The 140,495-nt window shown below is 47.4% G+C and overlaps 5 protein-coding genes across 16 annotated transcripts; 2 read left to right on the top strand and 3 right to left on the bottom strand.

Annotated features, from left to right (window-relative positions):
* Positions 1–7,964: 7,964 nt before the first annotated feature.
* On the bottom strand, positions 7,965–18,793 carry CD48 (CD48 molecule). The gene is made up of 4 exons (XM_042925506.1): positions 18,611–18,793; positions 13,602–13,898; positions 9,911–10,171; positions 7,965–8,243 (listed from the first exon to the last, which is right to left on the bottom strand). Exons 1-4 carry the CDS (start codon positions 18,687–18,689, stop codon positions 8,164–8,166), a joined length of 717 nt encoding a protein of 238 aa, XP_042781440.1. The 5' UTR covers positions 18,690–18,793; the 3' UTR covers positions 7,965–8,163.
* A 15,608-nt stretch (positions 18,794–34,401) lies between these two features.
* SLAMF7 (SLAM family member 7) lies at positions 34,402–51,120 on the top strand. 2 transcript variants are annotated; one of them, XM_042925480.1, is made up of 7 exons: positions 34,402–34,782; positions 44,133–44,465; positions 45,737–46,009; positions 46,224–46,340; positions 47,276–47,379; positions 48,109–48,171; positions 48,927–49,110. In XM_042925480.1, exons 1-7 carry the CDS (start codon positions 34,731–34,733, stop codon positions 48,996–48,998), a joined length of 1,014 nt encoding a protein of 337 aa, XP_042781414.1. In that variant the 5' UTR covers positions 34,402–34,730; the 3' UTR covers positions 48,999–49,110. The 2 variants fall into 2 exon arrangements, with proteins under 2 accessions (XP_042781414.1, XP_042781413.1); XM_042925479.1 differs by having other exon boundaries at positions 34,403–34,782; positions 49,029–51,120.
* A 19,243-nt stretch (positions 51,121–70,363) lies between these two features.
* Positions 70,364–71,573, bottom strand: LOC122211955 (60S ribosomal protein L27a-like). Its single transcript, XM_042925528.1, is given in 1 exon segment — positions 70,364–71,573. A coding segment is annotated over 1 exon segment (315 nt). The 5' UTR covers positions 71,436–71,573; the 3' UTR covers positions 70,364–71,120.
* Positions 71,574–76,222: 4,649 nt separating this feature from the next.
* On the top strand, positions 76,223–104,643 carry LY9 (lymphocyte antigen 9). 9 transcript variants are annotated; one of them, XM_042925051.1, is made up of 10 exons: positions 76,234–76,497; positions 80,071–80,397; positions 92,733–93,008; positions 93,503–93,808; positions 94,938–95,207; positions 96,469–96,636; positions 97,455–97,508; positions 99,788–100,041; positions 100,417–100,488; positions 104,093–104,643. In XM_042925051.1, the coding sequence occupies exons 1-10, from the start codon at positions 76,374–76,376 to the stop codon at positions 104,159–104,161; spliced, it is 1,920 nt and encodes a 639-aa protein (XP_042780985.1). In that variant the 5' UTR covers positions 76,234–76,373; the 3' UTR covers positions 104,162–104,643. The 9 variants fall into 9 exon arrangements, 8 of the variants coding, with proteins under 8 accessions (XP_042780984.1, XP_042780983.1, XP_042780989.1 ...); XR_006198778.1 differs by lacking the exon at positions 104,093–104,643 and having other exon boundaries at positions 76,229–76,497; positions 96,469–96,632; XM_042925050.1 differs by lacking the exons at positions 100,417–100,488; positions 104,093–104,643 and having other exon boundaries at positions 76,223–76,497; positions 96,474–96,632; positions 99,788–100,410.
* Positions 104,644–107,486: 2,843 nt separating this feature from the next.
* Positions 107,487–137,370, bottom strand: CD244 (CD244 molecule). 3 transcript variants are annotated; one of them, XM_042925331.1, is made up of 9 exons: positions 136,997–137,363; positions 118,854–119,186; positions 118,495–118,764; positions 116,440–116,547; positions 115,932–115,999; positions 113,221–113,280; positions 110,726–110,788; positions 109,439–109,495; positions 107,487–108,345 (listed from the first exon to the last, which is right to left on the bottom strand). In XM_042925331.1, the coding sequence occupies exons 1-9, from the start codon at positions 137,052–137,054 to the stop codon at positions 108,265–108,267; spliced, it is 1,098 nt and encodes a 365-aa protein (XP_042781265.1). In that variant the 5' UTR covers positions 137,055–137,363; the 3' UTR covers positions 107,487–108,264. The 3 variants fall into 3 exon arrangements, with proteins under 3 accessions (XP_042781265.1, XP_042781266.1, XP_042781263.1); XM_042925332.1 differs by lacking the exon at positions 116,440–116,547 and having other exon boundaries at positions 107,488–108,345; XM_042925329.1 differs by lacking the exons at positions 107,487–108,345; positions 109,439–109,495; positions 110,726–110,788 and having other exon boundaries at positions 115,932–116,547; positions 136,997–137,370.
* Positions 137,371–140,495: the final 3,125 nt, after the last annotated feature.

The raw sequence follows: 140,495 nt of genomic DNA, 5'->3' as shown, positions 1-140,495 counted from the left end.
ATTTTTCTTTGGTGCAACCCCGACTCTTGTGAGATTAAAGCCCCAGAATTATTATGCTAAGGAACATTCAATTCTTTGAGAACTGGCTTATTTTTCAAGGACCACCACCCGCGATGGCTACTTGCCATCTAGAAATGTGGCCGTAGCTTTCCTTAATACTTTTTTATTCAAATCTCTCCAGCAACCAGGTTGGTGTTTTCCTTCCAGAGCATCCCTGTCTCGTGCTCCTTTCTTCCTTCTTGAGGGCTCCTTCTCCACACACTCTCTCCTGGCCTGCTCATTTTTTCAGTCTCTTATTCCCAAGGGAATTTCTGTCTGACCCTCAAAACCAGATTCCATCTTCCTGATATGCATTATTTCTATCCCCACTAGCTCTTCTGTCTAGAAGTTGTCATATTGATACCCGTACCTCTGTCATAATTGAAATTAAATCACTAATTTTCCTGAAGGGTGTCTTCTCAATATTTTTTAATCTTTATTTATTTTTGAGAGAGAGAGAGAGAGGCAGAGCGCAAGCAGGGGAGGGGCAGAGAGAGAGGGAGACACAGAATCCGAAGCGGACTCCAGGCTCCGAGCCGTCAGCACCGAGCCCGACACGGGGCTCAAATTCACGAACTGTGAGTTCATGACCTGAGCCAAAGTTGGACGCTTAACTGACCGAGCCACCCAGGCGAGGGCTGTCTTCTATACCAGAGTATCAGCTGCATGAAGACAAGATCTATGTCTGTCTTTCTGAGTACGACATCTAGGATCGTGTTTGATTCCTAGCAATCGTTTAATAAATACATACAACCACTCTTTTTAATATTCTGAACTCAGTTGGTCAGGAGTTAACATCAAAGAGTGATTCTTTTCCCCTTTCATATCAGGTCTATGTCAAATCTGTCTTCTATCACTTTAGGATGTTTTGGGAAAATCCCTCGGTTTCATTTTTATCACTTCTAGTAATTTAAGAGTACAGTTCGAAGTAAAACTCCCCTTTAACCTCTTCCTGTCACTCCAGCTCAGGCTTGTCTCATGGCCCAGAAACTCTGTAATAGGGAGGGAGGTATGATCTAAGCTCCCCCACCCTCCTTTTTTTTTTTTTTTTTTTTACCTCCTCCAGTTCCAGCTTCTCAAGTGGCTCAGGGCAGGGAAGAGAGAACCAAACCGTTTCGTAGTTACCCAACTGCTCTTGACCATCTCTGTTGCTCTGGCTGACACTGACCCACTGGCAGATGCCTCCATAACAGACACCTGACTTTGGCTCCTTTGTGAAGCACGGTGCCAGCGCTTTAGGAGCCTCGGCAAGGCTGGTGGGGGTCAGGAGCCCTCCGCTGGAGAGGGTGCTGATGTGGGACAGGCTCTGGGGCTTGGCCTCTTCTGGCCCTCTCTCCTCCCATGCAGCTTCCGCTGACGACGCAGCAACCTCTGATCACTGGGATCTGCCTGCCTGGTGAGGCCTTGTTGTTGGTCTGTAGCATCCTCTGAAGAAACCACGTCCTTGCCGTGCCGTCCACTGCCTGACCAGGAAGGGAGACATTAGTATCTATTTCTTCTGCATATCTTGAATCTCTCAAGCGGTGCTTGCAGAGAGGTCCCTTTCAAGGAGCATCATGAGAAAGGCACCTGGCTCGGGGAGAGGAGAGGGAAAAGCCACAGGTCTCTCCCAACTGTAACAATTTCAGTCCTGATGGTTCCCTTTCTCTCTTCTCTCCCCGCCCTGGGAATGGAGATGAGAAGTGCTGGGTTTAAGCCACTTAAATCCAAATCAGTTCAGTTGCCCCTGGAAGTGGTACTACCCCTGACCTATCTGTAGCTCTCTTGAGAAAGTGACGTCTCTTGGGCCCAGCTCTAAATTTGAAGTGTAAGGAAAAGTGCCATCGGAATCCCGTCACAGATAGCTGTTGAGAGAATGAGCCGGTGTGTTTGTTGCACTGTCTGCTCCAAAGGGAGCTCTGCCCGAGCTGAAGCCCCCAGGCACAGAGGCCACGGTGCTGGAAGGCACGACGGAGGGGATCACACTTCCTATTTCAAGAGGAGAGGAAAGAAACCAACCACGGCATCTCCTATCGGGGCTGCGCAGACCCTTGTGGGCAGATGGAATGTCAGAGGCAGAAATGGCTGCATGAGGCAGAAGTAGCGAAAAAACCATCTGCAGGATGAGGTGGACCACAGGAATGAAAAAAATAAGAGATAGGAAGACGATAGGCGTAGAAAACGAGAGAATAAACCGAGGGTTGCTGGAGGGGCTGTGGGTGGTAGAATGAGCTAAACGGCTCAGGGGCATTAAGGAACCTACTCCTGAAATCATTGTTGCACCATATGCTAACTAACTTGGATGTAAATTTAAAAAATGAACTAAATTAAATTAAATTAAATTAAGTAGAAAGAAAAGGAGGCAACAGCAGAGCATGGGGGAGGGGCAGTGCAGCAGGTGAAAGGGAATAAGGGTCTATCCTTACCACTTTGCAGCTCGTGCAGGTGGCTCTGGGTTAAATCTGTCCTCTCCCCCACCATGCAGTCTCCTGAGGAGTGGGGGGACAATAGCAGCAGGCAGGGGGAGGGGAGAGCACACCTCTCCTGGCGCAGGGACTGCCACTTTAACAAATGCACTTGAATAGAGCCCAAAGGCACTGGAGGAGGTTGATCTGTTACTCCTGGATACGAAGTAACCATGAAGGCTGGGGCCTTTCGAAGACTGCTTTGGCGTCAGCAAGAATTGTGTAGAATGAACAGGGTCAAGGAAGCCACCTCAATCCAAATCCCTAATTAAGAGCTTGGAAAGACTCCCCCTCCCAACACCCATCCCCGTTCCTCAAAGGAACGCGTTCGGGTAAATTGCTCAGCAAGAGCCAGGCACATGGGCCTCGGTCAATGGTACCTTTCATTAAGCAGCTCCCAGGCACCCAGCACGGCCAAGCGCTTGGGAAATAGCGGAAATAGCGGAACGGAATGAATGAGCTCATTGGCCGAAGGGTCCAGGTCTAATTTAATGGTCCAGGTCCCATCACCGGGGTCCGATCCAAGCTGTTGATTTGTGCAGAGCCAGATACGAAGGCTTCATTCTCTTACTTCCCAGGAGATCCTGGCCTTGCAAACCTTCTGTGAGCCATCTTGTGCTGCCCGTTGAGCCAGGTTGGTCCCGGTGGCGTAGTGGTGCACCTGGGGATCATGGGAACCTGGGAGGAACCACCGGACACGCTAACTTGAGAAGGGAAAGGAGTGTGGTGTCCAGGAGCAGAGCAGGGCAGGAAGTGGGAGAGAAGGGAATCCCTTGGACAGACCTAGAAACCAGGGAGCTGAAAGTCAGAACAACAGAGCTCAGGGACACCTTGTGCCTTACTGCTCAAAGAAATGGTCTGTGGACAATGACACCGGCATCTCCTAGAATCTTCTCTAAAATGCAGAATCTCCCTCCCCACCTCAGGCCTACTGACTCAGTCTGCATTTTAACAAAATGCCCGGGTTTGCTGCAGCTAAAGTGAAAGTTTGAGTAGCACGGACCCAACTGGCTGCAGTGGAGACAGCAGAGGGCAGTATTGCAGAGCTCACCAGAGTGGCCACAGGGAGGACGGCTGGGGACGTCACACGAGGCAGTTCTTGGTGAGACCTTTGGGCAAATGCTGGGATATCTTCTTGGCACGAAGACAAACGGCTTGTGTCAAAAGTTAAAAATGAAAAATTCAGCCGAGTACATTTTAAAGATCTTTTTGGGCTTTATTCATGAGTCAGGCAGCATTCCATGTGCAAGCTGAAAAAAGTCCTGAGGAGCAGTACAGAATGAGCGACTTTCACAGGCAGAAGGGAGCAGGACAAGTTACTAGCAAAGAGCCGGATCGTTTCAGGCAAGATCACCTTCCGTTAGGGGACAGCAAGGGTCCGTCGGGCAGGTGACTTCACTAGTAATGAGGTAATTCCAGATTGACTGGTTCAACCTAGGAGAGGTGGAAACTGTGGTTAAGTTAGGTATTAAGTCTTGGTTTGGCAACATGGGCACAAGTGACTCCATTTTTGGGTGGTTTTGCTTTTCTTTTTCTTTTAATGTTTATTTAGTTTTGAGAGAGAGAGAGAGAGACAGACAGACAGAGCTTACGTGGGGGAGGGGCAGAGACAGAGGGAGACACAGAATCTGAAGCAGGATCCAGGCTCCGAGCCGTCGGCACAGAGTTCAACACAGGGCTTGAACCCGTGAACCGCGAGATGATGACCCGAGCCAAAGTCAGACACTTGATCAACTAAGCCACCCAGGTGCTCCTCCTTTTTTTTTTTTTTTTTAACACTTGAGTTCGCTGATAATCACCCCGCTAAGTTTTGATGTATGGAAACACATGAGAGGCTGGGGAATCCGTGAGAACCAGGCTTGGTCCTTGTACTGGAACTCCCAGAGAAGGTATTGTCTCGGTGTAAGGTGTCAGGTATCCTTGAGGCCAACCCAGCTGCAATTGGGTTGTTCAGAGGCTTTGGTGCAAGAACACTTGGTCTGGTGCTCTGCTGTCACCATCTTGATATTATTACATTCTCAATAATGTCACCTTGCCACCTGTGTCTTTTGAATGAAGTCCTTTACAGTGCAGTATGCATGGTCCATCCTGTTCTGGCTGCCTCCTCCAAATGCAGCATTCAGGGTACCCCATGAGTACAGAATTCAGTGGATCAACGATGCGTAAGAGTTCACGGAGACTCAAAATGACTACAAAGGAATTGTGTCACGAAACCCACTGGCTTCCAGAGAGTGTTGGAAAAACGTGTGTGCACAAGAAGTAAAATAAAACTGGGGCGCCTGCGTGGCTCAGTCGGTTGAGCGTCCGACTTCGGCTCAGGTCACGATCTCACAGTCCGTGAGTTCGAGCCCCGCATCGGGCTCTGGGCTGATGGCTCAGAGCCTGGAGCCTGCTTCCGATTCTGTGTCTCCCTCTCTCTCTGACTCTCCCCTGTTCATGCTCTGTCTCTCTCTGTGTCAAAAATAAACAAAAACGCTAAAAAAACAAACAAAAATAAAAACAAAGAAGTAAAATAAAACAGTTGGGGCGCCTGGGTGGCCCAGTTGGATGAGCGTCCGGCTTCGGCTCAGGTCATGATCTCGCGGTCTGTGAGTTCAAGACCCGCGTCATGCTCTGTGCTGACAGCTCGGAGCCTGGAGCCTGCTTCGGATTCTGTGTCTCCCTCTCTCTCTGCCCCTCCCCCGCTCATGCTTGGTCTCTTTCTGTCAAAAATAAATAAACTTTAAAAAATAAATAAAAATAAATAAAACAGTTAAGTGAGGTGGTTTTTTTGCATTATTTCTATCGCTCTGGCAAAGACAAAATGCACATGTATCTATAAGCTAAAAAAACACGAATTGAGTAATTTCAGTTATCCCACAAATGAATTAAATATTCTTATATCTCACTCAAAACTGACTGGCGTTGCAAATATAAACAATAAAATTCACAATGATAACATTAACGTTTAATTTCCTTTACTTAGAACATTTAATAGCAACTTAAAAAAAAATCCCAAATACAGAAAGACTGCAGAATAAAGGGAAAAGGTTTATATTTTAGTGCATTTAATGGCATTTTTTCCCTGCATTTTGAACAAGGTGGGGGTGGGGTGGGGTCCTACATTTTCATTCTGCACTAAGTCCAACAAATGAAGTATCTAGCACTGCCTGGAGAGAGAGAGGCAGGGAATAATTGGTGTTGGCGATCTGGACCGTCAAAGGTGAGGATTTGCCTCAGGTCTTCAAGTAACTAGACCCAGTCAAAACTCGATCCCGGGAGAGGTGTGCCTGTTCCTTAGCAGCGAGGACTATGCTTATTTATGGTATAAAGTGACACTTCTTTTCCCTTACTGCTTTCCCCCAGAGATGCTCTTTGATTCCATTGATGTGTGTGTGTGTGTGTGTGTGTGTGTGTGTCCTCAAGAAAACCTCTTCTTCTGCCAAGAAAGAGCAAGGGAAAAGGGAAGGACACTGCATGCAGAAAGCAGACAGTCCCATTGGAGGGTGCAAGCTAATCAGAGGTGAGGCCGGGATGGGACCACAGGTAGGGCTGAAGGGGATGGTCGGTGTCTTAGGGAGTCCAGGCTATCCTGTCCAGGCTAACAAACAAAACCCAGGCTTTCTTATGCGTGTTTAGTGCAAACCAGGCAGCTGCCTTCCATGCAATGGCTTGGACCCAGGTCCCTTTCATTATGTGGCTCCAATTCTCAGAGTCCCTCGCTTCCTGTCCCATCAATTCCATCCATTTTCTATTGGCTAAAACCAGTCACATGGCCCCAACTAAATGAAAAAGGAGCTGACAAAGGTAGCTTTTTTATTGGCCCATGCATTGGGCAGGGCTCTACAGAGACAGACAAATAGGAGGTGCGCACACACACACACACACACACACACACAGATTTATTATAAGGAATTGGCTCATGTAATTATGCAAGCTGACAAGTCCCAAGAGCTGAGACCCAGGATTGCTGTTGGCGTCTGAAGGCAGGAAAGAAACAAATGTCCCAGCTCGAAAGGAGTCAGACAGAAGTAATTCTCCCATATTTGTGGGAGGGTGAGCCTGCTCACACTTTCACCTGATTGGATGCAGCCCACACACATTAGGGAGGATAATCTGCTTTACTCAGTCTACTGATTCAAATGTTAGTCTTACCCAGAAAACCCTCACAGACACACACAGAATAGCGTGGGACCGCACATCGGGACCCCGCTGTGCCCCGGTCAAGTTGACACAGAAAATTAACCAGGACAGCCCAGGAGGAAAAGGAGAGTGGCGAACACATGATATTTTCTTCCACAGAAGAGGGCTAGACGGCAGGGAAGGCTGGTTTGATGTAGAAGGAAAGTCACCTATAGGGGGGCAGGGCCCAGAATGGGGAGCACATCCTTGAAGGGCCTTCTCAGCTCTAGGCCCACACAAGCCTTGGAGGAGGGCAACACACAGCAGAAATGTGTGTTTTGTCAGCGCCAGGCCTGGGGCCTCCCACCTTCCTGCAATGGAAGACACTAGTGAGAACATTTTGCCCATTTGATGGTTTTATTAGCTCCTATGACACAGGTAGGACTTGAAGAGTTGCACACAAAGGGAGTAGGGTTGCTCAGCTCCCCCAGGAAAGGCTTGGGAGGGACTCTTTCTATGTGGCAAAGTTTCTTGCTCACTCCTGAGGGGTGAGCCTGACCCCATATTCCCAGGAAACCTAATGAGCATGCTCCTCAGAGAGGAGGCCAGAATTTGGGGTGGGGAGAAGTTGAAACCCCAGAAAATCGGGCATGGATGTGGGAGCAAGGGTCAGAGATAACACAAATTAACTCCTCACACACACTGAAACGCCAGAAGGAGCCCACGAGCCCAGGCTCTTCCCCTTTGTGTCTCGATTGTCCAGGCCAATGGAGCAGGCCTTGGCCGACAGTTTAACGTTGATGGTCCTCTCAAATCTTTATTGAAACAAGAAAACATCGTTTGATCACATCTTCTGGTGGGAAGAATGCATGTGTATCTATATATGGGCGCTGAGAAACAACCAAGGATATAAAATAAAATATCAACTGTAGTTTTTTATTTAATTAAATTAATTAATTATTTGCTTGTTTGTTTTTAAGTTTATTTATTTATTTTGGGGCACCTGGGCGGCTCAGTTGGTTAAACATCTAACTTCAGCTCAGGTCTTGATCTCACAGTTTGTGGGTTTGAGCCCCACATTGGGCTCTGTGCTGACAGCTCAGAGCTTGGAGCCTGCCTCGGATTCTGTGTTTCCCTCTCTCGGTGTCCCTCCCTGACTCGCACCCTTTCTCTCTCTCTCTCTCTCTCTCTTAAAAATAAATGAACATTTAAAGAAATGTTTTTAAGTTTATTTGTTTATGTTGAGAGAGACAAAGACAACCGGAGTGGGAGACGGGCAGAGAGAGAGAGTGAGAATCCCAAGGAGGCTCCACTCTTCCAGTGCAAAGCCCGATGAGGGGACTTGAACTCTCAAAACTGTAAAATCATGACCTGAGCCGAAACCAAGAGTCGGATGCTTAACCAACTGAGCCACCCAAGCACCCCTTAACTCTAATTTTTTAAAAGTTAATTTGAAAATCCTTGTAGATGCCCCAACAGCACACTTTCTTCCATCCCGTATAACCAGAGCTCCTGTCTGGCTGATGATGGCAAGACCCCGCCATCTTCAGCTTTCACTCCTGAGTTAGAAGAGCTCATCTCAGGGCCATAGGAGGCCAGGAACAATGGGTACCATGACCACTAGCCACGTTGCAGTCCAGGCTACTCCAGTGGATCTGCCTGAAAGAGAAAGAAAATGCCAAACAGTTAGGTGTCTAGAGTTCAGGGAGGGAAGGATTACTTCCCCTCTCTGTTTTTCCACCCCACTCACCATCCGCACCTACTAAGAGGAAAAAAGAGAAAGGGAAGAGAGAAGAGAAGGGAAGAGAAGAGAAGGGGTAAGAACAGAGGGGAGGAGGGAGCAGAAAATTAAAAGACAAAGAGAATGGGTGATAAATTAGGGATGCTTTTCTAGAATAATTTGGGTGGCTAACAAGTGACTAGAGTGGTGTAGCACTTCCAAAATAAAAAGGGCTATATTATTGTTTTCCTCCTCTCTGTAGATGAGCGGTCACCCTCATTTTATAAAGGACAGGGGCTGTGTTTCTTCCTTTTTCTGGCTCTCAGGCTGTGCTGGTGATATGAAGGTAGTCTCACGGCCAGACCCCAAACTGTCCCATCAGGTCTGTGGTGGCAGGAGAGACTAGCAGAGGCATGGCCAGTCAGTTGGGAAGAATGAAGAAGTATACAGTGTCCATAGTCTGCATGTGGGAGCAGAGGTGAAGAAATCAGTACAGGTGGGAGAGTAGACCGGGTCCGGGAGGACCGTGAAAGAGCAGTGTCTCCGAGGGCCATGATCCCTGGTGCCTGACAGGAAACTCAGGTAAATGTTGGCACCACGGGCGTGAGTTATTCTGGAAGGATATGCATATGGATATGGATATGGATATAGATTCTCAGGGATGTGGTTTCAGAGGTATGGAAAGTACAGGACCCAGAATGCTGGAGATGGCAATTCAAATTTATTAAGGGGTCCCCCAAACTCCTAGTATCTCCAGAATTGAAGGAACTGGGCGTAATTTAAGTACCATTCATTGAAGACTCATCAGGCACTGTGCTAGGCAGGTTATCTGTACTATCTCATTTAATCCTTACACAGCATGAGATAAGGATTACTATTTTGCCTGTTTCTTAGGAAGGACACGACTTGGCGAAGGACGTGACTTGGAGAAGCGAAGTAACTTGCTTCACTAGTAAGTGACAATTCCGGGACTCACCCCAGGTGTCTGACTCTAAAGCCTACGAGCTTACTGCCTGATCCCAGCTACCACTCTACGGGACTTGCGTAGGCTTGATAGAGAGCCAAGAGAGATGCTCAAGTGAAGGGATCCTCCCAAGAGACAGAGGATCTGAAACATGAAACCCAGAGTCTGTCTTTCTAAAGAGCAGAGAGTCTCTACCTTAGGGTAAGGCCCTCGTTCCTGTTTACCGCCTGTTCTGGCTTGTGCTCATCTACCCGGCCCTTCTTGCCTTTGTTAATTTAGGCCGTCTCCCAGAAACCCCTCTACGCACCTGCTCAACTGGGTCTGGTCTGCTCTCCCACTTGCTGACATCTGATTGTCCTACAATTCCCCAGACCTCAGATTCTAGGACCCCGCATTGTTAGAGCTGGGTAGGAGTGTCAGCCCCCCCTTTGCAAGCAAGGACGATAAGCTCCACAAAAGCCAGGCGAGCTTGCTGAGAGGCGGTGGCAGAGCCCGGGGTAGAACCCGTCTCCCAGGTCGCACAGATGCCTTTGGGATTCTCCACCCAAGCAGGATGCTGAATAGGATTCCCACAGCTTTCTTGAATCAAGAGCAAACTAGTTACCCGTACCCCGCCTCGGCTCCCTTGGGAATATTTCTTACCCAGACTACAGGGTAAAGTGAAGTAGACTGTGTCATTCTTGCTGCTCACAGCATTGCTGACTTGGCAGGTGTAACTCCTGGAGTAATTCTGTGGAGTAACGGTGATTTCAAGCACATTACTATGGATCTCCTTTGGAAATGGTCTCGAGTCCCCATACCAGCTTACAGACAGGCCTTCGGTCCCACATGACAGTTTCAGATGACATCTGTTGCTCTCTTCCTGTGTCTTCTCAAACTTTATGACAGGTTTAGGTACTGGATCTGAAGACGAGGAGGATGTTGTAAGATGAGACGATGGGTTTATGCGTTTATGAGGCGCTGATGCTACAAGCGTTTGGCTAACAAAATACAAAAGGGAGCTAGGTAGGGACAGGAAGTGGTGTCATGGAGAAGAGGCCCCTACAGAGGGAGCCAGTGAGCAGCTTTGACGTCTGGAGGCTCAGACCGGAAGGGCTGCTCCTTAGGGGTGACGCTAAAATGGATACGGTATGTATGTTGGGGGTGGGGGAAGCCTCGCCCCCAGAACCAAAATGGGGTTATGACTATGTGTGGGCCGGAAAGGACAGCAGAGATTGGTTGGCATCAGACTTGGTATCCCAACTGTCTGAGCTCCTTGGGGATCCTTCTCCAGCACCAGCCCGGAGTTGGCATCTTGGCCCATCTGTCCTTCCAGAGCACGTGGGCTCAGATTCTTACCCCAAGAGTCCTGGGGTAAGAGGTGCCACCCGGCACACTGCAAAGCCCTTTCCTGGACCCTGGCAGAGCTACAGAGAAGAGCCTCATGTAACTCCCAGCACGCATAAGCCATGATGCACAGCATTGTATCCGTAATCTTTGGTATCTCGGGGTTTAGTACAGTGCCTGCCACATAGCAGGAATTCCGGAAGCATGTGACAAAAGGATGGGTGGATGGATGGATGGATGGATGGATGGAGTAGTTATGAGATACAAAGGACAAAACGGTAGCTTTGGAGTGAGACCAGCCTGGGTCCTGGCTCTCGTGGAGTGACATCATCAAGATAATTAACCCCTCAACTTTCCTTCCCACTGGTAAACTGACTCCACCTCATAGCACAATGTTAGTGAGATAAAATGGCATCCTCCAGGGGGAAGTGCTTTCTGCAGGGCACAAGTGTTATATGCGTGTTGGAGGTCACATCATCATTACTGCTGTCATCCTGCCCCCAGAGGGGCTAAAAAGTAATCTCAGCATCTGTTCCTTCCTTTGCCATGGCCCCTTTACCTGAGACCCGCTGGCGCCTTTCCATTCCGGCCATGGATGAAACCCCTGCAAAGTCAGTGCCGCTCAGGTGTCAAAGGATTAAATGCGTCAGAGAATTGACGAGCCCAGAGCTTGCCTCTGGCTGCAAGGGTGTGGGGTGAGATGGGAGGGTTCTGCCTGTCTGGTCTCCCTGACTCTAGGCCCATCTCCAGTGTGAAATCCCCCTCAGATTGCTGGACTTCCCCTGCACATTTTCATAATGTTTTTTGGCATTTCCTGTGGTCTAGCCTTGTCTTCCATATCGTCCACATTTTACACGCCGAGAAGCATGCACTGGGGCACTTTGTGGATGGGATTTTTTGAGCCAGCAGAGAGGCTGGCTCTAAGATGCCCCCCTTGAGCTATCAGAAATTCAAGGTCTGTACTGAAGAATGAGTTTCCTGATGGTCTTATCTTCAGACACACGCGCTTACCTCACACCAGCTTTGGGAATTTAAAATATTCAGAAATGTTGCAAGCTGATTATGAAACCATTAGGGACTTGGAATTGGCCGTGGGGGGACTATTTACCACAGAAATTGGTAAATGATACAACTTTGGGCTTTTTCTTAAGACCACTGTAAGAGACTTTGACTCTTTCCTGTTCCCAGAACCTTCAAAAACCTCCCAAATTTTCAGGCTCATGTGACTTAGAGGGAAGTGAGAAAGAAGGGGCCTCCAGCCTCTTAGAACAGGGACGGTTGAGCCGGTGGGACCTGATTGTACATGACGCTCTTCATTTACACTGTTTCGGGGGAGAAAGAACATTACAGACATATTCTGAGTATTTTCTAGAGATTTTGTGTTTATATTTTTGGTAATTATCTGGTGGAAAGAAACTGCATGATAAAATGATTTGGTTTGGAAAGGAACCCTTGTTTTCATTTTTTGATGTTTTACTCTCATTATTGACTTTGGTTCTCACGACATCCTAAAAGCAAGATATAATTATCCTCATAATATGGGGACTCCACAGCTCTCAGGTCTCACCTGTCTGGGATGTCTGCCCTGCCCCTCTTCTCTAATAATTGCTTACCTCAACACCAGGGAGGAGTCCCCAGGAGCCATGTTTCTGCTTTATAGCCTGACCCTTCGGGCCGTAAATGTTTTCATCGGATACACGTATCTGAACCAACTTGGGCTAATCAGTTTCTCTCTTTAGATTCTGAGAATTTAGGGGTGCCTGGGTGACTCGGTCGATTAAGTGGCTCTTGATTTCAGCCCAGGTCATGATCTCTCAGTTCGTGAGATCAAGCCCCATGTTGGGCTCTGTGCTAACAGTGTAGAGCCTGCTTGGGATTCTCTCTCTCCCTCTCTTTCTGCCCCTCCCCGCCCATGCTCTCTCTTTCTCTCAAAATAAATAAATAAACTTTAAAAAATAAATAAATTCAGGGGCGCCTGGGTGGCTCAGTTGGTTGAGCGACCGATTTCGGCTCAGGTCATGATCTCACGGTCTGTGAGTTCGAGCCCCGTGTTGGGCTCTGTGCTGATGGCTCAGAGCCTGGAGCCTGCTTCGGATTCTGTGTCTCCCTCTCTCTCTGCCTCTCCCCCACTCATGCTCTACCCCTGTCTCAGAAATAAATAAACATTAAAAAAATAATAATAATAAATAAATTCTGATAACTTAAACCAAGAGTTACAAAAGTCTAGGCCTTGAGAGTAAGTCATGTAAATGGCAGGGATCCAGAGGCCTAGTCTACAGATTCCTGAGGGTGGGGACTCTAGACTGGCCTCATTCTTCCTCCTGTTCAGCCCTTCCTGCCTCTTTTAGGTCCCTTGAATTGCTTTAAATAGGTCTAGTTTCTTTAATAGACTTTTTTTTTTTTTTTTGCCAAATTTACATCAAACTAGTTTCTGCTACTTTGCCATCAAAAGAAATTTACCTAATATGGTGATGTTAAGATCTTTCTCCAAAGGTCACAGAGCTAGTAAGTGGGCTAGTAACCGGAGTTTAACCCAGGTTTGTCTGCTTCCAAATATAATATTAGTCCTTATTCCACATGTACCAGTTAGGCTGGAGCTACGAGTGGAAGTTTTTGTCCCATCCATTCTGAAAGGTAAACAGCCTTGCTTTAACATTCCCTGCCCCATTCTGTATCTCTTGTACCTTTCTCCTTGAGTCTGATGAAGTCTGTGTTCAGGTATATCATTAAGATAAGCTCAGAACTGATTTGGGTTGATCACAGAAGAGCGTGAAGAGAAGAGAGAAGAAACCATTTCTGTGGTTTTCCCTCTCTTCACGGTTTTAAATGTCCCAAGGCTCTCAGTTTGGGTTCTGCCGGCCCAGGCTCACTCCCCAGAGGAACGGGCTCCGGGAGAAATGAATTAAGCCTGTCCTGAAGTTCCTCCTCCCAGAGAGGGTTCCCATGAGCCCAGGGAAACCTCCCAGTGGTCCATCTGGGGCCCTGGAGTGGGGCTCCCCAAACTCACCCAACACCTCCAGTGAGATGTATTTAGATATCTCTCTCCCAGACTCCTTCAACACCTTCAGGATGTAGGTGCTGCTGTCCTCCTTCTGGACATTATAGATGAAGAGTGTGTGGTCAACACCAAGACGGACCCTGTCCTTAAACTGAGACTTGAAGTATTTGGGGGCTTTGGACTCCTGTTCTACAATCTTCTGGTTGTCGTTGTAAAACCAGGCTAATTGTTTGTAGTCAGGAATCACATTGGAGATTTTCAGAGTCACGTTGCTGCCAGAGATGACAGTCATTTGATCTGAAGCATCTGTGAATGAAAGTGAGAGCCATCTTAGAGAGGGCAGAGCGGCCCGGCGGCCCAGGCTTTGGCCTGAGGGGTGGGACAGGGAAGAAGGATGGGGTTTCTGCTTGGAAGCGGTGAGTATGGTTTTCACTAGGAGGCCTGGCCCCTGATCCAGAATTCAGTGAAAGCTGCAGCTTGAGGAATGGGCAATGGGAAGTTGCCGATAATTCACCTAGTTCTGCCCCAGACCAGACAGAAAAATGTCACTGAGGCTGGCCTCCGCTCTCTCCCTTGCTCTCATACCAGTAGATTTTCAAATAAAATGGTGACAAGTCACATCCCCTCTCTGGGCTTGTGTTCCCCGATCTTTCAGTTGAATTCTCTAGGAAGTAGGTGGGAAGTAAAGAAGACACAAAGTTCGAAACGAATGAGAGTCAGAGCTGTTCAGTGTCAACGTATTCTAGAAGCATGAAGCCATTTCGTTCATGGCGAGATGATGCTAGTTTTCTGGCATTCGTAATTTTTGTAGTATTTCTCAGCTTTGGGAAACTTGTGACACGTTGAGACTTCTTTTCTCATTCGAACTAACCTCATGTTTGTTCCTATCTGTGTTTGCTCTTCTGTTCTTTTTTCATGCGGGCACCCAAACCTTGTTTGGCTAAGGCAAGGAGAAGACAAGATGATAACCAGGAAGGTGCAAGAGGAAGGGGAGATCTGTTGACTCATTGTGGAGGGAGAAGAACAAAGTAGACAGATGTGGATAGATAGTTATCAGTATCTACCTATAGGCTGAGAAAAAGCAGTAGAAAGAACCTACTGGTAGAGGAAAGAGGGAGTACGATCTACATTAACTCTGGCCTCGTATTCCACCACGCAAAACCTCAGCTTGTTGTTGAACATTATGTAGATATCTCGCTGCTCACTTTCCACAAGACTATCGTTTCCAAAAGCACTCTCTTCAGCTCGTAAAAGATTAAAACTGCCTGTGTCCCCAGAGCTTTCAAGTTTCTATTCATTAGTTCTTCCAAGCATCCAGGTCTCCATTCAACAAACATGTTTCGAGCACTTACTCTGTGCCTAGTGCCTCTGCAGACATACTTCGGCATTCATTTGCACGGCCCTTCTGATTGAGCCATTCCACACATTATGATCTCTGTGACATAATCAATTCAGGGCCAATAATGGTATTGGAACCACTGTATGCCTGGCACTGTGCGAGGCTCTGATATCAGCCATGCAGACAGGAACTCTGGTCTCTCGGGGCGTGCAGCAAATCAGGACACTGCCCCCAGGATTTTCAAATCGCCAGACATATGTCCTGGACTTGTTCTCATTCTGTTACTTGTTTCCACGTGAATTAATGGAAGTGGTGGCAAGAGAGAGCCTAGATCGATGTTTTTCAGACTTGGCACACTATTGCCATTTTAGGCCAGATCATTCCCTGTTGTAGGGCCTGTCCTGGTGCATTACAGGATGTTCAGCAGAATTCCTGGCCCCTGCCCGCTACATACCAGCAGCACTTCTCCAGATGTGACAGTCAAAAGAGTCTCCAGATCCGGTCAAATGTCTCACCCCCATTCCAGCTGCGAGCTACTGGCCTGGGTCATCCTGGGCAGACTCTCCAACAAGGGTCAGACATATGCTCAGGAAGACAGCTCAACCCGCAATCAGCCACCACTTTATTTCTCGGTAAAGGTCTGAAAGGTCTCTCAATATGCACAAGAGATAACGCAAAACCGCACCACTGGCCTAGGACATGTGGTGATGAGACAGAAAGGACCCAGCACCTCTGTTGAAACAGAGAACTTCCCTAAAGTTTCCTTGGAGAAAGAGCAAAGGGGATGAGTCCAATGAGAAAGAATGAAGACTATAGAGCACGTAGACTCAAGGTATGATCCGGGCCCAGTTATACCCTGCATCTTTCTCCTTGTGAGAATGGGTGTTGCTTTCTAAGGACAAGAAGATCATGTCTGGCAAGAGTATCCTCAACGTGCTCAAAAGAACTTCAAAATTTAGTGTGAAGGACGTGGAGAAACTGTAGCAGACACACAGTCGCGAATTTTGTGAGTTTCTCGAAGGCGAAGACCATGTCCTGCTCAATTTTAAATCCCCAAAATATTTGGTTGACATTTTGGTATTTAATACCCAACGGGTGGATGGATGGACGGACAGGACAAAATGTGTACATAAGTGCTCCCAGTTCACACATTGGGTTTCCTTTAACATTTTTTGAGAGACCGTAAGTAGAAATTTGAGTTACTGTTTAATTACTCGTAAGCAATGAACTGTGTTTCTTAAATATGATAGGTGCTCAAACTGGGCCAGTAGACTCCTGTCTTGTGGCTGGATCCTGATAAATGAATAAAAGATGGCTATTATGATGTAGAAAGCAGAGGAGTAGGGGAGGAGGTGCTTGGGACTTCTCAAAAAAAAAAAAAAATCCAAAAACATAAAAACATAGAGCATTCAAGATTTCAGATACCAAAAATCAATGCAAAGCAGCTAAAAGAAACCTTGAAGTATAAAACCAGCAGCCTCAGATGGGCTGAGATCAGGCTTGAAAATAACAAGGGAAAGGAGAATTTTGTTTTGAACTAACTAATGAAAATGTGGCCTGGAAAAGCAACATAAACCTCAAGATAGCAGCAGTAGAAAGAATGCTTGATTGGCCATTTAAAAAGAAGTAAAAGATATTCTAGTCATCTAAAAGGCTTCTATAATTCATTCACAAGTTAAGGAAGAAATAAGGATTAATTTTACTAGTATATAAATTGCAAAATTAAAGAAGTGTTGTAATACAATTTGGGGTATGAAGATGGCGGTTTAGTCTGATAATTGTATACTAAATTCAGATAAACTGATCTTTCTTACCTATAATACACTTCTTAAGTATTCTTTCCATTTTTAAAGTACACTGACAAAATCTTGATTTGCCTTCCTCAAAATTACATGTGTTAGAAGATAGGGAAGTAACCGCAAAGAAGGCTACTATTTTGATTTAATTTTTTTTTAATTTAAACCTAAAACAAAGTTTTTATTTATTTATTTTGAGAGAGAGAGAGGGAGAGAGCAGGCGAGGTACAGGAGAGAGGGAAAGAGAGAATCCCAAGCAGGTTCCGCATTGTCAGCATGGAGCCCGACGCAGGGCTCCATCCCATGACCCATGAGATCATGACCTAAGCCGACATCACGAATCGGACACACAACCGACTGAGCCACTGAGGCACCCCTATTTTGATTTAATTCTAACAGGAAAAAGTAGTTGGTTACGTCTCTGGATGCTGAGGATAAAGTACCTGTGTTTACATGTAGTTTACAATAGAAAATGAAGCAGCTCTTTCCTGTGCCAACCCAGATTTCTTGTCAGTACAGAAGCAAATTTAAAATGGGGAACACGGGGACTCAGACCAAAAGAATCATCATTTCATACCTAAGAGTCTGCTCTGGGAGGCAAAAGAGGCCCTACAGAGGAAGTTCTCTCCACTCTGAAGTCACATGGTTTCCAGCAAAATTATGAAGGAAGGAAAGAGGTGAGTTTTTAAGGTACTAATATGGAGTTATCACGAGCTCTCTGATAAGGTCAACTATTTTAAGCTATACAAACCTTTTAAGGAAGTAATTTCTAAAATTGAAGTGTAATTTACATACGACACTACATTCGTTTCAGATGTACAATATAATAATGCCCGAATACTTCTTCGGAGGAATAGTGAGAAAGGCAATAGCTTACCTCTCGCTTCTCAGCTGACCTGGAAAGAAAAGTACTGGGAGGTTGAGTAGTTGTAACAGAAAGGAACGTTCGCTCGGTCCCGGAGCACGTGAGGGGAACCAGAACAAGCCCATGGCAGAGGAATGGCCTTTAACTCTTAACAACTAGATGCTGGGGGTTCCTTTGATACTGAGGCTCCCAAGGCCTCTGCTCAGATCCTCATTCACAGACCCTAGAGAGGGCAAGCTTTTTTTCCTACAATTTAGATCTCTCTTTGGGAATGACAACATCATTTATCTTTGCTCAGGACACAGCCCCTGGCTAGAGGTCTCAGAGAATGCCACAGGGAGCAGAGTGTGTAACTAGCAGAAAATGCGGCAGCTTTCAGTTTGGAGCTGATATTCAAAATGGAAAAAAAAAAAAAAAAAAAAAAAAGGAGGGGGTGCCTGGGTGGCTCAGTCAGTTAAGCGTCCGACTTCGGTTCGGGTCATGATCTCTCGGTCAGTGGGTTCAAGCCCCGAGTCAGGCTCTGTACGAACAGCTCGGAGCCTGGAGCCTGCGTCGGATTCTGTGTCTCCCTCTTTCTCTCCGTCCCTCCCCGACTTGTACTCTGTGTGTGTCTCTCTCTCTCTCCCAAAAATAAAAAATAAAAACGTTTTGGAAAATAAATAAATAAATAAAAATTAATAAACACAAAATGAAAAAAAAAAAAAGAAAAGAGAAAAGCAACAACAACAACAGAAAGCAAAACACCAGACCTTCCCAGACCTCGAGCCGTGGAACGAAATATAAGAAGCCTACTTCCCGGTCTCCCCAGGGCCCTGTTTTTGTCATGACCCCATAGGAAAAGAGAGAGCCTTATCTCCAAGGCTCAGGAAGTTTCTCCACGGTGCTGCTACCAACACAGGTGTACCTGCTGTGTGGAGACCACACTCCACTCCCGGGGTTAAGCCCCACCTCATACCCCCTTTTCCATCTCACCGTGCCTCCCATATATGATCACAGGCACACGACGCACGTAAAGTACCTTGAATGTTTGCCAGGAGCAAATGAGGCAGCAGTAGAAGTCCCAGAGGTATAAACCACTCCTGCCTTTGGGGATGCATGTTATGTCCCAGGAACGCTGAAGACAGGCCAGACCCCACGTTAGCAGCGGACCGAGGGCTCCAGAGCCCTTGAAATCATGGCCCAAGTTTAGAGGAAAACACCCACTTTTTGCTTTTACAAAAGCAGGCTCATGGGTGGAGTTTGGAGGTCAAAAACAGGAAGCCACCATATGTGACACACAGCGGTGAAGTGAGCTACTTTGAAGGCACAGTTGGTTCTGTTTTCTCGAGAGAGGATCCATAGCTACTACTGGGTTCTCAGAAGGGCCAGTGCTCAAAAATGATTAGGGTTCCCTGATAGAGAATATCTGCTTTTGGCTTCCCAGGCAGGAATCACCCCAATTAATCCAGAAGGTAAAATTAGTCAGGGCCCACCAAACCTGCAGGGGATTTCCGGCCGGGGCCACGTCTAAGTCATGAGAGGAGTAGGTCATATATAAGTGTCATTCAGGACAGAATGTCTGGGAAATCAGGTCCCCCATGCCCTAAGCCCCACCCTCAGGCTCTTCCTCCTTAAAGATAAAGTCACTGCTTGTACCTTTACATTAGCCTATCCACAGAACGTTAGTTGAAAAAGCAAGATCACTTGGTCCAAAAGGAGGGATTTCCCAGAAATTTCAGGCCCATCCCTCTTGAACCTAAATGAATTATTTGCCCATCTAGGGCCCTTTGGGGACCCAAACAGCAAGCCACAGTCCCTAATACAGCTTATTTGTAACTATTTTTGAACTGGAGACGTTTCCAATTCAACAGAGAGGGCACCGATAAAAACATGGCTCGTCTCCATCTGCGAACTCCTCTGATGAAAGGAATTACCCTCCCCCAAAAGATCAGCTTGGGGAAAGTGAGTCAGCTCAATACCTTAAACTACGGACGACACCCCATTCACTTGATCACATTGGAGCCCTGTGAGGTGAGAAGGACAGGCAGTATTGCCTGCATTTTATACTTGAGATTTTGAGTCAGAATAAGGTCATGGTTCAGCTCTCCTCCACCCCAGTCTTCTGCTCCTTCCCCAGTATGGGCTACAGGAAATCTGCGGACTAGAGAAGAGACGATGAGACGGGAGTAGAATGAGGGAACTTGAGGTGGACTTAGCTAGGGAAGATTTTAAACAGAACCATAAACAAAGTGCGTGGGAGGAGGAGGCAGAGTCACAAGGGCAGAGAAAGAGAAAAAGAAGGAAGCGAAAGAAACCACACGTGGGTGGGCTTTGCTCAGACCTGGACTCTCCAGAGAGTCTTCAAAAGAGCTACTGTTCCGTGTTTCTGTGTTTCTCGGAAGCATTTGAAGCTAACCCTGGGGGGGATAACAAGATTTATTCCCAACCTCCCTAGTTCCGGTAGGAGGCAGCACAACACTGCAGGTGTCCGCGTAGGCTCCAACTTGGGCACATCCCAAGGAGACTAGGAGAGCAGGGGACCCAGGACAATATCCTCACCTAAGAGGTGAGCAGAAGAAAAGGACCCTAAAGACGAAAATGAGAAGGATCCACCATGGACAGAGGGAAGTCTAGGAGAAAGTGATGTTTCAAAAACTCTATCCGGATTAGCAGAAACTGTACTCATTGTATTTAATAATTGTGTGCTCACTAGTGACCTTAATCTTGGTGAGAGCCATTTTGGGGAGCAGAGACCAGATTCTCCTCTCCTCTTCTCCTTTCTCCTTTTTCCTTCTATCTATCAGATATTCCTTTTTTTTAAAGATTTTTTTAAATTTTTTAAATTTTTTTAAATTTTATTTTATTTTGGAAAGAAAGAGAGAGCAGGGAAAAGGGACAGAGGAAGAGAGAGAGACAATCTTAAGCAGACTCCAAGACCAATGACCCTGGGATCACAACCCAAGCTGAAATCAAGAGTCAGATGCTCAATCAAATGAGCCACCCAGTCACCCCTATTAGATATCTCTTGGGCTACATATGAAGTTGTACAAATGAAAGCTATACATCTGTCTGCTCTCTTTAAATTTTTTTTTCTAATGTTTATTTATTTTTGAGACAGAGAGAGACAGAGCATGAATGGGGGAGGGTCAGAGAGAGAGGGAGACACAGAATCTGAAACAGGTTCCAGGCTCTGAGCTGTCCGCACAGAGCCCAACACGGGGCTCGAACTCACGGACCACGAGATCATGACCTGAGCTGAAGTCGGACGCCTAGCCGGCTGAGCCACCCAGGCGCCCCTACACCTGCCTGCTCTTAAGCAGCTCACAGTCTCATGTGTAAATATGGTTTTGAAATGGAGAATAATGGGACCACATGGATGGACCACCCAACACAAACTGTGTGATCGGGGGAAGCTGCTGGGAGACAGACAATAGGTGTGACTCCTTTGAAGAGCAAGGGAGTGTGTTACATAAGGAAGACGAATATGATAACATCTGCGAAGGCAGAGAACGTGGCTAGATTGGGAAACTGAGGATATGTTGTGTGACTGAAACAAACAAAAAAAAAGGAAACCAGGTCCAGATCAATAAGGCTTTTGTGTGTGTGGTCAGGAGTTTGGGTTTTATCCCGACCCCTTTCAAGGAGAAGTAAGTAAAGGATTTTGGGCTGATGGATGATGTGCTTCATTCCACGGATTAGAAAGAACGCTGATGAAGAGGAGGATGAGATTAGAAGTAAGGAGATGTTAGAAGATTCCAGCTACACAATAATGAAGGACTCGGCAGCAGCAGCAGCAGTAGAGTGGGTGATGGGAAGAAGTCAGAATCAGCAGAAGTCCATACCTGGTTTTTTAGCGGGAGAAGGAGGAGGGAAAGGGAAAAGAAAGAGCCGATTGTCGGCTTGGGGGACTAAATTGGTGGGTGGGACATGAAAGATAAGTTCAGTTTGGGATATGTTGTGATTAAGATGTCTGAAACAGAGTCGAATATGTGTACCTGGGGCTCAAGAGAGAGATCTGAGCTACCTCCCAGAAATGTGAATAGTCAGCACACAAATTGTGGTGGAAAATCCTATCATGTACAAGAAGGATCTCTCTTGGGAGGAATACGTAAAGTGAAAAGGAGATTGAGCAGGGAATCCCCCATGTCTTAGTCCATCCAGGCTCTACTGTAACAAAAATACCAAAGCCTGGGAGACTTGCACAACAAATATCTACTTCTCATACCCTGGAGGCTGGGAAGTCCAAGATCAAGGCACCAACAGATTCAGTATCTGGGAGGGCCCACTTACTAGTTCATAAATGGCCATCTTCTCATTGTGTCCTCGTGTGGTAGAAGGAAGGACGGAGCTGAAAGGACGGAGCTCTCTGGGGCCTCTTTTAAAAGACACTAACCTGGGGTCTTTTGTGGTTCCATACAGATTTCAGGATTGTTTCTTCTAGCTTTAAGAAGAATGCGAGTGCAATTTTGATTGGGATTGCATTGAACGTGTAGATTGCTTTCGGTAGCATTGACATTTTAACAATATTTATTCTTCTAGTCCATGAGCGTGGAATGTTTTTCCATTTCTTTGTGTCTTCTTCAATTCCCTTCGTAAGTTTTCTATAGTTTTCAGCCTACAGATCTTTCACATCTTTGGTTACGTTTATTCCTAAGTATTTTGTGGTTCTTGGTGTAATTATAAACGGGATCGATTCCTTGATTTCTCTTTCTGTTGCTTCATTATTGGTGTATAGAAATGCAACTGATTTCTGTACATTGATTTTGTATCCTGGGACTTTGCTGAATTCATATATCAGTTCCGGCAGCTTTTTGGTGGAGTCTTCCGGGTTTTCCATGTAGAGTATCATGTTGACAAAGCAGGAAAGAGTATCCAATGGAAATAAGTCTCTTTAGCAAGTGGTTTTGGGAGACCTGGACAGCAACATGCAGAAGAATGAAACTAGACCACTTTCTTACACCAGACACAAAAATAAACTCAAAATGGACAAAAGACCTAAATACGAGACAGGAAACCATCAAAACCCTAGAGGAGAAAACAGGCAACAACCTCTTTGACCTCAGCCACAGCCATTTCTTGCTCGACATGTCTCCAAATGCAAGGGAATTAAAAGCAAAAATAAACTATGGGGACCTCATCAAGATAAAAAGCTGCTGCACTGCAAAGGAAACAATCAACAAAACTAAAAGGCAACCAACGCAATGGGAAAAGATATTTGCAAATGGCATATCGGATAGAGGGTTAGTATCCAAAATCTATAAAGAACTTACTAAACTCAACACCCAAAAAACAAATAATCCAGTGAATAAATAGAAGACATGAATAGACACTTCTCCAAAGAAGACATCCAGATGGCTAACGGACACATGAAAAAATGCTCAACATCACTCCTCATCAGGGAAATACAAATCAAAACTACTTCGAGGTACCACCTCAAACCGGTCACAGTAACTAAAATTAACAACTCAGGACAACAGATGTTGACAAGGATGTGGAGAAACGAGAACCCTCTTGCACTGTTGGTGGGAATGCAAACTGGGGCAGCCGCTCTGGAAAACTGTGGAGTTTCCTCAAAAAATTCAAAATAGAACTACCCTTCGACCCAGCAATAGGAATTTATCCTGCTAGGAATTTACCCAAGGGATACAGGAGTGCTGATGCATAGGGGCACTCGTACCCCAATGTTTATAGCAGCGCTTCCAACAATAGCCAAATTATGGAAAGAGCCCAAATGTCCATCAACTGACGAATGGATAAAGAACATGTGGTTTACATATACAATGGAATACTACTTGGCAATGAGAAAGAATGAAGTCCTGCCATTTGCAGCAACATGGATGGAACTGGAGAGTGTTATGCTAAGTGAAAGAAGTCAGTCAGAGAAAGACAGATATCATATGTTTTCACTCATATGTGGAACCTGAGAAACTTAACAGAAGACCATAGGGAAAAGGGAAGGGGAAAAAAATAGTTACAAACAGAGAGGGAGGGAGGCAAACCATAAGAGACTCTTAAATACAGAGAACAAACTGAGGGTGGATGGGATGGAGGGGAAATGGGGGATGGGCATTGAGGAGGGCACCTGTTGGGATGAGCAATGGGTGTTGTACATAAGCAATGAATCACAGGAATCTACCCCCAAAACCAAGAGCACACCGTACACACTGTATGTTAGCCAATTTCACAATAAATTATATTTAAAAAAAAAAACACCACTAATCCCATTCATGAGGATTCATGACCTAATCACCTCCCAAAAGCTCCACATCCGAATACCATCACTTTAGGGATCAGGTTTCAGCATATGAATTGGGTGGGGAGGGACCACAAACATTCAGTCTACAGCACCCTGGTAATACCAGGTGCTATATTTAAGGAATGGTAAAGAAAAAGGCAAAGACAAAGGAGACTGAAAAAGATCCGCTAGAAAACTGGGAAGAAGGTGCTCCTGGGGGGCTCAGTCCGTTAAGCATCCAACTTCAGCTCAGGTCATGATCCCACCATTCATGAGTTTGAGCCCCGCATCGGGCTCTGTGCTGACAGCTTAGAGCCTGGAGTCTGCTTCGGATTCTGTGTCTCCCTCTGTCTCTGCCTCTCTAACCGCCCCCCCCCCAAATAAATATTTTTTAAAAAAGAAAACTGGGAAGAATACTAGAGCATAGGAAGTTCACAGGAAACGAGAGAATTTGAAGAATTGAGACATTCACAACATCAAATGCTGCAGAAATGAAATGTAATAAGGTTACAGAGATGTGTCTATTGCAAAGTATACCAACAGATAATTTACAGGATGAAAATAAGAAAATGCCCAATACACATGAAAAGTGCGCATTTCCTCCTGGGAATCAGGGAAATGGAAATTAAACAAATAATGATAATATTAACTATCAAATTAGAAAAAAAAATTGTTCGATTCCAGTGATGAAAAAAATTAGAGGAAACCAGACACATACCCTGTTTATGGAAATATAAATTATGCAAGCTTTGTGGAGGGAAATTTGGTGTCACCTGTCAAATTTTTCACTATATAATACCCTTCGTACTTTGTTCTACTTGTAATAATCTATATAGAAACATAATGGCACAATTGCACGAGGATAAATGAGACATAAAACAGTGTTCGTGCGGATAAATGAAACATAAAACAATGTTCGTTACAAAAGAATTTATAATAAAAGAAGTTGGAAATAACTTACAAATACCAACCAAAAGGAGACTGCATGAAAAATTCCAACATGAACACATCCATGGGACAATATGGAGTCATGATACAGAATGAGACAGAACAGAATGTTTTCATCTAAAAGGAGTGTCTCTGATATATTGTTGAGGAAAAAAATTATAAGCAAATACATATGATACACTCCTGTTTTGTCACAATCTGTTCACGTGGAGAGCGTTGTGTATAATATAGCTCATAGGAATACAAAATGATTTGAAATAATTTACATAAAACTGAAAACTAGTGTCTGTCTCCCGCTAGGGTGGGAAGCTTGAGTAGTTTTTACCCTTTATGATTTGATTTTTTACAATAAACATTCTCATTCTCCATTCCTAGTCTCATCTGTTCCTTCGTATTCAAAAGGAATAAGGCCTCCATCGGATTTAATAAGTCACCAATTTCAAATGAATCCTGGGAGAAAATCTCAGTTTGCATTGAGTAGAGAAACAAATGAGAACGCGAAGAGGTAAGTGCATAAAGTCTAAACGTCACAACAATATTGGTTTTTTAAACAACGGTGAACAGTGTGAAGGGAAAGGAAAGCAGTTTTCAGACTGGCCAAAGCCTGTCATCCACCGCCCATCCCGACCCCACATTTATGTCCTCTGACCCCCCCTCTGACCCCCCAAGAGCAAAGTTCATGGTGAGAGAACCAAGAAAGACCACAGAGAAGGACCACAGTGTGTCTGCTAACACCCTTCCTGCAAAGCCAGAAACCAAGCCAGAAAGGCTCCTGCAAAGAAAGACATATCCTTTAGTATATAATAAACCAGTCAACAGAAGTGTTTCTGAGTTCTGGGAGTTGTTCTAGCAAATAATCGAATCCAGGGACACGGGTCATTAGAACCTCCAATTTCTAGCCTCGCTGGACAGAAGTTGTGGGTCACCTGGGGACCTACTACTCGGACTTGGTGTCTGAAGTCGGGGGCATTCTCATGGGGCTGAGGTTTTTTAACCTATGGAGCCTGCACTAACCTGTAGGGCCCCCAGCCCCACAACACGTCTCCCAGAGTGCTTTGTAAATCTGTTTTACTTTGCACAGCTACGAAGCAACTGACAAATGGTGACCTTCTGCCAAGTTCTCTTTCTTCTTTGTAGAAAATCTACATGATACGAATATAATGTCAGAATTTGCAATTGGTGGCCCAAGCCCTGTGAAAACAGGGACGAGGTATAGCAGACATCTGCACGTTTGACACCCCACACACCCCTCAGCCACCCACTAACCTCCCCCATCTGTCCCCACCCAATCCTGGCACACCTCTGTTAGCAGAGGGCAGCAAAGAGTCACGGAATCTGAGATGAGTTTTAGTTAGAGGGACTGTGGCTTGCCTGAAGGGGGCAGGTGAGGTGCCTTCTCTGTAGTGGGGGGGGGGGGGGGTGTTGGAACACCGACACTGAAGGCAGAAGGCACCTGGAGAGACAATCCAGGCATGCGGTTCGTCAGGATTCCTCTCATGAAGTCTGGAACTCGGACTTCATCTAATTGTGCCTGGCTCTCTATAAGTGATTAGAAGCTGTTTTAAACGAGCCGATTAAAAAGATAGCTAATGTTTATTGAGGACTCACTATGAGGTAGTCTTTATGCCGTGTCAATACAGATGATCTCATTTAATACTCACAATCTTGTGGACTAAGGACTACGGTTATCCCCATTTCCCAGGCGAGGAAACTGAGGCATAGAACATCAGTCACCTTGCTCAAGGCCAAACAAGGAGGGAGGGACAGAACTAGGACTCAAGTGTGGGCCACGTGGCTGGAACATCTGTCTGCTTAGCCACTCTCTGGGCAACACTGCCAGCGCGAGAGAGGGAGAGACATCAGTCATGCTGAGCCAGGCAAGCGGGACAGCTCTGGTGTGAATGACAAGGAATATGGACCATCTGTGGGCACACGGATGGACAGCAAGCGTATTGGACATTTCTTACCTCGCCTCCTCCCCCATGTCCCATCCTGTCAAAGGGGTTGAATGGAGAAATGTCAGAGAAAGCTTGTAATGGTTTTCTCCTCCAACCAAACAGGAAAGATGGTACATGAAAGCAGGGGAAACAGAGGTTAGACCCAGAGAAGACCCGAGTTCTGAGACACCAGAGTGAAGACCAGCGGGGGGGGGGGGGGGGGGGGGGGGGGGGGAGGGGTGGCGGGACCGGCCCCTGCCTAAAGAGACTACTTTCCAGTCTTTGGGGATTGAGTGAGTTTCCACCGGCTCAGGCACCAGACCGGGGTTAGCACAGCTCCTCTGCTCTCCTTTCTCAGGTTCTGCTTTTCACGTTTCGGAAGTTCTGAACTGCCCGGGGACCCGTCTGAGCTCTAGATATCTGGATAATTCCACACGCCGTGAAACCTTTAGGATCCCTGTGTAGGACAGCTGTCATGAGGCCATGCCCTCCCACTGCCACCCCGCAAGCCTTGTAGTCACCGTGTTATCGCCCTTTAGAGTTACAAAGTTCTTTCACGCCCACTGCAGTTCTGCCCCCACCACAACCCATGAGGTAGGTATGAGGAGGCAGTATTATTTTACTTCCACGGTTGAAGAAACAATGAATCATAGGAGCAAGGTGACACATGCTGCCAGACCCCGCATTAGGACTACCCTGCGCTTGGACTTGACCCATCGCAGTCCTTGCCCTCGGCATGGTAGTTATTGTCTTGTGTGTGTATTTCCCCCAACAGAGCTCGGTTTCTGTGACGGCAGACCCATTTCTCTCGACGGTATTTCCAACCCTTGACCCAGCGGGTGATAGAAGTTGCGTCAAGGACAGATGAGGAGCACCAGCCAGGGGTGTGGGCTTCGAGAGGGTCCCCTGCCATACCTGGTAATTGAGGTAGATCATTGGGTGTTCGATGTCAGCGTGTGGGAATCTGCTCACATCTGGGCACACACGCGCGCGCACACACACACACACACACACACAAAAGCCTTCCTTTCTAGAGCCTCCTTCCCCAAAGGACATGCAGCGCGATCGGTGAAACTGATACAGGTTAAGCGGCATAGAAACCAGAATGCACGAAAGACACGTGAGATCTGGTAATGATTCTCTCTCACCTTTGGCCGCTTAAGGTGACTCTTGGAAACTGGAGACAGTTTCAGGAAAGCGTAGTCACAGTTTGAAACTTCGCTGATACCACCGGACGCGGCAATTACCGGAGTCCAGACTTGTGAGCCGTCAGGAAGGGAGCCGGGGCCCAGAGAAGAAAGGAATATGCTCCCAGCTTCCAGCACTGGGCTTGGCAATTTCAGCGTGGCTCTGCCACCAGGGGTATAGACGCTACGGCTGGGTTGCAGGGAAGCCGCGGGCCAGTGAGAAAGTAATGTATTCTCATTAGACCGCAGCCGGTTTCTATGAAGTCTCCGAGTATCAGGCTATTAAATACGTGCATTCCCGGGGGCTTTTGAACACTAATTTCACTATTTTACAGTGAGTTGGAAAACGCATGCTATTGAAGATGTCCAAAAATCCTGTGAAATTGTGGTGAAAGTGTATCAGTGAGAAAGCTCTCAAAATGCTCCCGTGTAGTTTTTAGCTCGGAAGCTGGAGGTCTCTGTTCCACGTTTTAATGCCACGCCGAGTAATTTCACACAGAAAACCATTAAATGATAATTGGGTGCCAAATCACATCATAGGAAAAGTTCCGCAGTGTTTGCTGCATGGTCACTTTGCATAAACATAGTCTCATCACCGGTGTTTTGAAAAAGAAATAATCTTGAAAGAGACGTTTCTAAAATGACATGAGCTGTAACAGTACTGTCAGGGTTTAAGGCAACAACCATTTCTCGCTTTGAGACGACACAGATTTCCCCCTGGAAAGATACAAGCATTATTTTCTCTCATCCCCTAGAGGCTTCCCCCACCTTCCGCTCTGCCGCGATAGAGTTCTGAGTCCCTGAAAAATCTCATCCCTGGGTGGTTCATGCAGTTAAGCGTCAGACTCTTGATTTTGGCTCAGGTCATGATCTCACGGTTCGTGAGCTCGAGCCCCAAGCTGGACTCTGTGCTGACAGCGTGGAGCCTCCTTGGGATTCTCTCTCTCCCTCTCTGTCCGTCCCTCCCTCCCTCCCTCCCTCTTTCTCAAAATAGATACACTTTTAAGAAGAAAAACTGTTTCTAATTTAAAAAAAGAAAGTAAAAGATCAGGGAGTGATAGTTTATCAAGGGGACAAGGAAACCCCCTCTAATAAGTAATACTGAGTAAATCTGAAGGAAGGGAAAGCCACGTGGATATCGGAGGGAAGAGCTTTCCTCTAGTGCAAAAGCCTTGGGGTGTGCCTGGGGCATTCAGGAACAGTGAGGTGGTTAGCGTGAAGGGCGTGGAACAGGCTGGGGGAAAGAATTAGGAGATGACATCAGAAAGGTGACTAAGAGCCATCATGTAGGGTCAGAAGCCTTGAAAAGTACTTTGCATTTTACCCTAAGTGATCTGGTAAGCAGGAAGATAGCATGATTCAGGGTACGTGTTAAACGTATCACTCTAGGGGCACCTGGGCGGCTCAGTCAGTTAAGCTTGATTTCAGCTCAGGTCATGATCTCACAGTCGTGAAATCAAGTCATGAGATCAAGCCCTGAGTTGGTTCTGAGTTGGGCATGGAGCCTGATTAAGATTCTCTCTCTTTCTGTCTCTCTCTCTCTCTCTCTCTCTCACACACTACCCCCTGCCCCTCCCACACTCATGCACATGCTCACGAGGTCTCTCTCTCTCTCTCTCTCTCTCAAAAAGAAAAAAAAAATGATCATTCTAGTGACCTGTGAAGAATAAGTTCCAGGAGACCAAGGTAGAAGCAAGGATATTAGTTAAATAGCCTTTGCAATAATGTAAGCAAGAGACGGCGGTGGTGATGGTTGGTAAGACTGATAAGAAGCAGTCTGTTTCTGAGCATATTCCAAAGTAACGACAATAGAATTTGCTGATGAATGGATATGAGATATGAGAAAGTGGAGTCGAGGATAATTGTAATTTTCTGGCGTGAAAACCTTAATGACTAGAGCTATAATTTACTGAAATGAAGAAAACAAGTGGAGGGGGAGGAAAAAGGGAGGGAAGCAAGAGTTTGATTTGGTACAGGGGGAGGTTGGGATGCCTCGTACATTCAAATGGAGATCCAGTGTAGGATACACAAGCCTGGAATTCAGGAAAGAGGTCAGAGCTGAAAACAAAATTGGGTATTTCAAACCAAGAGACTGAGTGAACTTGACTAAGGAATTGGGGTAAATAAAGAAATGAGGGGCACCTGGGTGGCTTGGTCGGTTAAGCGTCCGACTTCGGCTCAGGTCATGATCTCACAGTCCGTGAGTTCGAGCCCCGCGTCGGGCTCTGTGCTGACGGCTCAGAGCCTGGAGCCTGCTTCCGATTCTGTGTCTCCCTCTCTCTCTGACCCTCCCCCATTCATGCTCTGTCTCTCTCTGTCTCAAAAATAAATAAACGTTAAAAAATTTAAAAAAAAAAAAAAAAAAAAAAAAGAAATGAGTGAGTCTAAGGACTAAAGCCGGAGACTTTTCAATATTCATAGACGGGGGAAATTTGCATCATTAAACAAAGGAAAATGAGAAGGCTTGGGTAGGAGACAACCAAGAAAGAATGGGGTCTCATGGGCCAATTTAAAAAGAGAAAATGGGGGCGCCTGGGTGGCGCAGTCGGTTAAGCGGCCGACTTCAGCCAGGTCACGATCTCGCGGTCCGTGAGTTCGAGCCCCGCGTCAGGCTCTGGGCTGATGGCTCGGAGCCTGGAGCCTGTTTCCGATTCTGTGTCTCCCTCTCTCTCTGCCCCTCCCCCGTTCATGCTCTGTCTCTCTCTGTCCCAAAAATAAATAAAAAAAAAAAAAAAAACAAAAAACAAAAAACTTCCTTTTAAAAAAATAAAATAAAAAAAATAAAAAGAGAAAATGATTAAATGACACATGCTGTTAATATGTGTTATGTTACAAAAGCAGTTTTTTTCTGTTTCAGCACAGCCCAAAGATTGTTTTAGTTTCTCTCTCCACATGTGGCTTGATGGGGTGCCCCAGGATTTTTCACTGATGTCATTCTGCCCAATTCTGCTGCTTCTCGTATCAAAATAGTTTCTTTTCCTACCTTCCCATAAACTTTGGCTTGGTCAGCTCTAGGACAAGGAAAGCCATGGTGGGAATCACTAAAGTGAAATTAAATGAGAATGAGGCATCTGCTTCAAAACCATGGCTGGACGGATTTCAGTGAAACACCTCCTTTCCAACCTCATTTTTTTTTTGCCAAGAATGTCAGCATTCGAAATCACAGTATTTCAAAGCTGCTGTCTCTGCCATTTCCACATTTGTGGAAGTATGTTTACAAATGGGTGATACCTCATAATGGAAAACTCACTGGCTTGAAGCCAAAATATTTGTGTTGTATTCTGACTCTGTTAATAAAATTCTGTGTAACATTGGGTGAAATACCCTTCTATCTCTTCATCAAACTAGATCAAGATAAGTAAACAGGTGTCAACCTGTAAGCCAAGTGAGAAAAATTACCTGTGTAAAATTATGCCTGTCTGCTGGCGTCGTTGTTTACTCTCTTATCAGTTCTCCTAGTTCGTCTGCAGATTCTTTTGGATTCCCTATATCAGCAGTGATGTGATCAGAAAAGAGTGGTAATTTTTCTCTCTTGTTTTAAACCACATACAGCTTATTTATTTTTCTTGTCTCATTGCTCAGGCTAAGACACTAGTTCATTAACGAATAGTATTGGCCTATTCTCACATTCCTGGAATAAGTGATATTTAATCATGACATATTTTCGACACGCCACTAGATTTGATTCGTTAATGTTTCATTTAGGATCTTTGCAACTATGTTAAAAGGGACGCAGGTCTATAATTTTCTTATCCTGTCTTTTCATAAATTTGGTATCAAGGTTCCTTTTAGATGTATGTTTATCTTAGTTTTCAACAAGGCTATAGACTTTAGAAGATTTGAAAATGTTTCTTCTATCATTACCGTGTTTTGCAAGTCAGATAAGAAAAGTTATCCATGGGGCGCCTGGGTGGCTCAGTCGGTTAAGCGTCCGACTTCGACTCAGGTCACGATCTCGCGGTCTGTGAGTTCGAGCCCCACATCTGGCCCTGGGCTGATGGCTCGGAGCCTGCTTCCGATTCTGTGTCTCCCTCTCTCTCTGCCCCTCCCCCGTTCATGCTCTGTCTCTGTCTCAAAAATGAATAAACGTTAAAAAAAATTTTTTTAAAAAAGAAAAGAAAAGTTATCCACGTTGAATTCATTTCACAAATTAACAAAGTCCTTTTACAAGATTTCACCATGATTTCATTGGAGTCAGAAGAGAGAAAGGATATAAAAACACATGATCGTGTTCCTCGTTCCAGAAAAGATGAGGTAGACACATTTCTCTTTATTTTCCCCACTAAGTACAGATAAAAATACTGGACATTATATATAAAACACAACCACAAAATAATTCTAAAAGCTGGAGAGGTGGCACCTGGGTGGCTCTGTCAGTTAGGCGTCCAACTCCTGATTTCAGTTCAGGTCATGATCTCACGGTTTGTGGGTTTTGAGGCCCACGTAGGGTGGAGCCTGCTTGGGATTCTCTCTCTCCCTCTCTCTCTCTCTCTCTCTGTCCCTCCCCCTCAAAATAAATAAATAAACAAACATTTTTTAAATATATGGATAAATATAATAGACTATCCTTCTCCTCTTGAGTTTTCTAAATTATATTTGATAATTGAAGCAAAAACTATAACATTACCTTACATGGTCCTCAATGTATATAAAGGATATATTTAAGATAAGTTATTAGGAAAGGACAGTAAAAGAATCTAATACAAGTAAGGTTTTACACTTTAGTTGAACTGGTAAAATGTCAATACCAGTAGACCATAACTTATGTATGTATAATAAAATGCATAAAGCAGCCATTTAGAAATCTGTTCAAGATACACTGTAGATATGGGGCGCCTGGGTGGCTCAGTCGGTCGAGCGTCCGACTTCAGCTCAGGTCATGATCTCACAGCTCGTGGACTTGAGCCGCACGTCGGGCTCTGTGCTGACAGCTCAGAGCCGGGAGCCTGCTTCCGATTCTGTGTCCCTCTCTCGCTGTGCCCCTTCCTCACTCGTGCTCTCTCTTTCTCTCAAGAATAAATAAAACATTAAAAAATATATATACTGTAGATAAATCAAAATGAAACTATAAAAAATATTCAAGGGGCACCTGGGTGACTCAGTTGGTTAAGGGTCTGACTTTTGCTCAGGTCATGACCTCACGGTTCGTGAGTTCGAGCCCCACATTGGTCTTTGCACTGACAGCACGGAGCCCGCTTCAGATCCTCTGTCTCCCTCTCTCTCTGCCCCTCCCCTGCTCATGCTCTTTCTCTTTCAGAAATAAATAAATACTAAAAAAAAAAAAAAAAAGAATGAACTGAAATTTAAAAAATATTTCAAGTGACCCACAGAATGACTAAGAAAGTAAAACAGAAGAACGGCAATGGCAACAAAGAAGAAGAAGCAAAGAAATAATAAAATAGTAGACTTGGGCTCTAGGAAAACAGTGATCACATTACGTAAATGAATGGAACAGAATAGATAACCCAAAATACACCCATGCAAGTATGGCCACGTGATTTTTCCGTAAATTGCAAAATCATTTAAATATAGAAAGGATTATCTTTTCGACAAATGGTGCTGGAATAATTGAACATCTTCAGGCAGAGAAAATGCACCTCAGTCTAAACTTCACACCTTATACAAAAATCAACTCAAGATGGATCCGAGATTTAAACACTAAATATTAAAACCCCAATAAGATACTACTGCACATCTATTAAAACAGCTAAAATAAAATATAGTAACAATAGCAAATGCTGATGAAGATATAGAAGACTCAAAGCTGTCCCAAAGCACCAGTGGGAATGTAAAATGTTACAACTCTAGAAAATGGTCGGTCAGTTTCTTAAGAAATTAAACAGACATTTACCATCTGACTCAGCAATCATACTCCTGGGCTTCTATCCAAGAGGAACTTTTTTTTTTCTGCTTTTTGAAGATCTGTGATTACTACTGAGACACATTTATGATTGTCATGCATCCAGCTCTTGGTTTTAGCCCAGGTCATGAACTCACGGTTTGTGGGATCGAGCCCCATGTTGGGCTCTGCCCTGGCAGTGAGGAGCCTGCTTGGGATTCTTTGTCTCCCTCTTTCTCTGCCCTTCCCCCACTCTCTCTTTCTCTCTCTCCCTCTCAAAATAAATGAACAAACTTAAAAAAATTTTTTTTAATGAAGTATCTATTTCAGTCGCTTATGCATTGGGTCGTCTGCCTAATTCTTATTGATATGTAAGACTTCTTTATGGATTATGGATATAAGACTGTTGTGGAATTAAAGTATTAAAAATACCTTTTCAGACTATATGGCTTGTCTTTTTGCCTCTCATAATGGTTTCTTTTAATTAAAATAACTTTTTAATTTTGCTGTAATATTGTCCAAGCCTTCACTTTCTCGTCTAGAAAATAAGAATTATGGTGGTATCTCACAGGAATTTAAAAAAAAAATGCATATGCTCCTGGGATTTAGCAAAGCCCAATAAATATTGTTATTATTCCCTGTGCCACCCTTTGTTCCTCCTTCTGACCTTCTCTTTGCTTCCATTTCCTCTGTTCTGAATATCTGAGAGATGATGTAATATAGCAGAAAAGACTGGTTGCGTGGCCTTAATCAATTCCTAGCCTCTGTGAGCCTGGTTTCTTCTCTGTAAAATGGGGTCTGCATCACCTTTGGGACTCAGTTCACTCCTGACACCTTTCATTGACCACCTACAACTAAAGTGAAACAAGCATGAAAAAAAAAAAAACTAGAGACAGCTCATGGTCACATGTCACTTTCACGGTCCCTCCTATAAAAACGTCAGCTAAAGGAGAGGTGTGTGCACTGTGCAAAGGAGGCGGAATCATTTGAGTGACTGACATCCAGACAACAACATGCTTGCTTACCCAGCATGCTTCATCCTTGTCCTTCTCTGCCAGCATCCGGGTGAGTCCAGACCGTCCTGTTCTCCTGACTGCCTTCCCCATCCTGTACACCTCTAGGCTTTGGAGTCCACTCTGGGACTCTGGCCAACTCAGGAAGTTCTGCTCCCTCATCTCATATTATTTTCTGCATCTCGTGACCTCTAAATCAGAGGACACGAAGAAACGAGAGGAGAAAGAATGGCTCTGGGGACCGTCGCCCCTTCTGACTGTCCCAGGGAAGGAAGGGCTGAAGGAAGGGTGCTGGAAATCAGAAAGACCTGTGTTCTGCCATGAATTAAATAAAAGATGTTATCTTCCCCGAGCCTCAGCCTTCCTTCCCTTGGAGGGCAACTTTAAAATCAAAATGAGAGCGTACTGGAGAATGTTTCCTTATTTATAAGTATATATTTTTTTCAATATTTAGAAGTACATATTTAAAAATAGGTTTTAAATATACTTAGAAAGATATTTTCAGTGACTGTGCATAACAGGGAGGCTACTGGCAGGAAAGATTTGAATTTTCTCCCTTAACCGGGCCAATTCAACCCGTGTCCACTCAGAAGAGCGGCTCCTTCTGTAGGCACTTAATGTTTACTAACACGAAGGACTGAGGCTGTTGCTTCTCCGGTCCCAAGGGTTCTACTCTCTGAAGATGTTACTAACCTCAGAGCTCTCAGAAAGGACCTGGAGCCCCATCAGTTAGGAATATCTCTCCAGTCACCCAACTCGCAGGGCACCCCCATGAGGTCTCCCTCGGGGGACTTGGCACAGGTGGTCCGTTTGTGGGCGCCCCACGACTTCCTGCGGTGACCTGCCCCAGACCACACAGTCGGTCGCTGCTCCCAATCCTTCCCGGCCTCACTGAACGTTCAGCATCAGCAGACCCTCGCCTTCCCCGAGTTCATTAGAATTTTGCATGCTTTTAGGAAGCTCCTGGCTCGAAGCAGGTGGTCCTACCGTGGGCTTTCGCTTTACAAACGGCTCCCTGAATAGAAACAGTAATCAGAAGTGGAACTTGAAAAATGTGAAGTGGGGGAGGAAACAGCAGGGCTTTTCAAACCCCCAGGTGCTTACCTGGAACGCGAGCTGTGGGCAGCACTGGGTGCCACACCCCCCGTGGTTGAAGGGAGTCCACGATTGTCCTAGGGCCTCTAGTGGGCAGGGCAGAGGAAGCAGTGCCAGCCCTGGACAAGGACCCCCGGGTTTGACCTCGTCGTATTGTCGTGAGTAAGGTCCTCGGCCTCTGTACACGAGCGCACAGCCTAACTTGCAGAATTATTGTGATGTTTTAAATGAGATACCAGGTACCAAACAAGTACAGTACTAATCGCATGTATTACGCTCCTGCTGCACGTCCAAGGCGTTTGTCACACCGTGTCCTCGTGAGCCTGTGAGATAGACGTCATCACCCTCCGTTCTTAGATGGGCAAACTCAGGCTGGAGAGGTCAGGTATCTTGGGCGAGGTGGTACAGCCGTTAAAAAGTAGGGCAGGGACTGGGTTTCCAAAGCTAGTTAGTGTTCTTTTCATCACACCCAGTTGCCTGACAATGCGCTGGACCCCGGAGAAGCCCTCAGTAATTGCGGATTTGAGCTGAATCTTCCCCAGGAGAGCTGTTGAGATTCCTTACCTCTCCAGCTACCCGAGGCCAAGGTAGGGACTGAAGATGCCCAAGAAGAGAGCAGGTCACTCCAGGTTCAGGATGTGGATGTACCAACAGGAACCACCCTGGCCACGTTCAGAGGGGCCAAGAAACAGCTCTTGCGGACTCAGGATTCTCATCTGGAAAATGGGCTCAATGGTCCGCTTCTCCCTCACAGATTTTGGGAGGACTAAGTGATACAGCGGGGCTGAGGAGACAATGTTTTCAAAAATTTTTTGATGTTTCTCTATTTTTGAGAAAGAGAGTGAGAGAGAGAGACAGGGCGTGAGCGGGGGAGGGGCAGAGAGCGAGGGAGACCCAGAATCCGAAGCGGGCTCCGGGCTCCGAGCTGTCGGCACAGAGCCCGACGCGGGGCTCGAACCCGCAGACCACGAGCGAGATCGTGACCTGAGCCGAAGTCAGACGCTTAACCGAGTGAGCCACCCAGGCGCCCCGAGGAGACAATTTAAAGAAGGAAAACAACCCTCGGTGGTTCAGTCAGGTAAGCATCCGACTCTTGATTTCAGCTCAGGTCAGGGTCTCACCTTCATGAGATCAAGCCCCACGTCAGGCTCCGCGCTGGGCGTGGAGCCCGCTTAAGATTCTCTCTCTCTCCCTCTGCCCCTCCACGACCCCTCTCCAAAAAAAAAAAAAAAAAAGAAAGAAAGAAAGGAAAACAGAAAACGTGGGTGAGCAGGTATTGAGGAGATGTTGAAAAAGACCAGAAGAGCCAAGAGGGAGTGGGGGTGTAGATGACCAAGGGGCAACCTCTGTCTCACGTACCTAAGACATGGTGCTGATTTAAAATCCTCTTTCTGTGGCACATGAGGTAAGGGGAAGTTGGGTAAAGAACAGTAGTTTCCAAAATTGGTGTTTTTCTTTCTTAAGCAACAGTCTGCTTTTATGAAACACAACCTTGTGCAGAATCAAACATGTAAATTCCTGCACGGCGTGGAAGCCTCCCTGTCGCAAGAAGAGTTCCCCAGCCTCCTTCCCATCGCCCCTCCCCATCTCTCACCCCCTGGCCCTTCTCTCAGCTCTCCAGAAACACCCTGAGGCGCTGCCACCGGCCTCAGGGGGGGCGGGGGCGGGGGCATAGCTTGGGAAGCCCTGCCTTGGGAGTCCTGGCTCCACTGATTGAGCACACGTCACCGTGACCCTTGGAGGGAGCATCAGTCTCCTCATCTGTGAGGTGGGATAGGACTTCGTAGTCCCTAAGGTCTCTCCCGGCTCTGAGATGCTCTGGCTTCCATGAAGAGGATGCCATGAGATGCTGGTACATTCTAATGGACCGCTAATGGACCGTTAACCAACTGAGCCACCCAGCTCCCCCCTTCTCCACTCATCTCTTAAGTCTTGTGGGGGGAAACAGGTTATGGTGGAGGAAGTGATAACCCAGAGGAAAGGTACGTGACAAAGGGGAGGAGCTGTTGTCCCTTCCTGTTGTGAACAGTGTCTTAGGGCTGATGCTCCTGCTGTCAAAACATCTGAATCTTGGCCGGGACAGAAGGCAGAGGGCCTCCTGCTCCAGCTCCCCCCACCCCCACCTCCAAAGGCAGGTTGGCAGGGGACGTTTGCTGCGGGAGTTCTTACCATGCGGGGTGATTGGGCATAACCATTCTGCCGTGAATTAGCCGGTGAATGGTCAAAAGCATTAGGCTCCAGACCATCTTCTGAGAAGTGCATCCTGCTGAGAAGCCAACCAAAGAAATTTGGGGAAATCTGTTTCTCGCTTCTAGCCATCCTTAGGGAAATGAGAAGTAAAAATGAGAAGCGTTCTCAAGGCCTGTCTCCTAGACACGGCTTCCCTCCCCACCCCCGTTGGCAGACGGCTCTGAACTTCTCAAAATGCTTTCAAATCCATGTCGCCCCTTCATCCAGCCCAAATTCTGGCAAATAAAGGTTATTTTTCTCCATGAGAGTTGAAAACACTGAAACTCAAAGTGCTCAGTGGCCAGGCAGCCGTGTGAAGAGCTTAGGCCTCTGAGACAGAAGGACCCGCTAGCTTCTCGTCCCACATCCACCACTTCTCGGATCGGGGCCGTGGGGAAATCACTCAGCATCTTGGAGCCCCAGTGTCCTCATCAGTAAGGTGAAGTTTTAGTAACCTCTATCTCATGGAGTTACTTTCAGAAATAAAAAAGCCTAACGCCCATTAAACCAGTTTAGGAGCTAAAGAGTGATACCGAGTGTTTGTTGCTTATCACAGAGGAACCAGAATGAACCCGGGTCTCCTGGCTCCCGGTTAGGCCAGAGCACTACCCCTTTCACACTGTTCCATACGGCCTGGCCATCCCCATCCCTCCCTGGGTGTGACCCCGGACCTCACCACCAGGTGACCAGTTATTGGTCAACGAATGGTACGTTCACCCACCACCCAGGGGAATAACTCCTTCTGGGGACTTTAAAGTAGAAAATCAAGTGTGGTAAATTTCAGGGGGTGGACGTGAGAAAAAAGTGGAAGCTTGCTCGGGGAAGGGCTTTATGGGTCTTGAATAATACTTGGACGGGCAGAGAGACGGATAAAGCACAAAAAAAAATGTGGGGTACAAAGTAAACCGGGAGTCGGGTGAGGGAGGCTGGCTGCTTGTCCGGCGGTAGTCAGTGACGTCATGTCTTCTCACGGCATCATAGGGTCATCCTGCCCTTGAGCAAAAGCCCTGGACCTTTTTGAGGAGTCAGCCCAGGTCACGTGATACTGTTGAGCTCATTACCATGCCAGAGGAAGGCTACCCTTGAGCTAGGCGCCTGTCAGTCTTACCCAACCCATGCAGCTGCTGCAAAATGAGGAAAGGGTAAAGTGGATGAGGAAGAGGCGAGTTAGGACAGTCACTGCGCCGGTCCTCCAGGTGGGAGGGTAGATGAGTCTCTTGAGGCCCAATCCTCCTGGGCCTTTTTGGTGGGTGTTCGTATCCACTCAATCTCTGGAGTTCACTTTCCCTACTGTAGGTTCCCCAAGCGCCTGCTACATCCCGTTTTATAACCCATACAGGTAGTTAATTAACGACTATCTCCTGACCCCATGAGGAGGAGTTGCTCCCTAGTTATAGCCTCAGCTCCTAGACACAAATATGGAACTCCTGGCACAAATGTGGAACAAAATAAATCCTTGCTAGGGGAAGGAGTGACTGAAAGAGGAAACCATGACCTACCTAGGCATGGTAAAATTCGATAGGATCAGGGCAGGTGGAAAAGCCAACCACAGAACGCAAAGCTCCGGTTCAGTCTTGGCATACTGAGAAGAGAAGTCTCTTGTTTCTGGATCCCTTTTCCCCCCCACCAACTCTGAAAAACCGAGTTGTGAAACTCTGGGAAGGTCTTTCCACAGAGGAGGAAATAAAACTGGTTAGGACGCACCCACCCGGCCCCCTAGCCTCTCAACTCACATTTGGGGAATGGCATGGAACCACTTTCTTCTTTCATGACCTGTCTTTTCATCCTGAAGATACAATTAAGGTAGAACGATAGACTCCCTCTAGGCTCCTGTGGGCAATTTGCACCATGAGGTCTTCCAATTTCATACTGACAAGGAGCAATGAATTTTTTTATGTATATTGCCACACGAAATTTGCATCTCTTGACATTCAGCCTGAAAAAAATAGAACCACATGTGTGAACAAGTGAGAAGAATAATCGTGCATGGCCTAAATGGGTGCACACAGCCACTAAAGCCACATCCTTGCATTTTGCCACCTCCCCAGCTTACGCATCTCCCCCCAGACCTCATGCGAAAATGATATTAGTCAAAGGTGCCCTAAATCCAGGACTGCACCTATTTAGGGCCAGGGGATACCCGACCTTCATTTGGCTGCAGAATATTCACCTTATTGTTGAAGTAAAAGGACACAAACATTAGTTGATCAGTCAAAAATTGAAAACGAAATGGACTTTGTTGCATGTACTGGGACTGTTTAGACACCCGTTGAGATGGTTAAGCCACTGGAAACCATCCTACTTCAGTATTAGAGATGCAGGGGAGAAGCTTTTTGAAAAATCAGATTATTTAACATAATGATTTAATAAATGGTTGATGGATCTAAAATATATATGCACTGACTGATAAATTATGGGGACAAGGGGCCAGAAATGTTTCAAACAGGAATCAGCCCCTCAAAAGGCATTTGCCCAGGGGAAGAAGCCATAAATTTACACCCCCCCCCCGCCCGCAAAGAAAAAGGTTGGGAAGAAGCCAGTACTTTTGGACACAAATTTACCCCCCCCCCCCAAAAAAAAAAGGTTGGTCAAGATCCCAAAACTGTGATCGAGGGACTAGGGGGACTAGGTGAACATTTAGTGGCATCAGATTCCCTTACTCTGGGGCACCAGCAGCTCAGCTCGGGCTTGAGGGAAGTTCACCGAAGGACATGAAGGGGAAACCAGGATCTGTGAGGCCCAAAGTCTTCAGGGTTGACATCTGAGCCCTCCTGGGAGCTGATGAAGGGGAGAGGGCTAGAGCTGGCACAAATGCCCCAGGGCCTTCAGACTAAACCAATGGGGGGACATTGGGTTAAATCCTCAACAAATCATCACCTACTAGCTTTGTGCCTTTGGACAAGTTACTTAGGTTTTTTTTTTTGAATCTCGGTTTTCTCATCCAATCATGAGCTGACAACCTTTGCTGTAAAGCGTCAGATAGTCAATATTTTAGCCTTTGCAGAGGATATAATCTCTATTGTAACTTCTCAAGTCAGCCTTGGTAATGGAAAAGCAGCAAGAGACACTATGTAAGCACAAGAACATGGCTGTGTTCAATTTGAACTTTCTTTACCAAAACAGGCAGCGGGCCACATTTGGCCCATGGATTATAGGTTGCTGATCCCTGTGCAAAGGGATCAAAATTCCAAGTTTTCAGAATCGTTTTACGTATTAGGCATAATCTTTACAACAAGGGTTGGGCACGGATTCAACCTTAATACATAGCAACTATATTGGGAACTCTGTCAGAGTAGTTGGGTTGTAACAGAGACTATGGAAAAAATAGTGCAGCCATTTTCGATATCTGGAGAGGCCAGTACAGGAATTTGTATTTTACTAGAAGAGGGATAAGTTACAGCGGTGCCACAGGGGTAGAAGATATTATGGTAACACTCAATGCTAAAATAACAATAATAATAATCCAATGAAAAATGAGCAGAGAACCTGAAGAGGCATTTTTCCAAAGAAGACGTAGGGATGACCAACCAACACATGAAAAGATGCTCAACATCACTAATTATCAGGGAAATGCAAATCTACCACCCTGAGGTATCACCTCCCACCTATCAGAATGGCTAGGATCCAAAAGACAAGAAATAACAAGTGTTGGTGAGGATGTGGAGAAAAGGCGATCCTAGCACATTGTTGGTGGGAATGTCGATGGTGCACCCACTGTGGAAAACAGTATGGCGTTTTCTCAAAAAATTAAAAACAGAAATATCATATGACCCAGTAATTCCACCACTGGGTATTTACCCAAAGAAAATGAAGACACGAATTCGCAAAGATACATACACCCCCCCCTTTGTTTATTGCAGCATTATTTATAATAGCCAAGATGTGGCAGCAAACCCAAGTGTCTATGAATAGACAAATGGATAAAGAGGATGTGATGTATATACATGATGGAATATTACTAAGCCATGAAAAGGAATGAGATCTTGCCATTTGCAATCACATGGATGGACCCAGGGGGGTTATGCTAAGTGATAGAGGTCAGACAGAGACAGACAAACGTCATATGATTTCACTGATATGTGGAACCAAAAACCAAAACAATTGAAACAGACTCATAAATACAGAAAACAAACTGGTGGTTGCCAGAGAGGTTGAGGGGTGGAGTGAAATAGGTGAAGAAGATTAAGAGGTACAAACTTTGAACTATAAGATAAATAAGTCACAGGGAGGAAAAGTACAGGACAGGGATTAGAGTCAATAATATTGTAATAACTTAGTCTGGTGACAGGTGGTGACTATGCTTATCATAGGGAACACTGCGTCACGTATAGAATTGTTGGCTTACTGTGTTGCACACCTAAAACTAATATGAAACTCTACTTCGATTTAAAAAATATGGCAACATATAGAAATAGAACCTGGATGCTTGGTCAATCATACAGAGCCACTGAGGCACAGTGCCCGGGACCTACAATAGTTTTAATTTCAGAATCAGAAGAAAAGCAAGTATAATGATAACAATTAATATATAATAATGAATCCAGCTGGCATTACAATTCATCGTTATGCCAAAGCAGTCATAAAATATAATTTTTGGGGCGCCTGGGTGGCTCGGTTGGTTAAGCGTCTGACTTCGGCTCAGGTCATGATCTCACGGTCCGTGAGTTCGAGCCCCGCGTCGGGCTCTGTGCGGACAGCTCAGAGCCTGGAGCCTGTTTCAGATTCTGTGTCTCCCTCTCTCTCTGCTCCTCCCCTGTTCATGCTCTGTCTCTCTCTGTCTCAAAAATAAATAAACGTTATAAAATATAATTTTTATGGTCGAAGGACCAACTACGGCAAAAGTGCAAGCAGCCTACAAAAGTCATAATGGGGACCAGCAGTTACCTCATTATAATACAATGGTCAGGAACCTATAGTTTGGCTGCTCTGTTGGATTTGAAAGAGATTTTCTTGGGGCATCTGGCTGGCTCAGTAGGTAGAGCATGCAACCCTTGATCTCGGGGTTATGAGTTCCAGCCCCACACTGGGCAGAGAGATGACTTAAAAAGGTTTTCTTCGTTTGTTTTTTTTTTTCCTTTTTGTGCTTTCCGTGATGGAACTAATAAAAATTCTCTTAGAAATTTCAGCGTGATGCATTACGGTAAGAGGCAGAAGGGAAGAAAACTGGGTTTTGTGCTTTTACGGAGAACACGTTTAAGAAGCTTTGGGTTCTGGTTTTGGTTCACCGCTATTTGTGATCCTTGAGTAAGTTCTCTCAGCCTCTGGCATTTAGTTCTCTCATCTGTAAACAGTGACCTATAAGACCTCGACCCTGTGGGTACTGATGTGGGCTTTCCCTCTTACAGACTGTAATTTCAACAAGTCATTTAACCTCATTGTGGCTCAAGTTCCATATATATATATATATATATATATATATATATATATATATATATATGAATCCTTCCTCTAAGCATTGTTTTAAGAGTTAAATAAGCCTCACTACAAGTCCTAATTGTTGGACGTAAGGATCACGGGTGCCCCTGGACATACTGCAGAGCATCCAGTAACTCACCCCTTGCCTTTCCACTCAACGAAGGACACTGAAATTCAGGTCAATGAGAACCTCACTCAGGGATGATCTTGAATGCACCTTAGTCTACCCTAAAACAGAAGACCAAGTTTCCCAGATATTGTTATCATTAGGAACTTAGAGCTCCCTCCCCAGTGTCTGGTCTGTGCTTCTGCATCCAAATCAGTTCTCCCAAGGGAGTCTGGGGGATGGGGACAGTAAGCTCCCCACTTGTCCCCTAACGGGAACTTGTCAAGGATGGAGCTGGGCCTTATGACCTACCTCAGAGTGTGGTCTTTCCAGACTGAGGTCTCTGGGAAGGGATGGGTTCGCCTGCAGTCACTGCTTTCAGGCAAGGCGCTCTGACCTCAGTGCCTTCGTGTGAGTGAGGTTTCAAAGGGTTTCCCAGAGGTTGGTTGGGTTGGCTCCACAGGGTTTCTCAGGACCTTCCCAGGACCCAAAGCAGGCGACTAATTGGTGACAAGGGCAGGGACATGGGTTTATTTTACGGTTCTCTGTCTCTGCAGGGCCAGCAACCTCTGGAGCCCCGAAGGAGCTGGTTGGTAACCTTGGTGGGTCTGTGACTTTCCCTCTGAAGCTCCCAGGAATTCAGATAGACACTATCGTCTGGACGTTCAACACAACCCCTCTCGTCACCATAGAGCCAAAAATGCCAGACAGACAAGCCAACGTCATAGTGACCCACAGTCATAACAAGGAAAGGGTGAAGTTTTTACAAGGAAACTACTCCCTGAAGCTCAGCAAACTGAGTAAGAATGACTCTGGTGACTACCGCATGGTGATATACAGCTCTTCCCTCAAAGACTCCTTCAGCCAGGAGTATAGGCTGCGTGTCTATGGTGAGCAGAATCAGTTCCCAAAGTGGATGACTGTTTTCATAAAGTGGTAAACTCTGATATTGGAGCTGTTCCAGCAGAGGTTGGATGAACTCTTAGCAAGAATGTGGAAGAGGGAACTCTTGCATGGATGAAGTGAATGTAGTTGACCCCTAAGTTCCCTTCCTGTTCAGAGACTGTGAGAGGCAATGCAGTATAGACAATGGATGATGTGGGACACAGCGACCACACAAGCCAAATGCTGGCTGCTCTGCCAACTAACTGCATAGCCTTCGCCAGGTTACTTAAGCTCTGTGAAACTTCGTTTCCGTATCTGTGATGAGGAAGAAAGTGATCCCTATCTTAGAAAGACTTTTGTGTATAAACATCAATTACACCTTCTCCCCTACCAACGCCAACCAATTGAGAAACGGACACAAGAATCAGGAGGAAGATAAAAATATCAGTTCTTTTTTCGGACGAAGCTAGATAGGAGAAATATTTTCCCCCAACTCTAGATCACTCAGGGAAGATGAACTTACAAAACAATGACTCAAGCAGCTGTAAGAATAGTTGTCTCACTCACTGAGCTACAGTACAAGGGATGCCAGGAGATGGGCCTCCAGGTTTGCCCTTAAGATGTAGGCTATGGACCTTGAGCCAGGTGGCCCTCCATATGGACATAATTGAGGGGATCAGGGGGACACGCATTATGTGGCCAGACTAGCTGGGGGAGGGGGAAAAGGTCAAACCACATCTAAACAGAAATCGTAACAGCGCAAAGTAGACAGATGTAGTAGAGAAATGTAGAGGGTGGATGTCAGGCTCTCACCTTCTCATCAATGAGCAAATTGCTCATTCTCTATGGGAGAACAGTGAGCAGAAGGGAGGGGGGGGGGGACCAGAGGTATTATTCCCACACTATTCTCTCCCGGAGAGTAAAGCGAAAGTCGCTTCAAGGAAGCCTGAGGACAGAAGAATGGGGAGCCTCTGGAAAGGATAAAATTAGCTCACAGCCACAATGCATCTAGCACAAGGCTGGCCGTATAGCTGTGTGTTGAAAACGGCAGCTGCTTTCTTGTTGTATTATTATTATTTCTACTGCTATCGGTGCTTTTAGGTAGCTGTGGGAAAGCAGACCTAGGTAGCTCCTTCCCAGACAAGAATAAGAATTCTTCCCTGAACTGCTGCTCCCTCTCTGCTCTGTAGCACCGCAGAGATTCAGTCCGAGATCTACAAGAATAATTCAGAAAAGGCATAGTTTCCACCCTTGGTGGTCTGTTTCTCTTTTGCAGAACACCTATCAAAGCCCAAAGTTACCATGGGTCTGCAGAACAATGAGAATGGCACCTGTCTCACCAATCTGACATGCTTCATGGACCAGGGAGGAGAGGATGTGACCTACAGCTGGGAGTCCCTGGGGCAGGCAGCCAATGAGTCCCATAATGGCTCCATCCTCCCCATATCCTGGAGGCTGGGAGAAAGGGACACGATCTTCATCTGTGTGGTCAGGAACCCCATCAGCAGCAACTCTTCAAACCCCATCTTTGCCTGGAAGCTCTGTGAAGGTGACTCTCTCTCCTCTCTCTCTCCAGGGGCCTCTGGTCTCAGGACCTATACCTTCTTCAGTCCCTGGTCCCCTTGGGAACAGCCCGTGAAAACTGGAGACCCCCGGGAACTTACCAGACTGGGAGGGAGGTGGCACTTGCCTCAAAAGTTGGGTCATTTTCCCTATCTGACTCTTCTCCCTTCCCTGTGCCTCCACCCATTCTGTCTTTAAAGGTGCGGCTGCTGACTCAGAATCCTTCATGATCTTGGCTTCCCTGGGGGTGCTGTTGCTGATCATTGCCTTTGCACTGATGCCGTTTCTGTTGATTATGCAGAGAGAAAAAAGAAAAGGTAGAGCATACACTCTTTTTGCCTTCAGCCTCACCCGTGTGTGTGCCCCCTCGTTTATTCAACAAACATACGTTGAGCTGTGTGCCAGGCTCAATAGTAGGCACTAAGGATACAGAAATGAAGAAGCCATACTCTGTGTCCTCAAGGAGAACACAATCAACCTTCACTCCTTAGTTCTGGAGTAAGCGAGTGCCGGAGTCCTTAACTCCTCCCCTAAGACCAAACTCCTCCCAGTTCCCTCCCCAGTGCCACCCCTACCCTTCCCCCAAAGGGACTTGCTGGCTCTCCGGATGACACAAACCCCACACTGCTGGCTCTGCTCCCCCGACCCGGGAGGTGACAGCCTCCAACTCTGAGGTCCCATAGAGCGGCACACTCTAATCAGCGCTTCCAATCCCCATCCTTGTCAGAGGCCCCAAACCAGTTCTGGCCCTCGTCACCGGACCAATTCCAGAGACCTCTCTTTACTCTGTACCTCAGTCTAGATGCATTCCTCCTGGAGAAGTCTGTCTCTGCCTCTTTCCATGCCATATCCCAGGCTCTGCATCCCTAAACCCTGCTGATTTGTTTCCTCAGGTTCCCACTGATACTGTTCGTGTGGGGTGTTGGGGAGGGACCTAAGCACCAGTTGTGTATAAATTGCAAATGTCAAAATCTTTCTTCCCTCTTGAAAGAGCTCTGAAGGCATTTCTGACTTGCTCTGCTTCCCCTTTTGGCTGACTTGGCCCAAAAATTGGGAAGTGAAGTGCTGAGAGTAACCAGTTCATCGTGGGATCTCCCTGAGTGTAGCACTGAGAGTCCCATGTCCTGAAACACCCTTCAGTTGTAGGGACTCAGCATGGCAGTAACCTTAAGTGGGTCTTCCAGGGGGTGAGCTGGTGGGGGTGGTGAGTGGAAGGAGGTTTGGCCCTGATCCTCTCCCGCCTCACTTTCAGAGTCCATTGAAGAGAGGAAGGGAATGGACACTCATCAGGAAATTCCTAACTACCACCCCCCGTCTGGAGAGACCCCAGTTTACGACACAATCACTTGCGTTGATGTGAGTCCTTTTTCTATCTTTCCTGGAGCCTGATCTTATTCTCTAAGGCCCTTCTTGCTTTAGTTGAAATTTCTGCATGGACTTGGGTAACATGGGTATGAGGATGTATAGTCCTTGAAACCCCATGTGTCTCCCCAAGTCCTTATGAATTCTGTCTTGTGCAGGATTTGGTGGCCTCTGTTTCTGACCCAGCCAGTAATGCTCACCATGTGATCCATGGAATCCTCCCGTCCCTCCACAGTTCACAAGGGCCACTCAACTGGCCCAATTTCTCTTTCAAAGGACGGCATGTAGAAAAGCGTGACTCTGGCCTGATGTTTAAGTTATAATGTAGTTCTGTTGTTCTGACCCATCAGTGATCCTCACATATTTGCTCCAAGGACCCTTCAGGCTAATGGAAAAATTTACTTGCACCTTTAACAATATTACTTCCCATTATACTTCCATCACCTTAGGCTGCTCATAGCTCACAGGACTTCTATATCTTACACATTTTTAAACTTATTTAAATACAGCACAGTTTAAAAATCAGGCAATGCCTTCTTGAAAAGAAGTTATTAATAATTATAATAACACTCACCAACAAGAGCTTCTCCTTTCCCCATTCCTGGTCCAGAACCTCTCTTCCTTCTTGCCCCTTCTCCCATCTCTGCTTTCCCTTCTCTAGACTCTGGGTGTCTCTTTGGCCTTGTCGAGCTGACCCTATGGTTTCTTCTTTTTTTTTAATAGAAAACTATTCCAGAGGAAAATCCAGAAAAAACACTTTATTTCTCAGTGCAAATACCTCAAAAGGTAAGAAGCTTTAGAGCTGAGATTCACCTTACTTGTCTCATCCTTTTTCCTGGTTCAAGCTTAGCGAAAAATGTCTTGGGCCCCAAAGATCTTGTATTCTCTGGTATTAAACGTTTCCCCGGTATGTTCCCATTCTCTTTGCTGAGGGTTACCCAAGAATAAACAGAATAAATGAGAATTATGTGTTAGGAGTTGAATGGGGTAATATGGAACAAATAGAAAGGGAGAGAAGAAGTTCTAGGGAAAATCAGCAGGATCCTGAAGATTTGGGTTGAGAAAAGTCCAAGGCTTGGGTCATGCCTCAGAGGGCTGGGGAGGCAATGCCAGCTTGCTGCTGAGCCACCAGTAAGCCGGAGGTGGGAGAAATTTCTGCTGCTTTTCTTTGGTCTAGCTATGTTGCATCGTGTTTGCACCCTCTCCCTAGTCAGACTACTAACGTGCTAAGCTTTAAAGCTTAATCCTTCACAGATCATGCTTCGAAGAAGTAGTGATACTGTCTTGTCTCTCCTCTCAACCAGATCAGAAAAGATGAGATTGGGCAAAGCACTTTGCTTAGTTAGCACTTTACTTAGGAAAGCAATAGGATTATTGGAAGTAAAGTGCAGTTCATTAAGCATTCAACAAGATAAATGTGGTTGGAACTTAAGTAATAATTGGGTGACCCTGGCTAGGAAGAGTGTCTGGGATGGTGGGGTCTTCTGGTGGGATCCAGAGCCCTCCCACCTCTACCTCTGATCTTTATATCTGCCTAACAGATGGAGGAGCCCCACTCTACACCCATATCCCCAGACACACCAACGTTATTTACCTATGAGGTCATCAACTAAACAGCAGTGCATTGCTTCTGCCTCATGAAGATGGCGAAGAAGGAAGCCCCTGCCCCTCCCAAAGCCAAAGCCAGAGCAAAGGCTTTGAAGGCCAAGAAAGCAGTGCTGAAAGGTGTCCACAGTCATAAAAAAAGAAGAAGATCTGCACGTCACCTACATTCCGGCGGCCCAAAACACCGCGTCTCCAAAGGCAGCCCAAATATCCTGGGAAGAGCAGCCTCAGGAGAAACAAGCTTGACCACTGTGCCATCATCAAGCTCCCCCTGACTACCGAGTCAGCCGTGAAGAAGAAAATGGAAGACACAACACACTTGTTTCATTGTGGGTGTCAAGGCCAACAAGCACCAGATCAGACAGGCCGTGAAGAAGCTCTACGATACTGGCGTGGCCAAGGTCAACACTCTGATCAGGCCTGATGGAGAAAAGGAAACGTATGTTCGACTGGCTCCCGACTATGATGTTTTGGATGTTGCCAACAAAATTGGGATCATCTAAACTGAGTCCAGCTGGCTAAATCTAAATATAAAATTTTTCACCATAAAAAAAAAAAAGAAAATGGTAAAAAAAAAAAAAAAATCACTGAATTGACCAGAAATATCAAGGAAGAATGAATTACTGACTTCCTTCCAGAGCGACTATCTTCAGATTTGAGGTCCTTCAGATGAGTTCCTAATTCCATCCACTCCTGAGAAATGTCCTCAAACCATGAATGGGTAACCATCTCTTCCTGGAAATGTGATGGTGAGTTTATCAGCCAACCCCAAGCAAGGGGCTTAGAAGTGTCTCCACAAAATGTACATGCAGCGTCCATCATAAGAATGACAGCTCCCATTCTAGGGCTTGGAGGTCAGGAGTAGACCTAGAGTCTGGCAGCCAAAAGGGCAAGAATATAGGAATGGCAGACATTTCCAGAAGAAGCAGACGTAGTAGCCAGAAATGGATTCACTAACCAACGCATTAACCGTATTCCTGGCACTGTGCTGAGCCTACGCTGATTTTGGTCAGGTGTGATCTCTGCCCTTATGGAATTGGTTCCTCATGAATGACTTCTGTGGGCGTTAGGAGCAGGTCTCACCACAAGTTCCCAATAACCGGAGAGCCAAGTGTGGATCCACAGGACCTGGAGGTCAGAGTACACAAGGACAGAGAAGCCAGTTTGGCCGGATGGAAATTCTAAAGTATGTCTGGACTGAAGACAAGGACTGCTGCCTCAGCTCTATTTACACTCCGTGCTGTAGGTGAGAAGGTCGTGCCTTAGGGCTGTACAAAAGCCCATCTCAATGGAGACACTGAACCTGAAGACACATTTCGAATCTATTATAAAAGACGCGGAACTAGAGGTGATCATGTATAAATATTTAAAGTTGCGTAATTCATTCAACTAATATTTATTGAGAATCCCCGCCGGGTCAGTCTGGCAAATAAAATGTATGGAATCCCCGCCCCTCGTAGAGTTTCCCTTTTTAATGAAATGAAAAACGTGGGGAGGAGGATAGTTACTTTTGATATATTTATGGACGCATCTTGAAGGAAAATGGTGGGAAGGGATCTGATGCTCCAGGTCTGAGGGGGCCTGAACTGCCAAATCACAAAACGAAAACAGTTTTGTTTAATGTCTTTCATTCAAAAGAAAGCAACCCACGGATTGGGGGAGCACAGTGACTCACAAGCAGTGGAAACTCTTCTCAAGGGACTTGGGAAAAGACCAAATTTTATAAAGCATTTGAAGAGGCAACATGGAAACAGGGCATAATTGGCTAGGAGGGTAGGGACTTCCTGAGTCAGGTGAACATCCCAACAACAGGTGAGTTTTCTATGACGCCCCTCTCCCACCCCCCTCCACATCCCACAGTCTCCTGCAAGGAGCCAGTTGCTTTCATGTAAAGTGAAGTTTTATCCTATGGGTCCTCACATGACTCCTACAGGACAAGCTGGCCTAGGTATTTGTGTCCACTCTACAAATGTTGAAATTGAGGCAAAGAGGAACTGCCATACACAACCAAAGCTAGAAAAAAAAAGCAGTGCCCCCTCCACCACCCATCATCCACCAGAGGATGAGGACGATGGGGACTCAAAGCTAGAGAGGGGTGGGGGCGCCTGGGTGGCTCAGTTAGTTAAGCATACGACTTCGGCTTAGGTCATGATCTCATGGTTCATAGGTTCAAACCCTGCGTCAGACTCTGTGTTGACAACTCAGAGCCTGGAGCCTGCTTCAGATTCTATATCTCCCTCTCTCTCTGTCCCTCCCTTGCTCGCACTCTGTGTGTGTGTGTGTGTGTGTGTGTGTGTGTGTATCTCACAAGAAATAGATATTTAAAAAAAAAGGCTAGAGAGGAGTGGATCCCCCTCTTCCCAAGTGTAGCATGAGGGAAACGGCATAGCTTTGGAGACAAGCAGTCTGGAGTCAAAAGCCCTTACTAGCAGAGTGACCTTTGCCAAAGACCATTTTCTCATTTCGTGTTTCTATTTTCTTATTTCTAAAGCCATTATAGGGCTTGCAGTGTGGGATTATATGAAACCAGTATTAAGTGCATGGTATGGAGTACAAGATTCATATATGGCTCATGATGCTTGGGAAGGGAATAATACAGGGGGAAAAAATGGTTAACTTCCTACATGTCAACTTGGATAAGATACAGAAGCATTAAAATAGAGGATCAGCCCTTAAGAGGGAGGTGTCTGGTGTAGGGGAGGAGAAACTTTCACTTCTTCCTTTCTAGGTTCTTCGGCTGGTATAACAATTAGATTGACAAGTCAGATTAACAGGTGGAAAAAAATTGGTTTCATATGTTCGGGGGCCACATAAAAATATGAGACCCAGCCTGTCAGGTAATTGAGGCTTTAATACTATCCTGAGCTAAGGAAAGGGGTAGGGGTCTAGGATTTCAAAGGGGAGAAAGGTGATTCACAGGAGGATGAGAAGAGCAAATGTTTTGTACACAATGTTTGCCCTGCCATGTAGAGAAGTCTCTTGGATGAAAACATTACCTCTGGTCGTGGCTCTCTCTCTGCTACAGACCCCCTTTCTAAATTCTGCTAGAATTAGAATTTGGAGAGGCAAAAAGCTTTTCCTGAGCCTGCTGGGTCTTGATTGATGACAGTTCCAAATAATCCACATGCCAAAATGGCACATTTTGAGGTGGTATATTCTGCTTCCCTGCACTGGAGTTAAAAAATAATTAACAAAAAGTAGGTAATACAAACCAACTTTATTAAACACTTCATGAAGTGGGCAGTCTCCAATCAGGGAACTGCACAATGGAGTAGAAGGCAGGAAGCCTTTATAGGATAAAGAATGAAGAACAGGGGCGCCTGGGTGGCACAGTCGGTTAAGCGTCCGACTTCAGCCAGGTCACGATCTCGCGGTCCGTGAGTTCGAGCCCCGCGTCAGGCTCTGGGCTGATGGCTCGGAGCCTGGAGCCTGTTTCAGATTCTGTGTCTCCCTCTCTCTCTGCCCCTCCCCCGTTCATGCTCTGTCTCTCTCTGTCCCAAAAATAAATAAAAAACGTTGAAAAAAAAATTAAAAAAAAAAAAAAAGAATAAAGAACAAGGAAGAGAAAAATAGAAAAGACCTGATTGACTAGAGCCACATAGCCAGCCTTGTTTGGAGCGAGAAGGTCCCAAGCTGGCTTGGCATTTGGAGGTTGGTTGACTGGAAATGCCACCGAGTTTCTGATCAAGTGGAACATTTGCAGGGACACAAAAGGTATTCAAGTTTTGATTTGCTTCTGTGGTGCCTTGAACAGAAGTGGCCCATCTTGAACCTAGAAGTGTATTTCAACACTGGTTTACAGCAAAGGGGGCAGGAAGAGATGGGGGAAATGGGAATTTATTTTCCCCCAAGTGTTGAAAGAACTTGGAAACAATGCTTCCCGGGGCACCTGTGTGGCTCAGTTGGTTAGACCCTGGACTCTTCGTTTTGGCCCAGGTCATGATCTCACGATTCATGAATTCATGTACCCATGGCGGGCTCGCTGCTGACAGTACAGAGCCTGCTTGGGATTCTCTCTCCCCTCTCTATCTGCCTCTCCCCTACTCAAGCATGCACACACACTCTCTCCCTCCTCCCTCAAAATAAACTTAAAAAAAAAAAAAAAAAAAAGCTTCCTGGCAAAGAATGGGATTGAGAATCATCTTGTCTCAAAAAGACACCGTGAGATTTACATACAAAGATTATGCATTATTTTCCCATTTATTATAGTGAAATTCTGGAAACCACCGAAGAGTCTACCCACAAGGAAAGATGAAGTGAACAGGGACATTAGGAATTATGGGCTATAAAACTAGAAAATGTTATGACTTTGACTTTGAAGGGTCGTTGAATGTGCCACCTCAAAGTATGCTTCTTGAGCATAAGGATTATTTTGAGCTGATTATTTTTAAGAAACCGCAGACAGAGAAGATCTTTTGTCCTTCTTGTAAGGGACAATTACATCTATAAAAGAAAGCTCCATATGTACAGGTGTCTCCCTCCTGTACCAGAAAGAGAAGGATGGCTCTGAATTACAAAAGAATCTTATCAACAGAGGAGGCACCAACTGAAATCTACAGGACAACCATACTCTTTATTATACTTTTCCTGCTAATTTCCCGTAAAGGGCTTCTCCCTCAAAACATCTTTCTGTTGCCTTTAATTGAAGATGATATTTAATGATGGTGGCTTGGGCCATTTGGGGGAGTTTTATTCAGTATCCTGGGTATTTCCCCTGTATATACGTTATTAAACTTCTGTTTGTTTTTCTCTTGTTAATCTTTTGGTACGAGAGGTGGAGGGTCTCGGCCACAGAACCCAGAAATGGATAGAGATTATTTTCCCTCCCCTACAACATCACAAGTGAAAAAAAGTAGAAAGTAAAATTTAATGTGAGGTATGATTACAACTATGTTGTAAAAATACCGCTGCAAGGAAAAACTTAGAAGAAAAGACATCAAAATATTAACGCTGGTTGGAGGTGGGGTGGGGCGGGGCAAGTGATATCTTAGGTGGCTTAGTTTTCTTCTGCTTATCTTCATTTTCCAAGTGTTCTTTAATCATGTCTTACATAATGGAGTGGAAGAAGTTTTAAATAAATGTTCGGTGAGAATAAAGAGGTGTAACCCACTGTGAGGGGTTGAGGGGAAAGTCTGAGACCCCTACCTTGGGGGCGGGGTGCCGTGGAGGAGGATGGAAAGTGCCTCCTCCAGATAAGAATGAGGTGAGAAGAAGAGACAAGCCCCTAGGACAGTGATGATCAGAGGAAAAGATTACTCTGCCTCAGAGAAGGTGGTTTGAGGGTGGAGTAGCTTTAGAGCCGGCAAGCTTGGGAGGGGAGAGTCATGACTGCCAGGCTTCAGAATGCATCCGTGCCCACCCCCTCTCCTTTAAGCCGGTTCAAACGGTGAAATAATTAGACTTGGCCCCCCTTTTTAAACCAGTGACAAAATGAGCCCAGGAATACCAATAGATCTGGAGTCTGGACCCTCAGTAAGACCTTTACCAAACCCACGTACAGAAAAAGGCTTGGCCTCATGAGCTCAACTAGCAGGTAAAGGAAACCGCCTGCTTGTTAGGACAGAAAGCCATCTTTCACATCAAGAGTCATCAAAGGCAGCAAGCACCCAAAGCAGTGTGGTTTGGGGTTTCTGAGCTGCTGATACTGGATTCTCAAATGTAGAAAGTCTGGTTGGGGAGAGAAAAAGGTGTCAGGCAGGTATTCACTTACCCAGGCATGCATGCATTTATTACTGACTCATTCAGCGGGACTTAAAGAGCATCACTAAGTACCAGGTACTGTGCTGAACACAGAAAACAGAGCAGGGACCAAACAGAGGTCTCTGTCCTCAGGGCGCTTAATTCTAATGAGAGAGGCTATGATATTGAGAGAGAATAATAAATATAAATTTGGTCTGCCTCCCAGTTTCCTTCCACACAGCTCCTCAAACCCTTGGAATCTTCAAAGAGATAAGTGTCTTTTTGTAAGCTAATGAGGTGACTGGTGGCTGAAGGTTCCCAGATAGCCTCAGGGTGTAGGCTGGTTGCCAGAGGAACCAACAAAATGATTAGAGGGTTGGAGCTTCAACCCCGTTTCCCCTAAATTCCCCACCTCCTATCCCAACATCCAGGGATGGGAGAGGGGCTGGAGATAAGGTTTTGTCACCAATGTCCAACGATTAATCGATCATGCCCACCTAATGACACCTCCATACAAAGACTGTGTTTCCTCAGTTCTGTGAAGCATTCTAGCAAATTATTGACTCCTAGGAGAGGGTTGTGGGAACCCTTAGACCACCGTGGGCTGGTCAGAAGTATGGCACGCCCAAACTTGCCACTGGCCTCTGAAGTGGGCGGTCTCTTGGGACTGAGCCCTTCACTTGTCAGGTCTGACGCTGATAGTATCAAAAGTTTTTTGAACTGTAGGACTCCTAGATGGTGTTGGAGAATCGGTTGGTGTGGGTGAAAGAGCCACGCAAAATTTAGTGCCAGACGTGTTCGCTTTGAGCAGAAAAGAACAGAGAAGGCTTCCTTTAGCTGGTGCGGTAGAGAGGGAAAAGAGTTTCCTTTTTAGAGGCCAAGAGTCAAATTATTCTTCAAATACCACTGCAGCGGCAATGACTTGTATGAAAGAAAGATGCATGGTGCAGTGGTAACCTGTACCAGGGGTGCTGCCAGGATCCAGGAAGGTTTCTCCCACACGGCAATGATCGAGCTGAGATCTACCGCGAGTAAGAGCTACTTACAGGAAAGCAGAGCCAGGGCAGAGGGCAGAGCCTGTGCCAAGACCCTTCGACATGGTGAGAGGACATGAAAGAAAGTCAGTGTATCTGGACCAAAGGAGTGGTGCTTCTAGAATTTCAGCGGAAGAAACCGATTATAGGGTGTCAAGGCTAGACGCCAACAAACTACTTAGAAGGTGTTGGGAAGGAAAAATTCCCTCTGCCCTTCGAGGTCCTTCCAGCTGGACTAAGAATCAAACTGACAGGAGGCAGATTAACAGGAGAAAATCCACTCCGTTTGCTACGCGCAGGGAAGCCACACAGACGTGGAATTCCAAAGACAGTGAGGCCACACGAAGCCTATGTGAGCTCAGGAAAGAGGTAGGAGACTGAGGACACAAAGGGGAGGAAGGCCGTTGGCGGGAAGGTGAGAGGAAAGGTTTGGAGAACAAATATGCCCTATTAGGCACGTACGTTTCTTAGGTAAAAAGGAATCTCTGTTAACAGCTCACTTCTTGGGGCACCTGAGTGGCTCGGTCAGTCGAGCGTCCTGCTCGGCTCAGGTCATAATCCCAGGATCATTAGATGAAGCCCCCACATGGGGATTCACAGCGAGCATGGAGCCTGCTTAAGATTCCCTTTCTCTCCCTCTGCCCCTCTCCCCCACCCACTCATACTTTGTCTCTAAAATAACATAAAATAAAATAAAATAAAGCTCTTCCTGGTACAGGCAGGCAGTTGAGGGGGAGGTAAACAGCTTTTCCTGAATCTGCTGGCTTTTGATTGCTTTTCACTCAAAATAATCTTCACGCCAAAGTAGCCCACCTTGGGGACAGCCTGTTCTTGGTCCCTACACATGAGACAGATTAACAGGAGAAAATCTAACTTAATTTGGTACATACAGAGAATCCATATGTGCATGGAACATTCCAAAGACAGGCAAAATGAGGTATCTATGTCATCTGGAAATAAGGAGAAGGGGATAGGAGTCTGGGACTTCAAAGGGAAGGAAGTCACTTCACAGAAAAATGAAAAAGAGTAAATTTTGGGTAAACAGATGTCTGCTGGCCCATACAGAAACAATGGGACACAGAGAAGAATTCTCACAGACTTTGCTAACCAAGTTCCTCCCTGTGTGCCACCCCTAGGTCATATTATGCTGTATCCCTCTATGCTAATGGTTCTCTTCCTGGAACAGGTCCTCTGTCTAAATCCTTTGGTAAGGGAGAATCGGCTGAGCCTGAGTCCCACTTTGGGTGAGCTCGAGCCCTGCTTCGGGGGGAACCCTACTTCTCTCTCTCTCTCTCTTTCTCTGCCCCTTGCTCACTTGTGCCCTCTCTCTCTCTCTCAAAAAAAAAAAAAAAAAAAAAAAATTCTTTGGTGGGGGAGGGGGGAGTTCAAAGTTTCTTCCCGAGTCTTTTGGGCCTATGTTTTCAGCTCAGCATAATCTCAATGCTAAAGTGGCTGCCTGAGGACGGCCTGACCTTGGCCCCTATGAAGGATATTTCAGGATAAGGATTCCATTTCCTTCCTTCTTTCAAAAGCAGAAAGAAAACACACACACGGTTACACACACAATGGTACAGGTCCCAGATTTTCACGACACCTGACAGTCTTTGAACTTAAGACAACATGTTCTCAACTCTCATCCGTTGGTTATTCATTCATTCAAAAAATACTGAAATATCTACCACAAGCCAAGCACTCTGTTGCCCTCTGAGTTTGCAGTTGTGAGTTAAACAGATACAGCTCTTGTCCTCATGGGGCTGAGCGTCTTGCGGGGGGAGAAGAGACGGTAAACAAAAAGACCAACAAATAAGTATTTATTTACGGATTGTGATAATTTGACCAAACTGAGCTGAGTACAACGATTATGAATAAGAGGAAAGATTTGCTTAAGTAAGGTGGTCAAAAGGCTGCTCCGAGGAGATAAAATTGAAGTTGCCTCTGGGCCCATTTCCTTCAATGTTAACAGAAGATGAACACACATATTCACAACACTTAATCACTTCGTGAACCTTCTTATGTTTCAAACGTTCGACTTTTCTAAAATGAATAAGCCCTCTTCTCTTTCTGAACACTTTAAAGTAGGATTAAACAGAGGCACCCGGGTGACTTAGTCGGTTGAGCGTCTGACTTCGGCTCAGGTCACGATCTCACGGTTCGTGGGATCGAGCCCCGCGTCGGGCTCCATGCCGACAGCTCGGAGCCCGGAACCTGCTTCGGACTCTGTGTCTCCCTCGCTCTCTGCCCCTCCCCCGCTCGTGCTCTGGCTCTCTCAAAAATAAATCAACATTAAAAAATAATAATGGAATAAAATAAGATTAAACAAAACATAAACAGGTTATTTTATTTTTTAAGTTCAGTTATTTTGAAAGAGAGAGGGAAAGAGAGCACAGGGAAGGGGCAGACAGAGAGAGAGAGGGAGAGACAGAATCCCAAACAGGCTCGGCCCTGTCAGTGCAGACGTGGGGCTCGAACTCGCGAAACGTGAGATCGTGACCTGGACCAAAATCCAGAGTTGGATGCTTAACTGACTGAGCCACCCAGGTGCCCCCGAACAGGTTGTTTTAAACCGAAGCTGTGTCACAGCTTGTTGGCGATTCCGAACTCCGTTTGCAAATGAAATAGGGTTTATGTCTTACTCGGGATTGGTGTCCCTCTCTCACCGGGAGATGTCGGCAGCAGGTGGCACTCATGTCTGTGTCTCACAGGGTGACCCCCTCCTCGCATTATTCCTCTTGACTTCTCCACGTGTCAAGGTCGAATGTATCCAATCAGCAAAGGTCCCAGGACCAAGAAGAGAAGAAATTCTTTCTTCAAGGAGCAAAGTAGGAAGGAGGCTGAATGAAACAATGACCACAGGTTAGGCACTGGAGCAAAAGGAAGGAAAGAGAAGAAATGGAAGACAGGCAGACAGGGGAAGGGATTTCCAAGAAAAGAAGTCAGAAGTGTGGGTGGGCTGGAGGCCCCTTAAGGAGGCCGAATCAGGGGGAAGGAGGTGGACTGCCCTCCAGACGCCCTGGAAGGGCCGGGAGAATGTTAGCGTCTGCAACCCGTGACCATGTGTCCTTGGGTCCTGTCACACCCAGCACAGGCTGCTCCCTAAATACACGTCAGAGTCGCATGTTTCACGCCTATTCCATGCTGTATATTGGAGACACAGAAGGAACTAAGAATGAGCGTTGGTCTCATTCAATGGAGAAGCCAGACACGGACAAAGGCTCTCGTACAACTCGCTCAGTCCCCGCTCAAGTCATTTCGTGGGGTTAGGGGCGAACTGTAACAATTGTGACTGAGCTCCCAGAGGGGTGGCGATGTAGCCAGACCTCTCCTCGAAGCCTCCAACAACACAGGCACCTTCTACATGCTCGGGGGGGCGCCTGGCTGGCTCGGTGGGGGGAGCATGGGACTCAGAGACCGGGAGCGGAGACACGTCCAGAAGTCGGCCAAGAAGAGGAGAGAGGGACACAATGTGGACCGAAGCGGTTTCCCGCAGCGGCCTGTGGACACCGGGGGAGGCCGTCCTGGATGCCAGAGGAGCCACAGCCTGGATCTCCCTCTCAGAGCAGCTCCAGGCTTCCCTGAGGACGCGGCCAAGGTCTGGGGCTCCTCCTCAGTGGGTCTGCAGGAGCGGGTGGGCCGGGGGAGACCCAGGAGTGAGCCAAGCGCAGGGTCTGGGGCTGACAGACAGAAGCGGGACAGCAGGCCCTGGGGTGATGGCACCAGAACCGTCCTTTCCTGCCACCCCAGAGACACTCACTGCTCTCAGTGATCCCGCCCGCCTTTTCCTCGACCACCCCTGGAGTCCCCAGGAAGCCAGGTGGGGATGCTAAGCACCTAGGCCCAGGCTGTCAAGGAGGGGGCTCACAGGAGGGGGTTACCTGCGCAGAGGGGCCCGGTGGGGACTGAGCCCGAGCTCTGACTGACCGGTTCCTGGCCGAGCAGCGATAGCTGTCGCCGACCCCAGAAGTCCAGGTGATGCTGAGAGTGGTCCCCCACCCCCGCCACCCGGCCGAGCGGGGCCCGACTGTACCGCACGCCCTCTCCGGCCTGTCGCAGGGAGCCCACCAGGGGGACACAGCGGGCCCCACCCTTCGCCATCCGGGAACCGGCAGCGATATCAGGTTCCCGCAGCTTCTCTGTGCGCGAAAGGAAGAGTTTGAGCTCTGAGGAGACTCTGGCCTGGTCAGGCAGGGCAGAGCGGAAAGGTCAAAGTTCAGATGTGAGCCCTCCGCCCCCCCCTCACCACAGACCCGCAGGGTGAAATCCTTGGTGGCGTTGACAAATAGGCAGAGTCATCCAGGCTCCGGAGGGGCCAGGGCCCTGCAGCCTTGGGGACCTGATCTGCAGAGAGGACACACAGTCGTTCGCTGTAAGGTCCCTAAGTCCCAGCAGCCAGGATTGGTTTGCCTCCGGGTCCTGGTTGCAAAACAGCGACAAGCTGTCCAGAGCTCCGGGTAACCTTTTCCACTTCCTGCCCGGCTGGGACCTCCAGGGGCCGAGGGGCCGACTCCCCAGGGATACCTACCGAACACTGTCTCCCCGACCGTGTCCCCTCCCAGGATCCCTGGCCCTGCAGACAGACAGAAAACCACAGCTTCAGTGCCGGGGTCTCCCTACGCACTCAGGGCAGCCCAGCAACCCCCCCCCCACCCCCCACCTCCGAGCGCCTCCTGCCCAAACCCCTCCAACCTCCCCACTGGCTCCCGTAGGCCTTCTCCTCCTTCTCCCCCGACCACACTGGCCCAGACGCCCTCTCTCGAGGGCGTTAGCCCCTCTCCCCAGGGCCTGCACAGGACCAGGACTCCGTCCTCCACCTTCCGTCCCCTCCAGAGCTGCGGCACAGGGCGTGTGCTCCGGGGGGGGCCAGGTACCTGCACACAAGGGCGGCGCTGAGACGGGGAGGGAGCCGCTGTTACCGTCCTGGACCGCGCAGTGAGGCCACGGCACTGTCCCCGGGGCCTCAAGGAGACACCGAGGACAGACCCTCCGCGGGACACAGCGGTCCGGGGTCCCAGAGGCATCCGGCTGTAGGCCACAGAGGCTCCTCTGCTTTCTGCCACCCAAGTCAGGGTGAAGATGCAGTGTCCGTTGTCACCGATCCTGGGGCTCGGTGCGACACGGGGCCGGCCCAGCTGCGCTGCGTGTACAAAACTCACCAAGGGAAGACTGCAGAGCTACCCTGGGTGCTCCCTTCACCGGGCAGAAGGCACGAGGCACTGACACCGAGGTGGTTCACCACCCTGAGTACGCACAGGGAGAGACAGAGGCCGAGTCTGCCCACGTCTGTTGGAGAGCTTTGAGCTTTCAAGGCCAAGTCAGTGGCCTTGAGAGAGAGGCCACTATATTTTGAGAGAGAGAGGGCACCAGTGAGCGAGGGGAGCAGAGAAAGAGAGAGAATCCCATGAGGGGCAGGGGTGGGGTGGGGAGAAAAGCAGGGCTCACCCAAAGCGGGGCTCGAACTCATGAACCACGAGATCGTGACCCGAGCAGAAGTCAGACGCTTAACGGCTGAGCCACCCAGGGGCCCCCTGCTTCGTATGCTTTGATTCCCCCGGAACAACCCTACGAAATAGATAAGGGAGGTTTTGTACCTATTCCATTTAACAGCCTCAGAGAGCTTCCAGTATCTTGCCCAGAGTCTCAGCCATTGCGTGACTGATCCAAGACCCAAATCCAGTGGCTCGAGCCCCAAAGCCTGGGTTCCCACCCTTGCGCGGACCTGCTGCAGGCCCTGTGTGTCTGCGCAAGCGCGGAACCGTGTTGTAATTACATCTCTCCCCAGTAGGGGTCTCTGCAGCATACGTTGAGTTTCCGGGCGCCCAACAAGGCTTCCAGAAGATTGGGCCCTGTGCCTTTGAGGTTTCTCCTGCTCGCTCCTTTGTGCTCTCTTCAACCCACACCCCATCCCTTCTTCCCCCAGGACCAGGAACTCAGATGCTTCCAGAAGATATCCATGTGGCCATTATTCGCCTCCCCAGGCCAGAGCCAGGAGCCTTGGGGGTTGCAGGGAGAGCAGCTGCGGACAACGGACAGTCAGGACACTCAAGAAGGCCACAGGCACGCGAGAAGCCTGCTCTGTCATTTGGCCTCAGCCCTGGGGCCCTCCCCATGGCAGCCCAGGGGCGGCTCAACTGGGCAAGAGAGGACCACACAGCCCAGAATGTCCCCCGGGGAGAAGGCAGGCTGCCACCTCCCCCCACCCCCGCTGTGTCTCCTCCAGCCTGGGCCCCACACCCTTCCCCCACGATTCCTTCTGCAGCACATAAATGCAGTGACAAACCAGAAGCGCAGGATGTGGCAACAAGGTGCATAAGTTCTATTCCCGGCTCTGCCACTTTTGTCGCGGGGTCGTTTTTTCTCTCTGAGACTGTTGCAGCAGCTTAGAAATAAAAACCCCTTTCCTGCCAGCTGCAGGGCTGTCGTGAGGCCTCGGTGACTTGGGAAACTCCCTGTGAAGGACAAAAGTCTGGCCTATTGTCTTCACTATTGCCACCCCGCTGGAGCATAGCGAGAGGGGCTCTCCCACAGCGCTGGGCCCACCCTACTCGAGAGTCCCACCGACGTCCCAGAAGCCCCAGTGCCCTTGCCCTGTTTGAGAAAAGGCCATGGCCGGCCCGGCCTGATTTATGGCAGAAACGCTGTCTCCCCCACCATGGGAACCTGACCAGGGAGCAAAGGCATCTTCCTGCACTTAAATAAAGGAGGCGGGGCAGGGGTGGGGTGGGGCGGGTGCCTGGTTGGCTCGGTCAGTTAAGTGTCCTACTTCATTCAGCTCACGTCATGACCTCGTGGTCTGTGGGTTCGAGCCCCGCATCCAGCTCTGCGCTGACAGCTCGCGGCCTGCACCCTGCCTCGGATTCTGGGTCTCCCTCTCTCTGCCCCTCCCCTGCACGCACCTTCTTCGTCTCTCTCTTTCTTTCTCTCAAAAGTAAATAACCATTCAAAAAAAAATTGTTTTTAATGCCTCATCAAATAGGAATATTTCCTATCACACAAACTCAGCCCCGAGAAGCTTCTCTGAAGCTTTCCCTCCAACACTCAGCTTCCACGTGCTCATCCTCACTCGCTAACCTTAGCTTTTTCCTCCCGCTGGAGGAACCGCTCTGCCGTGGCTCCCCGGTGACTTTGCCCGTGTCACCCAGGCAAAGGCTGGAACCACGGGCTAATCTGAGTCTGGGCAAAATGCCCTGCGATCCTCCCAGAGCACGAGAGGAAAGTGGCCTGTGAGGCCCCGAAGCCAGCTCCACGGACCTCTCTGTCTCCACTGGGAGGCATTCGGGTGAGGCAGTTTCTTATGAGGAAGGACGTTCCTGCTCTACCCGCTCAGGACGAAGCTTCCGACCCCACCACCACCAGCACTGTGCTCAACTGACCCCATTTGCCTTTCCTTCTGGTGCGAAGGACCCGGGTTACTCTTTTAGTATCGATATGAGTAATAAGTAATAATAACACTTTCTAAATGAGTCGTAAAATGATTCTAAAATGGGCTTACTCTACTTCTTTTTTTTCAACTTTTTTTTTGGGGGGGGACAGAGAGAGACAGAGCATGAACGGGGGAGGGGCAGAGAGAGAGGGAGACACAGAATCGGAAACAGGATCCAGGCTCCGAGCCATCAGCCCAGAGCCTGACGCGGGGCTCGAACTCACGGACCGCGAGATCGTGACCTGGCTGAAGTCGGACGCTTAACCGACTGCGCCACCCAGGTGCCCCAGGCTTACTCTACTTCTACTGGCCACACCAGTCTACCTTGGCCTTCCTCACTGCTGTGGAACCTTCTTGACATCGCTGGAATATCATCTCGCCAAAACTAGCCAGCACCCAGGCACCCAGCTGGCCCAGTGGATACAGCAAGCAACTCTTGATCTTGGGGTCGTGAGTTCAAGCCCCACATTGGGTGGAGAGCTTAGTTTAAATAAATGAAACTATTTTAAAAAAAAATTGGCCATGGGGCGCCTGGGTGGCTCAGTCAGTTAAGCATCTAACTTCAACTCAGGTCATGATCTCATGGTTCGCGGGTTCGAGTCCCGTATCGGGCTCTGTGCTGACAGTTCAGAGCCTGGAGCCTCCTTCAGAGTCTGTGTCTCCCTCTCTCCCTCTCTCTCTGCCCCTCCCCTGCTTGCACTTTGTCTCTCTCTCTCTCTCAAAAATGAACATTAAAAAAAAAAAAAAAAACTAGCCAGCACCCTTGTCGAGAAATGAAAGCTACCGCTGCTCAGTAGCATGACCCGTCTCTGTGGGCAAATTCTTGCAACACTGACACCCAGTCCCAGGAAACAGAAGGCTCGAAACTGACCCAGGTGTGCTGCACAGTGACTCAGAAAGAAAAGGCTGCCTGGTTCCAGAAGGCTCCGGACCCTGATTCAGAACGGGATCCAAAAGCACCAGCTGCGTCCCTGGTCCCAGGCCAGGTGCTGAGTCTCTGTCTAAAGTTGACCTGGGATGTCCTGGGACAGTAGCTGTGGGGACAAGGGGTGGGAGAGGGGCTGCTGCCCCGTGGGAGTAGGCGCCCCAAGCCGGGGACGGGTCAGCGTCCTGTGAACCCGCCACGACATCCGCCGGACAGCCTGGGGTCCACTTGTGTGGAGATGTGACAGCTCCCACCTGGAGAATGATACACGCCGACGGGAAGCCTACCGAGGCGGCCGGTGTGGGCGCGCTGGCCCCGGGGCCTGCGCCCTGGCTGAGCAGCTTGGCCCGTCCTCGTCGCCTGGAGTGCAGTGACCCATCAGGCCTCGCCCAAGTGCCGCTCCCCTGCTGGGCTCCGTACTCGTGATCCAGCCATGCCCCCCACCCCGGTTTCCTTCAGCCCGTGCTTTCGTTGGCTTGTTGGGTTTTAAGCATTCGCTTCGCCCTGTCGCATACAGAGGGCCCCGTGCGTGCGGGTCTCTCCTGGTGGCTCACAAGCCGCAGGAGAGAAGGAAGAAGGAAATTGGCATCTGAGGGAGCAAGGCAGGGGGGTGGTTCGGCCTCTGGGTTAGGTAGGTGCCCTGGGCGCGCGTAGGGCTTCTCGGTCTGCATCCTGTTTCTGGTTCAAGTGAAGGGAGGCACGGGGGGATCAGATCAGGACACGAACCCCAAACGCCGGACACCGTGCCGAGTAGGGGAAGCGCGTCCCAACAAACCCGTAAGGTGATTGTTCTTATTCCCACTGTAGAGAGAAGATCGCGAGACTCAAAGCTCTTGAGACACTTGCCCCAGGTCACCAGCCAGGAAGCAGCAGAGTCCATATGAAAATCCAAGTTCGTGTGACCCCACCGCTGGCACTCTGTCAACTCCACCATAGTGCCAATGATGGGCTTTCATCATCCTTAATTCCACCTCCCCCCCCCCCCCCGGGGTCCCGCTGACCCCTGTCCTCACCACACACGCAGCACAGGACCCAGGACACAAAAGCATGAATAGATGTTTCCAGAACCGACCCGAACCAAAGAAGTAAACATTTTTTTTTTCGTGTTTATTTATTTTTGAGAAAGAGAGTGTGAGCGGGAGAGGGGCAGAGGGAGAGTGGGGAGGGGGACAGAGGAGAGCCGGATGTGGGGCTTGAACTCACGAACCGTGAGATCATAGCCTGAGCCGAAGCTGGACGCTCCACTGACTGAGCCACCCAGGCGCCCCTCCCTTAAGGCGCCCTATCTTTAAGGCAGTACCTGTCTTACCCATATTTTGCCATATGCCTGGGAGATGTCCCTGTGGACAGGGGCCACCCAGAGCCTGGCCTGGAGAGAGAAAAGCTCCCAGATGGGCTTGCTCTGTGAGGGAATAGGAAAGCAGGGGTGAGGAGAACCCGACATGAATCTCCATGCCAGTTCTGCTGCCTCCGTCGAGGACGCTGTTCTGGGAGCTCCCGTGTTGCCCCTCCTGGGCTCCCCTCACCTCCATTTTCACAGATCGCCAGCTGTGTGTCCCCGAAGATGTCACCTAATCTCTCTGAGCCTCAGTCCATCATCCGCAAGGTGTGTGTAATACTGTCTGCCTTATCTCTATCACAAGTTTGTCGTGGGGATCAGATTTTTTTTTTTTTTAATTTAAGCAGACGTTGTTTATAAACAGCTGTAGGGACCAAGGGCAGGCCACCCCAAGAGGGGCCAGTTGGGCATATTTGGTTATTTTTTTTTAATGTTTATTTATTTTTGAGAGAGAGACAGAGCGCGAGCAGGGGAGGGGCAGAGAGAGAGAGAGGGAGACACAGAATCCAAAGCAGGCTCCAGGCTCCGAGCTGTCAGCCCAGAGCCCGACGCGGGGCTCGAACTCACAGACCGCGAGATCATGACCTGAGCCAAACAAAATCAGACGCTCAACCAACTGAGCTACCCACGTGTCGCTATTTGGTTATTTCAATAAGTTACTGGGGCACCCTGGTGGCTCAGTCGGTTAAGTGTCCAACTTCGGCTCAGATCATGATCTCACAGCTCCTGGGTTCAAGCCCCACATCAGGCTCTGTGTTGACAGCTCGGAGCCTGGAGCCTGCTTCGGATTCTGTGTCTCCTTCTCTCGCCTATCCTCCCCTGCTTGCGCTCTGTCTCTTTCTCTCTCTTTCTCTCTCTCTCTCTCTCTTTCTCTCTCAAAAATAAATAAACTTAAAAAAAAGGTTTTTTCTTAAATAAGTTACTTAAGAGGCAGCCAGTGCAAGGATTCTCAGACCCTCCTCTGACCCCTGAACACAGGAAGTAAATCTCCCATGTGAAAGGCACCTTCCCTGGATCAGGAGGTGAAGAGTATCCTTATCACCAGAGGTGAGGAAAAATAAACAACTATTTTTCACTAACCTACTCCCCTGCCCAACGTCTGTTTAGAATTCTTTACTAATTAAAGCCCCAAAGCTAAGCGTTCTTTGTCCGCTCAATTCCTCGCAGATTTCTCGTCTGTCTAAAAAGTATAAAAACTGCCTCCTCGGGCAGGTCTGCAGGTCTCCATTTCATTATGGGGTCTCCATATGCACGTCCTAAAACTCAGGGTGTTTTTTTCTCCTGTTAATCTGTCTCTCACATCGATGTAATTGTCAGTTCGGGTGGGAGACCTTGAGGGTAGCGAAGAACTTTTCCTTCCCTTCACCGCCAAGTTTTCAACGCATCAAGGGATCCATCTTTGGGGCCTAGGGGCCCCCCTAAAACCCGGGGTGCGGACAACCCTGAAGGCAGGTGACCTTCAAAACTGGGCCCTCATTTTCCCCTCCGAAGGAGAGTGAAAGCGAAAGCTTGAAACTTGCTTAGACCGGAAAGAGCATGGCCCAGTCACCGCAGGCTTCTCGCGAGCTTCGTTCCCCCGGGGCCTCTGGTCCCCAAGCCTGTCTCTTGCCCCCGCTCAGGTCCTCGGGGACAGGAGCGAGCAGTGCGAATCTAGAGGGACAGAAACAGCTGCTAAGTGCCAGGCCTGAGATCCCCTCCTCAAGTCAGTTCATGATGGAGGGTGACTCACAGGGGCTGGTGGGAGAGGGAGGAAGGGGACTGGGACACCAGAAGGTCATGCATGAAACGGCAAGACGAAGAGGCAGGTCGTCGATCCCATGACCCCGCCATCAGCCAGGGTAGGGACACCCGGGCTCCCTGTGACTCATCAGCAGAAGAAATGTGAGGGTGACAAGGACACAGTCTGGGCCTGCACGGTCTGAGACGGCAGCATGTGCAACACACACACGCACACACACACACACACACACACACACAGCCTGGCTCCTGGGAAGCAGCATCTTCAGTGAAAATTACCCGTGGCTAGAGCAACACCCTGCACGGGCAGCTGGAGGCGCCTGGAGGGTAGCGGCAGGGAGAGACTTGCCGACGAAAAGACCAAGCAGGAGCAGGGACCCCGGTAGAGAAAGGCCCATAATATTCACCGGCAGACTGGCCTGCCTGCCGACAGCTGGGCGAACTGTGAATGTGTGAATATCAGCCCCCAGTCATTTCCTGTTTTTAGGGTTCACCACAATAATCACATGCGGCTTTGGAGTCACAAGATGCGGAGACGAGAGGACACGGGAGAAAGAAGGGTGGGAGGCCGCCGTGAGCTACTTAAGAGCCAACGCCGATGATGCTCACAGCCGTGCTTTAGACCCTTCTGAGGTCCCCCGTCCCCTACAAGGCAAAGCCTGGGCTCACAGCCCTGGTGGACGAGGCCTTCCACGTTCTCTTGCTTCCTGATGACCTTGGCCTCCTGCCGTGTCACCACATCTCAGATCTTGGACTCCAGGCCGCTGCGTGCTGCTTCTAGAGTCTCCCTGCACCGCCCCGAGGGCTCCTCACCCCCGTAAACTGGCTCCCGCCAACTGCTTACTGCATTGCCCTCGTCTCTGCCACCTACCCCACCTACCTCGCCCCAGCTGGCTCCCATTGCCCCTCCCCAATGTCATCACCACCGTGGGAAAGACTCTCCTGAAGGCCCAGGCTAAAACAGACGCCCTCTTCTGGCCTCTCCGGGTCCCCCGTGCCTACCTCTGTCATGACATCTATCTCTACTGTATATAAACACCTGCTCACCTGCACGTTCTCCCAAGTACACTCAGCCCCTTGAGGGTAGGAGCCTGCCCCTCTCTTCTTGCAATGCCCAGTGACTAGCTCAGCGTCGGCACAGAGTAAGGGCTCGGTTCCTGCGTGCTTGGTTGAGCCCGTGAGCAGACGGGAGTCAGCAGGCGGAGAAGCTCAAGCGCAGATGGCCCAAGGACAGAAAGGTGGAAGGCACGGGCTGCCGGCTGTAGCTTCTTTAGCCCGGGGCCCAGGCCAGAGGAATCCAGGGGACAAGACCCTTGGGACCACCTCTACCTCCAGCCATGAAAGACTGGGTCAGATGTTATTGTGCTCTCTTGTCCTTTTGCTGGCGAGGTTGAAGGAGTTGCAGGAAGGTCCTGATCCGCGGGGAGAGGGGTGAGGGGAGAGCTGGCACAGGCGTGGTCCCCCCTTCCCCCCACCTCTCTACACCAAATAGTCCCGAAGGCTTTGCTGGGCTGGGCAGACCGCTGGCGTCTCCGTGAGGATGTAACCGTGACTGGTGTCTCCTGTCGGGCCCCGTACTTCTCAGACTTTGACCAGGGTCTCCCTGGCCTTCAGGGCATAGAGGTCAGGTGCCCCGGCAAGACTTGAAGAGGACCCGCATTGCTTTTAACAAGGTACGACTGACCTCTCCTCGGCCACAGCCTGCGGACCCTTTGGTCCTCATCTTGTATGACCACCGGTTAAATTTGACAGTGGGACCCCCCTGCTTGAAAGTCTCTCCTCTCTTGGACTTCTGGATGTTACTGTCACTGAGTTCTCTTCACTCATTTCTTTGCCATACACATGAGCTCCTGCCGGGCGCCACCAAGGCGCCGTGCAGGGGTCTGGGCGTCCAAAGACGAAAGGAAGTCTCTGCAAGCATATTGTTCACAGGCTAGTGGGAAAGAAAATCACGTTGATAGAAAAACAAAGTAACGCGGAATGGTTTAGCCTCAGGGCTGGATACTGTGGTGTGGAGGCGAAGCTTTCTGATTTGAATCGCACCTCTGCTGCCTACTGATGACCTTAGCAAACGACTTCGCAGGCAATAATACTTCCCCATTATCGTTTATTTCCTAAGAGATGGGTTTTGTGCATTAAAAAATTATCCATAGGGGCACCTGGGTGGCTCAGTCGGTTAAGTGTCCGACTTCAGCTCAGGTCACGATCTCACGGTCCGTGGGTTCGAGCCCCACGTCGGGCTCTGTGCTGATGGCTCAGAGCCTAGAGCCTGCTTCCGATTCTGTGTCTCCCTCTCTCTCTACCCCTCCCCTGTTCATGCTCTGTCTCTCTCTGTCTCAAAAATAAATAAACGTTAAAAAAAATTTTTTTTTTTAAATTATCCATAGGCAGGGCGCCTGGGTGGCTCAGTCAGTTAGGGGTCCAACTTCGGCTCATGTCAGGATCTTGCAGTTCGTGAGTTCGAGCCCCGCATCAGACTCTGTGCTGACAGCTCAGAGCCTGGAGCCTGCTTCGGATTCTGTGTCTCCCTCTCTCTCTGCCCCACCCCTGCATGCACTCTAGCTCTCTCTGTCTCTCTCAAAAATGAATAAATGTTTAAAAAAAATTTTTTTTAATTATCCATAGGCTATATTGCTTTAAAGAATTCATATTCAGAGCGCCTGGGTGGCTCAGTTGGTTAAGGGTCCCACTTCAGCTCAGGTTGTGATCTCATGGTTTGTGGGTTCGAGCCCCGCATCGGGCTCAGTGCTGACAGCTCAGAGCCTGGAGCCTGCTTCGGATTCTGTGTCTCCCTCCCTCTCTGCCCCTCCCCTGCTTGTGCTCTGTCTCTCTCTGTCTCTCAAAAGTAAACTTAAAAAAAAAATTTTTTTAAAGAATTCATATTCAATTTACTAAAAAAAGAAATTCAATTTACTAAAAAAAAGGCCAGCCTTAAGGGCAGTTCAGCTTAGAAATCATATTCTATTTACAAATCTGGCAACCCTTAACCCCCTTCTTGGGGGCTATTGATAATATTTGACTCACTTTACAAATGTATGAATCGATTCCTTTAAAGACTTTAAATCCCACTGTTGAATGTAATATGTTTAGTTTCCTTTTAAAGTGTTTTCTTTTTTTTTTTCAAGGTTGAAAACAGATTTTATGATATAGCTCTTCCGCTTGCTTTTCCTTTTTTAAGACACAAGATATAAATATTTTTTATTTTTTTATGATTTTTATTCCAGTAGAGTTACCATGCAGGGTTATGATGCTGTGCACGGCAGGGGCACACCTTCATCCGCACCTCCGGTGTCCCCCATCCCCCCAGCACCTTGGACGAAGTATTTGAACCAACAAATAAGATTCCCCAAATACTTAAAGAAGGCTTGCAAATCGGGGCACCCGGGTGGCTCAGTGGGTTAAGCGTCTCAGGTCATGATCTCACGGTTCTTGAGATCGAGCTCCATGTCGGGCCCTGCACTAACAGCACTGTCTGCTTAGGCTTCTCTCTCTCTCTCTCTCTGAAAATAAATAAATAAACTTAAAAAGAAAAAGAAGGCTTGTAAATCTAGTACATTAAGCTTCTAAGTACGGTCATTCTTAAATTGCCTTAAAGTATTGCATGCTTCATATAAACTTACTCATACGTTTTTGGTTTTGTTTCTAGGTTCTGTTTTTTTTTATTCTCCCACTCGTCGTATTTTCAGAGGACCCGATGCAAAACAGGCCTTTCAATTCCAAGACACACACACATGCTAGTGACGGATATTCTCGCTTTACAGATGAAAATGTTCAAGGTACGTCGTGGGCCAAGGCCTCTAAGTGCTGGTGCTGTCTCTTGCACGCTTTGTGAGGTGAGTTGGCAGGGGAGCCCGGGCGCTCATACCCTTACTCCTGGAATCTGTTAGGTGGCTTTCCAACGCACAGAGAGAGAGAGAGGTAGGGGTGCAAGAGAGCTCGTGCTCAGACCGGAAGAGACAAGCATTTGGTAGTATTTAATGGACCTCCCTCCACGTGGCTTCAAGCTACCAGGACACAGGCTCCGCCCACGCCCTTGATCTCCTCGGCTCTTCTACTGAAGATCGTGGCCTTCACGATGACAGGCTCTGCAAGGTTGACAGTTGGGCAGAAGCTCTGGTTCCTCCTTAAGTGCTAATGCCTCGTGCCAACTTTTCCGAAGTAACCTGGATGATTCTCGTCAGAGTTGATCCCGTGGTGATGCATGCCACCAGCATTGCCCCAGGCTCTTGGGCGCTTCTGGTGCTTGTCGATGTGGCCATGGCCATGGCTCACGTGGCCCGGAAGTTTCCGGGTCTTCCTCGGTCTGGATGGCATGTCGGCAGCCCAGAGGAAAGAGCTGGTTTTTGGTTTTTTTAATATAATAGATTGTCAAATGGGCTAAACATACACTGGGGAAAGTGTGCTCCTGGTTTGGGGGGTAGATTCCCGTGGTTCATCCCTTACATTCAACACCCAGTGCTCATCCCAACAAGTGCCCTCCTCAATGCCCATCACCCATTTTCCCCTCTCCCCCCCCGCCCCGCCCCATCGACCCTCAGTTTTTTCTCTGTATTTAAGAGTCTCTTATCATTTGCCTCCCTCCCTCTCTGTTTATAACTATTTTTTCCCCTTTCCTCCCCCCATGGTCTTCTGTGAAGTTTCTCAAGTTCCACATATGAGTGAAAACATGATATCTGTCCTTCTCTGACTGACTTATTTCACTCAGCATAATACCCTCCAGTTCCGGGGCACCTGGGTGGCTCAGTCGGTTGAACGTCTGACTTTGGCTCAGGTCATGATCTCGAGGTCTGGTCCATGAGTTCGAGCCCCATGTCAGGCTCTGCGCTGACAGCTCGGAGCCTGGAGCCTACTTTGGATTCTGTGTCCCCCTCTCCCTCTGCTTCAACTCCGCTCACACCGTCTCTCTCTGTCTCTCAAAAATGAATAAACGTTAAAAAAAAAATTAAAAAATAATACCTTCCAGTTCCATCCGTGTTGTTGCAAATGGCATGATTTCATTCTTTCTCACTGCCAAGTAGTGTTCCATTGTGTATATAAACCAGATCCTCTTTATCCATTCATCAGTTGATGGACATTTAGGCTCTTTCCATAATTTGGCTATTGTTGATAGTGCTGCTATAAACATCGGGGCACACGTGCCCCTATGCATCAGCACTCCTGTATCCTTTGGATAAATTCCTAGTAGTGTTATTCCTGGGTCGTAGGGGAGTTCTATTTTTAATTTTTCGAGGAACCTCCACCAGTTTGCAGAGCGGCTGCACCCGTTTGCATTCCCACCAACAGCGCAAGAGGGTTCCCATTTCTCCGCATCCTCGCCAACATCTGTAGTTTCCCGAGTGTTAATTTTAGCCACTCTGACCTGCGCGAGGTGGTATCTCAGTGTGGTTTTGACTTGTAAACTTGCTCACAAGTTTAAGGCATTATACTTCATATAAACTTGGGTTCAACTGTAACACCGCTAAGTGGTGACAGATGTCAGCCACACGTGTGGTGAGCACAGCATGCTGTGGAGACTTGTCGAGTCACCATATCGTACGCCTGAAACTCATGTAACATTGTGTGTCGACCCTACTTCAATAAAAATTAATTAATTAAAAAAAAACAAAATCGCAAAGGTAAATCAATTACTCAGTTACATAGTTCAGATCAGAACCACAGAGTTACCCATTACTTTAAAAGGCTAGATGTCTCAAATAATACATATATGTGAGCAAAAAATACTGATACCTTGAGCACGCCTACTCTGACTTCCTTCTCTCTCCAGGATTGAAAACGTAGCCACCAAGGACCCAGTTATGTCATCTCAATTCCAGCTGTTTTCTAGGGCACCTTCTCCACCAGCTAAGGTTGCTTAGGGACCAGAAACATCACTGAGACGTTAACTGCTCGTCCCTACCCAGGTCCCTTCACCTGCTTTGTCGACGTCCTCTAACAGGCTGGTCTCATAGCCCATGTCCCTAGATTCGACTTGCACAGCGATATCGCCTAAGTCTTCCCTTTACTGTAACCCTAGCATTTGCTTTGATGTTGCGTTGCTTTTCGCTCTTAAGACCTTTAAGTGTCTTTCTGTTTGGGTGTAAAGAGTTTTAACCTTATTGAAATTCTGTATTCTTTTCATATTCTTCGAATTTGCAGGAGTAGAAACGTGTTAAAACCCCATATCATATCCAAAGTGAAGTCAAAAAATGTAATCGTGTAAAATGCAGGGTCACCTTCGTTGCAAAGTTAATGAAGGGCTGGTTGGGGGCTGGCAGTGAGCCTGTGCAGCAGAACGTGGGACAGTGGCTACAGGATCCGAATTGCAGCCCACGCTGGGGTTTGATGCTCTCTGGGAGCAATGCCCAGGAGATGGGCAATTCCGGCACCCATGGCCAGCTGGACTCTTGGGACAGTAGCAGGGATTCCAGAAATGTTCCAGTCGTTTGTCCACATTGGCTGGCCTGGCCCAAGGACACTGAGAAACTGGAGATACCAAAGCCAACCTGCCTCTTCCCTGATTCCCAACACGAGGTGCCTTTGTGTCCGCAGCTCAGTGAGAAGATTCGCCTTCCCTCTGTGCAGATAGGGACTGAGCGAGTACAGGACCTTTGCCAACTGCATTATATCAAAATTCACGTTCTTTTAGGTTTTACGGTTCTTAAATGCTAATACTTCAGTTGGATTCTACGCGTCACAAGACCGTGTCCACCTGTGTCCACACTACAAAGAAGGTTTTTCCAGTGACATTTCCCTTGCTAAACCTCAGTTTTTTCAACTCAATAAGAGTACTCTCAATAAGAGTACCAACTAAGGGCACCTGGGTGCCTCAGTGGTTAAGTGTCCTACTCTTGATTTCGGCTCATGTCATGATCTCACAGTTCATGGGATCGAGCCCCCAAGTCAGGCTCTGGGCTGACAGCACAACCAAATAGGGTTGATTTGAGGAGCAAAAGAAAATATATGCAAAGCACGAAGCGTCACTCGTCGTTGTTATTCAATACAGGTTAGTGACGAGTCTTATTATTATCGGTATCTTGGAACCCTCTCCCACCTTTGCCCTCTCCTCCCACTCAGACTGGCTGCCCTCTTGCTCTTACCCAGGCTCCTTAATAGCCCCCTCCCTGTGCTTTCGCTGCAGTCCCCTCCCTTCCATGCCCTCCCCCCGCTGCTGGAGCAAGTTTCCAAAAGGTCTTGGAATAACCCTGCACGCCTGCTTAAAAATACCCGTTGGATGCTCTTTGCCTTTAGTCTGATGTCCTGCTCCATTCAGGCAGCTCTAACAATAACACCATAGACTGTGTGGCTTATAAACAGCTGAACTTTTCTTCCGGCGGTTCCCAGAGGCTGGGAAGTTGAGGGACCAAGGCATCAGCAGATTCGGTATCTGGTGAGGACCCACTTCCTGCTTCAGACACGGCCATCTCTCCCATTGCCACATCGCATGGAGGGAGGGGTGAGGGCGAGCTCTGGGACCACTTCCACAAGGACACTAATTCTGTTCACTAGGGTTCTACCCTCATGACCTAATCACCTCCCAAAGGTCCTGCCTCCTAATATTATTTCGTTGGAGATAAGACTTCAACATATAAATTTTTGGGGGGGGGCGGGGGGGACAAACATTGAGTCCATGACACCTGGGTTATAAGACCCTTTATCTGGGCTTCTTGCGGAAACATCTGGCCACATGCCCTGCAGTTCTCTCTGGACAATCATGCTGTAGCCACAGGGCCAGGACTAGAGTGAGGCAAGAGAGGTGCCTGCTGCACAGAATTAAGGAGGTCCTGACCCTCAGGCTTGTGCTGCACGCAACTCTGAAGACGCCCTCTGATAGGAGATGCCTGCCATCCGACTCGTCCCCTGTCTCCCCCCTTCCTCCCAGACTTCCTGGGTTCAAGCTCTTAACTATAAAACTCAAAGTAAGCTACTTACCCTCGTTGTACCTCAGTCTCCTCATCTATAAAATGGGGGTGACAAAAAATACCTGTCTCATAAAGCGGTTGTGAGGGCTAAACGGATCCGTGCATGTCAAGTCTGACGAGAGGGTCTCACACCTGACAGGTACTCACTGGATGTCACCGGAAACGACCCGTGCCCGCTCCCTGAAGTTTTCTTTCCAGGTCCTCTCATGCTACGGCCTTGTAGCAGCTGTCAGCGCAGAGCCTGCTGGGGATTCTCTCGTTCTCTCTCTGCCCCTCCCCCACCCGCTCTTTCTGTCTCTGGATTCTCTTCTGTCTCCAGTTTCCCTCCAGTCTCTCCCCCCGCCCCTCCCTCCCAATCGATGAACTTAAAAAAATTAAAAGTCTCTCCGTGGTACGTGACTCGAAGCCAATGCAAACTGGCTTAAGCAACACCGTGAATTCATCGGACCATATTTGTTATCGACTGTTGTGCAACAAACTGCAGAACTCAGCAGCTGAAAATAAGCATCTTGTATCTCACCATTTCTGTGGATCGGTAATCCGGGCACGGCTTAGCTGGTGGGATCCCTCACTGGTCAAGGTGTCCTCCCGGGGCCAGTACCACCCGCCTCACCCCTGTAGCTCTCGGCAGCCTCGAGTCCCCATGATCTGTTCGCAAAGACATCACTTCCTCGTCGGGTTTTGGCCGGTGGTCTCCCTGGCTCCTTGTCTCGAAGTCTTTCGCTCACAGCATAGTACCCGGCTCCCCAAAAAGAGCGGGGAGTAGGAAAGAGAGAGGGAGACAGAGGGAGAGAAAGAGACCGAGATGAAAACGCAACCTTCCAGAACCTCATCTCAGAAATGACAGCTTATTACTGCTCACGAGCAGTAAGCCACTCCATCCAGCCCACACTCAAGAAGACGTGATTACAGGGCACCTGGCTGGCTCAGTCAGAACATGCGACCCTTGATCTCGTGGTTATGAGTCGAGCCCCACAGCGGGTGTAGAGATGACTTAAAATCTTAAAAAAAAAAAAAAAAGAGGTGATTACACACGGGCATGAATACCAGGAGGTGGAGATATTGAGGGGCCACCTTCAGGGCCGAGTTTAGAACCCAAGTTTCCTGATGCTGAAGAAGGTGATTCCCCCCCCCATGGATGTGCAAATCCCATGAAGGCCCTGAAAAGACGTGGGACCCCCTACCCCAGCCTGAGCATGTGGGAGGAGTCTGTGGTACCAGATATAAACAACCCTCCCTGGGACACACACACACGCACACACACACACACACACACGTGCGCGCGCGCGTGCACAAGCAGGGAAGCTGTGGTAAGCACTTCCTCTTTCAGCCTGAGGTCTGAGAGAAGATCATCATGGCGGGTCCAAAGAAACACCCGGATGACTGGGTGCTACGGTCCTTCTCCAGGAAACCACAGAAGAGTCAGCCGCACGTATTCTCTCCCTTACTGTGGACACATCTCCTCTTCCTGCTCGTGGGTAAGTCCACATTGCGGCCACCACCGCTTGCTCGTGGTGTCCCTCTGGGGCCGGTCACATTCTTTGCTGGCAAACTCAGGAAACTCTTCTCTTCGTGGTCATTCTGCGGGTTCCACCTTATTCCCAGCTGTGTCTCCGTGTGTGAGTGCATGCACAGTCACTCACCACGAGCAGACGGCATCCTAGCCCCAGTCTCAAGTCTGGGCTCAGACTGTGTTCCTCTCACCCTCACGTTTTCCTGCTGAGAAATGCTGAGTGGTGAGTTTGCTCCCCACACAGTGTGGATAGAATGCACAGAGAGATACGGAAGTTTCCCCTGATGACTAGCCACCCCCCTTTCTTAGGGGCACATAGAACTCCTGGAACTTCTTTCTACGTTCTGTCATGCTTACCTTCTATCCCAAACTTCAGGCTTCCCTGGGGATCCGGAGATGGTCTGGTGGCACTGGGCCTGGTGGCTGCTCTCTGAGTGTCCTTTTCTCCTCACATCCTACCTCCCCATCAAGGCCCAAGTCCTGCAGGTTTCTGGGAAACGTCTCTCAGCAGCATGGCCGGCAGGCAGAGCTGACCCACTACCCCAGGGAATGTCTCAGCCACCCGGTGTGGTGGCATCTACTGTCCCCTGGTAATCCCATTTTCCCCAGGGCCTTGGAGCACGGTACAGTAGCATAGGGACCCGGAAAGTAGTGGGATTAGGAGGCGTAGGCAGTGAGGGGAGTTCTAGAAGAACTCCCAGATGCATGTATGGAGGAGAGGGGCCTAGACTCCAGGGCTGAGGTCAAGTCTGAACTGTCCTCATTTTCCATTTTCATCATTGCTCACCGTGAAAACATCGGAAGCATCACGGCTCTTTATATCCACACCCAACTTTTGGGGTGCTTCTTGGTTGTGTTGGATAAACCCGAAATTAGCCAGTGCGATGTCACCCAAGCCTCAGGTGACCAACAAGTCAATTTCCAGGCAGAGAGGCACCTCTCCCTCTGTCTAGCTCCACCAGACGGGATAACCTCAAACTTCCCTGTTTTGGTCTAGCAGGGAGTTACCTTGATGCTCTTGTGGATCCAAGGAGTGGTTTCAGGAACTTAGGAGACAGTAGGGTGAAAAGTCCTTCCGTTTTAGTACGTCAGGGAGCAGAACGTCCTGTCCCCTGTTTGGAGGGTAAGGATTCCTGTCCCCTTCAAGGTCCTTCCAGCTGGACTAAGAACCCAATTGACATGAGACAGATTAACAGGAGAAAATACAACTTAATAGTGTATGTATGGGGAATCCACACAGACACGGGATTTCAAAGACAGGCGAAATGAGGTCTGTATGTCATCCCAAACTAAGGAGAAGGGGGCAGGGGTCTGGGACTTCCGAGGGGAGGCAAGTAGTTCACAGGGCGACAAAGAGAACAGATGTTTGGTAATTAGATGTTCGCCGTGCCATACAGATGGGTCACGCAGATCAGATTTATCTCTGCTCACAACCCTTATCCTGGGAAAGACCCCAACTTAGAGTCTTCTATGTAGTGAAGCGGGGGGCAAAGTTTCTCTTGAGCCCACACGGTCTCGATCGCCTTCAGCTCAGAATAACCTTCATGCCAAAGTGGCTTACCTTGGGCCAGTCGGAAACATTTGAAATTAAATCCTTGTTCCGTTACTTCCTAGCTGTGTGAGTCTCTGCGTCTTCAGTAGAGAATGTGATTCGTAAATTGGATCATGCAAGACTCTCTCAATAGATTAAAAAGGATACATGTCAGTGCTCGGTACCTAGTTGGTAGAAGCTGATTGTTACAATCACTAAGTGGCTTATTTGGAAACTAGTAAAGACGGAGAAGCCAAATTCAGTTATCACGACCGTTGAATGCCATTTGACGATTTGCCACAATAATAATTCAAAATAAGTAGTTCGAAATAAGGTGGCTGATACCTGTTATGTAGCATTGTTTGCTTCACCAGGTAACAGGGTTTGACCGCCACGAACCGCCTCCCGCTCCCCTTGCTGACAGTCTGGGGACCTTTGCTGATCTTTGATGTGAAGAGAGAGCTGACCGACCCTGTCGTCTCAAGCAAATAGTTTAAACGCTTGAAATTTTAGCTCCTCATCTGTGAACAAAAAGGTGGGGGGGGGGGGTGGCTAGTCACCAGGTAATTTTGAGGATTGAACGAGGTGATTTCTCCATGACGTAGCAATCGCCAGCATCTTCCAGATGAGAAGAGCTCTCTGCAAGGCAACTTCAAGCCAGCATCAAAACCAACCAACTTTCTCCCTTCTGACTACCCCCCAGAATTCACCTGAAGCGACCTAGCCTAGCTCGTCCAAGGTCCCTAGCTCTGCGTCCTTCCTAGCTGCCTCTCCACAAGGTCCAAGTGCTTGGATGATGATGGATAGAGAACCCTCCCCACACACACCTGATCTACACCAGTCTGGGAGTCTCTTCTCTGTGTCTGCATAATTCTGTACCCTCTGGGTATTCAGAGCACGCCTCGGCCTTTTTCCATCAGTCCAGGCTGTACCTGGGCCTTTCCTCTCTCTCTCTCTCTCTCTCTCTCTCTCTCTCTCTAACATTTTTTACTTATGTTTCCGCCCAGATTCCTGGAGTAATCTGGGTCCTGAACCCATCTGACTTAGTCCGGAATTTTCAGAGGACTCTCCAGAGCCTCAGAAGTCCTTGAATCTGGGAATTCAGGCTGGGGTCACCCAGCCGACATTCACAGGGCCCCTACAAGGAAATGAGCTGCCTCGGACAGATGCCGGGCCTCTGGAAGCCGCGGTAACAATGTTTATCGGGGATCTTGGTCTTTCCTGAGATGAGGCAATTAGGAGAGGATTCGACGCTACTTACTGTCCCGAACCCCAAACCTTGTTCCTAAGGACAGACCAGATCTCCCCGGCCAAGGCAAAGCCATTCTGAGATCCCCTGGGCCATGAGGGAAAGGAAGAGTGAGACAGAGGGTGCTTTTGTTGCTAACATCTCATTATGAAAATTCTTGAGCACAGGGAAAGCTTGAAAGAATTTTACACCAACACTCATATGCTTCCCACCCTGGATCTCCCATCACTTTCATTTCACTCGCCTTCTCACACACCTATCCATCTATCCACGCTGCTAGGCATCCATCTTGCCATCTAATTTTTAAAAAGGTGCTCCTTTTTTTTACCTCTTTTGTTCTTTATGATTTGCAGCAACGTGATTTTATTCCAACTTTGCCATCTGTATTCATTCACACCCATAATGAACATTTCTGTCCCATAGATGAGTAAACTGATTCTCAAAGAAATTCAAAAATTCACCCAAAGCCACAAGGCTAGTTTCCCTGCTGGGACAGAAACCTAGAATGTCTGTTTCCCTGATTATTGTAGATGCATTCATGGGAGAAAGGGAATGAAAGTTAATTTGGGGCATGAATGAATGATTTTGTTAGGCAACAAGCCTAGAGGAAGGAGGGCTGGAATTTTATTTCATTTCTCATCATCTGGGATTTATTCTCACTGTGTTTTTATTGAATGAGTGAATGAATGAATGAATGAATGAATGAAGGCTGACTTGAAAGTCCAACTGCTCCTCCACTCCCTCTTCTGTCGCTGTAGGACTAGAAGCCTCTGGAAAGGACTCACCCCCAACAGTGGTGCCAGGGATTCTAGGAGGGTCGGTGACTTTCTCCCTGAACATTTCAGTGGACACAGAGATTGAGCACGTCACCTGGAATGGTCCCCAAAAAGCTCTTGCTTTAGCAGTCACAGAAACGCAAGTTATCATTATGGACAAAAGCTACCAGAACCGACTGAACATCAGCTGGAACTACTCCTTGTCTATCAGCAACCTGACTTTGAAAGACGCGGGATCCTACAAAGCCCAGATAAACCGCAAGAATTCTGAGGTCACCGCTGATGAGGAATTCATCCTGCGTGTCTATGGTGAGTTCTAGAGGGCTTCTGTGGGTTTTGATCTTTTGGGATTTTTTTTATGTTTATTTCTTTATTTTTGACAGAGAGGGTAGCAGAGAGGGAGAGGGAGAGGGAGAGAGAATCCCAAGCAGGCTCCACGCTGTCGGCACAGAGCCCGACGCTGGGCTCGAACTCACAAACTGCGAGTGAGATCATGACCTGAGCCAAAATCAAGAATCAGACACTCAACCGACTGAGCCACTCGGGTGCCCCTGATCTTTTATTTTTAAAAGCAGATTTTTTTTTTTCTCTCTCCAGCAGTTTATCCCTCGAGGACAGATAGGACTATCTTGTTGGTCACTTTCATCCGGTTCCATAAATATAGACGTCAGAGTGAAAACACAGACAAAATGGGTTTAAAAGCCGTTTATATTCTCTTTTCTGTAACCCTGTTATAATACCCTTTACCCATCTATACTAGCTTGCTAGGGCTGACATTAACCAAATACCACAGACGGGGTGGTTTAAACAACGGAAACTTATTTTCTCACGGTTCTGGAGGCTGGAAGTTCAAACTCAAGATATCAGCAGGTTGGGTTTCTCCTGCGGCCTGGCTTCCAGGCTTGCCTTTAACTACCCTCTCGACACGTCCTCACACGGTCCTATCAAGAAAAGAGAAGCTAGGGGCACCTGGGTGGCTCAGTCGGTTAGACGTCCGACTTCCGCCCAGGTCACGATCTCATGGTCCGTGAGTTCGAGCCCCGTGTCGGGCTCTGGGCTGATGGCTCAGAGCCTGGAGCCTACTTCTGATTCTGTGTCTCCCTCTCTCTCTGCCCCTCCCCCATTCATGCTCTGTCTCTCTCTGTCTCAAAAATAAATAAACGTTAAAAAAAATTTTAAAAAGAAAAGAGAAGCTAAAAAGTGTTCTTTTAAATAAATCGTTTACTGGTTAATGTATAATCCATGTAAGTCATTCTTTATTTTTAGGTTTTTTATTTTAATTCCAGTATAGTTAACATACAGTGTTATATTAGTTTCAGGGTACAATATAGTGATTCAACACTTCTGTACGTTACTCAGTGCTCACCAATATGAGTGTCACCTGTTCCCTTTGTCCCCTTCGCCTGTTTCACCCATTCCCCCACCACGCCTCCCTTCTGGTGACCAGCAATTTGTCCTGTAGGGCTGAGAGTCTGTTCCTTGGTTCCTAATTTCAACTTAATTCCCTCTTTATATTTTTTTTAAGTCTGTTTATGTATTTTGAGAGAGAGCGCCCGCTAGATGGGTGGGGGAGGGGCAGAGAGAGGAAGAGAGAGGGGAGAGAGGAAATCCCAAGCAGGCTCCGCACTGTCAGGGCAGAGCTCAGTCCCACGAACCATCAGATCATGACCCGAGCAGAAATGAAGGGTAGGACACCCAACTGACTGAGCCACCCAGGCGCCCCCCCTTAATTATCTCTTGAAAGGCTCTGTCTCCGAATCGAGTCACATTCTGGGGTACCGGGGATCAGGACTTCAACATATGAATTTTGAAGGGACACGATTCAGTTCATAACAGTGTGCCCTCTGGCCCCCCAAAACTCACTTCCTTCTCATGTGCGAAATACATTCATTCGATCTCAGCAGACACCCCACTATCAATTCTAAGTCCAAAAGCTTATCTAGATATCATCTAAAGCATTATGGGTGAGACTCGAGATGTAATTTGTCTTGAGGCACAACCCCCCCCTTTGGCTGTGAAACTGGAAAACCAGACAAGTTATCTGTCTCCATACTAGGATGGTGGGATAGGCATAGGATAGACATTCATATTCCAAAAGGGAGCAATAGAAAAGAAGAGAGCGGCCATGGATCCCAAGGAAGTCTGCGATCTAGCAGGTCAAATCCCATTAAATTTTAACCTTTAAGAACAATCTTATTTGGCCCTATGCTCTATCCTCTGGGCCCCCTGGGTGGCCGCCCCCCACTCCTTGGCCCTGGGCAGCATCCCTGACCCCTGGAACCAAGGAGGAAATCGCCCCACCGACTGCCCCTGGGCCTGGGCCCTCTAGGCCAGGGGGGGCAAAGGCAGTGGCAGCCCTATCCACCCCTGAACTGCTCTTGGGCATATTCTTCCCTCTTCTCGAAGGATAAGGCATGATCTCAACTGACAAGCTCTATTGGCCCATCCTGTAGAATCCCACAAGTGTGACAGCGTCTCTTAATTTTGTCCCACCTCTGTCCCTTCAGTCCAGGCTGGAAACACTTCTGCTGATAGAGTTGACTAAATCCATGAGTCACACCGTAATCTCTTCAGCAAATGTTGTCTAGCCACACCTTATAGGCTGAGAATTTTCTAAATCTGCAAGTTCTGGTTCCTTCTTTCTCAACACTTCCTTCTTCAATTTACGGCCCTCCTCTAAAATTGTACGACAAGCAGAAAGGAAAAACCACATAGTGCCCTCAATACTTTGCTTAGAGATCTCTGTAGCGAAATACTCAAATTTATCATTTAAGTGTGCTGCTTTCTTTTTTTAAAGTTTGTTTCTTAAATTTTTTTTTTAAGTTTATTTCTTTTGAGAGAGAGAGAGAGAGTGTGCATGTGTGAGCAGGGGAGGGGCAGAGAGAGAGAAAGGGAGAGAGAGAATCCCAAGCAGGCTCTGCACCGTCAACGCAGAGCCCGACCCAGGGCTCAAACCCACAAAGCATGACATCGTGACCCGAGCTGAAATCAAGAGTTGGGCGCTCAACCCACAGAGCCACCCAGGCACCCCTGAATCTGCTACTTTCCACAAAACACTGCAACGCAATTTTTCTCAATTCTTCACCACTCTGTGACGAGTGGGTCACTTCCTCTGGTGTCCAATAACATGTTCCTCAGTCACATCTCATGCCTCGCCAGAAACACCTGTAGGGCTCATATTTCTACCAATATTCTGCTCATGATAATACCCCGTGTGACTCTAGGACAACAGAAGCTTCCTCTTCAGCTCTGCTCTCTTCTTTCTGAGCCCTTACCAGAACCAACTTTAACATCCACATTTCTGCAGTCTCTTGAGGACAGTCTAGGCTTTTCCTAACACACGCTTCAAAACCCTCTAGACCTGTATCCATTAGCCGAGTCCAAAGCCACTTCCACAGTTTTCGGTGTTTGTTACAGCAGCAACCCATGTCTGGTACCACAATCCATACTGGTTTGCTAAGGCTGCCATAACCGAGTACCACAGACAGTAACCTTAACGACAGAAGTTTACTTTCTCGCAGCTCTGGAGACCAGTCAAGATGTCGGCAGGTTGGGTTTCCTCCAAAGCCTCTCCCTTTGGCTTGCGAATAGCCACCTTCTCTCTCTGGGTTCTCACACGGTTGTCATTCTGTCCGTGCTGTCTGTGTCCCGGTCTCCTCTTCTTGAAAATGTGTTAATGTTTTTATTTTATTTCTGAGAGAGAGAGAGAGACAGAGAGAGAGCGGGGGAGGGGCAGGGAGAGAGGGGGACACAGAATCCGAAGCAGGCTCCAGGCTCTGAGCCGTCAGCACAGAGCCCGACGCGGGGCTCGAACTCACGGACCGCGAGATGGTGACCTGAGCCGAAGTCAGACGCTTAAGTGACTGAGCCACTCAGTTGCCCCCTCTTCGTGTAAGGACACCAGTCATATTGGGTTAGGGACCATTCTAATGACCTCATTTTAATGTAATGACTTCTCTCTCCAAACACAGTCCTATATCCAAATAAAAACATATTCTTAGGTACTTGGAGTCAGGGCTTTAACATCTGAACTTTGGGAAGGCACAATTCAGCCTATGACACCATTTTTCTACCAGGTAGGTTTTTTAAAATTGATTTGTAGAGGGTTCCGCATATGTTAAAGAAATGGAATTCTATGCTGCGAATAGAAATAGACTGAATCAACTCTGTTGAATCAATGATCGATTCTATAATGAATCGATGTGCACCGACATACAATTCCCAAGATATAGTGTTAATTTTTTTTTTAATTCCAGCATAGTTAGCATCCACTGTTATATTAGTTTCAGTGATTCAGCAGTGATTCAACACTTCATACAGCACCCAGTGCTCATCACATGTGTAGTCTTTTTTAAATGTTCATTTATTTACTTATTTTTGAGAGAGAGAGCACACACGAGTGGAGGAATGGACGGGAGAAAGGGGGTCAGAGGTTCTGAAGGGGGCTCGGCACTGAGAGCGGTGAGCCTGATGTGGGCTCGAACTCACAAACCGTGAGATCATGACCTGAGCCAGTCAGATGATCAGCCGACTGAGCCACCCAGACACCCTCATCGTAAGTGTACTCTTAATCCCCTTCACTTAGTTCATCCATCGCCTACCCACCTCCCCTCTGGCCAGCCATCATTGTGTTCTCTGTAGTTAAGCATCTTTTTTTTTTTTTTTTGGGGGGGGGGGTTGGTCTTTTTTTCCTTGTTCATTCTGTTTCTTAATTTCCACATATGAGTGAGATCATATAGTATTTGTTTTTCTCTGACTGACTTATTTCACTTAGCTAAATACTCTCTAGAGCCATCTATTGTTACAAATGGCAAGATTGCATTTGTTCTTATGGCTGAATAATATTCACTTATCTATACCACATCTTCTTTATCCATTCATCGACCGATAGACACTTGGGCTGTTTCCATAATTTGGCTACTGTAGATAATGCTGCAACAAACGTAGAGGTGCATATATCTTTTCGAATTAGTGTTTTCATATTCTTTGGGTAAATACCCAGTTGTGGAATTACTGGATCATATGTTAGTTCTATTTTTAATTTTCTGAGGAACCTGCATACTGTTTTCTGCAGTGGCTGCACAAGTTTGCATTCCCACCAACAGTGCACAAGGTTCCTTTTTCTCCACATCCTTACCAACACTTGTTGTTTCTTGTGTTTTTTTGTTTTAGCTATTCTGACAAGTATGATATGATGTCTCATTGTAGTTTTGAGTTGCATTTCCCTGATGATGAGTGATGATGACCAACTTTTCTTTTTTTTTTTTTTTTTATCTATTTATTCTGAGACAGAAAGACAGAGAGAGAGAGAGAGAGAAAGAGAGAATGAGCAGGGGAGGGGAAGAGGAGGAAGAGAGAGAATCCCAAACAGGGTTTCTGCATGGTCAGCAGAGCCATAAGATCACGAGAGTCAAAATCAAGAGTCGGTCGCTTAAACAGCTGAGCCACCCAGACGCCCCAAACATCTTTTCATGTGTCTGTTGACATCTGGATGTCTTCTTTGGAGAAATGTCTGTTCACGTCTTCTGTCCATTTTTTAATTGGGTTATTTGTTTTTTGGGTGTTTAGTTGTATAAGTTCTTTATATATTTTGGACACTAATCCTTTATGGAATACATCATTTGCAAATATCTTCTCCCATTCAATAGGTTGTCTTTTCGTTTCGTTGATTGTTTCTTTTGATGTGCAGAAGCTTTTTATTTTGATGTAGTCCCAATAGTTGCTTTTTGCTTTTGTTGCCCTTGCCTCAGGAAACATAACTACAAAAATGTTGGTATGGCCAATGTTAGAGAAATCACTACCTGTGCTCTCTTCTAGGATCTTTATATGACTTAAAGTGTCACATTTAGGTCCTTAATCCATTTTGAGTTTACATTTGTATATGGTGTAAGCAGGTGGCTCAGTTTCTTTCTTTTGTATGTAGCTGTTCAGTTTTCCCAACACTATTTATTGAAGAGATTGTCTTTTTCCCATTGAATATTCTTGCCTCCTTTGTCGAAGATTAATTGATATATAATCATGGGTTTATTTCTGGGCTCTCTATTCTGTTCCATGCATCTAGGTGTCCATTTCTGTGCCAGTGCCATACTGCTTTGATTACTAAAGTTTTGTAGTATATCTTGAAATCTCGTATCATGATACTTCCAAATTTGTTCTTCTTTTTCAAGATTGCTTTGGCTATTCAGGTTCTTGTGTGATTCCATACAAATTTTAGCATTGTTTGTTCTAGTTCTGTGAAAAATGCTGTTGGTATTTTGGCAGGGGTTGCATTAAATCTGTATATTGCTTTGACTAACCTGGAAATTCAGTAATATTTGTTCTTCCAATCCATGAGCATGGAATATCTTTCCATTTATTTGTGTCTTCTTCAGTTTCTTTCATCACTGTTTTCAGAGTACAGATCTTTCACCTCCTTGGTAAAGTTTATTCCTGAGTATTTTATTAATTTTGGTGCAATTGTAAATGAGATTGTTTTCTTAATTTCTCTTTCTGCTGCTTCATTATTAGTGTACAGAAATGCGATAGACTTCTGTATATTGATTTTGTACCCTGCAACCTTACTGAATTCATTTATCAGTTCTAGTGGCTTTTTTTTTTTTTTGGTGGAATCTTTAGGGTTTTCTATACATAGTATCATGTCATCTGCAAATAGTGAAAGTCTTACTTTTTTGTTACCAATTCAGATACATTTTATTTCTTTTTGTTGTCTAATTGCTATGGCTAGGACATACAGTACTAGTTTGAATAAAAGTGGTGAGAGTAGACATCCTTTCTTGTTCCTGACCTTAGCGGAAAAGCTCTCAGTTTTTCACTATTAAGTATAACGTTAGCTGTGGGATTTTTTATATATGGGCTTTATTTTGTTGAGGTGTGTTCCCTCTACACCTACCTTGTTGAGGATTTTTATCATGAATGGATGTTGTTCTTTGTCAAATGCTTTTTTTGTATCTATTGAAATGATCAGATGCTTTTTATCCTTTCTGTGTTTATGGGATGTATCATGTCATTTGATTTGTGAATATTGAACCACCCTTGCATTCCAGGAATAAATCCCACTTGATCATGGTGAGTGATTTTTTTTAACGTATTGCTGGATTTGGTTTGCTAATTTTTTTGTTGAGGATTTTTGTATCTATGTTCATCAGAAATATTGACCTGTAGTTCTCTCTCTCTCTCTCTCTCTCTGGTAGTGTCTTTATCTGGTTTGGAATCAGGGTAATGCTAGCCTCATAGAATGAATTTAGAAGTTTCCTTCCTCTCTTATTTTTTGGAATGGTTTGACAATAATAGGCATTAACTCTTCTTTAAATGTTTGGTAGAATTCATCTATGAAGATGTCAAGTCCCGGATTTTTTGTTTTGGGAGTTTTTTGATTATTGATTCAATTTCATTGATGGTAATCAGTCTGTTCAAATTTTCTATTTCTTCCTGATTCAGTTTTGGGAGGTTATATTTTCTAGGCATTTATCCATTTCTTCTAGATTGTGCAATTTATTGACATATAATTTTTCATAATATTCTCTTATAATCCTTTGTACTTTTGTGTGTCAGTTATTTATCCTCTTTCATTTCGGATTTTGTTTACTTGAGTTTTCTCTCTCTCTCTCTCTCTCTGTCTGAGTCTAGCTAAAGGCCTATCAATTTTGTTGATCTTTTCAAAGAAACAGCTCCTGGTTTCATTGATCTGTTCTATTGTTTGTTTGTCTGTTTTGAAGTTTTGATTTCATTTATTTCTGCTCTCATCTTGATTATTTCTTTCCTTCGACTAGTTTGGGGTTTTGTTTGTTCTTCTTTTGTAGCTCCTTTAGGTGTAAAATTAAGTTGTTTATGTCAGATTTTTCTTGCTTCTTGATGTAGGCCTATATTGCTATAAACTTCCTTCTTAGAACAACTTTTGCTGCATCCCAAAGATTTTGGACTGTTGTGTTTTCATTTTCATTTTATACGTGTATTTTTTTTTATTTCCTCTGATTTCTTGGTTGACTCATTCATTGTTTAATAGCATGTTATTTAACCTCCATGTGTTTGTATCTTTTCCAAACTTTTTCTTGTGATTCATTTCTAGTTTCATAGTGTTGTGGTCAGAAAAGATGCAGATATGACTTTGATTTTTTTAAGTTTGTTGAGACTGGTTTGGTGGCCAAGTATGTGACCTATTGTGGAGAATGCTGATGAGCACGTGAAAAGAATGTGTATTCTGCTGTTTTAGGATGAAATGTTGTGAATATATCTATTAGATCCATCTGTTCCAATATGTCATTCAAAGCCACTTGTTTCCTTGTTGATTTTCTGTTTGGATGATCTATCCATTGATGTAAGTGGGGTGTTAAAGGCCCCTGCTAGTATTGTATTACTATCAATTACTTCCTTTTCTTTATGTTTGTTACTAGCTGCTTTATGTATTTGGGTACTTCTATGTTGGGTTCATAAATATTTACAATTGTTATATATTCTCATTGGATTGTACCCTTTACGATTACATAGTGTCCTTTTTCTCTTGTCACACTCTTTGTCTTAAAGCCCATTTTGTCAATCATGTCAATTATTGCTTTGCCAGCTTTTTTTTTTTTTTCATGTCCATTCACATAATCAATGATTTTCCATCACTTCACTTTTAATCTGCATGGGTCTTTAGGTTTGAAATGAGTCTCTCATAGGCAGCATATAAATAGATCTTGCTTTTTTTATCCATTCTGCCATGCTATGTCTTTTGACTGGAGCTTTCAGTCCACTTACATTCAAAATAGTTATTGACAGGTAGGTACTTGTTGCCATTTTGTCGTTTGTTTTATGGTTGTTTTTGTAGTTCTCTTTCTTCTCTGGCTCTCTTCTCTCACCATTTGTTGGCTTTCTTAGTGATATACTTGGATTCTTTTCTGTTTATTTCTTTGCATATCTATCACTGATTTTTGATTTGTGGTTACCATTAGGTCTATATATAACATCTGTTTCATATAGCAGCCTGTATTAATTTAATGGTCATTCAAATTTGAACCTATTCTTTACTCATCTCCCTCCCACATGTTAGGTATACGGTGCCATACTTTACATCTTTTTATTTTGTGAATCCTTTGACTGATCTCTATAGATAAATTTATTTTTATTGCTTTTGTGCTTCCTACTTTTCTCACTCCTACTTATGATCTTTCCTTTCCATTCAAAGAGTCCCCTTTAACATTTCTTGCGGGGCTGGTTTAGTAGTCATGGATTCCCTTAACATTTGTCTGGGAAACTCCTTGTGTCTCCTTCTATTCTGAATAATAGCTTTGCCTGATAGAGTATTCTTGGTTGCAGGTTTTTTCCTTTCAGCACTTTGAATATATCATGCCACTCCCTTTTGTCCTGCAAAGTTTCTACTGAAAAATTAGCTCATAGCCTTATGGGATTCTCCCTTGCATGTAACTGTTTTCTTTTCTCTTGGTGTTCTTAAATTATTCTCTTATCACTACTTTTTGCCATTTTAATTCCTATGTGTTTGGTGTGGACGTCCTTGGGAGACTTTGGGGGGCTCTCTGTGTCTCCTGGATCTGGCTTTCTGTTTCAGAAATCAGATTCAGCAAGTTTTTACTATTATTTCTTCAAATTCTCTTCTCCTTCTTGGATCCTTATAATGCTATTATTACACTTGATGGTGTTGCTGAGCTCCCGGTCTATTTTCTTTTTTTCTAATTATTTTTTTCCTCTGTTCAGCTTGATTGTTTTCCATTACTCTGTCTTCCATGTCACTGATCTGCTTTCTCTGGTCTTTTTATTCCATCTGTGTATTTTTAATTTCAGTTGTTGAGTTCTTCTTCTCTGCGTGGTTCTTTTTATGTTTTCTATCTCTTTTTTAAAGAGAGGTCTTCCACTCCACTGAGGTCCTCCACTCTTCTCAAGTCCAGTGAGTATCTTTATGACCATTACTCTAAATTCTTTATCAGACATACTACTTATCTCCATTTCTTTTATTTCTGTTGCCATGATTTTGTCTTGTTCTCTCATTTGGGACATATGTTTCCTCATTTTATCTAACTCTCTGTATCTGTTTATATGTGGTAGGAAAGTCAGTTTCATCTGCTCTTCAAAGTAGTGGCTTGGGGTGCCTGGGTGGCTCAGTCAGTTAAGCATCCGGCTTCAGCTCAGGTCATGATCTTACAGCTCATGAGTTCAAGCCCCATGTCAGGCTCTGTGCTGACAGCTCAGAGCCTGGAGACTGCTTCAGATTCTGTCTCCCTCTCTCCCTGCCCCTCCCCTGCTTGTGCTCTGTCTCTCTGTATATAAAATATAAATAAACATTTGAAAAAAGTAGTGGCTTTATGAAGAAGAGGACCTAGAGTGCCCTGCAGTGCAGTGTCCCTTGTTCACCAGAACTTGGAGCTTCAGGGGTGTCTCCTATGTGTGTTGTGTATGCCCTGCTGTTGTGGCTGAGCCACTTTTGCCTTCAGTCCAGTCATCTGCAATGGCTGTCCTTTCCTGTTGTGGGCAGGGTTTGGTCCTTGCGTTGTTAGTGGGCCAATCTGGGGCCCTGGCCTTGAGTCAATTCAGACCAAGCATTTGCCAGAGATGCAGTAGCAATGAACTACAGGGTGCTTTCCTTGTTTTGTTTTGGGAAAAGCTTTCATTGGTGGGCAGGGCCTGTAGTCAGACCAGATGTCTGTCCCCGGCCCATTGCTGGCCCCTGCTGGCACTGCTTGCACACTGCCAGGCTTGTGGCCTCACTTTGGATGGGCTCCATCCAAGAGTGCATTGGAGGGGGCAGGGCCACAAGAGAAAGCAGGGGCAGGCTTGGCAGCATTATCAAGGTTTGCGCTGGTTGGTTGCAGAAGGGGACCTGTAGCCAATGGGAACCAGGCAGGCTGGGTTGGAGGGGACAGATCTGCAAAAGCGGTGGGGCCGGAGGAGGGGGGATTAGTGTGGAGGACAGGGTGTCTGGCGTTAGCAAGGTTTGTTCAGGTCTGCCGTGGGAGGGGACCTAGAACAGAGGCATAACTGGAGAGGGCATATCTATGGGAGAATGCAGGGGTGTAGTGTGCGGCTAGCAAGTTAGGTATTAAGTGTTGGTCCTACACTGGTTCCCACAGGTGTCCATGTGTCTGGGCTGGCGGGCCAGGGAGGGATATGATTTCCACCAGCTCCCTTGTTCCTGGAGAAGCTCTCAACAATCTCTGCCCCCTACAGCACACACTCTGAGATTAGTAAACAAATGTCTTTCCCATATATTACAGGGGTTTCAAACTGCTGCTTCTATGTTGTATCTCCAGAGCCGTTTGTGGTGCTGCCTTTTTAAGGGCAGGTACCAGTTTTCTCTCCCCCTCCCAGAGCTGAGCCCACTGACTTTTAAACTTTCAGGTGTTAGGGCACCTAGGTGGCTGTCAGTTGAGCATCTGACCTCAGCTCAGGTCATGATCTCACAGCTCGTGGGTTTGAGCCCCAAGTCAGGCTCTGTGCTGACAGCTCGGAGCCTGGAGCCTGCTTCAGATTCTATGTCTTCCTCTCTCTCTGCCCCTCCCCCACTCGTGCTCTGTCTCTCTTTCTCAAAATTAGACATTAAAAAATAATGTTTAAGTTCCAGGTGTTAAGCCCCACTGATTGTAAGAACTCATGAAATTAGGCCCCACTGTTGTTCAAAACTAAATGTTATGAGGACTCATCTTCCCTGTATGAGAGTCTGTTTCTGTCCCCTCTTGCACCTTCCCTCCCTTGGACAGTCCTGTGTGTCCATTTAGCTCCCAACTGTATCTCTGCCCTCCCCACCCTCTTTGATGTGACCTCTTCTATACATTTAGCTGTGGAGAGTTTGTTCTGCTAGTCTTCAGGTCGTTTTCTGGGTTATTTACGTTGATGTGGGTGCTGCCTGGTTGTATCCATGGGACAAAGTGAGCTTGGGGTCCTCTTACTCTGCCATCTTCCCCAGAAATCCAATATGTTGTTAGGTTTTTAAAGGGTTCAGAACAGTATATATAGTATGCTATCATGTATGCATCTATACCTAGGATATTTCTAGAAAGATCAACAAGAAATGCCTCGGAATAATTCCTGGGGAGAGGAAATAGGTGTCTGGGACAAGATAGCTTGCTTTTTAAATTATATACTCTTTCGTGTATCTTTTCAATTTTATGTATTACTAATTCCCCAAAAAAGCAAACTTAAACACACACCTGTACACACACACACACACACACACACACAGTGGATAGGGGAAATGGAACAAAAGGGAAGGAAAGGACTAGGAAGAAGTTCTGGAAACACAATGGGTCATAAATTCAGATCAAAAGACAAAAGGAACTCAAGAATCTAGAGGCAGAGCTCCCTACTCCACAGTGTTTGGGGCTGACTTATTTATCCATTTATTCACCAAACATTCAAGAGTGACTTTCATGGGCCGAGCCTGTGTTAGACGTCCAGGCACAGGCATTGGCCCTGTCCTCAAGTAGTTCAGATACTGATGGGGAGAGGAGTAATCAGTCATGTTGCGTCATGGAAATAACACCTGTCGAGGATCTACGGAAATGCAGAAAAGAGGCAGTCTAGCCTGAAAACTTCCCTTTGAAGGATGCTGACTTCTTCCTTCTCTGCCTAGCTCTCCTGTCATCATCACCTTCTTCTCTCAGCCTTGTCCTGCTGCAGAAGGAATGTGAGTAGTCTCATTGCTGTTGTCCATACAGAGCAGGTGCAGGTGCCTCGAGTTGTCGTGAAGTCCGTGAACATGTCTGATAGTGCCTCCTGCAACATTACCTTGATTTGCTCTGTGGAGAGGGCAGGGACAAGTGTTCTGTACAGCTGGACCCCGAAGAACACCCATGCTTCTGAATCCCATGGGGCCTCCACCATCACCATCTACTGGATGCCGTGTGACCCAGACCTGCCATACACCTGCACAGCCAGGAACCCAGTCAGCCAGAGCACCTCTGGCCCCATCCATGCCCGGCAGTTCTGTACAGGTACAGGTTCCACTTAGGCCCTCCTGGCGATTCCAGAAAGTCTGAGTAGCTATGGAACCCTGCCAGGGTTCTGGCAGGACACGGGTGGAATAGGGAAGCAAGAAGATAGGCTTGAAGACCCCTTATACTCTACCATCTGAGGCCTGAGAGAGACTGACGGGGCATGTAGGAACTACCAGGGAACTGAAACTCTAAGGGTAGAACAAGCGAAGGGAAGAGAGTTTGGATGAAGGGATCCAGTTGGTTCTTTGCTTGGGTGGGGGTATCCCCTGGGGTCTCCTCAGAAGGTCAGGAAGGGCAGGAGAGGACCGGGTATGTGAAAGGCAGAGCCAGGTGCATACCTGTCTGTGACAAGTGTTCCGCAGGGATGCCTCATGATAGGAAGGGAAAGGGGGTGTGGGCAGGAGAGCACGTGGGACTTCAGTCTCCTTCAGGCAGGCTGAGGGTTAATAGGGCCAGTAACTAAAGTCACCATGTCTCATCTCTGATTGCAGCTCCGGGAGCCTCCAGAGGAGGATCAACGGGGGAGACAGTGGTGGGGATCCTCGGGGAGTCAGTCACCCTCCCCCTAACACTCTCGGCCAGTCGCTACGTGAATAACATTGTCTGGATGTTTAACACATCTATTATCACCAAAAAGCAGGAAGTGAAGCCCAAGATTCCTGACGAGAACTCTGGCCAAGACTACTCCCTGAAGATTGGCCAGCTAAAGATGGAGAATGCCGGCCACTACTATGCCTACGTGTGTTCAGAGGCCTCCAGAGTCATCAGCAGAAGACATTTCACCCTGCTCATCTACCGTGAGTTTCTGAGCAGAGCGCTAAGCATTAGATGCCTTCCCTGAAAGGTTTCTCCTCTTTGCTGCTTTCCCTGCCTCCTGCTTCCCTCAAGCCTCTCCTCCTACCAAAATGCCTCAGGCCACCTGAACAACTGTTGGGTCCACACCAGTCAACTCACAGGAGGAAAAATTTTTAACCGGCAGCTGGGCAAAATCCACCTACCGATGTCCCCCTTCTAGACTTCCAGTTAGGTCTCCACCATCCAACTTTTAATACTCGCCACTGTTTTCCTGCATCGCTTATCGTTTTTTTTTTTATATATATAGAATATTATCATTTTTGAATAAGAGAACAGCTGGCTGGAGTGGAATTGGAGAAGACTGAGGAGAAAGCCTTTAGTGTCCAAAGACCCTCTGACCCCCCCCCCCCCCCCCCCCCCACGAGGGCCGCTTGGCTCTCCTGTCATCACATCCCCTGCCTGGGTTTGTTGATGTCTAAGTAGCTGAAAAGAGTCACTGTCCATGGTCCTGCTAAAGTATGCTGGGAGTCAGCTAGTCCACGCCGATAGCAGCTGTGACTCAAATGTAATTTTTTTTTAAGCGAGAAGATTTAGTAAAAATAATAATGCACCGGGAACAACTGATGCCCATCTTACATTTCTGTTAAAATTGCTAACATTTATTGGGCACTAACTCTGTGTCAGTGCTGCACTCACCTCTCTACACTTTATCTCCTGAATAAAAAAAACTTAGACGATGGCACCTCAACACATAAGCCTTGAAGAGTCTTTGGAGCACATGGTATGTTGTGCTTACTTGTGTGGAAGTAAGTGGAATATTGTGCTTACTTGCTCGTCCTTCACAGGGTACTCTATAGAATGATGTGGTATCTTTGTTTTTCTACTTTTTATTAACTCCTTTAACATCCAAGCATCCAAGCATCCAAGAGTTGAACTGATATGTCTGAGATTTCACGGCCACTAAGGGAAAGGCCAAGTGCACTCCAAAATGTCCGTGACTCCTGGAGGCACTTTCTCAGCCCTAAGGCAGTTCCAACACACAATTTCATGAGCATATTCTGAATGAGTAAAGATGTGGCGACTGCCCAGTGGGTGGGCCTGACTCTACATGAGGTCTTTCTCCTCACACAGGGAGGCTGAAGAAGCCAAAAGTTACCGGGAGCCTTGAGCTCAGTGAGGATGGCATCTGCAGGGTCAGCCTGACATGTTCAGTGGAGGACAGTGGACACAATGTGACATACTTATGGACCTTCCTACAGAAAGGAACTGTCATGTCCCAAGGGGGATCTCACCTCAATATCTCTTGGAGAAGTGATGAAAATCATCCCAACTTCACATGTACCACCAGGAACCCTGTCAGCAAGAGCTTCCAGTCATTTCTTCCCGGCGACATCTGCCCAGGTTGCCTTGGATCCAAGAGTCTGCATTCTGAGTGGTTCTTTATGAAGTGCAGCGAGGGAGTGTGGGCGAGAGTACTTTAGAGTAGCACATTCCAATAGAAATATAATGGAAACCACACACGCAATTCACATTTTCTAATAGCCACATTAGATAAAGCAAAAAGCAACAAGTAACATTAACTTCAGTAATATCTTTTGCTTAACCCACTATATCCAAACATCATCATTTCAATATGTAGCCAATATGCAATTATCCTTGAGATAATTTACATTTCATGCTGTGCTAAGTCTCTGAAATCCGGTACGTTTTTACAGTAACAGCACATCTCAATTCAGATGCCAAATTTTCATGGGAAGTACTTGATCTGTTTTCAGATTTCATAAAACTTAGTGTTGAGAAGCTAGATTCACATATCCAAGTTGCTCCAAACCTACTTATCAGGTTTTTCAATAAGAAACTGAATAGCCACACTTCAATTTCAATTTTTAAAAATTAAATAAAATAAGCAATTCAGCTCCAGAGTCATCCTGGCCACATTCCAATGGCTCCTGCCATGGCTCGTGGCCACTATACTTGAGACTAGAAGCAAGAAATGAAGCCCTGGTGGCTCTTACTAGAGGCCCGGCACTAGTCTAGGTCCTGGTGAGTTTTAACACAGTCAGCTTTACAATGGTCTTATGTGGCAAATGTTCTTATTATTCTCCATTACATGAAGAAACCGAGACTCAGAAAGTATAAGGGACTTGAGCAAGGCCACACAACAAAAGCATGATTGAAACCCTGAGTTCTGTGCCCTGTTCTGCTCTCGAAGGAAGTAGAAAAAAAGGAAGGTTTACCTAGAATGTGACGAGGCTAGGTCAGGCTAGCAGATGGATTTAGAGCCCAATTAGGTGGGAATTTTGACTCTGTCTTGAGCCCGGAACTGCCCTTATATCATTGACAGAAAGGAGCGGTGTAGTGTGATGGATAAGGGTGTTTAAGAATCAGGCAGCCTACGTTCAAATCCTGTTCAGGATGAACTCTCTGCGACACCGGGCAAGGGGCTCTACCTAGAGACAGTGTCTGTCATCAGACAGACTACAGCTTCTTGTCCAGAACAATACCTGCTCAATGAATAGTTGTAGAATGAATGAAAAGGAATATGCTCTGCGATAGCATGAAATTTTAAGAGGCAGGTAGGATGGTCATTATGCTGTGTTCACTGACTGTTCCAACCTCCCTACCATTATTTATACTAATACCATTCATTTCCTCTCCAAAGGGCAGGAGAGAAACATGAAGCTCTACATCGGACTCTCCTTGGTGGCTCTTGTTCTTCTGTGCTTTGGGATCTCCATCTGGTGGTGCATGTGGAAGCAAAAAGGACGGCGTGGGTTTCTGAGATCAGTGGCATCTGCCCTAGACCATATCCTGGGACCTTTGCAGGCTTGTCTGTCCTCTCATGATCCCCCCTCCCCCACACTCCTTCCCCCCGCCCCCCGCCCCTCCTCCGTCTATCCGAAGACCTCATTTCTTCTCAGAGTGATGGGGAGGAGGGGTGCTCGTTGTGGGGAATGCAGGGAAGGAGCTGGCCTTAGGGACAAACGTTACCAGAGACTCAAAAATGACCAGAGCTCTCCATCTCTCACCCCTACTTTGTCCTTCGAGCCAGCTTAGTTCTTTCCTACGGACCCCAGCTGACGGGTGGGGTGGAGTGTACCACAACACAGCAATTGCTGTCTCCAGACGCACACCTACTAGGAGATAGCCACCGGGAAGAGAAAAAAGAGGTTTCCCTCCAACTCTCATTTGAAAGATCTCTGATTGGCCTGGCCTCGGGTCATGTGACCATGGCTTGGCCCAATCACCGTGGCCAAGGGGATTAGCTATTATGATTGGCAGCTCCCTCGGAATCTCATATTGCAGTGGAAATGGACTAATTGCCAGAAAAAGCCTATTGGTTAGAACACATTGGATCCCTGGAATAATTGATGCGAGCCAACAAACCAATCTGAGGAGGGGCTACCACAGATGGGGCCGAGGGATGGCAGGAGGCTCCAGGGCCTTCTTCTCAGCTGAAGATGACCTTAGACTCTGGTCGCCCTTTCACATCAGGTTCCTGCTCACATCAGGGTTCACCTCCTCCCTAAAGCCTTTTCCTTGGCCGTGTCCCCAGAAATCTCTCCCCGTCTGTTTCGACGCTCACGAAATCAGACGCCTCTCTCCTCACAGCCCTACTGATAAATCTTCTCTACCTTCGTTTCTCAGACTCAGTCCCAGACTCCAGCTCCAACCAAGCTGAAACCCCAGCGGATGCGCCAGGTAATATCACCAATGACACAGGCTATGGGGTCCCTGGGCCCGATGGAAGCTCCAAGGCCTGGCTATTTATTCTATGTGGTCTGCCAACCAGCGACAGGAGTATCACCCAGGAGCTTGGTAGAAACGCAAATCTTGGGCACCGCCCCAGAATACTGAGCTCTAGTCTGCATCTTCACAAGGTGAATCATATACCTGTTAAAGTCTGAGAAATAATGTGGTTTGGAGAAGGAAGGCGGTTTGGGGCACAGAAACCACAATGAGGATGGACTCCAGAGAGAAGGTGACCAAAGCTAGGAGAGGCGGCCTGCCCTCTGGGGTCTCTAGAGCTCCTCAGGCTTTGATCATTACCACTTGAACGTGGCCTCCGATGAGGGCGGAGTCATGTTCCTCATTCTGAGAATGGAGACACAAAGGCCAGATAGAATGGCAAATCCGCGGCAGAAGCCAAACTAAGACCCAATGAAAATTAAGCCCGTGAGACTGTCTAGACACCTATGACCCAAGAGCATCACTGAGGAAGCAGTTTCCCAATTTCTGAAAAAGCTAAGGCATGCTTGCTTCAAACGAAATACAGCGCAACACCCCAACAGCACAAAGTGTGTGAAGGTGCACCTGTCCTGACAGGTGTTGGGGTGGTGAGCTGAGATGCCTGCATCTTACCTTCCCACCCCCGTTCCCATCCCTTGGTGTCCTCAATTACCACCTTGAACTCTAAGCTCTGGAGTTCTAAGGAATCCCCAAACTCTACCCACTCAAACAAATCCTGCTTTTAAAAACCCCTGGTAACCCCTCCCGGAGGAGATCCCCCCATGGAGATGTACTAAGAGGAGGGACTGGGTGGGAGGCCAGGGGCTCAAATAATCCAACAGTGCAGGCTTCTCTGAAGAAAAGTATAACCAAGAGAAAGGGGCCAAGAAACAGGACGGAGGCTAAGTGTGGAGCTTCCCACCAGCTACCTCCTCACAGCTGGCAGGGCAAACCCTGGTCTCCGCCAGCCTGTGCCCTCATTCCTTGGCACCCCGGGCACAGTAGGAGGAGTAAGGGAGTACTGGGGACACCACTGTCACCCCTGCCCTTCCGCCCTCCCCAGCGCCCCTTTCCTCCACTCCCATGGTCTGCTTCTTTAGCCTCTCCACCATCTCTCCAAAGCCTCTCCATCTTTTGTCACTGCCTAGGTTCATGCTGTCACCATTTTTTTTTGTTTTATTGAATAGGATTTTTTTTTTAAGTGAAAACTCATATAGTCACATGGTATACAATTAAATCTACCTCCAAATCCCAATCTCCTAGTCTCTCCAGCGGCCTTCATTGTTAGGATGTATTTCTAAATCCTTTCAGAGCCTTTTAACGCATTTACAGGCGTCAGATATATTTGTGCGTGTGTGCATGTGCGTGTGTGTGGTGGGTGCGTGGGTGGGTGCCCTTCATTTAATTACACATATGGAAGCAATCTGTAACATTTTTCTGAAACTTGCTTTTTGAATTTAACAGAATATCCTAGGAATATTAACATATGTATATGAAGACTGACTCCCATTTATTCCATCCTACGGATGTGCCTTAATTTATTTCACCAGACCTCATCACTAGACATTCCCATTCCTTGTTACTTCTTCCCTAAAATAGCGTACTAGTTTCCTAACTGGCCATTCCTTCTCCTTTCTATCCCTCCTCCTTCAAGAGCAGGTCTGGGGCACCTGGGTGGCTCAGTTGTTTAGGCATCTGACTCTTGATTTCGGCTCAGTTCATGATCTCACAGTTGTGAGATGGAGACCGCCATCGGGCTCCTGGTTGGGCAAGGAGCCTGCTTAAGATCCTTCCTCCCCTCTCTCCCTTTGCCTCTCCCCCACTCACTCACATGCCCATGTGCATTCTCTCTCTCTCTCTCTCTCTCTCTCTCTCTCTCTCTCTCAAGAAAAAAATAAAACAAAATAAAGAAGAGCAGGCATAATGACCTTTGTGTTTTCCCAGAGTACCCATCATGGCACTTAGGGTGGCTCACCCAATGGGGCCACTTCTGCTCCCCGAGAGTTGCTAAGTTGTCACACGTGAATGCTTGAAGGGAAGGAGGAAGGGAGAGTGGGATGGAACCCCCTAAGGGAAGACTGGAGAACAACCTCTCCTCCAGTTCTTAAGGCCTCACCCGGGGTAGAAGCAGAGTAGCTTGGCTCCTTCCACAAAACAAGAAAGAGGCGGGGGCGGCCATACTTCCTACCGACCCTGCACAATGTGTTCAAAACTCACCGCTGGCCACACACTGTGCAACATGCTCTCCCAAGGGTATGAAAAGCTGGACACTCTTCTCAAGACTGCCAAGCAACGGTCTAGGCCCCCCTCTGCCAGCAGCTCTGACAGCAGTGCAACAACCGAGGAGACGACAGACATGGTCAAGGCTGGAAGATGCCAGGAGGACACTGGACCTGACTCGGCTTCTGAGAGGCCAGCAGAGTACGATCTCGTCATGCTGAGGAATGCACCTGCACCTACGGCCCAAGACAACACGGTGTATGCGCAAGTATTCCTCAACTTGCAGGTGAGCCCTTTTGACCAGTACACCTTCCCTCCTCCTCCAGTTCTAACACCATCCAATGTCCTGGATGACTTAGTCCCCCCACACGGGGAGCCAGGACCAGCAGCACACGAGCGGACAAGTGTGGCTCTGCTCATGTTAACCAAACCTTGGGCTCCCTTGGAGTGAAGGAGCTCGTCCTCGGCTCCCAATCTTGGGCCATTCATAAGGGAGATGTCAAACAACCAGAAGCGCTGTACCCACCGCACTAAGACAGCCACCGCCCTCTGTGTGAAATCTGAACCTGGTGGGGTGTCCCCTCTCCTTAGGGGCTGAGAGTGACCCCCTGAAAAGCTCTCATCTGGTGAGTACAGATAGTCTGATGTTGATCTGTTACAGGGAAAGACCCTAGCTCCTCAGCAGAAAGAGGGTTTGGCCACAATCTACAGCTGTATCCAGACACCCCAGAAGGTGAGAACAATTTTCTCTGTATCCCGAGGCTCTTAAAGTAAGGAATTATTGTGCAGACCATTTTTTTTATTATTAGATTTTTTTTTAATATATGAAATTTATTGTCAAATTGGTTTCCATACAACACCCAGTGCTCATCCCAACAGGTGCCCTCCTCAATACCCATCACCCACCCTGCCCTCCCTCCCACCCCCCATCAACCCTCAGTTTGTTCTCAGTTTTTAACAGTCTCTTATGCTTTGGCTCTCTCCCACTCTAACCTCTTTTTTTTTTTTTTCCTTCCCCTCCCCCATGGGTTCCTGTTAAGTTTCTCAGGATCCACATAAGAGTGAAACCATATGGTATCTGTCTTTCTCTGTATGGCTTATTTCACTTAGCATCACACTCTCCAGTTCCATCCACGTTGCTACAAAAGGCCATATTTCATTCTTTCTCAGTGCCACGTAGTATTCCATTGTGTATATAAACCACAATTTCTTTATCCATTCATCAGTTGATGGACCTTTAGGCTCTTTCCATAATTTGGCTATAGTTGAGAGTGCTGCTATAAACATTGGGGTACAAGTGCCCCTGTGCATCAGTACTCCTGTATCCCTTGGATAAATTCCTAGCAGTGCTATTGCTGGGTCATAGGGTAGGTCTATTTTTAATTTTCTGAGGAACCTCCACACTGCTTTCCAGAGCGGCTTGTGCAGACCATTTTAACTGAAAGTCCTAGATTCCCATGGCAAAGGAGCTTAAGTCCTACCCACTGTCCACCCCCAGACACACTCCGTGGTCAATAGAGTTGCTTACACAAATGTTTCCGATTTATATCTGTTTGGCCAAAGGCTGAACATTTCTAATTGAATTAATAATATTTTATACTGATTATTCTTACCACTAACTAGCATAAGGGGCTGCAAACACAAATAGTGTATAATCTATGTATATTTCTAAATCTATTTCTTTTTTTTTTCCTTTTTCTATAGCTAATCTTTATTGCTTACGTTGTGCCAGGAATTGTGCTAAATGCTTCACAAGTTGTTGTTGTTGTTATTGTTGTTTTTAATGTTTCCTTATTTTTGAGAGGAGGAGAGAGAGAGAAAGAGAGAGAGCAAGCAGGAGAGGGATAGAGAGAGAGGGAGACAGAATCTGAATCAGCTCCAGGCTCTAAGCTGTCAGCACAGAGCCCAAGGTGGGGCTCGAACTCACGAACCGTGAGATCATGATCTGAGCTGAAGTCTCATGCTTCACCAACTAAGCCACCCACATGCCTCCTAAATCTATAGCTAACCCATCTCAATCCACCAAAATGGCAATTTCCCCAAATAATTAGAAATTAGCCAAGAGTCCAATGCCAAGATGTTTTGGAGAATGTGCCATTAACTACAACACATTGGTTTTATTGTGGTGTTAAAAGATCCCTTAATGGTAGAACTTACCATTAAATAATAATAATAACCCACTTTAACACGAAATTTTACAGTTTACAAAACATTGATATTCTCGCATGATCCTTAGGTCAGCTCTATAAATGTGCTGTCATCCTGAAGCCGAGATCCGGAGAAGTTAAATTTGCCTAAAGTCATACAGATAGTAGTTGGGCTTTATTAAAAACCACAAGGAGCTTTAAAATAATCCTGAGTGATCTTAAACAATTAACCTTGGCTTGAATCTAGCTTCCTGCTTCACTTTCACTTCCCTGAGAACATTGGGTTCATATATACTTTTGCTTTCAAATCTCCAGAATTCCCTGTTTTCCTCCTTGTTTTAACATGTCCAAACAAGATTTTTTTTCACGTGTATTTTATTTATTTTGAGAGAGAGAGAACGTGCAAGCAGGGGAGGAGCAGAGAGAGGGAGAGAGAGAACCCCAAGCAGGCTCCAAGCTCAGCGTGGAGCCCAACACGGGGCTCGATCTCACGACCCTGAGATCATGACCTGAGTCAAAACCAGGAGTCGGATGCCCCACTAACTGAGCTGCCCAGGTACCCCCAAAACAAGACTTTAAAAAAAGAAGAACCCTCAAAGCTCTTCAGTTATGCTACTTCCCTGTGATTGATGAATCAATCAATCAGTAGACATTTATTGAACACCTTTTGTTTGCCCAGAACTGGGCTGAGGGCTCTGGGGATTCAGATGTGCTTAAGGCACCATCCTTAACCTTGAAGACCTGTTGTCTTATTGGCTTTTGGTGGAGGAGTGGAGTCGCTTCAGTCACCTGCAGGGGCAAGGAAAAGACTCTACATTAGTTGGGCAGTTCCCAAGCGTTTTCCAGACATTGGAAGCGGAAGATACCACTGCACTGAGGTAGACAGGAAAGGCTCCACGAAAAAATTAATTTGAATTAGACCTTAAAAGATGGATAGAGGGGCGCCTGGGTGGCTCAGTCCGTTAAACATCCGACTTCAGCTCTGGTCACGATCTCGTGGTTCGTGGGTTTGAGCCCCAAATCGTGCTCTGTGCTGATAGTGCAGAACCTGCTTGGGATTCTCCCTCCCTCTCTCTCTCTCTGCCCCTCCCCCACTCGGGTACCCGCATGTACACTCTCTCTCTCTCTCTCTCTCTCTCTCTCTCTCTCTCTCTCTCTCAAATAAACTTGAAAAACTGGACAGAATTTGCTCAGTAAAAGTTTGTGCAGATGTGTAGCTCAGTTCAACCAGCATTGGCCTCCTGTCCTGTCTTGTGGGAACGTGGCCTATGCTGAGCCAGTAAGGGACGTCACCTATGGCCTTGAGGCCACACCTGTACTTTTCGCTGGATTCTCTCTGACCTGGCCCTCTGTGTTTGGGCCAACGCTGGTCAATCTTAAAGTCAGGGACGTCAGTCCCTGCTCTGAGTTTCAGAATGGCCTGGAGTCCCCACGTGTCCGGTCAGTGGTACGTGGGTCCCACCCCAGGGACTCCAGACCCCTGCAGCCACCCTCATCCACAGCCTAAGTGGAAAGCAATGCGTTTCCCCAGCCAAGGTCTTAACAGGATTTATCCCTTGCCTTCAGAATTTTGAGGACCCGTCCTGATTCCGGGTCCCCTAAGGCTCTCGTTGCCCACTTGGGCAGGAAATTCTCAAACTTATTTTCGGACCCAAGTCCCGGCACGACATCTCGAAGGTTTATGCCACCGTCAAGCTATTGCCGGCCCCCCGCCTCCCCTGCTCCCTGCATCTGCTCAGAGCCCTCCCTGAACAGTCTCCGACAAGGAGTCATCAGAACCCTGGGACCACGAAGGCCTACTGGTCTGGGCCATGACTTTGATCCATAATCTCTGCCACCCGAAATAGCTTGACATCTTTACATTCTCCAGCTGGGGCAGAGGCTGAGTTCATTAGACCACGGCTTCTTGAGAGCGAGGCCTTTTATTGTCATTTTGTAGCCCCTCACCCTGCAGCGCTAAACTGTCCTCTCTCTCCCTCACGGAGAGCCTAGCCAACTTCCCCTTAGGAGAGTCCCCATAAATGCCTGCCGTCAGCTCGATGGATTGTTCCATTGCTGGGCCAGTCCATATGATCCTACTTCTACACCATGGACCTGGCCTCGCCTCCCTCTCTCACCGGCACAGGGGTGAGGAAACCAGGGCCTCCCAGGCTTTATTAACCATATTCTTGTGTGTCTTTTGGCTCACAGGTGGTGGTGCCACCACAGCAGAATGATCTGGAGTCTCCTGAAACCCCTACCTATGAAAATTTGGACTGAAAAGAAAAGCAGCTGCTGCTTCCCTCCCTGTGGTCAGAGAGGGTTCTGGACTGCGTAGGGCCTGGCACTCTTCCAGACAGAGCACTTCGGAACTGCCTTCAGCGTCTCAGAGGTGCCTGGGTTTGACCCTCGCCCTTCCTTTCACCCTTGTAACTTCCCAAGCTCATGAACAGATCAGACACAGGCTCCTTCTGGGAGTCCCTGGCCTTCGAGAGGCCCCTGCTCCATCCATCTCCACGCAGGCTCAGTTTCCCCCCCTCAGTTCAGATGCACCACCTTAGAGCTTTGCCAAGGCTGGCCACATGTGGTTGAAAGGGCCCTGGACCTTCACCCCATCTTCTAAACAGGTGATAAAATGGATCCAACAGATATTCTCACTCATGGGCACGAAGATCTGTGTAAAATTATGTCCACTGCAGTATCTTTTAAAATAGAAGGACAGGGGCGCCTGGGTGGCTCAGTCGGTTAAGCGTCCGACTTCAGCTCAGGTCACGATCTCGCGGTCCGTGAGTTCGAGCCCCGCGTCGGACTCTGGGCTGATGGCTCAGAGCCTGGAGCCTGCTTCCGATTCTGTGTCTCCCTCTCTCTCTGCCCCTCCCCCGTTCATGCTTTGTCTCTCTCTGTCTCAAAAATAAATAAAACCTTAAAAAAAAAAATAAATAAATAAAATAAAATAAAATAAAATAAAATAAAATAAAATAAAATAGAAGGACAGAGGGGCACCTGCGTGGCTCAGTCGATTAAGTGGCCGACTTTGCTCAGGTCTCGCTGTTCATGAGTTCGAGACCCACGTCAGGCTCTGTGCTGGCAGCTCGGAGCCTGGAGCCTGCTTCCGATTCTGTGTCTCCCGCTCTCTCAGCCCCTCCTCCATTCATGCTCTGTCTCTGTCAAAAATAAACTTTAAAAAAGGGGCGCCTGGGTGGCTCAGTCGGTTGAGCGTCCGACTTCGGCTCAGGTCACGATCTCACAGTTTGGGGGTTCAAACCCCGCATCGGGCTCTGTGCTGACAGCTCAGAGCCTGGAGCCTGCTTGGGATTCTGTGTCTCCTGCTCTCTCTGCCCCTCCCCCACTTGTGCTCAGTCTCTCTCTGTCTCTCAAAAATAAATAATAATGTAAAAAAAATTGTTTTGATAAAAAAGTAAACTTAAAAAAATTGAATGAAAGAAGAGAAATAGCCTAAATGTCCATTTAGGAAGAATCTGGCTAAATGCCCAATGGCGTATCCAGGCAACAGCAAGCCCTGCCACTTTTGTAAAGAAAGTAAAGACCAGTGTGTGCTAATAAGGAATGAGCTCTAAGAACGGAAAGAACAGGGTCCAACACAGTATGTGTCACTTGCTACCAGTTGGATAAAGAAGAAATGTGTATTGGGGCACCGGGGTGGCTCAGTCGGTTAAGCAGTCGACTCTTGATTACAGCTCAGGTCATGATCTCATGGTTCGTGGGTTCGAGACCCACATCAGGCTCTACTCTGGCACCACAGTCTGTTTGGGATTCTCTCTCTTCCTCTCGCTCTCTCAAAAATAAATACATGTTAAAAAAAAAATAAAAACGAAGAAATGTAGATCTGTATGCTTATGTAGTCATGCAAAAGCTCTGAAAGAAAATAACAAAATAACTTATCAGGGGCTGCCTCTGGGGAGTGAACTAGGTTGTTGTTTTTACTGTATACTTTTTTGTACCTCGGATTTCTTTTTTTAATCATATGTGTGTATCATTCTTTGGATATCTTTTTTAAGGGCTTAAAATGCCCCTTCCACATAAACTTCCCATATTTACCCAAAGGAACTTCCCTCCTTATTGTCAGGTCCGGCTGCAGAACAGTCATAGTATGTCTCCTCTCCCCCAGACTGTAGCACAGCCTTATCCCCCTGTGAGTTGTTCTACCCTTGACTTGTATTCATGATACTATAGTGTACGTTTGTGTCACATGCACCTCGAAGCCCATTTTTTTTTAAATTTAAGTTTATTTTTGAGAGTGAGCGAGCACAAGCAGGGGAGGGGCAGAGAGAGAGAGGGAGACACAGAATCTGAAGCAGGCTCCAGGCTCTGAGCTGTCAGCACAGAGACCAACGCAGGTCTCGAACCCACCAACCACGAGATCGTGACCTGAGCTGAAGTCGGATGCTTAACTGACTGAGCCACCCAGGAATTTCAAAGCCCATTTATGTCCTTTAACGTTGGAATTCTGCTGTCATACTCTCCTGCACGTGGCCGTGGAGTCAGTAAATCTTCTGTGTCCTACAGTGGGTACCCCCCGGGGGCCAAGCAGTGCTCCATACACAGCAGGAGCTTAATTACTGCTTGTTCGCTGGCTGGTCGTTGCATGGATAATTATCCTTGTAAGGCATTATTTCAGAAGCTCAGTGAAGACACATAATATGATGATGTTGTACATTATTACACCCCAGAATACAGCGTCCCCAAAAGCCCTGGGCCCCTAGGGTCTCTTCTGCTGCTTAGATAAATCTGGCCAGCTCAACATCTACACGACTCAGGATGCATGAAAGGCCAAGTCAGTGGCGAATGTCTTTGGTGTTCATCTGAGCTGTTCCAACACCCGTCATTTCCGGCTCCTTCTGCTTCCAGACTCCTGACACTGCAACTCAGCTCCCAGTACGTGCCCCAGAACCCCCAGACTCCTTTTGCATATGTTTTCCTGGTTTTTAGCCCTGACACCTCCTCCAAAATGTGGTCTGTCCACATCTGTCTCCAGGAGGAAGCCAGCCAACCGGCCACACAGCCCCCAGGGGACAGGGACCAGGCAGGACCTGAGCAAGTGTGTACTGTGTGGCTCTCCCCCACGAGACTGAGTGGCCCCGGATCTGGGAATCCCGGGATCGTCTGCTCCAGTGTGAACAAGGCTGGGAGACCCCGATAGATTGCAAGGAGTCCAGACCCCTCTCCGTAGGAATGAAACACACATGTGTTTAGTGATGGGCGTAACTGCCCTTTGGCTACGACAGAGAGGAAAAGTACAGAATACGGAGGGGACGCATTCAGAAAAGAAATTTAGATTGCCTCCGAATAACAGCATAGTCTTCTATTAAATTCATATGTTACATACAGAGCGGGGTAATTGAAGAACCAGGCTCCACGTGCTGCCTTAGGGCGTCTGGTCTCTGAGTCGGACCTCTTCCCGTTCACCCTCACCCGTCTCCTGGGCTCAGCCAGAGTCTCAGGCCTGGGCGCCACAGCCTGGTGGAAGAGTCTGGCCCGAGGACGCTGGGAGCCCAGCAGAGTGCCTAGCTCGCAGCTGCTCGGCTGGCTGAGCCCTCCCTCCAGCAAGCGTCATGGAGAGCGCTCATCGGCACTCAGAACTTGAACAGAATACGGTCTCTAATTGTGAAGAAGCTAAGACAGATTTCTGAACATGTGTTTTTAATCAATAACGGGTTAATAATCACACATCATACCGCAGACAAAACTGGTCCCACGGCCCAGTTACCGGAACAGCGTGGACTCACGGTGATTTTTCCACTCTGAGATGGGTTTACTTTGTACCATCTACTCTCACTCCTGCCCTCTCCCTTGTGACCCAGCGGCCAGAGGTAAAGGTTTACTATGTGGCGGGGGAGTTTTTCCTCTGTATCTGAGGACAGCCTAGGTCCGGTCCCTTGGAGAACCTGCCGGCAGCTTACAGCTACTTAGTTCATCCTCGTGGGGTGGAGCTGTTTCTCTCCCCCTGAGTCACCATGATCTTTCCTTCCCCTTTGGAAGAGGGGCCTGGGGCAGGGGAGGGTCTAGCAATGTGGTCATCTCAGATTAAAGAAGAGGAGAAGATGAGGAACACGTTAGAAATCCAGGGGAAGGGATCTCGATGCTAATAATACAACACTCTGCATTTGCATAGCACCTGCTTTGCAGTCTTTCGCGAACTACCCAACCTCTCCGCCCAGTCTTGTCCAGTCTGTAAGTTGAGAGATATTATTTAACAGTCTTGGCTGAGAGAAATCATGTTAAAAACAAGATATAGACCCTGAACGAACTCCCGTATCCTCTCCAGACCAGGCACCGTTCTGTAGACTCATGTGGTATCGTCCACTGGGCTGAGTCCCAAAGCAGATACTGGGATGTGAGAGAAGGGGGACCCGCGGCAGCAACTACGAATATACAGAAAAGTTCTCCAGCTCCCTGCGGCTCAGTCGAGCAGGGTTCTGGGCTTTGAGCTGTCTCTTTCCAACCTGCGGGAGAGAAGAAGAACTTCAGACCCTCCCACAGGAGAGCCTCACAACACCCTTGTGAGGTATGAACTGTTACCCCCATTTTACAGATTAAGAAGGTGAAACTTGGGAGTCGTACCACAAATAACTCAGCCTCAACAACGAATATGAAGCAATGGAGGGGCTTGAACCCAGTTCCTCTGGCTCCAATCCTAGTGTCTTTTTTTTTAACCACACCACCGTTCTTCATGACCCCATCCTAGATTGCGTTGGCCCACTCAGGGTCCCCTACAACAGTGGGCTGTCCCCTGGGCTGTCCAGTTGGCGTTATTGTGGGGCTACAGCTGAAGTGCCAGGAATCCCAGCAGACACCCATCCGCCTTCTCCCTCACGACCACTGGCAACATCTTCCTTGGACCACGGGTGGAAGCTCTGGTGTACCGTGAGCCTAGTGGGTGGGAGTGCCCTCCATGCCTTCGTTTCTCTGAGTATACGTGGGAAGTACAATTATCTCTACCCCCATAGCATTCTGTGAAGATTAAATGAGATCATTGACTTGAAACCACTGTCGGGCTACAATATACCTAATACACCTCCGATATACCCTCAACTGTTGAGTCTCTGTTTTCCAGTCCTTAAAGCGGCCTGATGGGAATCCATCCAACTACCAGGATCAATGGTCACTTTACAGTGTCCGCCCCCAGCAGCAGCTTAAGATGACCTGTGTCCTAGAATGGTTCCCAATTACTTGCTAACTTTAGAAAATCGTTTAGATTTACTTTTCCTCCCTTCTCCACACTCCTGCCCTACACACCCTTGGAAAGGAGACGTGTCCAATGTGCAGCCCACAACTGGGGACTAGCCAGAGGACAGCCCTAATTTAAAACCCAAGCTCCCCAGTAGGAGTCCAACACCAACACATGATACAACCTTGAATTAGACCCTCACTTTCCTTCGACTTCAGATTCTTTGTCTCTAAAATGAAAATTTGGATTAGGGGATCCCTAAAACCTCTACGATTCTGGGACCCTATGCATGACTTTTTCACAAACGTACAACTTCCAGGCCATCCTGTGGGCACTAGACCCCTCCGGAAGGAGCTCCAGAATCTTACCTCTTCATAGATAGTATTATTGAGGGAAGAGCCGTGGTTCTTCTTCTTGGATTCAGACTGGAAATTCAGACAGTAAAGAGTACTTAACTTCAAGTTGGGAAATGTCCCACTCCTAACTGATGTGAGGCTCCAAAACAGACCTCTGAACCCACTTCCCACGCCCACGTACCCCTCAGGCCCGCACGTATACACATTCCCAGCACATACGCGCGTGTCTTCAGACAGACCTGATGCAAATACCACCTGTGACCATGCATCTCATCAACACGTAATATGCACACCCCCGCAGCGTAAGCAGTTCTAGAACACACGTGAGAACTAACCGTAACACATACCCTGACCCTGATCACGGTGAAACACTGGAAACATTGGAATTCAGAAGCACTTTCAGTAATACGTAGTCTCCCAAACAACACCAAGCATATGACCCTGGCGCCTGTGACCATCCATATGTCCACGTGTTACGGTGCAGAACTTAAATACAAATATCCCTTGAGGTGGAAGCCAAGTTGACTGAATGGCTTATTGGAAGGAGAGTGAATAAAAAAGCCTGAAAACCTGTTTGAAACCCTTCCCCCCATTTGACCCTGACCTGCATGTACTCAACACTTCCGCAGTTTGGCACATTCCCAACTTCCCATACTACCCACCATGTTAAGCTTGTGTCTTCATACTGTGACTCCAACCTCGGAAATGCCATTCTTCCAACCCCTCTCCCACCCAAGGTGAAAAGATGACCGTGGGCACCAGGTACACATAAGACCTGCGAGCTCAGCTTGGAGCAGGGTTCGAGAGGACCATGATGGGTTGCCTCAGCCTGGAGCCCCCCATCAGCAGATGACTGGCCAGAACCGTTTTCTGGTTCCCTGAAAGTCACCATTGCGTCTCTCTAGGTCCTGGCTGCTCCTCTGGCTCTGGGCTATATTCTCCCACCTTGGTAACCCCTCTGGTGTCTCTCTCCGCCATAGCCTCGGCTGACCTGCTAAGGACTCCATGGTCCCTGTGCACAAAGCACTGCCCTTCTGTCTCTGATTGTACTTGTCTCACAGAAACTCCTAGAGACACTCTTTTAATCCACTGTTCTCTTAGACTCCGACCTGTTCTTTTTCTCCAAATAGACTTCTAGTTAGCCCATTAACATTTAAGTAGAGCCCCTGAAACCGAGCAGCTCAGATACACACACAGCAGAAGACAACTCACAGGGAAGCACACACACCACACTCGGCAAACGCGCACCTGCCTGTGCACACGTGAAATACACAGCACCCCCTGTGGGAAAAGACTCACCTTCCGGGAAGGCTGTACCAATGCATACAAGGTATTTGCTTCTTGTGATGTGGAAGCAGAAGGCTAATGAGAAGACAAGAAAAGTATTTCAGAAGCATAGATCCAGGACAATCCTAGGGAGGGAGGTCACCTCTTCCACGCCTCCCCCCAGTTCTGCCCGGGCAGAGCTGAAAATGTTATTCAAAGGAGCCCTGGACTCCAAGAGGTCAGACAGCCTGGATGCTGGTCCTGCTGTGTCAGTAAACATAGCTGCTATCCGTTCAGCACTTACTGTGTACTGTAGGGTCCCCCAACCCTTATAATACACCCCTGTGATAGGAACGATCACCATTTGCCCCATTCGACAGATGAGGTTCCTAAAGGGAAAATGGCCCAAGTCAGACAGTATGTTCGCAGGAGAAGCAGAATTTAAACCCCAGACTCTCCACAGCGCTTTCCTCAGCCCCTCGAGTGCCTCCCTTTGGCAACATGCCTTCCTTCTTCTGCACCTGAACCAGGTGTCCTCAGAGGCAGGTAACCGTCTTCCTTCTAAGAACTCCAGAAGAACAGGCTCCTTCTCACTCACTCAACCTCTCAGTCTGGGATGAGCTCTTCCTTGCATATACTCAGACTCCTTTCGTGGGAATCCAATGTGGCTAAAGCCAGAAAACTGGCAGATATCTTACATCTCTCTTTAAGGCGCTTTGACTTGGACCCACTACCAGTGAATCCCATTATCTTATGGGGAGCAGGACGAGGAAACGCCCAGCTTGGGAATTCCAAAGTGGCCATGAGGGTTGAGCACCTCTCTCCCTCCTCCCCTCCCTTCTTCCTCCGCTCCCCTCTTCCTTCATTGTCCTCCCTTCCCCTCTACCCCATTCATTTTCTCTCTTCCTCCTCTCTTGATCTTTCTCTGAAGCCTGTCACCATCCCCCAAGGATTTTCTCTGCCCTGCAGCTTAGCCACCAAATTGGAGAGGTTGCTCCTTCCGGACTTAATTCTTTAAAAAATAAAAAATTAACGGCACTGGGGTGGCTCAGTCGGGTAAGCCTCTGACCCTCGATTTAGGCCCATGTCACGATCTCACGGTTTGTGGGTTTGTGCCCCGTATTGGGCTCCGTGCTGACAGTGGGAAGCCTGCTTGGGGTTTCCTCTCTCCCTCTCTCTCTGCCTCTCCCCTGCTCGTGCTCTCTCTCCCTCTTTCCCTCTCAAAATTAAAGAAACATTGTTTACAAAAAAGAGTTGCTTTTAATTTTTTTTAATTTTTAAAAATGGAAACTTAAAAATCTTTAAGCCATTTTTATCAGAGACTTTTCATCACTGCCACCTAGAGGCAGTGTCACCCTTGAAGGAGATACCCTGGCCTAGGTTGTAATGTCGTTTTAGTTGTCGAAATTAGAGGATGTTTCTCCAGTTTAGGGGCGAATGTCTGTAATCCCAGCATGTTAGAGGTGGGGAGGGGCAGGTGGAGTGGAGGCTCAGAAGCCCTTTAGCTCAGCTTTGCCACCACCCAAGTCTGTGGCCTGGGGCACGTTAGTTAACCTGTGTCTGTTTCCTCATCTGAGAAATGGAGGTTGTGTGAGACCTACTTCATGAGGCTGCTTTGTGAGATTCATTAAGGAAATAGACGTGGGGCGTCTGGGTGGCTCAGTCGGTTAAGCGTCTGACTCTTGAGCTCAGGTCACGATCTCACTGTTCACGAGTTCGAGCCCCATGTAAGGCTCTGCCCTCGCAGTGCAGAGACTGCTTGGGATTCTCTCTCTCTCTCCCTCCCTCTGCCCATCCTGGGCTCTCTCTCTGTCTCTCTCTCTCAAACTAAATAAAATAAACTTTAAAGGAGTGAAAATAGACATAGTGAGGACTTAATAAATGTTATCGTGAAGTCATAATAAAAGAGAACAATCCAGATCCATTCCTGAAAACACATATGATAAAGAGCAGAGATTTTCTGAAAAACTATAAGGGCCCCAAGTATTGGCAGTAGAAGGGAGGGAGAACAGAAGCTGGGTCCCCTGACGAGCTCCCTCTTCCTAGGCCCTTATCTGGGCCACGCCTGCTGCCAGGCATGGAGAGAGAAAGAATGCCTGCACCGGTCTTCCCCGCTCTGTTCAGCTCTGCCAAGGTACTTCAGAACCACATGGATCTTTCCACCAACTTAACGCAGACTCTAGGAGCACCAGGCTCTTATTTTGCCGTTCAAGAGTGAGAGCTTCCCTTGGGGCACCTGGGTGGCTCAGTCGGTTAAGCGTCCGACTTCGGCTCAGGTCACGATCTCGCGGTCCGTGAGTTCGAGCCCCGCGTCGGGCTCTGTGCTGACAGCTGGGAGCCTGGAGCCTGTTTTGGATTCTGTGTCTCCCTCTCTCTGACCCTCCCCCATTCATGCTCTGTCCCTCTCTGTCTCAAAAATAAATAAACGTTAAAAAAAAAAAATTTTTTTAAAAGAGTGCGAGCTTCCGAAAGGCATCAGGAAGCCCCATAGACAGGTATGGAATGGATTCGAGAAAACAGAGCCGTACCTGGGACTGGATCATGGAGTAGATGGTGCTCCCTTCTCCAGGGGAACTCGGCTTCTGCTCCTGCACAAGAAATTGTAAAAGGGGGGTGGGGGAAGGGCCTGGGTAGCTCCGTCTATTGAGCGTCTGACTTCCGATTTTGGCTCGGGTCATCATTTCACAGTTCGCGAGATCGAGCCCAGCGTCAGGCTCCACACTGATGGCACAGAGCCTGCAGGGAATTCTCTCTCTCCCTCTCTTTCTGCCCCTCCCCCGCCTGCTCTCTCCCTCTCTCTCTCTCTCTCTCAAAATAAGTAAACATTAAAAAAAAAGAAAGAAAGAAAAGAGCACCTGGGTGGCTCAGTCAGTTAAATGTCCGACTTCAGCTCAGGTCATGATCTCACGGCTCATGGGTTCGAGACCCGCGTCGGGCTCTGTGCTGACAGCTCGGAGCCTGGAGCCTGCTTCAGATTCCGTGTCTCCCTCTCCCTCTGCCTCTCCCCCCATCTCTCTCTCAAAAATAAACAAACATTACCAAAAAAAATTTTTTAAAGAGGGTCTCCTGGAAGGAGGTGGTCATTAATCACCCCAGGATGGGGAAAAACAGTAGAAAAAGCAACTCACACTGGAGTCATTAAGTGTCACGTGCAAGGAACCACCCAGGCATGAAGGGATCCCACCGAGTGACCCTGTCCAAGGGGTCTCCTGCCACTTGCTTTACTTCGGTAACTTAGAAACTTGCGTTTGCCACATAACCATCGATAACGGGCTGAGCTCTGAGTAGGGCTGAGATCTGAGCCTTACGTCAGGGCCTTCACATTCAGAGGTTTTCACTGTTTCGAAGCCCCCTCTCTAGATCCAGCCTCAGCAGCTAGTCTGCCCTTGGCCTCCAGCCAGCGCCTGGGCAGCTACAGAGCTGGATGAAGTCCTGGACACAAGGCCAAAGGCACGGGCCTTTTCCTGTTCTCTTCCTGCCCACAGGAGACGGGGCTGAAGGTGTCTTGTGCTGCCCACTCCTGAGTACATATTTCCAGTTGGGCTCTGATGAGGAAGTGAGAGGAGGCCAGCAGGGCTCGTTGGACAAGGAAGAAGCTAAGAGCAAAAAAAAAGTAGCCGTCTTGGAGGGCTAAAGAGTTGTGGGCATCTGGCAAGAAACAGGAGCTTCCTCTTTTTCTTTTCTGCCCAGACCTGAGGAAAGTGTCTGCAGAGAGGTCAGAAGCAAGCCCCAGAGGAAGATCACATGAACTTGAGATTTAGGCCTGCAGACAGAACCCTGGAGCCAGGAGGGAAAAGCCAGCAAGGGAGGAGTTCCCAGAGGGAGGCGCTCCTGAGTCAGAAGCAGAGAAACAAGCCTGAGTCCCCCACGAGGTTTCTTATACTCTAAATAGATTTCCTCTGGGGGTGCCTGGGTGGCTCAGTTGGTTAAGCGGCCGAGTTCGAGTTCGGCTCAGGTCATGATCTTGCGGGTCTGTGAGTTCGAGCCCCGCGTCGGGCTCTGTGCTGACAGCTCGGAGCCTGGAACCTGCTTTGGATTCTGTGTCTCCCTCTCTCTCTGACCCTCCCCTGCTCACGCTCTATCTCTGTCAAAAATAAATAAAACATTAAAAAAAAAAATTTTTTTAATAGATTTCCTCTGTTCTCCTTCAAAGACCTAACTGAAAGGAGAGGCAATTTGTCATGAGCATGGGCTTCAGTGACTGCAGTTAGATACACTTGCCCTCAGGAATTTGTCCCAGCAAATGGTAGTGATGGGGGGAAAAAAGACCCCTTTGTGTTTCTTACCCCGTTATTCCACTGCTGAGCAAGGAAACGGGGGCGGGGGTAGCTGCCCCGATTCGTGGTTCCCCCCGAGCCCAGACCTGAGGGAAGTGGCTTCTCTGTTCTACAAGGCCTCACGCAGAGGAGCCCAGCCCCTGTGACTTCCTGCCTTGCCCTCTCAGGCTGAGCTCCAGGAATGGGGATAGGAAGAGGGCCTTCCTCCCCCCGGCCCACCCTGCCCACTGGGCAGTTCGGTTAGGCACTGCCTTTCCCCCAGGTCTGTCACCACTTCCTGCCCTGGCCAGGGGCAGAGCGGTGGGGGGCACCCTGCACCGTTCTGCAGTTCCCTTCTTCGCTACACCCCCCGGGGACCAGGCGGAGTTGGCCCCTGCCTGCCGAGGCTGGCTGGAGAAGTTCCCAAGGAGGCCACGCCGGCTTCGCGGCTTCGTGCTAACCTAGCTCCCTTCTCTAGCACCTCAGCCGGACTCAGGCCTCTTCCCAAAATGCCGTGAACGCAGACCACGGGGCCAGCTACAACGCTCTTACGCTTTGGCTGGTCGGCCTGGCATCCTCCGCAGCCTGGGCGACAGCCCAGGGACCCAGAAAAGCAAACTTGGACTTGCAAGGCACGAGAATTTGTGGCCAGGCGCAAAATACGAGACAGCTGGATTCTTCCCAGGGCTTAGCCCAGCTGGAGAGGCTGGGCAGAAAGGAGGACGCCGGGGCACCATTTGGCCAGGCAAGAGCAGTGTTCTGCCATCTGCTGGGGATTTGTCGGGCTCTGTCCTTCTCAGCAGGTTTTCTCTTGTTTTCTGCTTTTCCTCCACAGCCAGAGCTAGCAGGCTGGTGGGGAAGACAGACGGAAAGGCCACGGGTCACTTGGAAAAGACACTAGTGTCCCTGCTCCTGATGGCCATCCTCCCGAGAAGCATCTCCCAGGCTAGTGAAGAGAGACCCCGGGCCCTAGGGTACCGTACCTGATTCCTCTTGATTTGCACGTTGTTGACATCTTCATAAACCGTCAGAAACTCCTCTGTGCCGTCCTCTGTGAGAGAAAAGCAGCAGAGACAGAGATGCAGAGACCTCCCGAGGGTGTCCTGTCCAAGCTTCCGCATCGCACGGTCCCACCTCCAGCCCAGGTGGCCAAGACCTCGAGAAAGGTTCTAGAAAGGAGGCAGACGGGTGCTCTCCCCAGAAGGCCAGCACGGGACCAGCAACCACCCGACACACCTACCCCGTCAGGCCCCGGGCCGCACCCCAGCAAGCCGGCCACCGGCAGGTGAATCTGCACGTTGAGCTGTATGCACCTCGAGGAACCCCGGAAGGCGTGAGCTGGGAGAAAGGCCCCCCAGACACACACACGCACGCACGTGCACGCACACACGTCCCAACGCTCTAGAAGAGAAGCAGGTGCTGTGCTCCCAGGCGGGTGCGTTGGGGGATGGCAGGTCGGACAACAGCACGTCCTGGGGACCCTCCACTTACGTGACTGCTTCATCTTCCTCCTCCGCACACAGAAGCCGGTGAGGGTGCCCAGGAGCAGCGTGATTAGAAGGACCACGATGATCAGCAACAAGTGCAGAGACTTGTCCTCTGGGGACATGGACGCGTGAGGCCTGAGCACTCAGCCTTCTCTCTCCTCCCTTCCCGTCTGACACACGACTTGCCTCAGACCCACACTCCTCTCTCAGGCCCCGCTGAGCTCGTCAGCGAGGCTGGCTCTCTGTGCAGTGGGGTGGGGTGACCTCCCCCGAGTGATGCTAAGACGTGACCTCCCCCGAGTGATGCTAAGAGCGTGACCTCCCCCGAGTGATGCTAAGAGTGTGGATACTACTGTCTCACAGGCCTGGCTCCGTGCCTTTGGGCAACTCCCTTAACTTTGCTGAGCCTCCATTTTCTCACTTACAAAAGGAGACAATGTTGGGGCACCTGGGGCTCAGTCAGTTAAGCATCTGACTCGATTTCAGCTCAGGTCATGACCTCACGGTTCGTGGGATCAAGCCCCGCATTGGGCTCCTTACTTCTGGTGCAGACACTGCTTGGGATTCCCTCTCTCCCTCCCTCTCTCCCTCTCCCTCTCTCTCTCTCTCTCTCTCTCTCTCTCTCCTCTCTCCTCTCTCTCCTCTCTCTCCTCTCTCTCCGCCTCTCCCCCACTTGTGCTCTTGCTTCCTTTCTCAAGATAAATAAATAAACTTTTTTTTTTTTTTTAAAGAAAGGAGAGGGGCAGGGCGCCTGGGTGGCTCAGTCAGTTAAGCGTCTGACTTCGGCTCAGGTCATGATCTTGCGGTTCGTGGGTTCGAGCCCCACCATCGGGCTCTGTGCTGACAACTCAGAGCCTGGAGCCTGCTTTGGATTCTGTGTCTCCCTCTCTCTCTCTCTCTCTCTCTCTGCCCCTCCCCTGCTGACATTCTCTCCCTCTCTCAAAAATAAACAAACGCTTTTTTAAAAAGGAGATAATGTCATCTACAGAAGGGGGTTGACCACATGATCTGATATGTGCACGGCATATGTTACATCTGTCCATTCTTTTGTTAACTGAACAGAACGTATTGCACCCCACTATGTGCCGCGAAATTCTCCCATTTCCCCTTCCTGCCCCTCCTGCCTCCGCTGCTCTTCCTCATTTGAACTTCCACATTTAACGTCGGTGTCACACATGTAGCCTGCTGTATCAGCCCGCCCGCAAGGGGAGAAGGGAAAGGAATTACGTGCTCTTCACAAGCGTTACCTCATCTAATCTTACCAGCAGTCCTGCCAGGTACCTGTTATCATCCCCATATTACCCGGCAGAAAAACTGAGGCTCAGAGAGGTTGGGGAAACTGCCTGAGATCACAGAGCTAGTGAATCATGAAACCGTAGCTGACATGACCCAAAAGCCAGTGTCCCTGTCACTCCAAATCACTTCGGCTTGCTCGTTTCTTTTTTGCCCAGGAATGCCTAGTTTTGTGGCCCCTGCTGGGCTGTAAGCTCTTTAAGGACAGAGACAGCAGGTAGGTTTTTACCTGCAGTGCCCGTGCTGATGGTGCACTAAGTCTTTATTTATCTGATAAAAATCGGTGCAAACTTAACTCAGGGTAACTCTTAGGATGTGCGTAAGCAATAAACCAAGAACTCTTCCAGGAACCCCTGTGACCATCCTGATGTTCCAGGACACAGCCCCAGGACACTGCTGTTACCTCTTGGGGAACTACATGGCCTGGGGGAGTTCTCACTTGGGAGGAGGAAACAGGTTCCCCGTCAGTCTCTCCCAGGAAGGGATAATCAGCAGCCACAGCAGGGCTGTGACTCATCAGACAGACCAGCATTCCCTAAAATGAAGGAAAAACTCGAATCTTCTGGGAGATGCTTGATGGGGATGAAACTCATCCCAGACTAAGATAGGCCTGGTTTATGGGAACTGTGTGCCCAGAGACGAGGACTGCCCCAAGGAGATGCTGCAAGGCAGCCGGGGGATCTCATGCCCAGGTATCTCGGGCGTGAGCCTGGTTGTGGGGTCCAACACTTCCAGCCCCTGTTAGAGCCCACAGTGCTCCACTTACGCTGGGAGCCACCCGGACAGTGCGGGATGAAGGTGCGCTTTGTCCAGCTGACCGAGTTGCTGACATTGCAGGTATATATGTGCGAGCTGTTGGCATCGATCTGGTCCTCCAGTGTGCTGTGATTCCTTCCCGTCTCGATCAGCACGCTCCCTCTATACCAATCGTAGCTCACATTATCACCGCTGGGGACCGAGCAGGACAGAGTCACTTGGCACCTCCCTCCCTCCAGGACCTTCAAGTCCTGTAGTACGTGGGGCTCCCCTACGTGATCTGGAAGCAGAGATTCTGATCAGAAAGGCACTGGAAATAAAACTCCTACAGGAGTCCGCGGGGCAGGCGGCGCTGTTCTAGGGACTCACCAAATACAGAAACCTGGAACGTGTAGTTCGTAACTTTTCCATGCTCATCAGTCGCCTCAAAGATGTAGAAGCCGCTGTCCTGCTGCTGAGCTGCTTCGATGGTGAGACTTAAGTTCTGGGTTATAAAACCGAATCTTTTGTTGAGATGATTCAAAGTCCAATTTTTATCTCTGCAATGATCAGACTGACACTTCCATGTCAGTATCACAGAATATTCTGAAGGTGAGGGCCCCGGCCTCTTCCACTGAACAGATTCTACGTTCTTTGCCAGTGTCTTGGGAGGCCATAACCGGAGACATGTTCCTGAGAGTCCAACCACACGTTTAGCAGAATCTAGGGATTCCAGAGAAGACAACTCAGGCTGGAGGAGGTAGGAAGGGCATCAGCCCTGAACATTGTGGGCAATCGGATGCCACTTCCCTTGTGGCAAGAAGATGGGGACACCTATGAGGAGACCAGAGGCCAAGAGAGCCTAGAGGTGTACTTCCCTTTCCTGCCTCCGCTCTCCCCAAGCTCTGTGCCCCTTGTCTAAAGGAGCCCACCGGCCAGTAATAATAGCTAAACTCTCTCGCCTTCTTACTGTGGGCAGCAGATTTTAAACACTTCATGTGTTTTAACTATATTTAACTACATGTTTTAACAGTGACCTTATGAGAGTATTATCCCCATTTTACAGGTGAAAAAAAAAAAAAAAACTGAGTTAGAAAGAACTTAAAAGTAACTAGCCCAAGCTACACAGTAAGAACAATGAGCTTGAAATGCACTCAATTTGCTTTTACAGGATGGGCTCTTAACCACAATGTTACAAACACCATATCCGACGTGACTCCCTCCCCGCGGTGCTGAGGCAGCCACTACTGGCCAGCGGTGACTGCTGGAAATTCTGAAGGGCCACACCCAGTAAGCCTGGCCTTCCGAGCTGAATCCATAGCTCGCTCCGCTGTCCTCCCACAGAGCGAGTTTCATAACCCTCTCTTGTAGCACGTAGCACAGCAAACTGCGGTCATTACTTATTAATGTTTGCCAAGTTTCTAGTCCCTAGGAAGTCTCCATGGGGATTGATCCCTAAAGAATAATTAGAGAAAGGGGCACCTGGGTGGCTCAGTTGGTTGAGCATCCGACTCCGGCCCGGGTCGTGATCCCACGCTTCCTGGGTTCAAGCCCCACATCGGGCTCTGTGCTGACGGCTCGGAGCCTGGAGCCTGCTTCAGATTCTGTGTGTGTGTGTGTCTCTCTCTGCCCCTCTCCTACTCTGTCTCTCTGTCTCCCCAAAATAAATAAACATTAAAAAAAATTTTTTTAAGAAAAAAAGAAGAATTAGAGACAAATAAAAGCACCCTGCCTTGGTATATCCCAGCACTTGTCCTCCACGGGGATCGAGATGTATGCTAATTAACAGGGGTGTCACAGAGCTGCTTGCTGTTGCCTGACCTAGGAAAGCCTAGTGCTGTCACTGAAGAAAAACAGAAGTTCCAGTGGCCATTTTTGGCAGGGGAGCTATGTGGCATGGCCCCGTGGATGCAGGAAATAAAAAGGTCTGCCAGAGAGGGTCAGAAAGAATTTGGAAGAGAGAATAAGAGATGGGGATTGTTATACAAACAAATCTGTTAACATAGAGGACGTTGAGGGGAAAGCAAGGGAGAAGCAGATTTTTAGATGTCTTACATGCATTATAAATGCCCTCACTCCCAACCACACCTTCACCTTGGCATTTCCTCAGGAGCCGGAGTAAATAATCAAAGAAAGTTTAATTACTATTTGGTTGATAGACTCTGTTTCTTTGATCTTGACACTCCTAAGAATAAAACACATAGGGTTCCAGGGCACCTGGTTGGCTCGGTCAGTAGAGCATGCGACTCGTGATCTCAGGGTTGTAAGTTTGAGCCCCATGGTGGGTGTAGATACTACTTTTTTTAAAAAAGAATCTTTAAAAAAACACAAAAACAAAGAAAACACGTGGGATTCCGATGCATAGTCTCATGATTTGAACTGGCTCAGCCCATTGCCAAACTTGAAACAGACATTGTGCCTTTGTCTCCTATGGTCCTATGTGTGAGAACAGGCCAACCTATCAAATATTGCACAGAGATCCTGAGAACAATCCCCACTGGTTACAATCCCCCGTGTGACCAGGGCCCTGAAGAGGTGGGGCCTCTTTGTGTTTAAGACACGCTTCCTGACTCCAGAGGGTTTGTGATCTGAGAGCAGAACATACTTTTATTTCACAGCATACACTGAAGAGTTAAGAAAATCATCTAAAGAATTCTTTTTTTATTTTTTAATGTTTATTCATTTTTGAGAGAGAGACAGGATGAGGGGGTGAGAGGCAGAGAGAGAGAGGGAGACACAGAACTCGAAGCAGACTCCAACATGCTGTGCTGACAGCTCAGAGCCTGACACGGGGCTCGAACGCACAAACCGTGAGACCATGACCTGAGCCCAAGTCAGACGCTCAACCGACTGAGCCACCTGGGTGCCCCTAAAGACTTCTAATTCTAATAATGGAAGACCACATTAATACCTGCTAACCAACCCTCCCACAAAGAAAAACTAGGAAAAAAAAAAACGAGCAAAATATAAAAGCATGTTGCTAAAGGCATCAGGGAGCTAATAAAACAGGGAAATATTATGGAGCCAAGATCCGGAAGAAGGCAACTCAGAGAGGTAAGACCAGCATTTTTTACTTCTATTCCTGGAGCCTTGCAATAAACTCAAGGAACTAAAAGAACATGGGGTTCAGGGACCTCGTGTTAAGAAGTGGGTGTACCTAAAATCCATCAGATTTGGTGGTAGTACCACGAAGAGCTACCCTCTGAGAGTAAGAGTGAACAAGAAGTAGACAAGATCTCACAGGAACTGAAGCCTAGTTTTGAATGATCTCAACTCTGAACTGGATTAAGGTGATCTAGAATTTCCAGTATTTCTGACCTGGCTGTCTACTAGAGGCAAATGTAAGTTATTCCTGGAGGAAAATAACATCGACACGGGCATTAAGTTATTTCTAATGCATAGTGTCCAAAATGAAATAAAAAAACAAGCCAGCATAAGAAGAGGAAACATGTCCAAAACCCAAAAGGAAATATAGGCAATAGAAACAGCCTCAAGGGGCATCCAGATAACAGAAGTATCGGTCATAAACTTTAAGGTAATTGTATTTAATGTTTCAAGGAATTAAAATTTAAAGTTTGAAAATTTCAGCAGAAAATCAGTGTCATAGAATGCAAATCTGGCCATGCCCCTTGCAATGTGACTTTGTAGCTCCTCCCCTCGTCAAAAGATGGGGTTCGTTACCCTATCTCCTGTAACTGGGCTGGCCTTTGCAATACGTTGCAGCAAGAATGAGGTTGTGCCGATTCTAAGCCTATGTCTGAAGAGGCATTGCCCATTTCTACTTGTTCTCTAGGAACCTTGTCTAGCTGACATGTTAAGAAGTCTGAGATAGCCTGCTGGAAGATAAGAGATCACACAGAGCGAAGGTAAACAACCACAAGTGAGGCCACCCTAGATCTGCCATCTCCAGCCAACCTGACAGCTGACCATATATGCACGAGTGACGCAAGCAGAAACCAAAAGAATGGTCCAGTGAGCCCAGCCAAAATCGCAAGCTAGCACATTCACTGTTGTTCTCAACTACTAAGTTTTGGGGTCGTTCATTATGCAGCAACAGTTATCAGATAAACTGGATTTTTTTTAGAACCAAAGGAAAATTGTAAAAATGAAATACAAAATAACTGAAAAATTGGAACAGAACTCATTGGAAAGATATAAAAGCCATTTATGCCACTGAAAAGAGAATCAGAAAACTGGAAGATAAGGCAGAACAAAATATCCAGATTGAATTACAGAAAAACAAAAGTGGGGCACCTGGCTGGCTCAGTCAGTAGGGCACGTGACTCTTGATCTCAGGGTCGTGAGTTCAAGCCCCATGTCGGGTGTGGAGTTTACTTAATAAAAAACATATATTTCAAAAATGGGGGTGCCTGGGTGGCTCAGTGGGTTAAGCATCCAACTCCTGATGTCAGCTCAGGTTGTGATCTTGTGGTCGTGAGATTGAGCCCCACATGGGGCTCTACGCTGAGCAGGGCCTTCTTGGGACTCTCTCTCTCCCTCTGTCTCTGCCCCTCTGCCACTTGCACGCATGCACTTTCTCTCTTTCTCAAAATAAATAAACTTAAAAAAAAAAAAGAAAAGGATGGAAATATACAAGAAAAAGTGTAAGAAACGTCTGAGATACGGTGAAAAAATCTAACCGAAGCGTAATTGGAGAGCCAGGAGAGGACAGGGAGATAAATTCAAAAGAAATAATGGATGAGAATTTTCTAAAACCGACAGCCATCAAACAGATTTGTAAGAAGCAGACTCATAAATATAGAGAACAAACTGATGGCTGCCAGAAGGAGGGGAGATGGGAGGATGGACAAAAATAGGTCAAGAGCATTAAGAGATAAAACTTCCAGTTATAAAATAAGTCAGAGAGATGAAAGATGAGATGAAAAGTACAACATAGAGAATATAGTCAATAATATTGTAGTGACCAGGGTGCCTGGGTGGCTCGGTCCATTGAGCATCCGACTCTTGGTTTCGGCTCAGGTCATGATCTCACTGTTTGTGAGTTTGAGTCCCGTATCAGGCTTCACACTGATAGTGCAGAGCCTGCCTGGGATTCTCTCTCTCTCCCCCTCTCTCTCTGCCCCTCCCCCATTCACTGTCTCCCTCTCTCTCTCTCTCTCTCTCTCTCAAAATAAATAAATTTAAATAATAATAATAATAATAATAATAATATTGTAGTGACCTTGCATTTGACCAACGGCAACTATACTTATCATGGTCAGCACTGTGTAATGTATAGAACTGTCAAATCACTACTTTGCACACCTAAAACTAATATAACATTGTATATCAACTGTAGTTCAATAATTAAAAAACTAAATAATAAAAATAAATAAATATAAATAAAATGAGGAAACTGATAATAAGCCAGAGCACAAAAAAAAAAAAATTCTCTAAGACAGATTTATAGAATGTACTACAAATACCAGGAGCACCTGGGTGGCTCAGCTGGTTGAGCATCGGATGCTTGATCTCAGCTCAGGCCTTGGTTTCAGAGTCATGAGTTCAAGCCCCATGTTTAACTTGTTAAAAAAAAAAAAAATGTGCTACAAATCCCAAGCAACATTAAAACAAAACAAAAAAAACCCTAAGCACACTTTTAAATATTATGCGAACCAAAAGCAAAGAGAAAAATCTTAAAATAGCCAAAGGGGAAAAAAACTAAATCGTGTTCACAAAAGAAACAATTTACCGCTGACATTTAAACATGAAAGATAAAAACCAGAAGATAATGAAATGATATTTTCAAAGTGCTGATAGAACATAACTACCTACCTAGAATTTTATTTTATACCAGTGAAAAAAAATGCTTCAAAGATGAAGATGAAATAAAGGCATTTTCAGAAAAACAAAAACTGACAAATTGTCACAAGCGGATCTGTATTAAAGAAAATGCCAAAGGATACCCTTCAGATACAGAAAATGACCCAAGATGGAAACTCAAAGATAAGAATAAATAAATGAAGAGCAACAGAAACCATAAATACATAGTTACACATAAATGAATGCTGACTGTGTAAACACATAACAATGAGGTCTTGCAGAGTTAAAATATTGAGAGCATTAACATACAAACAATAATAACACTTAATTTGAAAATAGGACAAAGAAAATTAAAGTGCCTTGTCCAGAAGTGACAAAAAACTATTACTTTATATTAACTTTGATAAGCCAATAAGGCATCCTCTAATCTGTAGGCTAATACCTAAATGAAGAGTAAGATGATATGTAATTATGAAGTTAATACATAGTGTGAAGAAAGAATGAAGAAATAAATGTAATCAATCCAAAAGGAGAAAATAAAGAATAAAAAAAAGGAGTATAGAATAGGTGGAACCAGGGAAGGTAAACAGCAATATGGTGGCTTTAAATCCAAAACACTAAGTAATTACATTAAATATAAACAGACTTAATACTCAGATAAAAGGCAAAGATGATCAGACAGTATTAAAAAATAAACCCAACTACATGCTTCTTACAAGCACCATTTCAACATTTTTTTTAAAATTTTTAATGTTTATTTATTTTTGAGAGAGATAGAATGTGAGTGGGTTAGGGCAGAGAGAGAGGGAGACACAGAATCCGAAGCAGGCTCCAGGCTCTGAGCTGTCAGCACAGAGCCCCACGTGGGGCTCGAACCCACAAGCTGTGAGATCATGACCTGAGCCGAAGTCGGACGCTCAACTGACTGAGCCACCCAGGCGCCCCACCATTTCAACATTTCTTACAAATGAAAAATACATGGGGCACGTGGGTAGCACGGAGAGTTAGGCATCCAACCCTTGGTTTTTGCTCAGGTCATGATCTCATGGTTCATGGGTTTGAGCCCCACATCAGTCTCCACGCTGACAGTGTGGAGCCTCCTTGGGATTCTCTCTCCTTCTCTCTCTGCCCTCCCCCACTTGCTCTTTCTCAAAAATAAACAAATAAACTTAAAAAAAAAAATTTTTTTAATGAAAAGTATGTTCCAGGGGTGCCTGGCCGGCTCAGTCAGAAAAGCATGCGACTCTTGATCTCAGGGTCATGAGTTTGAGCCCCACACTGGGTGTAAAGATTATTAAAAAATAAATAAATAAACTTTAAGAAAATGAAAAATATGTTTCATACAAACACTAACCATAAGAAGGCTGGTATAGCTATATTAAGATTAGCCTACTCTGACACTTAAAGTCTACTTTGAACTTTAAGGGAAAATGCATTATTAAAGATCAAGAGGGATCACTATGTTGTACACCTAAAACTAATATCACACTGCATGTCAACTATACTTTAATATTTATTTTTGAGACAGAGTGACAGAGTGCAACCAGGAAAGGGGCAGAGAGACCAGAAGACACAGAATCCAAAGCAAGCTCCAGGCTCTGAGCTGTCAGCACAGAACCTGACCAGGGCTCGAACTCACGAACCTCGAGATCATGCCTTGAGCCGAAGTCGGACGCTTAATCAACTGAGCCACCCAGGCGCCCCATATGTCAACTATACTTTAATAATAACAAATTTTTAATTAAAAAATTTAAAAACAGGGGCACCTGGGTGGCTCAGTCGGTTGAGCATCCGACTTCAACTCAGGTCACGATCTCGCGGTCCGTGAGTTCGAGCCCCGCGTCAGGCTCTGTGCTGACAGCTCAGAGCCTGGAGCCTGTTTCAGATTCTGTGTCTCCCTCTCTCTCTGCCCCTTCCCTGTTCATGCTCTGTCTCTCTCTCTGTCTCTCAAAGATGAATAAACATTAAAAAAAAATTTTTTTAATTTTAAAACAGATAATTAAGTCATTAAAAAATTAAAAAAGACAAATAAGAATGCTTAATAAAAACACAAAGTCCAATACACCAGGAAGATGTACAGTAAAATTTGTTTGAACAATTTAAAATTGTTTCAGCCTTAAAATTTACAGAAGTAAAAGGAAAAATGGAAAAAAGCCACAGTCATAGCAGGAGCTACCAGTAATACCCCCAGTAACAGATGGAAAAAGCCGACCAAAAATAATAATAATAATCAGTAAGGATATAGATTTGAAAAACAAAACTAATTAACAAATTTGACCTAGATAACCTATTTAGGATACTTCACCCATTAATGTCAAAATTTACATTCTTTTCAAAAGTATATCAACATTTTGGGGAGTCTAGCTGGTTCAGTCAGTGGGGCATGCAACTCTTGATCTTGGAGTTGTAAGCACCAGCCCTACGGTGGGTGTAAAGATTACTTAAAAATAAAATCCTACAAAAAAAAAAAAAAAAAGAGAGAGAGAGAGTACATAAACTTTTACAAAATTTGAACCATAGGTAGAGCCATAAAACGATTTTAAAACTAGAAATCAACATAAGGAAAGATACCTTATAAAAAATTTCTATTTGTTTGACTAAACTCAAAAGAGAGATAAGAAATCACAATGGAAATTAGGAAATATTTTGAACTAATTAATAGTGAAAATACTATATCAAAATTCATGGGGCAGCTCTTTCTGTCCACAGGTCCTGTCCCTGTGCTTTAATAAAACCGTAATTTTGCACCGAAAAAATAAATAAATAAATAAAACCTCATGAGATGCATCTAAAGCCATGATTAAAGGGGAAATTATATATATTATACATATATTATAAAAAAACATATAAATACATATATTATAAAAATAACAAGGTTGAAAATCAATTATTTAAGCATCAATCTCAAGAACCCACAAAAGGAACAACAAATTAAGTTCAAAAAAAGAGAAAGGATGCAGAGAAAGAGGAGATGGAAAATAATTACACAACAGAGGATCAACAGCCTTTTTTTATTTTATAAAAAAATCAAAATATGGTTAATGCATAGATAGATTGATCAAAAGAAATGTGGAAAGGTACAAATAAGCAACATCAGGGTTTAAGTCATCACCACAGTTCCTACAGATATTAAGACCTTAAGAGTTGTAGGGGTGCCTGGGTGGCTCAGTCAGTTAAGCGACTGACTCTTGATTTTGGCTCAGGTAATGATCTCAACAGTTGCATTAGTTCGAGCCCCGCATTGAGCTCCACGCTGACAGCACAGTCTCCTTGGGATTTTCTCTCTCCATCTCTCTCTGCCCCTCCCCTTCTTGTGCTCTCTGTCTCTCCAAATTAATTAATTAATTAATTAATTAATTAAAATGTATATTTTAAAAAAAGATCTTAAGAATTGTAAACTGCTTTCCATCAATAATTTTTTATAATTGAGATTAAATAGAAAAATTTATTAAGTACACTGAATCTATACTGAAAAACCTTCTCACAAAGTAAACTCCAGACCTAGTTAGCATCCCTAGTTAACTCGAAGAAATATTTTAAAAGAAAGAACTCCAATCTTACACAGAAGCTTTCAGAGATGGGAGATAATATTTCCAAATTTGTTTTATTAGGTTAACATACTTATCAGGTTGACACCAAAATCTTCAAGAATATCACAAGAGAAGAAAATTCAAGGCTCTTTCACTCAGAAACATGGGTGCAAAAATCCTAAGCAAAAACTAGCAAACTAAATAGATCAAAATTGTCGAAAGCCAAAGACAGAATCTTGAAAGCGACAAGAGAGAAACAACTTGTCACACACAAGAGATCCCCAGTGAGATTAACAACCAACTTCTCTGCAGAAACCATGAGGCTAGAAGGTGGTAAGATGACATATATAAAGTGCTAAAAGAACAAAGCTGCCAACCAAGCATTGTACATCCAACAAAATTATCTTGCATGAAAAATGAAGGACCAAGGAAGAAGTTCCCAAACAAAAGCTGGGAACCGTTGCCAACAGATCTGTCCTGCAAGGCATGCTTGAAGGGACAAAGATGCGAGGCAGTAACTCAAAGCCACGTGAAGAAATATAGAACGGCGCTAAAGGGAATTACGTAGATAACGATAACAGCCGGTATCATTGCATTCTGGGTTTGTAACTCTTCTTTTCCTATCTGATGTGAAAAAAAAAGAAAATACTCAAAACAACAATTATAAATCTATGTTAATAGGCTCACAACGTATAAAGACGCGACTTGTGACAACATGAAGTGGGGAAGAGAGAGCTGTACAGGAGGGTTTGTATTCTCTGAAAGCTGAGTTGGTATTAATTCAAACTAGCCCCACCCCCTACCCCCCAGAGGGCAGACAGGACTGGAAGCAGAGTTAATAACTGATCACGTCTGTGTGAGAAAGCCTCCATAAAATCCCAGTAGCACAGGGGCGCCTGGGTGGCTCAGACGGTTAAGCATCCGACTCTCGACTTTGGCTCAGGCTATGATCTCACGGTTCGTGAGTTTGAGCCCCACATAGGGCTCTGCACTGACAGTGCAAAGCTTGCTTGGGATTCTCTCTGTCTCTGCCCCTCCCCTATTCTCACACACCTGTGCAGAGTCTCTCTCTCTCTCTCTCTCTCTCTCTTTCTCTCTCAAAATTAATAAATACACTTTTTTAAAAATCCTTGTTTAAAAAAAAAAAAATCCCAATAGCACAGGTGTGGGAAATTTCCAGGTAGGTGAACACGTCCACACCGGGAGGATGACACACCCCCCAACTCCATGGAGACCGAAGGTCCCACACTCAGGACCCCCCACGCTAGACTTTGCCTTATGTGTCTCTTCATCTGGCTGCTCATCGGTATCCTTCGTCATCTCCCTTAAAAAACTGCTAAACATAAGTGTTTCCTGCTCCAGCAAATTAATCGAACCAGAAGAGGAGGGTGGTCCTTGGAACCTTTGGTCTCTAACCAGTTGTTCGGAAGCACAGGTGACAACCTGGGTTTGTGACTGACGCGTAGTCTTGTGGGACTGAGCCCTTAGCCTGTGGGATCTGACGCTATCTCTGGGTAGACAGCATCAGAACTGAGTTGAATTATAAGACGGACACCAAGCTGGAGTCACAGAGAATGGGTTGGGAAAACTCCCACGCAGGTGGTGACTGGGAGTGTCAGAAGCAAAGCGTTCTGTGTGAGTAGGGACAGAGACACACGGGAAAGGAAGACAAGAGGGGGAAACTGGGTGGTGTTCCAACACAGTTTTTTTGAAATGTGAGGGGAATGAACTGGGAGTGGAAAGCCAGCAGAAACGGAGCAGTTGAAGGTCAGAGATGTCATCAGGGGTCAAGCGGGTGTTGGACGGGCTCGTGGATGAAGTGGTGATGCCCAGAGCACGCGGAAAAGCACCGGCCACGGAAAGGCAGAGGTGGATGGGGTTGCTCGTGGGGGTAAACGAGGTGCTTGACATTGGGGAGCCCCTCACCGGCGTCTCTGACACCGGGGAATGGCGGCGGGTTGCTGGAATCCCTCCCTGGCATCTGCTTCCTCGCAGAAGGAGGGGGTAGGCCCATGAATGAAGCCTGTGTCAGTGGCACAGACCCTGGGTGAGATGCGGAAGGTCTGGAATCAGCTTTCTGGGGAACAGGAGGAGCTGAGGGCCAGAAACAAGGATTTCCAACACACGTGTTGCTCCGCTGAGGTTGGAGGCTCCGAATCGGTGGTTGCTCTTTGGTGCTGAATTACCCTCTGCAGCCCTCACCAGCCTGGTGTTGCGGGGGAGGCAGGAGGTCGGAACCGGCCGGGGCTGGAAGGGGATGCAGGCGGGGTGTCGTGGGGAAGGTACAGTGGAAAAGTGAGCAAGCAAGGTACTGTATACTGGGTGCTGTGACTCAGTCCCCGTCCGGGGGGGCTTATACGCCAAATGGAGACCCAAGAGATGCCAGTGTGAAAACAGAACCTTCGCACAAGGTCAGCCCTGCTGAGTGAGAGATGGAGAAGGTCTGACAGGGAGGGCTGGCTTGTTCAGAGGGGAGAAGCCACAGCAAATTCCGGTGGTCAGGGGAGGCCCCCGGAGCCACCACCACTGCTGTTGCTACTGCTTAGCAGCTCTGGGGCCCCTCTTCCGGTGGTTAAGAGCGAATGGAGTAAAACGGTAGTTCTGCAGAGGGAGGGCAGAGGACAGGTTGATCCCCACCGCCAACTCGGGACGAAATGGGCAGCCCGCACGGAGGGCGGTCAAGGACCCCAGGGAGTCGCTCAGCCCGGAGCCCGGGTGCCGAAGCTGCAGCCTCTAAAGCCGTGCAGCGTCTGCAGTCGGCTCCCTCTGCCTTGGACCTGCTGGTGGAGGAGGGGTGCGGCCTGAGAGCCCGGGAGGCAGGCGGGGGAGAGGCTCGGAGCAGTTTGCTTCCACCAGCCAACAAAAGGATGTTGAGGTTTTCTCAGCTCAGGGTTGTGCCACCAGGCTCGGGGTGAAGGCGACGCAGAGGGCAGCCGCTGGGGACTTAGTGAACAGAGCTCAGCGAGATCCCAAAAGTGCTGGGGCAGGGCCGGCTCCAGTCAAAGCAAAATCATAAAGTAGATAAAACACCCTCCAGGGCCCACGTCCCACACTCCCTCCTGTCCTCCTTTTGACTTAGCGCCACCCTTGGGGGCTTCGCTGGCTATATCGACTCCTCTGCTCAGACAAGGCAACCCCCTAACCTCTGTCGACCTTACTCAGCCCATGCCCTGCTCCCCGACTCCTTGTATCAGTTAACTGGATCAGCTCATTTCTGCTATCTTTCTCCAAGGTAACAGGTGCACTTGCTTTTTGTTTCCCGTTCAAACCCTGTGTTTTCCCTACATCCGTTCAGCTGTCCCTCTGCTCACATTATCTTTCTACCTTATCCCCAACTCCTAAGCAATTCTTCATCCTTTAAGGCCACCCCCAGGCTCCCCTCTCCCCCCAGAAGCAATCTCCATTTAGAGCTCCCGCAGTTTTCTGTCTTCCCTTATCATCGCTGCTGCGCAAGCCTGTTTTCCTCCGTCTGAAAGATTCTGAAGGATACTATCAACAGGTTCCATCTGTGCTTCACCCACAGAATCTGTCGAAGTTCTTGGAACACAGTAAAGCCTTAGTGAAGTTATTTATTTAATCAATTAAATTCAAGAATGCATCTTGGCTAACTGCCAGAAAGGACTCTACTATAGGGATTTCCACAGAGAGGTGGTTCCCTGGGCTGTGACCTTCGCCTTCCAGGCTCCACACCCTCGAGCCTTCACTTCCCATTTGTAGGGCCTCAAAACAAAAGCCAGCAGCCCTGAAGCATCATGGGACTCTCATATACTGCTCGGTTCAACCATTTTGGCCAATGGTTTGCCAGCATCTGCTGTAAGAGTACACACATACCCCCACGAGTCTACACATATACTCAAAAGATGCATGTAAACAAAAAGCATGTACAATAGGCTCCCAGCAGCATTATTATAATAGGGGAAGGACCCCAAAAACAAACCAAAGATTCATCAGTAGCATAATGGACGAATAAGCTCATACATATAGTCATACACTGAAATGCTGTAGAGTCATATCATACCAGCTACAAGTAATAACACAGATAAATCTCATCAGATGTTGAGCAAAAAAAGCCACACATAGGGCACATAGCACATGATTCTGTCTATATAAAGATCAAACCGACCTATAATGTCAGAAGTCAGAATAATAGTTGTATTTGGTGTTTTGTTTTGTTTTGTTTTGCTAGTTTATTTATTTGTTTTGAGAGAGACAGAGCACGAGCAAGGGAGGGGCAGACAGAGAGGGAGACACAGAATCCGAAGCAGGTTCCAGGCTCCGAGCTGTCAGCACAGAGCCAGACGCGGAGCTCGAACCCACGGACCACGAGAGCATGACCTGAGCCGAAATCGGACGCTTCACCGACTAAGCCACCCAGGAGCCACTAATGGTTGTATTTGTGAAAGAGAGAAGAGCTAACAAGTGGAGAGAATGTGTGGTAGATACGCAAGCGTGTTCATTTCACAGTAACACACTGAGATGTACGTTTCTCATTTTGCACGCTGTTCTGTACGTGTGTCACACTTTAATAAAAATGTCTGTTGACGAAGACAATGGCCCGGCTATCCCTAGAGTGATGTCTTTGGAACCAGTTCCCTCCAGGATGGTGCTGCAGCCCCGAGCTCTCTGAGTCCCAGTCCACCCCCTCTGCCCGTTGACTTCGCCATTCACTTTGCCTCACGGGAGGTGCAATGAGGAAGAGAGAAATAAAAGGAACGGCAGCCATCTTAGAACTTGCCTGGATCCCAGCCAGAGGGGTCGGAATCAGAGGCTCCTTCCTAAGAAGTGAAAATTCAACACAATCTGTAAGAGCAGCCAGCAAGCAAGCCTTAGAGTCTAGAATCCATGAAATGCTGCCCCGCCCTTTTGCTTTGTCCACGGCCCCTGGGCATTCACAGTCTAGCATGCATGTCCTTTGGGGTTCGCTCAGTTCACGGCTGTGATTATAGACCGAGTCCCGTGACAGATGTCAGCTCCGTGAACAAAGCGCCCATGTAACGATTCACCATTGAATCCTCAACACCTAAGCCCAGGGCCTGGCCCAGAGGCGCTCGGGCACATCAGGGAAGGAGCAGGAATCAAGAGTGTGGAAACAATTAGAATGTTTTACAATACAACATAATAATAGCACTGAATGTCTTGAATGCGTGTTCTTGTGTGTTAAAAATGCTGCCTTCTCTGGGGCACCTGGGTGGTTTTGTCAGCTGAGCATCTGACTCTTGATCTCGGGTCAGCTCATGATCTCGCGGTTCATAGGGTGGAGCCCTGCGTCAGGCTCTGCTCTGACAGTGTGGAAGCTGCTTAGGACTCTCTCTCCGCACCCCCCCCCCACCCCCGCCTCTATCTCTCTCTCTCAAAAATGAATAAATAAACTTAAAAAAATGTTGCATTCTCCCAAAGATCCTGGTTATGACGGTGAAAAAACCCTCAGAAAAGGGTCCCTCGTTAAAACTTATCATCTCATGCAGAATTCTCTAATTCACTTTTGACTCAATGAATTAGCCAGCAAATTAGTGTCTCTTCTTGAGTCTGATCACCAAAGTAAGCGAAACATAGTCCCTGCCTCCAAAGAACTGAGGGATCGTTTTGGGGGGCTCGGTACAAGAACACCTTTCTAAGCACGTGACATACCTTCCCTAACGCTCACACATCGCAATAGAGCAGCCACCGCTGTTGACCTCACCTTGTGGATGAAAAACTGAGAAACAAGAGGTTAGTTAACGTCCTCAACGCCACGGCGTAGTCTGTAGCCTAAAATCTAGAACAGCTTTTCCCAGTGAAACTCTCCGGTAGACAAATAAACTCTCACTTTATTCTACGGATTCTTTACAGTAGTCACCCATCTATTCAACCAATAAGGATACACTGAGACTCTAATTGTGCCAGATCCTGTTCTAGAGGCTGAGGATACAGCCATGAACAAAACAGAGGAAAGCCCTGGCCTCGAGGATCTTATGTTGCAGCGAGGTAAAGAGGCGCCTGGGAGACGGAAAATAAAGAAGCAAACAGTAGAGCCCACACAAGGGAGATGAGAACTGTGGAGAAAAATAAGCGGAGAGGGAGGTAAGGCGTTGCAGGGTGGCAGGTTGGCACTCTTAGTGGGAGGCCATCACTGAGACAGTGGTATTTGAGCAGAATCCTGAGGGGCTGCGGGAGCAGGCCAGGCGGCCAGCAGGGAAGCGGCATCCCAGGAGAGAAAACAGAGTGCAGAGCCATGGCACGCGTTTCGTGCATGTATCGTAGCAGTCGGGGAGGCTGTATGCAGTGCTATGGGAGAGAGGAAGGGGTCGGGGGTCAGGGAGGCCAGATCTCATAGGCCACTGTGACATGTGTGGCTTTGACTGAGCCTGGAGAAGCCATTGGAAAAAGCTTTGCAAAGCTCGAGAACGATAGAAACTTCTTACATATATATTATGCATATCAAATTCTTCAGTAAGCCAAGTTTTGTAGTTTTTTTTTCAAGGGTTTCACTGCCATCATATGTCCTGATGGGATGCTCTGAAATAGAGCATCACTGGTGTGGTATTCCTGCCCAAAATGCATAGCCTGGATCACACAAAGGAGCCTCAGACAAACTCAGATTCAGGAGCCTTTCACCAAAACAATGTCTGGTACTCCAAAAATGTCAAAGTCATGAAAGAAGAAAAAAGGCTAGGGAACAGTTGTAGATTAAAAGACATAACAGGGGCACCTGGGTGGCTCAGTCAGTTAAGTGTCCAACTGTTGATTTCAGCTCAGGTCATAATCCTGGGGTGGTGGGATCGAGCCCTTTATCAGGGCTCACGCTCAGCTTGGAGCCTGCTTAGGATTCTCTCTCTCCCTCTCCCTCTCCCTCTGCCCCCCCCAAAAAAGACATAACAAAAGAAGGAACACCTGGCTGGTTCAATCGGTAGAGCATTTGACTCTTGATCTCGGTGTTGTAAGTTGTGGGTGCGGAAGCCTACTTAAAAAAAATTTTTTTTAATAAAAAAACAAAAGACATAACAAAAAAATACATAACTGAATGTAATATACGATCTTGATGGGATTCCGCACCCGGGAAGAAGGAATGCCATTAAGCACGTTTTGGAGACAGCTGGTAATATGTAAATATGGACTGTGTCTTTGATGGTATCTATGTTAAATTTACTAAGTTTGATAACTGTGCTGACATAATATAAGAACGCCCTTGTTCTTAGAAGATACACGCTACAAAATTTAGGAGTGACAGGGCACAATGTCTACAACTCAGTCTCAAATGGCTCAGCAAAAATTATTATTATATTAAATATATTATATATAATATATATAAAATTTATATATATTTTATATATATTGTATATTAAATTATTATTATATTATATATATTATATTATATATATTTTATATATATTGTATATTAAAGTATTATTATTATTATACATTTATACGCACATATATATACACATATGGAGAGAAAGAAATAAAGCAGATGTGATAAAATGTTAACAACTGGTGAGTCTCGGTGAAAGAAACACCAGAATCCTTTGTCCTATGCTTGCAACTTCTCTGGAACTCTGAGCTTATTATTGTAAACTTTGTAAGGGCTTAAAAACTACAGCAAATAAACAGGACAGCTTCAATCAGCTTACACCAGGCCAGCCCCACAGACGCAGGGCACAGCAAGAAGAGAAAAAAGTTCCTTGAGACCAAAGTCCATGGGCCCCAGAGCCCGGCTCCTGCTCTCCCTGCAGTGGGTGGGCTCAGCCGTGCCCAGAGACGGTGCCACGGCCCCGGGTGTGGGCACGGGGCCACCCCTTTCTCCGGTCACACAGGCTCACCATCTCAGACCGCCTCCACTTCTGGCACTCCCATCCCCAAAGCCAGGCACCAAATCCCGTCAGTCCTGTCTCGGCTTTCCCAGCTGCTTCCAAGGCTCCTAAGACAGGGTTCCAACCCCCCTCTCCTGCCGAGGGTCCTGGGTCACTGGGTCCCACAAGTGCACACACGGGAACCCAGGCTCCAAAGCTCCCTTCTGCAACCTGTTCCCAGCACCCTCTGCCCTGCTCTGCCTGTATTTGTTATAGATTTGTAAATACAAAGGCATTTGTATTTATATTTACAGCCCCCCACCCCCCAGTCCTCTGGAACCTAGACTGTATCTTTAAGGACGCAGGAGTGCCTGACATGGGTCTTGAACGGGCTTCTAACAGGCCCTGCACAAACACCGTCCAATGCCCCACGCTCTGCCCTTTGCACCCAGAGGGGGCCCTCCTCTTACTTTCTCAGCCATGATGTCCCTTGAAGAGCCACTGATCTAGAATGCAGGCTCCCATCTCAGAGCACCCTGGACTCCACGTCGGAGAAGTGGGGGGGGGGGGGGGCAGCCCTCAGCTCTGGAAGTTTCCGGATACCATCTCCTTCTTCCCCCCCTTCCCGACCGCCTGACCCAAGCCAACATTTCCCGAATAATTCTCAGGTCCCTAGGAGCACCTGAGGGGCTCAGTCGGTTAAGTGAAGGACTTCGGCTCAGGTCATGATCTCACAGTTCGTAGGTTCGAGCCCCACATCGGGCTCTGTGCTGACAGCTCAGAGCCTGGAGCCTGCTTCGGATTCTGTGTCTCCCTCTCTCTCTGCCCCTCCCCTACTCACACTCTGTCTCTCTCTCTCAAAAATAAATAAACATTAAAAACATTTTTAATAAATAAATAAATAATAATAATGCTCAGGTCCCTATAGCCTCTGGGCTGCTGGAGGCTGCCAAAGCCTAAGGGACCAGGCCATTCATGCAAAGTGGCTGTTGGCCGCTCCCTTTCCCTCTGTGCTGTTTCCCTGCCTCGGGGAGCAATCTATCAGTCTCCGCTTTCCAGAACCACCCAACTTCCTTAGAGAAACCCAAGCCCAGGGGTCACTTCTCTCTGTTGGTAATCATACCAAATTAGAGCAGATTTCCTTTGTCCTTCTCACAGCCAGCAAAGAGGACGCTTTCTCCCCACTACACAGAAAAGTCAATGGAAGCCAGTGGAAAGGAATCTCCTTGCCCCGGGCTGCCTGGATTGCCGAAGGCATGGCCAGACAGACAGGCTTCTCAGGGGCCTCCCACACCAGGGCCAGCCCGTTCCGTCCTAACCAGCACGCCCGGAGCTGTCAGGAGCCACCCAGACTCACACTTGCAGGTGACCACGTAAGTGGGCACGATCCAGAGGCTCAGGGTTCCACTCCCCCTGCGGGCCCCGGTCCCAAGTCCAGCCTCTCCCCCACTCACGCCAGGCTGGGCCTCCTTACCTTGGCCCTGAAGCCCCTTGAGGAACAAAAGCGTGAGGACGAGAGCCAGCCCCCACATCCCCAGAGGACAGACGGGTCAGCCGGCTCCTCTCCCGCCAGACACGCTGCTGGGCACGGGCTCAGCTGCAGCCAGCCAGCAGCAGAGTGACTGACAGGGGAGCAGAACTGCCTTGCTGTTTGTCCGGCCACAATTTCCTCAACTCAAGGCTGTTCTCGGCGGCTGAGAGCTAACAAGGCCACTGAGAAAGTCCCAGTACCTGGACCTGGTCCGACAGTTCATACAAGCTGAGCTTTCAAAGTTGGCCTCAAGTGGGCGGGTGTTGAGAGTTCACAGTGACTCACAAAACCAGCTTCCAAATCCTGTCCATCGCTCTGCCCCAGCAAGGCTTCCTTGTTCAAAGAGCAGACTCCCAGGACGTGTTCCGGTTCTCTCCCACCTCCTGGCAGCGTGCAGAAGGCTGCATGGGGACCCAAGAGCCATTATCCCACACTGCCCCCATTCCAACAGGCACTGTGAAGGTGGGAGGGCTGGGGGCGCGTGGGCTGAGAAGTGGAGCCCTGCCTAAGGGGGTGAAATGTGGCAGGAAAGGAGCAGGGGACCCCAGGGAGGTCGAAGAGCTGGGTAAGCTCTGCAAGTTGATACCCAGGTCTAAGCACAAGCCAACTGCAACGTCCTTACCTAGACTTGCTTTTGCTTGTTTCCTATCTGTGCCTCTATATCCCCTCCTTTCCTCTTTTTCCGCTTTCCCACGGCGTCCTCTCTGCCTCTCTTGCCTTCTGTCACCCAGACAGGACACAGACCTGCCTTTGCTGTGCCTCCCGGCCCACACTTCAATTCCACCCTCCGGGAAGGCCAGGCAGCTTTGATCCTTCTTATGCCCCCATGGAGGGGCACAGGCGGTGGTCCCACCTTCCCCAGAAAGCATTTGCTTTGAGGCCTTCCCCCGGGGGCCCCCTGCCTTTTTCTTTCTTCTGATTTCCCCTTCACAGCAAATACTTTCAGTTCCCTTTAGGTCAGTCCCGTTCTTTTTTCATCCTTTGATCCATTTCCAATCACCCCAGCTGAAGCTGGGCTGAAGGGAGGCAGACTAGAGCCTTGGCTACCGAGGAAGGAAGCAGAGTGTTCTGGACAGAGCGCAGAATTGGAGGCAAAGACATAATATACTTGAGTGTCAGGTCAGCAACTTAACAGCCTGTGTGATCCTGGCCAAGTTACCTTCCAAGCCTGTGGGGTCGGTCCTTGGCTCGGGTTCCTCGCAGGCTAGTTTTCAGGATCAAATCAACAACTGTAGCTGAGAGTATGCATGAAAAAAACTCTGGACACAGGTAAGGTTCCATGGTTTTTTTGTTTTTTTTTTTTTATTTTAGAGAGAGAGAAAGAGGGAGCCTGTGAGTATGAGTAGGGGAGGGGCTGGGGGAGAGAGAGAGAGAGAGAGAGGGAGAGAGAGGGAGAGAGAGAGAGAGAGAGAGAGAGGGAGGGAGAGAGAGAGAGAGAGAGAGAGAGAGAGAGAGAAAGAATCCCAAGCAGGCTCCATGTTCAGGGCAGAGCCCCACACGAGTCTCGATTCCACAACCCTGGGATCATGCCCTGAGCTGAAATCAAGAGTCAGACGCTCAACTGACTGAGCCACCCAGGCGCCCCCCTTTTATTTTATTTATTTTTTTTATTTTATTTTTCTTAATGTAGCCCTGCGTGACTTATTCCAGCTGGCGCCATGGCTGTCAACTGTGCTGTTCTATGTCTCCTCCCAAGGGGCAGCCCCCACCCTTAGATGAGGCCAGAGCCCATCAGGCCATGCCCTTGACCTCGAGAAGGGGTGCTCAAGACTGATGCAATAAGAGTAAATTTCCTGCCACAAAAGATGGGGGACAAAAGCCAACCGTTCAAAGCAACTAACCAGCAACATTTACGAACCGGCTTCACCGGTCCCGACCCCAACACCAGCTCCATCCTGTCTCCATCAGTTGCGTGGATGCCCCACCAACCCCTGGAAACTGAACTGGGACCAGACATACCACTTGGGTCTTGTGGTCTTGTCAGCTAGAATGCAACGGGAAGTTACTCAAATCAGAGAGCTGAAAGCTATCAGCAGAAGGGAGGAGGGGAAGGGACAAAAGCAGGGAAGGAATGTGTTTTGTTTTGCAGAACTAACAGTTCTGCCCAAAGAGATGCCCAGCTAGGTGTGCCTCGCCTGATCAGCCCCTGATGCAAGCCAGCGTGAGCTGGACTGGAGCTGAGGACCCCTGCAGAAGCCCCCCTAAGTTGTCCCGAAATTACCATTAGCTCATCATAATACTAAGATCTCCTCTGGGCAGAGTTTTCTGCACTCTTCGAACATATGTGGTATGCACCAGCCTGTTAACACGCTAGGCGTGTGCGACTGAACTGAAGCGGTTCTGTAAGCTCCCTGCCCAAGTCTCCTAACACACTGAATGAAGGCTTCCTGTACTAACCCCACGGGAGACAGCCCTTCGAGAGCTCTCCCCTGTCTCCTTACTTGTAGCAAGTAATGAGAAGTTCTTCGTTTTCAAACTTCCTTGGGGTGTACTCAGTGCACGCACCCCAAGCAGCGAGCCTCTTGAGTTCGGTCACAGTCTTAACCATACTCTACCACATGATAACTGCTATTCGTCTCCACGCTGCCCTGCCTGACACTGAGTGATTCATCATGAAGTCTGTGCTCTCCCTAGCTAGTGTTTCCAGAGTCTGGCCCAGTGTCTGGTTCTTAATAGTCAGTTACAGAGTGTTGAGGGCTGAAGGAATGAGTGATTTCCCTAAAGAAAGCATTTCCATCCATCCTGAGATAGTGCTGGTGAGCTAAGCCATTGCCATCCTGCCTTCATGGGGTTTATAACTTGCCCCGCAGGGTCCTCGTACGGAGGGCCCTTCTGTGCAATTCAGCCACTTTAGCATGAAGAACCAAACCCCTACAAAGTCCACCTGAACTCAAGGACTCCCATAGCCCCACTTCCCATGCATAGTCTCCAGGTCTCTGTGAGTCTGGGACATCGAAAATTCAGTGACCATCCAGGAAGTACAGGTTCATCAAGCCCTCCCTCTCATCCTTCTTTTTCTCGAACCATACTGGCATCGTGTTTCGCTGAGTCAGGGTCATTCTTGTATCTGAGCCCAACTGCAGAAGTCACAAGTCACCAAGACCACCCACTTGTAAGATTAATTACACGTTTGGTGTCCCTACGACCCCCTTCGGTTCTGATAATTCACTAGAAGTCGCTTTAACAACCATTAACGTGTGAGATACCTATGCCCTTTGACCTAGCAATACCCCCTCTTTGAATTCATACAACAGAAGTACTCCAACGCACCAAAAATATTTTCACTAATGTCCAAAGATAAGTAAGTTTCTTTCTTACAACACTGTTCGGTGAAAAAACTGAAAATAGCCAAAATGTTACTAACTAGGGAATTTTTAAAAATGGTGTATTCATTCTATACTATAGTATATTAAGAAGGCTTTAGGGGCACCTGGGTGGCTCA

This window comes from Panthera leo, chromosome F3 (genome assembly GCF_018350215.1).
Source record: "Panthera leo isolate Ple1 chromosome F3, P.leo_Ple1_pat1.1, whole genome shotgun sequence".
In the NCBI taxonomy this organism is placed as follows: domain Eukaryota; kingdom Metazoa; phylum Chordata; class Mammalia; order Carnivora; family Felidae; genus Panthera; species Panthera leo.
This window is presented reverse-complemented; position numbering and strand designations above follow the sequence as displayed.

What these genes read in the sequence shown, in the direction of transcription:
- CD48 (XM_042925506.1), bottom strand. Translation starts at nt 18,689, where the DNA reads ATGCATCCCCAAAGGCAGGAGTGGTTTATACCTCTGGGACTTCTACTG. An exon ending in GCTCCTGGCAAACATTCAAG is followed by an intron (nt 13,899 to 18,610) that starts GTACTTTACGTG and finishes TTTCATTCACAG; the next exon opens with ATGCTTCAGATCAAATGACT. An exon ending in CACTTTACCCTGTAGTCTGG is followed by an intron (nt 8,244 to 9,910) that starts GTAAGAAATATT and finishes TTTCTCTTTCAG; the next exon opens with GCAGATCCACTGGAGTAGCC.
- SLAMF7 (XM_042925479.1), top strand. Translation starts at nt 34,731, where the DNA reads ATGCTTGCTTACCCAGCATGCTTCATCCTTGTCCTTCTCTGCCAGCAT. An exon ending in GTATAGGCTGCGTGTCTATG is followed by an intron (nt 44,466 to 45,736) that starts GTGAGCAGAATC and finishes TCTCTTTTGCAG; the next exon opens with AACACCTATCAAAGCCCAAA. An exon ending in GCAGAGAGAAAAAAGAAAAG is followed by an intron (nt 46,341 to 47,275) that starts GTAGAGCATACA and finishes CCTCACTTTCAG; the next exon opens with AGTCCATTGAAGAGAGGAAG.
- LY9 (XM_042925049.1), top strand. Translation starts at nt 76,374, where the DNA reads ATGGCGGGTCCAAAGAAACACCCGGATGACTGGGTGCTACGGTCCTTC. An exon ending in TGCCCGGCAGTTCTGTACAG is followed by an intron (nt 93,009 to 93,502) that starts GTACAGGTTCCA and finishes CTCTGATTGCAG; the next exon opens with CTCCGGGAGCCTCCAGAGGA. An exon ending in TTTCACCCTGCTCATCTACC is followed by an intron (nt 93,809 to 94,937) that starts GTGAGTTTCTGA and finishes CTCCTCACACAG; the next exon opens with GGAGGCTGAAGAAGCCAAAA.
- CD244 (XM_042925329.1), bottom strand. Translation starts at nt 137,054, where the DNA reads ATGTGGGGGCTGGCTCTCGTCCTCACGCTTTTGTTCCTCAAGGGGCTT. An exon ending in CAAGGGGCTTCAGGGCCAAG is followed by an intron (nt 119,187 to 136,996) that starts GTAAGGAGGCCC and finishes TGGAATCCCTAG; the next exon opens with ATTCTGCTAAACGTGTGGTT. An exon ending in CTGTCCGGGTGGCTCCCAGC is followed by an intron (nt 116,548 to 118,494) that starts GTAAGTGGAGCA and finishes CCATGTCCCCAG; the next exon opens with AGGACAAGTCTCTGCACTTG.